The sequence below is a fragment of the Tetrao urogallus genome (genome assembly GCF_951394365.1).
Source record: "Tetrao urogallus genome assembly, chromosome: 1".
Lineage (NCBI taxonomy): Eukaryota > Metazoa > Chordata > Aves > Galliformes > Phasianidae > Tetrao > Tetrao urogallus.
In genome coordinates this window covers 140,080,616-140,224,794 of record NC_136813.1, presented here as the reverse complement: position 1 = coordinate 140,224,794, position 144,179 = coordinate 140,080,616, and the positions used below count along the sequence as shown (strand labels likewise).

Sequence of the window (144,179 nt, the reverse complement as noted above, 5' to 3'; positions counted from 1 at the left end):
TTCTCTATCAAGTAAACTAACTCAACTCTTACTTTCCTGTCTGCCTGTTTGTTTGTCTTGCAACTGATCTGGTATATAATAATTTTGAAGACAGGCATGACACTCTGCTTTGAAAGGGTTGGAACGATAGGCATTAAGCATGCCATCAGTGATCTCAGTTGAACCAAGTGTTTACAGCAGTTTCTACTTTGAATATTCAATTTCTCTTTTTCAGAAGTAAGCACGTTGAAGGATCTTTTTGGCCTTGCCAGCACTGGTATGTTTCCTAGTTTTGTTTGTTTCTAATGATATGCACCTGTTATATCACAGAAGACATTTTTAATCTATGCACACACACATCACATTTCTAAAAGAATAATATTCCTTGTCTACAGAACATGACGTGTCCATGGCAAAGTATAGCAGGTTACCGAAAAGGAAAGAAAATGAAAAGGTAAAGAACTTGAAAGGGAAAAGGAGAAGTTTTCATCAACCGTTCTGTCTTCATCACTGTAGTGAATCCTCACATAAACTCATGAACTTTGGAGAGTTCATCAGTTAAATTCACAGTAGCTCTGGAGTACTGGTGATCTAGTTTGTAAGCAGACACAAAGCTTTTAGACGTGAATTCTCCAAGCTAGGCAAGTGTTGCTGAACTACAGCCCTTGCAGTCCAGAAGATCTCTTCAGGCAAATAGCCAAATGACTATAAATGGACTTGTATAGGCCTACTGTTTTACAGCTGATGTGGTGATGCTGTATCACTGGGTGCAATTCATTGCAAAGAGTGTCTCAAAGCCTTGTGCCTGCTATTTATAAAGCATCCCATTGTTCTACATCTGCCTGTAAGCTGTCACTTGTGGCACACCAAACTGTGTTGGTGGGGTTGCTCTACGTTTCTTCTTCCCTGACCACTGGACCACTGTTCCAAAATAATGCCTCTATATGCCAGAAATGTGTGATGGCCCTATGCTGAGAGGGCTTCAGGTCTACAGGATGGTCCTTCAAAGGGTGTGCATTGCAGAACAGAATGTGATACAGCATATTATGAATTATTCATCTCTGTGTTCTGCATTTGGAGGCTTGGGTGGTGATCTGAGCTACAAACAAATCTCTTGCATTGAGATCAGATCCAGAATATTAGTTGTGGTAGTTTTGTAGTTAATAACCACAGGGACTGCCCAAATGCTTAAGTATTTTTACAGAGCAGGGCTTAAAGTTGATTTGGGTTTTGGATTTCTTATGTTAGTTTCTCATCCTTCATGTTAATGAACCTTCTATAATGAACCTTGTCTAAAGATAACTTGAAAATGATCAGTAAATGTATCCTTAGGCACAGTAATTATTTGTCAACCTACTTACCAATTTTTGTTTAGCATAAGGCAGAAGTGGCAAAAGAAGTGGCGAATGCAAGGAGAAAGCAGCATCTTTCATCTCTGCAATATTACTGTGCCCTGAATGCTCTGCAGTACAGGAAGAGAGTGGCAATGATGGAACCTATGCTAGGATATACAAGAGGACAGGTATGGACAATAAAACTACAGTTAGGCCTCTCCCTGGGAAAAGTAAAACACTGCAGCCTGGATTGATCAATTTACGACAACTGACAAATGAAAACAGAGACAAATAACCCAAAACTTTATTCAGCATGCCTGGGTTCTAACCTGTTTACATTTGTGACAAGTAGTTCAGTGTTTAGGTATCAAAGAGAGATACCAGTGGGGGGGGGGGGGAGGAACATACTGTACACTGGTATGCAAAATCTGCCTGGGGTTAATTTTTTCACAGCTTTCAGTGCAACAGCATTTACTTCTGCTGTTTAGTCAGTGTCTGCACAAACTCTCCTATGTAGCATTCCCCCCTCCTGGCACATAATGCTCAGCATACTGATGAGGAGTGCACACCACAAGGAACAGAGCATGCCCTGGAGAACTAGAAGAACAGAACAGTAGGGTGGACTGAGCATAAGGCTGGGAAATCCTGTGTCTAATCTTCATTCTGCCAGCAATTTGTGGTAATGGCTGAACACACATTTCTCAAAACTGTGAGATGAGGTATTAATACTGTTAATTTGACTCTCCAGGATGTTAATTAATAAGGATTAATAAGCCAGTGCATTTTTGCTGGTAATGTTCTCTGTATAAAATAGGTATTTAATGAGAATTCAGTCACTTTTCCCACCATGGTAGTTGATACTGCTTCTTTGTTTTATAATTGTTTATCCTGAGCAAAAGAACTGTACCAGTTTCCCTTTTGTGGAAGCCAAACAACTTCCTTTATCTGGAAAAACTGCCATATCTCAGTGCTTTGTGCAGGAAAGTCTCAGGTTGTCATGGGAAAGGCAGAATGGCCAGAAGCCAGTTGATTTTGATGTTTAAATCATGATGTTTAAATGAGAATCACTCTTCAGTTTTTAAACTATGTATTTTCTTTATAAATGATTCAAAACATGTGGCTAGTACTTCACATTTCCAAAGAAAGAGCAGAACATAAGGAATTTTTAAAAGTAATGGCTAATGTACAGGATTTACTTGACTGAAAACTGTCCTCAAAGTCTAAACTGGACACGCCAATCCCTCATTATTGTCAGTGGAATGCAGTGTTCTTCCCTCCTGCAGTAGGCTTCTGGAATAATAGGTGAAGCATTCTTGAAGAGAGTCTACTTTCTCTCCTTTGTAAAGGGAGTCTGTGGCCAAGCATATAGTTGCAGAAATCTGAGATGTGAGTAAGAGGAATCCTATGACCCAGAATTAGGGAAAATGAGTGGAATCACGAGTAGTGTTGTGTTAAATAAACTGCTTAACTGCAAGTAATTGTTTTGAAGTTTCTGCTTTTCCTTCTAGAATAGTTTACTAAATGTTACCCATAAAACTAATTAATTACACACACACACCACAAGCCATGTCCGTGTTCCTAGTGTGTCCCAGAGCAAGAATCCAAGATAAAGCCTACATGGAACTGCGTGGCTGCGCTGTTGAATGCTGGCTGAGCCATACTGGCAAGGTGAATGCAGCTTCCTCAGTAAAAAGCACACTTTGGTCTTTGTGGCTTTATTTTAGTTCCTTTAGTAGAACAAAATCCATGGTAAAACTATAGAACTGATTGCTCTGGAGATGTGTGCTAGCACAGCTGCACTTCATCATTTTCCTGACTGGCTTCAGAGATTTCCAGGTTGGTCACTAAATCTAATGGATGATTCACATCCCATTCCTGTTGATAAGGTGACATTGTATGCAGTGTGCAGTGGACTTATAGCACCACAGACCCAATTCTGCATGGTGCCAGTGTGGGAGAAGGCTGCCTGTTCCCTCTTTGTGGTCAGTCAGCAAGTTCATTGCAAACATACCTTCAGCAGCCAATAGCTTATGTGTGAAAAAGGGCATACGAGACCGTGGAAAGGTGCAAAAGAGAAAAGTACAAAGAAAGGCAACACGGTTGTTTTAGCCATTATTTTGCCAGCCCAAAGCATCAGTCACAATGGGATCAGTGTTAACGCAGCCCCCACAATCTGTTATGTGTCTGCCAGAACAGAGATGACTTCCAGTGTCCCTTCTTTATATTTTTCAGATCAACTTTTTTAAGAAAGGAGCGGAGATGTTTTCCAAAAGATTGGACAGCTTTTTGACATCTGTTTCTGACATGGTTCAGAGGTGACATAATACTTTCATTGCTTTTTGTTTGTTCCTTTGAATTCTGAGTAATAGCACTGTAACCTTTTGCACGTAATAGATAGTGCCACTGTTTGTGACACAGGAGAGTGCTTCCGTGCTTGTGCTGCACTGTTGGATGTGCTTTGGTACAGCAGCAAGTGGAAAGGTGGGGGGATGTTTGTGCACATAAAGGAAAGTACCGTCAGTACACTGAGGAGTATTTTTACAGTGTAGCCAGGGAAGCATTCAGATGCTTTCCTATACCACAGTGTCTCTTCATGAACACAAAAGCATGACATTTGGGCTTGAAATGGGTTAATAGAATTAATATAATGAAGGGAAAGTGCATTCTGAATTAGAGGTATTTATACTTTTTGGCTCTTCTGTATTAATAATCACAGATTGTTATTACAGCAACCTTCTAAATAAGCATTTAGGACTCGTAGTGTTTGGTGCTGTAGCTACACAGGGTAATTAAAGCTCCTTGCCCTAGAGACAGAACTTATCACATCCAGGCTGGGCTGTGTCAGCTCACTGCGTTCAGCCTGCTTTAAGTACCTACTGCAGTAAACTGCCCCACTTTTGTGCTTCTGCTCTCGAGATCCTTTCTTCCTTGTTCCCTCTCTTTGTCATCGTCTGTTCTAGTGAAGATTGACTTTAGTTATAATTAAGTCCTCGTAAATGTTGTAAACTTTACATTTAAAACATCATCACATTTGAGAGAACACTCATCATTTATTTTAAATCAGCAGGAACACTGAACTGAACTCTTTGCTTTATAGCTTCATACCTTTCATACTGGAGTATATCCAAATCATTACTTACTCTGACTTGGTGGCATTTTAAATAATGCATTCTTGTTAATTTGAGAACAGTGCTATAAGTAATCTCCCTGTGTAGGAGACTGTCTTTCTCTAAATGATTTTTTATACCCTATAACTTTATGCTTATTTATGTCTCTTTCCGTGCTCAATTCTGAGTTAAATTCCTCTACATTCTGCATAGTGCTTGTACAATTTGGAGGATGGGCTTTCAGCTCCCTTGAAGTAGTGCCCTTCATTAAGAGCAGGCACGTTGCCTGTGTCTTACAGGCACGGGGAGAATCTCACCACTGGATCATCACTGTAGAATAATCACTTGTTGAAAAGTCTGGCATCTGTGTTCTAGATAAGACACGACACTGAATGGAAGCAAAAATAGACTGCTGTATTTGTCTGGGTCTGGTTTCGATGTTTTTCTGTTACGCAGCAAAGCTGGAAAGGGCAACTCAAATGTAACTGGTGCAGTTGTGTGACGTCTTTGGAAAACCCCAAAGAGGAGCTCACAGAATTGTGAATGGCTTTGTGCAGCTAAGCACTTACTGACACAGGACATGGTTTCATAACTAAAGGTTATGCAGCCACTGAAAAACGTGCTGCCCCCTCCTTTCCTCCTTTAGTGCTGGGGATCACAAGGCCTCCGTGAGTCAGCTCTGCTTGATAATCAAACTGAAAGCTTTTTGTAAGATTTGTTTTCCTTTGGAACAAGCTGAGGAGAGCCACTGCAGATAGAGAATTTCAGCACTGATATAGTCTTGAGTCTGTTTAAGTTGACTGTGAAACTGACTCTTCATATTTAGAAGTATATTAATCTATATAGTAAATACTGCTAGCAGTGTCAAAACACATTAGAAAGGATAAACTATTGGAATATTCTCACTAACCATTTGGGCTAGCTGCCACAAAAGTGTATATGGAATTGACAGGTTTTCCTACCTTCCTATCCTGAAGATAAGAAAGGTGAGCCTTAGGAAAAGGAACTCCAAAGATGCTGGGGCAGTTTTGTTTTTATGAAATACTGGCTCTGTACAGCCTGTATCACATACTCATGTACTCCAGAAGGGCAGCAAATAGGGGTAAAAGATGCTTAAAGCATAGGTGTCCAGTCTTAAATGCCTTCTAAGGTGAGCAGTGACAAAAACTCTTATCTTCCTACCCCATAAGTTTTCTTAATATCCTAGGAACCCACTCTAGGGAATCTCTTTTAGCAGCAGGAGTGGAGTAGATAATCTCCACAGGCCCCTTCCACCCCTTATGTTTCAGTGACTGTGATAATTTTGGTAAAGTTAAAAAAGAAATCAAACATTTACTGGTATTGTTTCTCTGGAAGTCCTAGGACAGCTGCTGCAGTGTGGCCCTTGAGAGGTGATCTCATCTGGTCACCTGCTGAGAGCAGGACCTGCTTGAGCAGAGTGCCCAAGGCTGTGTCCAGTTGAACTTTGAGTCGCTTTCTATCTCACATGTACAGTATCTTGCTACAGCTTGTGTCCATTGTCTTTCATCTAACACTGCACACCTCCAAGAAGGGCTGCTTCCATCTGCTTCCATCTGTCTCCATCTGCTTTATTCTCTATCACTAGGTTATTAAGCTAGCTCCTCTTCATCTTCATGTCATAAGGCTGGAAAACAATTGTACAGCCCTTTCTCATGTCACGTGCTCTGCTTTCCTGACTGTCTTGTTCTTTGTTTCTGATTTTCATGTGCTGGGGCACCAAAACTAGACACAGTGTCCTATGGGAGTCTCACAAACCACTGGATAGGTGGGAAATTATGACTTCAGTGAGCTGCTAACTGTACTATTGCTCATGCAGCCCAAGATGTAGCTGGCATTTTTTTTTTCCTTAGGAGCATGGTGCTGGTTTGTGTCGCAGGACCTTCGGTCCTTTGCTGAAATCTTTCTACTCAGATGCCTCCTGGTGTTTACTGTTGCATGGGGTTTCTCCATCCCAGACAGGACTTTGCCTTTGCTGAACTTCATGAGGTTCTCATTTGCCCATTGGGCAGCTTGCCAAGGTCCTCTTTATACATTTAAATGGATTCATATATAATCTCAGCTGATATTTTTTGTTCATCTTGGGTCATGGATGTTATCTGTATCCTGCTATGAACTGACTAATGGTGGCTCTGAATTTGTTTTGTTTTGTTTCTCAGCATACAGGGAGAGTTGGATGCCGAAGCTGAAAAAATGAGGATATCCCAGCAGGACTTAATTTCAGTTAATGAGTCTGTTTACACCCCAGACTCTGATGTAACTTCACCTGCTATCAATAGGAATCTCATCCAGAAGGCTGGCTACCTTAATCTTAGAAAGTAAGACAGTTGTTGCTGCCTGCTGCTTTCTGTAATTGCTGACTAGTTGCTTTGTTATTGGGTTTTTTAGGTCTTCAAGACTGCTCAGATAATGATGCTTTAGGTTCCTGAATCGCTGTGGTAGCTTTATCCTTCAACTCCTAAGTGTCTCTGTCACCTCCGAAAACGTGTTTGAGAAGCTTAAACCCAATTAGAGGCATTTGATACAATTTCCCCGAAAACAGAATTTTACTTCTGGTTGAATTTGCCTTCAGGGATGATTTTCTGTGATTAGCTGGGTAAAAGTTAGAAGCCTGTATGTCTGGGCTCAGATTGTTCCCAGTTCTTAGGGCTCAGGAAAACAAACTGTTTACAGAGAACAGCTATCTTTTGTATTTAACATAAGTTTTCACAAGCCACCTCCTTTGCATAAATACAAGTTTTATGGACCATACAAGTTAAATGTATGCCATACATAGAGTTACCTCTGCAGATTTTCCAAATAAAATCTTCCAGTACCTTTCAGAGGAGCTGTGTATACAGCAGCAAAGTTAGGGACATAGGGTAACCTGGTCTTTGTAACTGAAAAAAGAAGTTGATTTCTGTCTTATTTATAATATTCTTTTCTTGTTTTTCTTGTATTGGATACTTAGGATTTCTAGCAGCATTCTGAGTGCTGGGTTACAATATAACAGAAGGGATTTCATACAAGGCAGATAAGCTTTGAGATTCTGCAGAAGACGCTTACAGTGTCTCTGTTCCAAAATTGCTTGTGCTGCTCATCAGCTTGAAAATAAATACTTTTTAAAATTTTTTTTTAATCAAGCTTGATAGTATTTCATGTTAGCTACCCAGTGCTAACAACTCATGTATTCCATAACTAGGAGATACTGCAGAGAATCTTCTTACCTTGGGATGTTTAGAATTAGAAAGCCATATCCAGGCCGGATTGAGCAACTTGATCTGGTGGGAGATGTCCTATAGCAGGAGGGTTAGAACTAGATGATCTTAAACATCCCTTCCAACCTCAACCATTCTATGAGATTAATTCTTCAACTTAGATTAAGAATTAATCTCTGCTAGGAATAGGTGTTGATTTTACTTTTCATCATTAAAAATTTTGCACGCCTGAACATAAAGTTCAGGGTACCTTTGAAGTTTCTTTAGGTCACGGGGAGTCATTTTTAAATAGTAATGAGTTTTTATCATTGCATCTTCTTTTTAGTAAAACAGGGCTGGTGACTACAACTTGGGAAAGACTGTATTTCTTCACCCAAGGTGGCAACTTGATGTGTCAGCCGAGGGGAGCAGTAGCTGGAGGATTGATTCAGGACCTGGACAACTGCTCTGTTATGGCTGTGGACTGCGAAGACAGAAGATACTGCTTTCAGATCACTACTCCTACAGGCAAAACGTATGAGAGACAGGTTCTATTGAGGACAGCCAGTCACACCTGCCTGTTCAGATATTGTTTCATGTAAAACTTGCTTGCTGTAATAGCAAGCCTTTCTGGGTTTCTAGAAAGTTGTTAACTAAGAGCGTGTTCATTCCCGTCTTCCCCAACAAGTGTCTGAAGGGCAAAGGCAGCATCCTTTAGCTGCAGCCTGTTTGTGACTTTTGTTCCTTTAAAAATTAATGGAGACATGGTCTGTTGACTCTGTAAGACTGGGAGTCCTTCTGTCCACTGCTAGCACTGATACAGTGTGTTTGAATTCTAGGGGTATAACTCTTCAAGCAGAAAGCAGGAAGGAATACGAGGAGGTAAAAATATTGTCTAAATGTTGTCATTCTTGTATGAATGTGAGCGTGAAGTGTTCAGCTTTCATTTTTTGCCTTCTAGTGGATTTGTGCCATCAACAACATCTCCAGACAGATCTATCTCACCGACAATCCAGAGGTGGGAGATTGTTGCCATTTTTCAGTCCATTCCTTACCATTTGCTTTACTGTTGTTCATTACGTGACAGTGCATCCAATGTTGCTCTGTTCTGTTTTGTTTTCCTAGGCAGCCGCAATCAAGTTAAATCAGACAGCCCTACAGGCAGTGACTCCCATTACTAGCTTTGCAAAAAAACATGAAGCTCACCATCCCAGGTACTGCACTCACTTTCATGGACATGAGACTGCTGCCTGCTCAGTCACACTCCTTTCATGTGGCAGCAGTCACCCAGGAGAGGGTCCTGTCTAGTCCCTGCCTTTACTATCTTATGTGTTCCAGCAAGTTCTTTCTTTCTGAAGCTACCTGCTGAAAGCCAGAAGAGATGCAAAGTGTCAAGGGTAACTTATTGTTCCACAGCACAGTAAAGGAACAACTTGTGATGTTGATAATACAGCAGAGCTCCCATTGTACACTGAAATATTCTTGCACATTATCTCAACTAATTCCTGTCAGTCCGTCACAGGAGGTTGCCTCACTGTGCTGTCAAAATAATTACTGTTGTTCTCATGTGCTCATTCAAGTCAGTCAGTCAGTCTTTCAAGAAGATGCAGGAAGAGATCTGTATGTGACACTTCTTAATTATCGCATTGCTTGTGGCCATAAAAGATCTCAAAGACTGGCCAGGATTCGCCTGTTCAGAAATAAGTCCGGGTCTCTGCTCTTTGAACTGGTCACCAGACTGCAAATATGGCCACCAGAGGGCAGGGAGGCAAACAGCAGCATGTTCCTGGCAGCCAGTCCACATACAGTTGATCTGCACTAGAGTTTAATATACCAACAATTTATTTGTTTCTAAATAATTGTAGCTATAAAAAATAGGACAGATTTTACATTAACCTCAGTAATACTCGTTTATGTCAATGAATACTGCTTCAATCCACTTTGGATCTTGGGATAATCTTGTCCCCCTTCCAGAGCACAGATGTGGCGCTGATTAATTTTTTTTTTTTTTCCCTTTTTAATTTTAGCCAGAATGTAAAGAATACAGACAATGGTAAAACAACTCCCAGTGAATCAGCTGGCATTCAGGACTCCACGCAACTTATTGCTCTTGGAACACCGATTCAGTTTGATATTGTACTGCCTGCCACAGAATTCCTGGACCAGAATAGAGGTGGCAGGTAAGGTCAGATGGTGATTTCTCACGTTAGCAGAGTGATTTTTGGAGGGGAGTATCAGGTGTTACAGCATTTGTATGTGGTGACCAGAGTCTATCATGATAGTTTCCATTCTTCTTTCACAGGCGTGCAAACCCATTTGGGGAGTCTGAAGATGGCAGCAAAGATGAGGAGGAAGGTCAGTGCTTCATTTTCCCAGATAAAAGCAGCCATGATCTCAGGCTTAATTCAGCCCTCTCCAGTGTCTCTTAATGAAAGCACGTGGCATCATGGAGCAGGAGCAGCAACCCATAGTATAGTTAAAGCTGGCTGTGTTTCAGAAGCCTGTCTGTTAAATATCGCTGCCTGTGAATCCACTTTCCTCTTCGACAGTCCAAGCTGTATTGCAAATTAGGTTTATTTCAAAAGTTTACAGGCAAAAAGATTTGGTCTCCTTAGATCTGCTGGCCCATTGCAAAGTAGGATGGCTCACAGAGGGGCTATGAGAAGCAGGCACCTTTACACCATCAGCAGCAGCAGCACCTTGAGCCGCTGCAGGACATGGCAGTGTGCAATGCCCGGTGCCTGCCGTGTCTCAGCTGGATTGCCATAGCACAGCTGAAGTGTAGCATTCTTTGTGATGCTGCCACTTGAGGCAGCTTAAAACTGGGTCAGAGCAGCACCTGGCACGTAGAAGGCAACCACCACCCACGTGTTTATATGTTTATCTCTGTTTTTCCAAGGGGAAAGAAAGTGACTCCATGGATATTTCCAACTACTAGGAAATGGAAGCAGCACATGAGAGAAGTTATGCCTTTTATCTTCCAGATTCACTCTTGCAGCAGATGTTCGTCGTTCGGTTTTTAGGATCCATGGCTGTTCAGTCAGACAACACAAGCGAGGTGATTTATGAAGCCATGAGACAAGTGTTAGCTGCTCGTGCGATCCATAACATATTCCGTATGACTGAGTCTCATCTCATGGTCACCAGCAAGAACCTGAGGTACTGCAAAATTGTCATTACTTATCCCATGTCAGTATGCTGTTTTATTCATGAAACTTGGGATGAGGATTTTCTCCCTCTCCAAGAAATGCACCTTCACGGGAGAGAGACCCTGAGATTGACTTCACTTAAAAGAATATCCTCCTGTCTTCAGTTCTAAAAACATCCTGCCAAAATGTAGAGGGGGCAGTGGGGCTGTAAAATCCTACGAATACACTGGGGAAAAAAAAAAGCATTGAAAGATTCTCTTACCTTACATCTAGTAACAGCAGAAGAGCAATGCTCTGTCCTGTTGGCAGTAGTGTCACCGTAGAGTATGTTTGGACAAGATTTCAACTGGAGCACATGTTCATAGCACACATACAGCATTAGCTTCTGCCCACTGGATGCTCACCAAACTGGTGATTCCAAAGGTCGATGTGACCAACACGTTGTACAGCTGGGAGTTGGTCTAGAGTTATTCTTTGCCATTGGCTGACTTGAAATCACAATAAAATATTTGATTCCATGCATGTTTCCTCACCAGTAAAACTGATACACTGATTGCCTTATAATTATAAAGCACCTTGATGTTACTGATAAGAATTGCTCTAAAAACATCTACTTTTTTTTCCCCTACACGTAATTACAGATTAATAGATCCTCAAACGCAAGTTACGCGAGCCAGTGTAAGTAACTTTGTTTTGAATCTGCTTTTCTATCAGAGCATTGAATGCTTAGGCTCATGAGCCTGAGCTCTTGACCACGCCAGCTACATGCTGATTAAAAAAGGCTTTTATTACAATTTTCCAGTTTGAACTTGCCACTGTGACTCAGTTTGCTGCTCATCAGGATAACAAGAGACTCATTGGTTTTGTGGTCCACCTCCGTGAGACCCCAGGAGAAGAATCCATGAGTGCATATGTTTTTGAGAGCAACACAGAGGGAGAAAAGGTTTGCATAATGTTTGTTAAAATACTTTGTTTCTATGCAGTACTACAGTGAAGTAGTATTCTGCCTCTCCTTTTACACCCCTATTTAAGTTTGCACTGATACTTCTGTTTTAATCCTGATTAAGCAGCAAAACCAATAACAAAAACCTGAACTTTACGCACATCTCTGATTTCAGATCTGCTATGCCATTAGCTTGGGAAAAGAAATTGCAGAGGCCCAGAAGGTAAGCATATCGATTCCTCACAGACATGCTTGTTTTGCTGCATGTTTTTCTGCTTTTTCCACCCATTACTGTTTCATTTCGAAGTTAGAACTCCCATTCTTTTCTCCTTTAGGGTGGGAAAAAAAACAACAACCACAAAGGTTTTCCATTTAAAATAGATGGTAATGTTACCCAGCCTGTTGTATGAACACATTCATGTGAAGATATGACACCACTGCAGTAACATTTCCTGCATGTTTTCACCATTGCAACTGTAGAACAAGTTGGGGGAATGAGCTTTTAGTCACGTGCAGTAAGCACACTAAATAAGAACTGGGGTTTTGTTTTTAAAGTTTTTTCTCCTTGTTTTTCAGTAATTATAGCAGTGGCAGGTAAGAAAAGCATGATAAGGCTCAGAATAATGACATTTTAACTTACCTAGGAGGTGTTCTGCTGAAGGGATTAGGTTTCAAAACCTTAAGCCACAATTATTCCCAATAAAACCTTTATGTTAAATGTTGTCAAAAGGAAAAGAAAAAAAAAAAACTATAAAAACCTCAAGTTGCAAAGCATTAACATGTGCTGGAGAAAAGGTGTTCCTCTAAAAGATTGCTTTTGCCTACTGAACTTTTGTTTTCCTTCAGGACCCAGAAGCATTAGCTCAGCTGATGAAGTCTGTGCCCTTCACAAATGATGGGAAGTTTGTGCTGCTGAACGATCAGTCAGAAGAGGATGGAGCCACACGTGAAGGAGAGGAGTCAGAAGCATGAAGAACTCTTGTCGTTTCCTCCAGCCTGTATGGAAGCAAGGAGAAGCTGGGAGGCTGTCCAAGAATCTCTGTTTTTAAATGATCTGCGCACACGTGAGGCCACGGCTTCTGGCACCTGCTAGGGGGATGGCAGCATCTTTGCAGAGGTTCCTCGGGCTTTGCAGTGAACAACAGCAAAACTTTGGCCTTTGGAAATTTTTGCATTTGTGAATGTGTAGTGCAGAGGTGGGCCTGGGACACTGGCAATCTTAGGCAATGTTCCAGCATGAGCCCCTTGCTGCTGGCAGCTCAGACGGCACAGCTGTCAGCCACAAAGGGTTAACGTCACTTCCGCAGGCTCACGGGGAGCAGCCTTCACTGCTGCTGGAATGAGCACGAGTTGTAAGCTGTCAGCTCCTTTAGGAAATGCATCAGGCCTAACTTCTTCCTGTAGTCGGTTTTTATAGTTTGCATGATTATGTGCATCTGAATGAAGGTTTAAAATGCACTATTTACTTTATTTTCAGATGAAGTTATTTTTAGTCTAGTTTTAAGCGTAACAAGATTTATCTTTTGTGCTAGCCTATTTACAGAGCAATTTGTTAAACACTAAATTTTTTCCTATTAATATAATCTATTTTTATATTGCGCCTGGAATAAGCTTACAAAACAAATCTAAGTGCCTACTCTTACCTTTACGGGGACCGCATTCACATTCCATCATTTAATAACGGGCAGAATGTACCCCCTTGGTTTACTGCTCTAAGTACATGTGGACATCAGAGGCAGTCAGCAGTGGGGCACAGTGGCCAAGCGCGGTTTTTTCTGTGGTTAGGGATCTTAAAATTAAGAGAAATTGTGGAGACAACTTGTAGGACAAGTAATTTTATAATAAAGAGTTCTTTGTATTCTTAACATGACAGTGGCATGCAGCATTGGAGCCTACCAGCAATCTTCAGTTTTCCAAAGCTGAGCAATAAAACGCTAGCAGGCTGCAGCACAAGGACTAGTTTCACTGCACATTCCTGACATTAGAAGCCATACATACCAGCTAAGAAGTTTAGATTTTCTTTCTCCTTCCAGCTTAACCTGAAGGCATGAGAAGCTGTACTTGGCAAGAACAAATAAATGGGAGTTACTGAAGAGAGAGGTGGGGGAGGCCGTATGGGGCATGGTTTATAGTAGTGAAGATGGAACAAACAGCTGAAAATTTGCAGCTGAATTTGACTCATCTCAAGCACTTCATAGGAATGTAGGTTTTCTGTAAGCAATCTGTGCTGAGTACAGCTTGCAGTGTTTGACATGTAATAAATTCATTGAGCTGGTTTGCTGACTGTAAGAACCGTGGAAGAAAACTGCGGTAACTGACACAAGCATTCCTTCCTCAATAAAAGTTGAAGCTGTCTTATTAAAGAAATTAAACCCTCCTGCAGTTCTGTTACTGAAGACACTAAGAGTGAGGTTCTGAAAATTACATTTATTAACAAGTTTTATGTACATTAGGTACTCTACTCACACACCAAAGAGACTGAGGTAACAAAATACCCTTCTGTACAGTGAGTTAGGAAACATGGTTACATTTGGTCCTTTGTACCTGAGAAGCTGAAAATAGCTGTTGTTGACAGACATCCGATGAAAACTCAAATTTACTTCCAATTACAGACTTCATTAGGACATCTAGAACCTACCCTCCAAGCAAAGCAACCCAGACATAACCCAGTGAAGCACAGGGCTGCTGGGACCAGCACCCTCTACACCACCAGTGACCAACACCTTTTGACCTCAGGGCGAATGTGACTCTGGGCATCAGCTGTGCTCTGCATCCCCTGTGCAGCCCTATGGCTTATGGCATAAAAGGGCTCCGCTCCGTCACAAACAGGCTGCAAGGCCACCAGGGGAGCCGCTGCCACCACTTCTGCCCCCAGCAGCCCTGGCCCAGGACAAAGCACGCAGGGGCTGCGGTGGCAGCTGCCTCCTCAGGAAGGCAGACTCCTTCAGCCTGTTCCGTGCCTGCCTTGAAGGAAAATAATAGAGATTCATTTTACATCCCTGCAGCAAACTTAATCATCTCCCCTTTCCTTCATCACCTCTGGGAATTTCCAGTGAGCAGCAAAGTTCCATTTCGTTTAGAGAATTTTTTTATTTTTTTCTTTTTAGATCCATCCTCATCTCCAGCCAACCCACTGGGTTCCATTTTGTTCCTATAATCAGAGCAGGAGGGTAAAGGCAATGAAAATAGCACCACAAGAATTCTGCACCCTTTCCAGGTAGTTGGGCAGGGGCTGGGGGGAGAATTTGATGTGACTCATTGACATAGGAGCACCATCCCAAACCAGGACCCACCTCGTTCATATTTCAGGTAACAAAAGCTTTCTGCATATATATGCTGCTACATGACAATAAAATGTAACTATAATAAACTACAATCCTCTATTAGCAAGAATAGCTCTATTATCACTGCACGTATTCATAGGAATGTATATACTTTTGCCACACAGAGTATACATTCAGGTCCCACCGTCCATAGGGGTTCTATAAAAATAGGCTTTTGTCTTTCCTGTAGAATTTCCATCACCAGAATGACACGAGTTGGTTCAGCACACACAACGAACTGCAGAGTGTTACTTAGCTGAGATCCCATCAGTCCAAAAATCATAGAAGGGAAAATACAAATGTGGACTTTAATAATTAGAGCACAGGTCATGGCTTGACTGCATCTATCTACCTAGCACATCCATCCTGAAGGAAAACAAATGCTCTGCATGGTTCTGCCATTGCTAGAGAACAACTGGAGCTTACATGACTTGAGATGAGACAAGGATATGGAAATGCATACGTTCCTACTGCAACATGATGGCAATCAGCAGAAGCACTGAGACTGCTGTTCTCAGCAATCCTACTCCAACTGCTCAGTGCGGGCACAACTTAGTCAAAAAAGAAAGTGCACGTAAACTATGACCAAAAAAAAAAAAGCAAAATGAAGCAGTGCAGAATTAGTTAGGGCAGTCTCCGCAGTTTTAACAAAAATATGAACAAGGCCAGCTGATTTAAACAGCTTACAAAGCTTCTGTGTCAAGTTTTCAGAACCAATGAAAGGACTTTCTTATCAGTCCACTCTGTCCAGTTGCAACCAAAACGTTCGCCCCAGTTCTCTAAATGCTGAACTCACTGGCAGGAAAGGATGAATCAAAGCCTGCCAGGAATTGTCTCAGCCAACCCACGGCCAAAGAGCGAGCGGGTGGAACAATCTGAGCCATTTGTATTAAAACATCACCTTTTTTCTAATTAGAGGAGATGAAAAAGACTGTCAATTAAATACAGTTAAGAAGGCCAAAAAAACAAAAAATTATTCTCAGACTGACTAAAGTAGTTTATTCTAGCTAGTAAAACCTCAAAGTGTTTTATATTCCAGGAGATTAAAACACAACTGAGTCTTTCAATGGAAGTGGAATTCAGAATTCACTGTTAAGCTAACTCGAGCTACTTACGTCAGGAATCTGAGCAACTCTTGCACAATCTAAGAACCTCTGCTCACAGGCATTAACAGATGTTAGATTTTACACAGAGTTCTCACAGTGTTCAGCAGCTTCTGAAGCCTGCAGTGCAATTATTGTTAATAATCAGGAAACTAAGACTGTATTAACGACACAGAGTGCAATGGACCTACAAAGGCTGAGAAAGACAGGGTTGAGGCTGAAACTTGCAGTTAGGCACAACATATTCATGAAGTGTAAGATCACTTAATAGTCACAGACACCCATCACACAGTGTCTGGTCATGGAAGGAAGAGCTGATTGTGGTTCTGTCTTGGCTCCTGATTTCCTTACTTCTGTGGATGCAAATTAGACTTTCAGTATGAAGTGAAAAAATAATTTATTACATTAATTTTTCTGCTTTTCCCTTTCTCTAATATGGGAGGAAAAAGGAACAGGGGAAGATAAATGCCTGGCAGGACCCTGATTCCAGAGTGAAAATAACATGCTAATAATACAGTTTCATAGAAAAAACAAAACAAAAAACACACATTCATGAGAACTGCCATTTTGTGTAATAGCTTTAACATACATTCACAACCTACACTGTTACAGCTACAGTGTAATTTGTGACTACATCAAATACAAAAGGAGCATAAACATCTGGACAACAGATAAGCAACGCATCTTCCTTCGATTTTCTTCTTCTGGTTGATGAGATGCACGGGTCTTTTTTTTTTATAAATGTTTTGTTAGAGATGCAAGCAAGCATCTAAAAATTAAAGATTTTTTTCTTAGATATGCACAACTGTAATTTAAAATAATTACTTCCAAGCTATATTTTATGTAGTTATTTTTCAATCTAGAGAAAGTGCAGTTAGTAACGTAAATAAATAACTCCTGAAAAATAGAAGTTTCTATAGGGAAAACAAACAAACACAGACCTAGCCCAACTGGGTGCTAGTATACTATTGTACATTTTCGGCTAGGTTTAATAGAAAAAGTCAAATGAAGAGCTTTCACCACTCCAAAGTGTTAGAGACAGTTATTCGAGTAAGTAATTATCACCCCCTACCAGCCACATCATTTCACAACAGGATCTGCAGGCGTAGAGTTGGAAAGATCTCCATTGCTTGCTTTAACAGATTCTTCTATAAAAATAGAAATCGGAGACATGGATTGCAGTTAACATTTGACTAAAGGCAGTAAGAACAAGATCTTAGCCTAAGTACAGCATGCTGATGTCACAAAACATCTGATACACTGTAACCACGTATGCTAACTGCCCTTGCAGCACAAAGGATCCCTGCCCTATGGAGAAACCCGTGTGTGAGGTGAGAAGTACAAGTAACTCCTGTCCTACAAATGTTCTCCTGAAGAAGCCAAGGCAGTATATCTGGTGTCACCACAACACTCTGAGATGGCTTTTTGAGTAGGACAGTTACTTGATAAACTCCACAAATATAAAGTATGAATCCACACTGAAGACCTCCTTCTTAGCAAACTGCTTTGGCTCAGTGATCTGGGAGGTAACCATGATTTACATCACTGTCAAAACTACAGAGAAAAACTACTTGCCAATTCCATTCTTTAACATACAACTACAGTCAGCCGTGAGAGACCCAAAACTCTAACCAACTTGTGACTGAACTGCATTTCTACATCTTACTCCTCTCATTTCTTGGAGAATAGTTTTCCTATACACAGGAAAGTTTCCCATTACTCATGAAGGAACGTACGTGGGCATGCACACAACTTGTCAAATTCCCATGATGCCCAAGTCAAGAGACCATAGCACAGATGGAGATCTCACCCTCTGAATGTAACTCGATGGTAGACCAAAACACTTTATAAACATTAAACACACAGAACTCATGCATGCAGTATTTGCATTATCTGTCTACATAAAGTGAAAAATAGCTACCAAATGACAACTGAGAAAACTAGTTTATATTTCACATCAGCAAAGGTTTTGCAGAAAAGGCTGTCATTAACAAAAATCAGGAATTAAGTGGGTAAGTATAATGCTGAAGTCACTGAATTTAATATTACTGCAAGTGTGCAGTTCTCCCTGCCTTCAAGTTTTGTTCTCAGAAATCCAGTTTGAAGTTTCACTTTTCCAAAGAAGGTCTCAGTGTGGTGCTCTCAACTCCTTAATTATCCTCAACCCTATAAAACTCCCTCAGGAATACTGATTCAACCCAATAGCAAGGAAGTGGCTATGGAAGAAAGCATTTGCCCTATGAAACAGACCCTCAAGAATCAAAGCACTCCATATGCACTCACCTTCTCTCTCTTTCTTTTCCTGGTTTTCTTCTGCTGCAGTTTTATCTGCTCTGAAAAATATTCTTGCACTACTTAACGAAAAATAAAGGAGTTCAAATTCCTAAATAAAAAGATACAGAAGAGGAGTGTCAGTGTATCACAAGAATGAATTCACATACAAATCAGTGTGACTTTTCAGAAGCATCAAAAGCAATTAGATGTTGGTATCAAAATCATTTCCCACTCATACCCCACTTACACCCATCTTATAGGGCACGAGTCAGCCAGAAACTTGAAAGGATAACTTAAGTACAGCAGCATCACTGCCATATGTACGCTACTGAGGCCGTGTGAGGTTTGCAGCCACAGTGAAAATGTGGAACTGTTTGCCCACAGAAGCAAAGCCCAAGCAACCTATAATTTAAACAGCTGCATGCTCAATCAGTTACTGAACAAGCAATAACTATTCATAAACAAACACCTGCAGATGTGTCCCACAGCCCCCTCAAATCAAAAGCAAAGGGGAGAGAGAGGAGGCATTTACACCTCAGTCGAACCTAAACATTCAAACACATCTTTCTTCTTCTGCTTGACAGCTGGTGTGCATCAAATGAACTCAGAGAATTCACACCCAAGAAATTTGGTTCATGGTGTTTCTTGTAACAAAGATTTCCCTACAACATTTTCTCCTACCTGAACGCTAAGGTTTCAGTTGTGTTAAGAGTTCTGCCTAGCAGACAAAGACTTCTAGCCAACCACCTTGAACTCCTGACTCACACAAATATCACAAATGCTTATGACACTGTGGCCTTCCAATATCTGAAGGGAATGTACAAACAGCAGGGGTTCGACTGTTATGAGAGTGGATAGTGATGGAACAAGGGGGAATGGTTTTAAACTGAGACAGAGAAGGTTAGGTTAGGTTATATTAGGAGAAAGTTTTTCACACACAGGGTGGTGACGCACTGGAACAGGTTGCCCAAGGAGGCTGTGGATGCCCCATCCCTGCAGGCATTCAAGGCCAGGCTGGATGTGGCTCTGGGCAGCCTGGTCTGGTGGTTGGTGACCCTGCACATAGCAGGGGGTTTGAAACTAGGTGATCACAGAATCACAGAATTGTAGGGGTTGGAAGGGACCTCCAGAGATCATCGAGTCCAACCCCCCTGCCAAAGCAGGTTCCCTACACCAGGTCGCACAGGTAGGCATCCAGGCAGGTCTTGAACATCTCCAGAGAAGGAGACTCCACCACCTCCCTGGGCAGCCTGTTCCAGTGCTCCGTCACCCTCACTGTAAAGAAGTTCTTGCGCATGTTTGTGCGGAACTTCCTATGCTGCAGTTTCCAGCCGTTTCCCCTTGTCCTGTCTCCACTCACCACTGAAAACAGTCTGGCCTCGCCATTCTGCCCCCCACACCTTAGATATTTATAGACCTGGATCAGGTCCCCTCTCAGTCTTCTCTTCCCAAGGCTGAACAGACCCAGTTCACTCAGCCTTTCCTCATAGGAGAGATGCTCCAGGCCCTTCACCATCTTCGTGGCCCTCCGCTGGACTCTTTCCAAGAGATCCTTGTCTTGTGATCATTGTGGTCCTTTTCAACCCAGGCCATTCTATGATTCTATGCCATCCCCTTCAGACAGCACACCACCTGAGTCTTCATGCTCATTTTTTGCATTTTTTTGCTAGGCAATGCTTTATGCTGTCTCAGTGTTATTCATTCCTGATAAGCTCCTTCACAAAATAGCTACCAGAACTGCACTGACACAGAACAGAAGCAGACCCGTGCTCTACCTGTAAGCAAACTTCCAGTCGCTTGTGGGTGAGGTTCATAGTTTGTAGCAGTTTTTCATCTTGATTAATTGACTGCACGTTCTGTTGCTTAGCTACTGCTCTGATTTCCTTCACATACTTCTCTCGAACAGACTGGAACCAGTGCAGCGAATCAAACTCCTGGTACTGATCCAACAGCTTCAGAATGTAAGCCACACCTACGGTCATTAACAAAATATGTGCCAAAGTCAACTTGCAATTTATAAAACATTTTGTGAGTGTTATTAATGGATCAGTTTAAGTCAATAATTCTCATGCAATTAGAATTCAAACTGCAATTGATTTTAAATTAAATCTAATGGGAAGAAAGTCATAATAAAGAATATCCAAAGATTTGTACAAACTCTAATCTACTGCCTGCAGCTTCTAAAGAAATCAGGGAGTACCAATGTATGACCAAACCACCTGCTGTCAGAACTAATTATTCCACGCTAAAGAGATTCTGAGCCAGACAGCCCACAAATCCATTGTGCTGGAGCCAAGGCAGTCCAAATTTAAATTAAGGGAAATGGGAACTGACAGAATTAGAAAACTTTTCCTGCAAACGTCAGTTATACTTGCTTACCTGAAGACCCATCAGCATGATGCTGAAACTTACCCATTGCAAACCCATCATCAGTGAAGGCTGCCCCACTTTTGTTCTTCTTGTTCAATTTCTCCTTGCAACTGATTGAATGCTCTACAAAATTGAGGGTCTGAAAAAGTGAAAAGCTTGGAATCATCAGGAGATTTAACAGTATTATAAAATTTAAAAAAGATAATCACATGTCATTAGATACAGAAGTAGCTGACCAAAACGTCCAAAACTATGACATTTTTGCCTCCCATCATTAGGCATTTTTGTATGAAAAGCCCCCAAAAACCTAGAAAAAGGACAAGCTTAGATTTTGGGAAACATTTGCATATGCACACATAAAATACTTTCGAGTTTAACTGCACTGAAACACATTTTAAATGTAAAATGGACAGCATTTTCCTGAACTGTACTTATGAGAAGGAAATCCCACATATGGGAAGGAAAAAAAAAGAAAGAAGTTTGGGTCTTAACCTTTTCCCATCTCTCATTTCTATCACCATGATGAACTCATCCTCTCACAGTTGAAAATTTGCAACGCTGCCATTTGAAAATTAGTTTCTTAATTGGTGCCCTTGTTTCAGCTGGAGTAGAATTAGTTTTCTTCCTAGTAGCAACTATGGTGCTGTGTTCTGGATTTACGATATGAATAATGCTGATAACACACCAATGTAGCTGTTGCTGAACAGTGCCCAGTACTTTTTGGCTTCTTACACTGCCAGAAAGGAGCTGGAGGTGCAAAAGGAGTCAGGACAGCTGATCCAGAATGACCAAAGGGATATCCCACACCACATGGCATTGTGCTCAGCAAGAGGAGGGAGACGTATTTGAAGTGATACTATTTGTCTTTCCAAAAAACTGTTATGCGTGATGAGCCCTGCTTTTCTAGAGGTGGCTGAGTATCTACTTGCCACTGGAAGCAGTGAACAAATCCCTTGTTTTCTTTGCTTTTGTGCACAGCTTTTGCTCTACCTACTGAAATGTCTTTGGCTCAGTCAATGAGTTCTCACACTTTTACCTTTGCAATTCTCTCTTCTACGCCATCGTGTGGGGAGGAAGCAAGCAGCTGCGTGGCACTGAGCTGCCTGGCACTGAGCTGCCTGGCAGGGTAAAACCACAACAAATAGGATGTCATGCCATGAAGTGAAGCTGTTAAGACCACTTAGGCCTTCAAGCTGAACTGCATCCATTCAGTTCAGCTTGACTCACAAGAAAACTCATTAACAAAGGCAAGTCTAATTGCAGTAGAAAGGGACACGGTCTTACTGAAGAAATTTCTGAAGTTACTTTTTGAGTGCTAACTGTGTGTAAAGCTAAGAAACACAAGGCTATGGATGAATGCTAACAAAGCCGTGCTTGAAGCAATTCCATTCACAATCAGGAACAGGTTGCCCAAGGAGGCTGTGGATGCCCCATCCCTGCAGGCATTCAAGGCCAGGCTGGATGTGGCTTTGGGCAGCCTAGTCTGGTGGTTGGAGAACCTGCACATAGCAGGGGGATTGAAATTAGATGATCATTGTGGCTCTTTTCAACCCAGGCCATTCTGTGGTGCTATGAAAAAAGCATAACGTGATCATCAAACCTGTACTCTTTCTTTTTTCTTTTTTTTTTCTTCCCCCGAAGTGCTGGTACACCCAGTAACACTACTCACCAGTGGGGGAACAATAATGTAGAAGTTCCTCAAATGCATATTCTTTGGACTGCGGAATTCAGGAGCAAATACATCCACAAGCATTTTAAAGTACTCTGTTCCTTCTGCAAAGTTACGGGTGAGGTCACTAAGGACAGAATCCAATTGCCTGCAAAGGACAAGCAATGTGTTACCTGCTTTCTCTGAGAAGTTTCTTTATTTAAGTAAAGTCCCACTCTTCATCCTTTGGCCACACCTACAACCCAACATTCCAACCTGATCCCAAGATTACAACCCGCCTCTACAGCCACCTTCCATCATATAGTCTGATTTTATTTCCACAAAAACATCCCATAGAATAATTGCTTATTTTCCCCTAAGGCCCTAAATATCCAAGAAGCAGACGTCACATGCAGTGAGAAATACCTGTTAGCCATCAAATCAAATATATTATCAAGAAACCACGTTCTGAAACAGGACTACAAGTGACACTTCATATTCTTTTTTTTTGTTTTGAAAGAGTATACTTCATTTACTCTACTTTCAGCAAACATTTTTGCACAAAATTAGTTCAACTTAACACACACAGAAGCAACCAACAGTTGCACTTGGAGCTTTAGAATTAAAACCCTTTCCTCTCAACCCTGGCCAAGACCCGAAAGTTGATGTTAGGGTACCTCGCTGCTTTCTGAGTTTCTTCTGAGAGTCCTTCTTCTTTCACCAGCTCTTCAAAATTAACAATATCTTCCAGATCAGGAACAAACCTGAAAACTTACTGTTTGTTAGCATTACATTCAACTGGTTACATTCACTGGAGCATATACCATAACTTATAATAAAATTAAAATCGTCTGGGCTCAAACTACTTTAAATGATATCATTTCTGCCATACTCCTACCTGAGTGCCATTAAGCCCACTTCTCAACTCACACAAAGTTGTTTATACTTCTGCTTTTACCAGGCTACCATCTAGTCCTTGCCCTAGGTAACTACAAATTTACTAATATTTGCAAGAAATCTATTTCTTGGTACATATGGTCACTAGTTTTCAATGACCTGATACAAGCACACAACTCTATGGAAAGAAGCATCAAAGAAACATTAACTTCAATTTTAAATTCCTCATGTCTAGCTCAAATTTTCCTTTAACGTACCCTCTTGAAGTAATTAGTATCAGTATCATAGGTTGAAAATCACAAGGTTGGAAAGGACCTACAAGATCATCTAGTCCAACCATCCTCCCATTACCACTGCTACCACAAACTAACCCATATCTCATAGCTCCTCATCCAGGCACCTCTTTAACACTGCCAGGGTCGGTGACTCCATCACCTCCCTGGGCAGCCATTCCAGTGCCTGACACTCTCTGAGAGAAAAAGTTTTTCCTCATGTCCAACCTAAACCTCCTCTGGTACAACTTGCAGCCATAAGTCAGTAATTACTGCTGTTTTTGGTTTTTGTTTTTTAACTGTAGTTAATACTGACTTAATTAACAACTAATGACTTACATGTACAATTAACTCCTTCACAGTGTATTTCCATGTAATTTTGAGGGCTCTTAGGCATCTTATGACAATGACTGACCAAGTCTGAGTTCAGGCTCTATTTCTGATAATTGCACTTCAAGAAAGGCATAAAAATGGACTTCTTAAAAGTATCATGTAATCACATATTTATGGCAGATGGGTGAGAACTTTTCCAAAGAACATCAGCAAAAATAGGAAGAAAAAAACCCAGAAGTACCTAATTGCACTGCTGCAGCAGTGAAGACCACCAGATCTTATCATTCGTACGTAGCCCATAGCATTGCCTTCAAAAACAAGAGGAAAAAAAAAACAGGGAAAGAATTAATCTTTATTTAAAGAGAGAGACATAAACATACACCTACTTCAGAATTCCTACAATATCTGAAATGTAAGTTGCCACATGGTCTCAACAAAGAAATTGCTTTAAAAATCAAGCAAAATAAAATATTACACTGAAAACCAATGTCAATAGTCTGTCCAGAGGATTAAAACCCAAATCCATAATCTAGCTGTGTTGAGTTCACTTGCATGACAGCCTAAGGGCCAAATTCTCTCCATCAGGCACATTAAACACCTGCAAGTTCTCATCAGTCCTACATATCAACAGTATCCATGGCCAAAAATGCTATCACAGTGTCAAGCGTGACTTAAAGTTACTTCACTGGATACACAGCCTCTGCCTGAAAAGCACAAGAAGGTTTGGCTTCCTTTTCTGGGAAATACACTCAACCTGGATAGAAGTCATTTCCATAACAAAGAGGAAAACCTAAAGGAAACAGGCTTCTGTGCAAGCTGTCTTAATCTAAAATGTGTCAACACGCAAGACCCATTCTTGTGTAATTAGATGAGACTATTTATTCTCCCAGGCTACAGGAGAAGTCCATTCCATCTGACTAGAGTTGTATTTAGATTTTAGCTTGTGCTAAGAGTTCAGTTACTAGACAATGAAGTCTAGAATTTCCATTTTCTAACATTTATAACACTGTCTTAGATAACATTTCATACCGATTTGACTTATGAGTTGTCTGAACTGGTCAAGGTAGCTCTGGCCATCTGGAGTTATTCCAAGTTTTCTGATGCCTCGGTTGAATTTATCTGCTCTTTCAAACGGATACTAGAAAAATATATTAATTTGTAAAGAACTGTCAGAGTTGGCTCTCTGTAAAAAGCCTATTTTTCCGATCACATCAATACATTCGTATTTACAGTGTATTCCATTCTCACACCACAGCTTCAGCTTAGTTGTTTATTTTTTAATTATATGCATTGCCCATCCCTAACAGTTTGCAAAAATCATCTGACTGAATCACTTTTGTAATCTGGAGAATGGAGCAGAATCATTGCTGTGAATATGAAAGTATTCCTAGAAGAAATAAGCATCCAACATGCAAAGAGCCCGACAGCATATTTTACTGAAGTATGTCACGTTCATAGTTTAAGAAATCAGTCTTTCAGCATAGAAAATTATACTCCAGTACCCAAATCTTAACATATTTGAATAAATGCTATGTCTTCACATCACCTTGGATTCTGACAATTGTTAAACATTATCTGAATCTCAAGTTTAGTGTCCTCCAACAGACTACAACTGCATCGAATCATTGTTTTCAAGTTAATGATGGAATTTTTTTTGCCAATTCCATGGTAAAGAAAATAATCATGGAAAAAATAGAATGAAACAAAGCAACCCGAACATGGAAATTCAAAACATTCAATTTTGCTAGGAAAAAAAGTTGCCATTTCATCTGGAAACACACATATAAATAATAGGAAAGTTCTCAAATGTTATGGCTCAGTGTACCTTCAAGCACACGAGACCAGCACTATTTTTTTTTTTGACAGGTTACTCTTGAGTCTTCAAAAATTACTATACCTTGTGATCATTTTGATCCTTGACTTCCCTGAAGAATCGGATGTCTTTGATAAGCCTGGATTTGATATGTTCATCGTACATGAACTGGCTAAAAATATAAAATTTTTTCCTCAAAAACTGGTAAGTGAAGTTGACCTGGAATAAAATAAACAGTCAAACCAAGAAAGTTGTAAAAGCAACATGCATCTCTAGTGACCTCTGTTCTATGACTTACAAAGTAACTTGTATTTATGATAACGTAGGAAACTTGTCAATTTATTTCAATCTGCTATTCTCAACTTACCTTCCTAATTTCACTGATCTAAAAGAAAGAAAAAAACTCCCTCCTCCTGGAAGGCCTCCAGAAAGGGCAAAGGGACCAAGGAACACAGTAGCTATTTCAGTTTGCTGACCTCCCCACACAGCCAACTATTTTACATCTGGAATATCCTGAAACTGTTCTTTTGAAACAATACAAACATTTAAGTTGAAAAGGGCATCACACGTGCTCAATGTCTTCATTCAACTCATGGAATCTGTACAAACACTCTGACAAACCTTTTTGCTTCCTCAAAACTTTCTAAAGTACTCTACTATGAAATAAGAGTGCGCTTTCACCGTACACATCTCTATTATTTCTCGTGTCTGCATAAACAGCTTTACTGGTGATCTGAAGTTAATAAAGCACTAAAATCCACACCACTAAGAAATGAATGAAGTAACAAGACAGTCTGAGTGACCAAAGCCTCCAAGATTATTTCACAAACAAAATCATTCACAGAATAGAGCAAGGGAAGTTACTTCTCACAGTGCAAAGAAGCATGAAAACCTTAAGGCCCTAACAACCACTTGCATAGCTTGTGCCACACTTTAGGTTTTGGCTTCAGTGATCATAGATCTTCCTTTGAGAAACCAAGTCTGTTGAAAACTGATGGAATTCATACGGCCACAAGGATGAAGAGCACGTAGTCAACAAGTGGCCAGATTTGTAAGGAGAGCTTTCAACTAAGCTAAGCAAGGGAATGGGGTGAAGCTTTGCGCAACAATTAAGAGTCTTTGGATGCTGACCTACTAGGAACCAACAAGGAAACACTTGAAAATGTCTCAGAGAAATTTAGGCTTGCTCCTTTAAAAGCAGGATACAGTTGACAGCCTAACAGAAGCACCTCCATACCAACACACAGCATTGGTAACAAAAAAGGGGAGCTAGAAGACACTGTAACTAGAAAGCTATGATCTAATTGCAGTCACTGAAGTCTGAACAGACAAATGAAACTGAAGCACTGCAATTCAGGACTACAAACTGCTCAGAAGGGACAGACAAGGAGGGAGACTTGATGAGATTGCCTTTTATGCAAAAAAAAAAAAAAAAAAAAAAAAAAAAAAAAAAAAAACACAAATAGATTTCACAGACTTGTCTTTGAAAAGCAGCAATGAACAGTTGAGAACTTATAGCTGAAAATTTGAGGGCAAGCCAAAAGAAACATCATAGACAGTGCTCAGTACGGGCCACCCTATCAAGAGGAGGATGCTGACAAAGTTTTCTCACATCAGCTACAGGAAGCACCACACTTGCAGGCTCTGATCCTTCCTGAATACCAATAGCACCCCAATATCTGCTGGAAAAGCAGCACAGCAAGCTATAAGCAGTCTAGGAGACTCATGGAGCAGGTCCCAGATAATTTATTAATCTAGGAGATAGCCCAATCAGAAGAGAAACATCATTGGGCCCACTGTTTACCAACACAAATCAACTAATTAGAGAAGTCAACATTGGCAGCTGTGTGGGCTTGCAATAATCATGTCCTAGTGAAATTATGGATCCTGAGGAGAATAGAAGCTAGGCAAAGAAAAAAGACAATTCCAGGCTAACAAACTTGCAGTTTAAGGAATTAGTGGAGGGGAGTCTCAGGGAAACTGCCCTCAGGTGACAGAGAAGCAGAAAAGACCAGTCAGCTCTGGACATTTTACTTACTACACAAGAACTCTTGACTCCCACGGATAAGAAACCAGGTAAGGAAGACAGGAGATCAACACAGCTGCATAATGTTAAACTAAAGTTTGGGAAGTAAACACACAGGCAGTGGAAAGCTACAGCACAGAGATGAACTTGGCAAGGCATGTCAGGAATAATAACATGCCACTAGGAAACGCAGGTGTTCAACCTTCAATGCTTTAACACTCATTAAATTTGCCTGTACGCTTTCATGCACTGTCAGAAGTGGTATTCAGGAAATGCAAACAAAAAAACACAAACTACCAGCTATGCAATAAATACTCACTGTTGTGTTCATGATTCCTGTTCCATGAGTTCGAATTGAGTTAGCAACGTGTCGAATATTGATAGTGTTCAAGTGTTTGTTGTTACTAGTTCTTTCAATGAAGATCTGGGACAGGGGGAGAGGAAAAAGTTATTTGCTATACCCAAAACTACTATGAAAAATTACCAATCTAGGTAGGTCACATCCTGTTTTCTAAGAGCAGCTAGTAGGTGCTGATTAGGGAAATAACAAAGAAAATAGAGCAAGCAAATAATGAGCTTTATCTGGTATGTGCCTCCAGTCCCTGGAATGCTGTGATTCAACAATTCACAGGTGTACCTAACTCTCTTCTTTACTGAGACTATAGTCCATTAATTGGCCCAAACTCTTCTGACACTGTTGCTACTTTTGGTCCTACTGTTTATCACGGCAGTGAGTTCCAACATCAAATTTAACAATGCCAGAAAAAGTACTTCCTTTTCTTTAAAACAGCTACTTATTTTCACAGAGGGTACCCTCATTCTCACATGAGGAAACCACAGAGTTGATCCCTGTACATATTTCATGTCATTCACTGCTTCAAACTCTAACAATCCATCCTCTTATATCCCTTCCCCCCCCCCCCCCCAAAAAAAATCATGTATTTCATACATCCTTTTCTAGCAGAAAACCTGCCCTGCTGCAGCTGCCTAGCTTCAGAGCTTTTGACATTGAGTGATCTTACTGGCACACGATAATCAAAGCATGTTTACTGAACATCTTCCAATGTCTAGATTGAGTATCCCCAAAGATCTTCTGAAGCAAGAACAGCTACTATGCAGTTTGTCACAACATATTCAGCCTGGGTTGTGGTCTTACATGTATAATTTGCACTTGTCTTCAGCTGGTGCCAAATTCAGAAAACAAGTATAGAACGCATCTTACCTGATTATTCAGATTGTAGAGGTAGCGAGATACAAACACATGAATATTTCTCATGATTTCCAAAACATCCAGACCCTGAAACATCACATATTATCAATTTGTATCATGATAATTCTCAAGAACCACTGACATGCCTAATCACCAGGACTTAAAAGCACTACTTCTGCAGTTACTTGAAAGCATTTTAGGAAGCAATGTTTTCTGTTTTCAAAATGAAATCTCTCCACAATTTTAGTTCAGTGCCTGTAAGATGACACGTGGAAGAAAAGAAAAAGAAATTCAGTTCACATTTGAAATTTACACTTCTGCCTGTTTCCATTTCCAAATTCTTCTGAAACCAAGGTATGCACAGCTCTATCCCACAAACACAAATTTATTTTTAAAGTTCTGCTCTTCTCAGATTTCAGGAGACAACTTATCTGTGTGTCCATAGAAACCTGGACAGTTATCTGTAAGGACATAAGCAGCTAGCTACTTTCTGATGTTATTTCATTCAGTATCTCTAGAATATTAAGTCTGAAGTTTTATATTTCCAGTGCAAGTCTGAAAATTGCTTTGCTTGATAATCCCTTAAATAACCCCTTTTTAGTATTGCTGTGCATAGAGAGGATACTGTTTAATCTATACATTTTTCACTTGTGCCAACGATTGTGCCAGGATTTTGTGGGGAGTCAGGTACATGTGCTTGTGCGTGTATTTTTGTTTTGAAGTGAACCTTATACAAATGACTGCTAGGAAACCAATGTTGTGCAATGTAACTCTTTACAATTACATAACGAACAAACACCATTGGCAATAGATGCCAATAACAAAAGCCAGAAATAGAAACTATCAGTCACAGCACTTTTGTAAAAAGTAGTTCAACATTGTCTTTCAATTCAGGAATAAAAAGCCAACTTGAGCATTAGAGGAAAAAAAAGAGGCTGTCTCTCTAAGAGCTTTCAGTAGTGCAAGTCATGATATGAAGCTGTCTAAAATATCAAAAATATTACACTTTGGAGGGAAACAAATTGTACTTCTTTAGTATCCACCCTATAAACAGTGAGTGCCTATATCATTGACTTGGTATTAAACAGACAGTCAATATGACAGCTTAATGGAACAAATGATGCAGCATACCTGTTCCAGAGTCTGACTGGGAAGATGTGCTTCAGTCATACTTAAACCATAGCGCTGAGTTGCTAGGTTTCTCATTTCACTGTAGGTAGCCCAGTCATGTAGAGCCACAGTTGTTAAGTTGTAGAAGGTCTTGTCCAAATAGTGAGTTACATGAGCTGTAGACACATAAATAAAATGATCTAAAATTCACCCTTTCAATTTAGTTACAGAAGCAAGGAAAAAAGTAAAAAGATACACTCAACCAAATCACAGCAGAGGTGAAAGTAAAGATCAGGAAAGTGTACAACAACTCACCTTTTATATCAATGAATCGATTGAAAAAACGTATTGGGTTGAGAAAGAAGAAGTGAGCTAGATCCTTCATACCAACTCTGAAGGGATTTCTGTCATCCAACTTTAGGTGTGTATGAACTGACAAGCGCAGGTCCTTCTCTATCTCTTTACATAATTTGTCCAGCAAGTGCTACTCAGAAACATAAAATTAAAAAATAATTAAAGAAAAATCATTCAGTCCCTTCAGAACTGCCATCTCCTTTCTAATATGTTCTCAATCTTCTCATCTTAAGAAGATAGATTAGATAACCAGACCTCATTCAGCAATTTGGACTGATTTTCTGCAGAACACATAACATTCGCTTTTGGACAAGCCAAAAAAAAGCAGGTCAGAGGTTAAACCTAAGACTTGGGAAATCTGAACTCACATTTGCTCTCTGTCAAACATTCTTTATAATTCTAGGTATGTCACTAAAGGGGTCACCCACATTCATAGTGCCTCTACTACTAAAAGCCAGGTATATACGCTAAAAACAGTATTACACATCAGGCATTCATACAAGCAGAAGCTGATCTGAGAAACTGCACTTCTCTGCCCACACAGCTGAAACTGTAACTCAGATTTTGCCAGCTTATATAATTTAGAGGGCAGCATTTTCAAGTTCTTGGACAACACAGATACTACTAATAATATGCTGTAAATATTCAAGCTGGTAAGTGATCATTGTCTCAGTTACCGAAATACTTCACACCACCTCAAGGTTGCTAAGATATTTTTATACAATACATGAGGCCTGGTACAGTTGATGCCAGTCTAAAAGATACTCCAAACAGTGATGCATTCCATTTCCTTTTCAAATAAATTACCTCATTGAGCACTTCCATGATTTCTTTGTCATAGCACTCCAGAAGCACCTCATAAGATTCCAAATGTCTTGCATACATCATAGCAGGAACACAGTCCCTCAGTGCACTAAACATATACTGAGAAAAGAAACTTTTATGCTTAACCAACAGATTGACAGACACATCAACACCTCAAATACTGAGTGCTCAAAGCTAACAAGCAAATCAAGCCCAACAGCATTCCCATTTTTATCAAAACAAGACTTCATTTACTACTACAGCTCCTTGTCCCTAACACGCCAACCTGAGGTACTTAGTTGCTGCTGATCTGCTCCCAGGAAGGTTGTAATTATTAACAATTTCATCTTCAACAATCTGTACTACAATCTATATGCTATAACTGACCATGGCATGCACAACAATGGGTCAGATCACTGATTTTAATCAGCATTAGTGCGACAAAGCGTGATTCACTTCCACAGCAAGAACTTAATACCGCAAAGAGAGGAGAAGTGGAGTGGAAGAAGCTACAGGTCAGTCATCCCTCACTATATCACAGAACGTGGTGTCAGGTGCAAACAAGGGCTTAAAATGCTCAAGTCTAGCAAAAAGTATTAACTTCAAATTGAAGTGAGTGGAGAGAGACACTTTAAAGACAAATTTTTAGAGCACTAACAGTGCTCTTTGGATTTTGAGCAAAAATTGTCTTTTCAACCTGGAGGACATAGAAACATTTCCTTGTTATGTGTAACTCATCTGAGTTTTGCCTTTTTTTTCCCCCCTCCCCACATTATTTTCCTTGTTTGCATACTAAAACTTTTTCCTCTACTCCTTTGAATCCCTCCCATTACTAGCATTATTACTTACATGCAGTCTAGCAGAGTCAACTGCATTTTCATACACATCATCTAAGTAGATTGGAAAGACTGCTCGATGCCAGTATAAGAAACAACAGTCACATTGTGCACGAACTCTAGAATACAAGATTACTAATTAGACAAAGAATTGGAACAAGCTGTTTTTCTAACACAGCAATATATATATACACTAGTGTGTTTAAGCTAAAAACAACTACTCTCCAAGCTGATTTTTTTTCTTTTTTTTTAAACAGTTACTTTAATGTTCCAGGTACAATGTTCTTCAAAAGCCCTTGAAAAAGAAAAGTACTCAGCATTTCTGTTTTCGATTAGTATTCACAAACAAACATCTCATTTGCAAATAAGGGCTAGTCAGCCTGTGAAAAAAAACTAAGCCTTACTCCACAGCAAAATTTGAAATAATTTTCTTATTGTGTGCAATTAGCAGCTTAGAAGCAAAACATACATCCTAAGCTTCTTCTGTAGTCAAACAAAAACAGAAACAGGCCCCTTCTGATACAGCTTGCATGCAATACTTGCCCCATGATAAATTATTTTATCCCATAAGTCATCCATTGGAGGTCTCCATAAAATATACACAGTACAGATATTCACCTGGCTTTGAGATAGCTAACATTATACAATGAGTGCCCCTAAAATTACACCCACAGTAATAAAGCCACGGAACTGTGTGTGAATTTACAGCCTGGTATAATCTCAAAATAAATTCTTAAGCCACCTGATGCCAAAAGTAGCTATAGCAAATTTTATGTTAGAGAACTGATTATTTCAGTTTGCCTTACAGCCCAAGCACCAGTAGTTCTAAAAGCTACCAGATTCTACACATAAATGCACTTGCAGTGACATTTATGGCTATCAGGTGATTATAGCTTGAGTTAATAGGAAGGTTTTCATTTAACATAAAGTCTAACCAGCTTCACGTCTTAGGAAGTGACACAATTTCAAAATGATCAGAAGTATATTAGTCTAGCCAGCCACAGTTAAGTAAAACATGACTTGTGTTTCCTACACAAAGATTAGCAAGCTTCAGGCGTAGGCCTAGAATTCTTTCTGTCCATCCCTGGTCCACAACATGCAAAAAATCACAGCACGCAGCCACCAGATTTTGCAACGTGTCAAATGAAAAACCAGCTCCCCTGCCTTCTATGCATCATAAGTCACTGCCTACCTCTCCGTAAGTTCACTGATCAAGTCTAGTTTTTTCAGAACTAGCTGGAGGGGAAGGAGTTCTTCATCTTTGAAAGTTTTCTGTTTGAAAGAAAAAGGCTTTGTAAGATACAACACTTGGGATCTCTTTTCCAACCTAAACGTTTCTATGATTTTAAACAAAGGTCTGTAATAATCACAGCACTCACCATCTGTGTTCCCACACTTAACGCAAGGGAAACAATCAGTCGCCTCTGTTTTGTGCTGGGCCCATTGAGGGTGTTCTCAGCCAACACCAAAGCAGAAAGGACATCCAGACGTTGCTCACTGTACTTTTTATCAGAAATGACTCTTTTCTTTATGACGGAAAGACACAGAAATTAAGAGAAAAGTTAGCCCAAAAGCAATAGCTTACCTGCCCTTTTCAAAGTTTATTTGTTTACCGTAAATTGGGTATTTCTGACAGCAAATCAGGTTTTGTGAACAGAGCTGAGTCCAGATTCACATACTGTCCGTTCAGGGGTATTACATAACTATAAAGTTGAAATATGGGTGTGGTGATACAGTACAAAAATACTGCATAAGCTGCACCGTGACTGTATGATAATTTTTATTCTAAGGTACATTAGAAGTTGGGAACTTCTTCAGCCGTATAAATACATATACTTATGTCAAGTATTTCACATATATTTATATACAGAACAGCTTTTTAGAAGTACTGTTTTGAGAGGAACAGATGTCAGACAAACTGAGATTATTACAGCCAAATTTCAAACACACCAAACAATTTTGATGTGTCTAATTTTGGCAATTAAAGAAATCTATTCTTAAAATTGTAATCTATTCTGTCTTACGTTTGGCTGATAAGCAAAATGTGTTAAACTCTTATCTTCCCATAAACAAATATGTACATATATTGGTGCATCACCACCAGACGTTGTTCTGCGTCACTGAGTTGAGCAGTGAATTTACGCTCTCACAAGAGTCCTGTAAGCCATCATATTAACCACTGCTTTTCACTAAGTGGATAATGACTTCGTAAATAAAAGCCTTCTTGCTTATATTTGCATTCAAATGCTTTTTGAATGTAAACCAGAGATGACGTTGAAAAAAGAAAGTCATTCTGAAAATCACTAGAAACAAAAACTGAAGTGAATACAATGAGAATGCAGGAGTTGAGAGTAAGGACCCCAACTAGGCAAAAAAAAAAAAACACCCAAAAAACAGAAAGCCACCATTTGTGTTAAGTTTCCAGGATAAAAACTCTGATTTACTGGAAAGTTTATGTATATACCTACCAGTTTTGCAAAATCAAGAAAAATAATTCCACTTGACATTAAGAGTTTGAGTTTCTTTTTTAAAAAAAAAAAAAAAACAAAAAACAAACACTTTACATAAATGTAACAACGATTAGAACTTGGGTTACATACCTTGGCTACAGAAATGGAATGGAGAGCTTGATACTGCAGATGCTGAGAAATGTGTGTCACAGAATCTGCCACAACCATACTTCGTCGGTAAAACATGTGTTCTATTGCCTTAAATCAGTGCCAAAACACAACAGTTGATGTAGTTATCAAAACTGTCACCTTCAGAATTTGCTTTTATGTTGGCTGATTCATCCACACATACAGACTCTATACCTTTCAAAACGTATTGACAGTTGCAGTTGCAATTAACCCTCAGAAACCGAGAAAAAAAAAAAAATCAAGCCATACAAGAGCATAAAGAGGTTTTGTTTTCTGTTTCAGGGTCATTCGTCTGAATAATCCAGCTCTGCTCAACAAAATTTTAGAAAGCAACTGCAAAGCAGACTATTTCCTTTTGGAAAAAGGCTGAATAGAAAATGCCAACTAAGGAAGCTGGTTACAAGTTACACCAGTCAGTTCTGATCTCCCAGTCCTCCTGTACAAACCCAGTCTTGAAAAAGAAACCATGCAAAACTACTTCCTCATTCAGGTTCCCCATTTCATCTTTTCCACTCCCACCCTTTTTTTTTTTTTCCCCCCTTCATTTTAAATACACATGATATCTGACCTACAGTTCTCATCCAGTGACCTACCTTCAGAAGTTCCACAAGTCTGCACAGAGCTTTCACTGAGGTTTTGGTCATAGGTTTTTGCATTGACATGTAGAGATTCATCGTAGTTTTAATGATGGTGCTAAGACTATATGCATAAAGAAAACCCTAAAAATAAAGTAAGGACAGAAAAAAGTTTCTTTTTTCCCCACTACATATTATTCATACACACCAGACAATTAACTTTTACCCCTAAAAGAGAACTCCCACCTGAGTTGGGTAGTCTGAGATGGATCTCAAAGCTGAAAGACCAAACCTGCCTAGCAGTTATTAAATAGTATGATCATTAAGCTTTCCTGGAATCTTTCAAATTAAGCATAGGTCAGTGAATCAGTCAGTGAAGCTCTGTCAAGTTAAGAGAAATACTAAGAAAGTTTCACAATCAAATATTTAGTCAGATTCACTTCTGCCACATGCCATATGGATACGCACCTTCTACAGGTTTACTTAAGAGAGCATCAAATAAGCATTTCAAGTTTTAGCTTACTTCTAGTAACACAATGATCACAGAACTTCAGTGATTTTTTTTTTAACATCTAACAGCTTATACAAAAACCATCTACTTTTTATATCATTTTCCGTATCACCACACTCAAAGATTGCACACCTGAATGAAGACATTACAGCGGTTAGAAAGATCTTCAGCAAACTTATCCATGCGTTGCTCTTTTGACAAGATAGATTCCATCTTTGTCATCCACGAGCTCACAAAGACATAATATGACTGCATATCTCTGGACAGGGAAACAAACAAACTGTGTTTAAGGAAGACTATCAGAATTTTCTATTTCCAAAGCCTAAATTCCTCTATGGGAAATACACTACTAAACATTTTTAGGTTCAGTCCCCAGAGCTCTCAATTCCTGAAAGCACCTAAATCTCATTATAGCATACATTTCAGTTATCTATAGATAATCCTTATCCTATCTATAGATAAGGATTAGTTAATCTGTCCATTATAGCTGTGCAAGAATACCCCAAAGAGAGCCAAAACTTTCTGTATTCTCTTCTTTCAAGAGAACAACAGTTCTTTAAGGAGTACATACACTGAACTTCTTTAAAATTATATAGTGAATAAGTCTGCTAAAAATGTTTCTAAATAGTAGCCAACAAGTCCTCCATGAGTTACTAATTGCTTCCCTCTAAGTTGAAATTTTTATAATGTATCATAACTTCCCACATCCAGCCCATCTCTTAAAGAGCATACTTCTCCATAAGATAATCTGCCTTAATTATACTAGTTATAGGAAGAAGCAGATTGAAACATAAGTAAAACAGTAGTGAAAAAATAATTTGCTCAAAGACAACACAGGCATGGAATTCATAGAATGACTTAGGCTGGAAAGGACTTAAAAGCCTATCCAGTCCAAATCCCATGTCATGGGAGGGCTGCCACCCCCCAGCTCAGGCTACCCAGGGTCCCATCCAACCTGGCCTTGAGCACCTCCAGGGACGGGGCACTCAGTACCAGTGTCTCACCACTCTGAGTAAGGAACCTCTTCCTTACATCTAATTTAGTTTCCTCTCTTTTAGTTTAAAGCCATTTTTACCTTGTCCTCCTATTACGAGATTGTGTAATAGCTATCCCTTTGCCTCCGCACAACCCCTCCTCTCAAACCAACTTCCACATACAGGGTGAGAAGTAAACCTCTGAATTTCTAGTGTTTATTTCTGTCCCACCAACCAATTTCCACCCTCTTGGATTGGTTTGCAACAAAAACAGATCTCAGCCCTGTTAAGTCCCTATGAAGTGCAGAGCATTCATTGTTCACAAGACTGACAACTCAGAAGTTTCAACTCAGCTTGTAACAGATCTTTTGAAAGAAATTTGAGAAGGCAATGACCGGCAAGTGACACACACAGCACAAAAAAGAAGCTGTTTGACAAGTACAATTTCACAAACCATTAAATAAGCAATGATGACATAAAGAAAATATAAGCTTGCAGAGTAGAGAAGAAACCCCTCCATAAATTACTTAACCTATATGGGACTAATGTCCATGGACACACAGAAACCAGAGAGCCTTATCAGGAAAAAAAAAAAAAAAGGCAGCTCAGGTTACGAGACATTAATTTTAAAAAAAGCTTAAAGTATATAAAAAAAAAAAAGTTACCTGAGAAAAATCAGATACTTAAAACCATCAAGAACTTTGTGATTTAGGTCAAGCAATAACAGTTTTTCCGAGAGCATGAAAAAACATTTAGCTCTGACCAACACTTTTCAAGCAGGATTGTAGAAAGTGCACCAACTTTTTTCTTGCTACTTAGTGTACTAATGTGTTTTGTAGCACTGCTAAGTTTAGGAAAGAATAGGGAAACCCACATGTTTACAAACAGCACAATGAAGTAATATTTAGGTAGCATACTTGGTAAGTGACTGAGCCTTCTGCTGTAAGAAGTTTTCCCTTTGTGTTTTAATTGTATGAATACTTTTCTTATCCAGAAGTTTGGCAGCAGCTGGTATCTTCTGAATCAGAAAGTTATCAGCAAACCAGATAATGTTTGCAGTTAACGTGATGGCTGGTACCTGTAGCCAAAAAAAAAAAAAAAAAAGGGGGGGGGGGGGAGCATATTAGAAAGTGTAGGGAAAGGCAACAGCAGATAACCAGTTCTAAATTATCTGAAAAAGGGTGACGGAATGGGTAAACAAATCTTTCTTTAATTGGATTGTGACCAAGGATCAGGGCTTATCAAGTACTCCAAAAGGAGGATCTCCAGGTAAAGAACCTTCCCTCCTGGTAGCCAGCCCTTAAATGAGGCTTAGGGAGGTGAACTGCTTTCACTTGTGCTCCCTGGGCTCGCTGTGTCCCTTCACTAGGTGCTCAATCAGGCTGGTTCAGGCTATGACTTCAGAATTAAGAAACAATGAATAATAAGTAATTACACGAAAACACTATGGCACTATGCAAACTTATGACACATCTGCTTCTCATGCCTCCTGTGAACCACAACAAACAATTCAGCTTCTTTTACATCTGCATAATCAGTTTCAAAGTATAAATGATCATATTTTAAAAAGTCCTCAAAAACGTTCTCCTCTAGAAGTCCATTAAGGACATTACAAGCAAAGCTGTTACCATTCTCAGTGTTTCCTCTACAGTGTTACAGAATTTAACCATTCCTTAATATTACCCAAAACTAAAAAGCCCTGATCACCTTTAACTTAGAGGGCTTTCAAAACATGCGTGCAACCAAGCCAAATCCCAGAGCATTTATTCAGTCCCACGATGTTCACACTACAACCAACAACTGTTTGTCCTCACTGCCGTATTAAACTTGAGAATAAACATTTTAATGATAATTTTAAGTTATTTTACATTGCTGCTTACTAAGTATAAAACACAAAGTGACTGCACGGGCTTTAGACCGTCTTTTAAAACAAAGGAGAGAGGGGAGCATGTTGTAAAAAGGCAGAAAGTTTTGAAGTCTGTTCTCTGACTCCTTTTGGTAAACTGTGTTCTTTCTATTCCCAAGTCTTAAGCACACTACACAGCCAAGAAAATTAACCCCTTCATTTATATAGACTATTCCTTTCCTCTTAATTATTAACAAGAAGAGCAAAGCACTCACCTTTTTGCAGACATCCAGCAATGACTTGTAAAATTTCTTGTCTACGGTCCGAAAAATCTGAAAATGCAGTACAAACAGGCCGCAGATGCCTACATATTTATCCCTCTGGTCAATCTCTGAAGGTTCACCTGCAGAAACACACACACACACACACACACACACACACGAAAGTCCCTTTAGAAATCTACTCACGTGTTTAGAAACAGTGAACCTGACAGGAGAAACATCAGTTTGCATTACCAAGTTTGCCTTCAACATTTGCAAAGGCTGTGCGAAGAGTGTGAGCAAATTCTTCAGCAAACGCGCTGTTCTTTGACACAGACACTCCACCATTTATGGAATCAAACTGCTGTTCTATACAGGCCTATAGAAAAAAAATTTACAATGCTGTGAATTTCAGGCTTCAAAGATAAAAATCTGCAAGAGAAGAATTATGCTAGGGTTCATTGGTATATGTCACATCGTGCTTATTTGAAGTCACAACCTTAAACTTCATGTGGATTTTGATATATGTTTAGGTTGTTTCATATACTAAACCATACAGGAAACATTAAAAACCTCTCTTACACTTAGCATTTAAAAAAAACTTAATGATTTAAAATTTCTGTCATGGGGTACTTATAAAGAAATCACACGATGTGCTGCTGCCAAGAAACCAGATGCGTATTTGTACTAACATTTACTAATGCCCATTACCTAAACAAGACCACCCTATGTATGATGCAGATCATGATCTCGTAGCATGAAAATACTCATAACCACACAATAGTCAAAATGTAAAAATATAGAAACAGTCTAAAATCTTCATAACTGTTATTATAGTCTTCAGTAGGATTTCATTTGAGAAATTAGTCACGTATGTTTGTTAGGGAGGGGTGTTGGCAGGACAGGAGGGGAAATGAATGAATAACAGAATCTAAACTGATAATGAAGCTTTTGTATAAAAAGTCAAGATGAAAAAAAACCACACAGTTGGTAGCAGCATCCTTTGAAAGGAAGGGACAAATTATGTTTTATCATTTAGCAGTTTAGCTGTAACTAGAATTAAGTGGATCTATACATAGCCTGAATAACCACTATGGAAATTTCTGGATGAAAAAAGAATGTCCTTGAGAATATGTCCTAATGCCAAGTTTTCTGTGTTTCTTTCATTCTACACAACAGCAAGCATTAACTGCATTCAAAGCCTGGCACAACTCTAGCACGAGGGAAGCAGAAGGAAGGATCACACAATAGATCCACTATCTGGAACAAACCAAGCCAACAAACAACAACAAAAATATACAAACACACACAAAAAAAGAAAATACACACAGAAGTGTGGCATCCTATTAAAAACTATATTATAAACAGTCTCACTTTACTGTCAGTTTTCTCTACCATATTGGTGAACTTTAATTTTGTTACCTGAAATATCATTCCATCAAGCAACTGGCATTCCAGTTTCAAAAGCAACTTTTCAAATGGCTTCAGTTTATCTTCTTGAATCCCAAACTTGGAAGGGTTGTGATGGACAGATTTTAGCAGCCTGTAAGGAGTAGACATAAAAAGAATTTAAGATGTACTGACAGTTTATAATATCCTACAGTATCCTAATATCACTGTTTTGTGGAACAGGTTTTAACTGCCTGTATCTCTGCCCAGCAGCAACTCCAAATTATTAAAAACAAACAAGTCTGTTTAAGCCACTTACATTTAAACAACTACAATCTATTGAGATTTTCATTGAAATTGTTCTTTTTCCACTAATTTAGCAGCCTACATAATTGTTGATTCTTTACTTCTTGCTTTAGATGATGTTCTCACTCAGATCTATTCCAAAGCCTTCGATCAAAACGGATATGAATGGTCTTAAGTCAGTTCTGCATAAAATAAGATTTCTTATCAAATGCATTTTAAACCCCTTGAACCATTATTCTTTTTCAAGATACTTACCACACAGCTTCTGGAATGGCAAATGTGAAATTCAGCACTAAAAACTTCCTTATGCTGTTAGAAGGACAAAATGGGAGCTTTGCCCTGCTCCTTCTTGAGGTTTCCAGATAATGCACGAGGCTAAAAAATTCCATGTCCCCAAACTAATTTTTTTGAAAGAAGGCACATGCACATGCTTTTATCTTTTATGTCATGAGAATATTTGTCACACCTTCAGAGACACACCTCTTGTACATTGTCCAGTGATCCTTCAGAGTGGCATGATTGTCAATTATTTCATCCAGAGTGATTAAGACTGTCAGCAGTTCTCCCAGATGCTCATACATCGCCTGTTTGAGAAAGAAGAAAATGAAGTGTTTACTGCATGTGGGGCACTTCATATAAAATACCAGGTCTTTTCAATATGTGATGAGCCAGCAAGGCATCAGCTAGAGAGTTAAATCAGAGATTTCCTGGTTGCTTAAGTATTTAATATTATCTGTAATGGCAAACAAGGAAAAACAGTTTGTATGCAAGCACCCCCTCAGATTCATTGATCTGACACTGAAGATAGGATTTTCAAAATTAGCTAAAAGCAGAAGCACATATTACACACAGTAACAAAGCATGCAAACACTTTTCAGCTAGGAAAGCCAGAGTCTGACAGGAACAAAGTAGCAGCTTTTCCCAGGTAAAGGCCAGAAAAAGCCGACTAAGCAAATAGAATCTATCAAGGTGACTCCAGACTGAAAGTTGTTCTTGAAATTCACTTTCTTGCTACTTTTCTCAGGGTTAAGACAAATACATTAGCCAAAAAAAAAAAAAAAATAACATAAGCAAAAAGGCACAAAATTATTCCCACCTGAAAATGAACTCCTGATGTCTCTATAATTTTAGGTGCATTCCTGTAAATAAAACAAGTATTTTAACATATTACTACTCCTTAGAACAGAGAATATTTAGCACCTCTGTACCAAAGAGTGGTTTTTTGTTTCTTAGAGTATGTTTCTTCACTTACACAGTAAATTCAGAAAATAAGATAAGCTTCCAAATATGATTAAAGCATATGATCAAATTTGGTACTGCAGTTCTGAATGCAAGGCATGTATCTGGTTTAAGCCACTGATTTCATCCAGTGCACACATACTAGCAACAGTTCCCAAGTCAGTTATGCTAAGCAGTCTTGACACAGTCCCAGGGCTCAAAAGTACAAAGCTACTTCACACATTCAGCCAAGCCATAACTAAGCTACACATCCAGCCTTTCTCACTCAGCACTACACAGAAAGTCTATCTTGTGCTGCAGTATAAGACAAAAATGAAAACAACCAATAACACTGAGAATGATGCTAACCTACTTGGGGAGAAATAGCAAGAGAACAGCAGGGCTCTTGATCTTTAGAGCTAAACTCAACAATTTGACTCAGGGCTCAACTCTCCTTTGAGTAGAAGAACTAAGCACAACCACCCTCACTAAGCTCAACATCACATGTTAAAACCATGACTGTTCTGTCAGAAATATATAACATGACTGGCAACATCAAAACAACCAGCAATCTCATCCGTAGTATCTTTTGTCTAAAGATTATAATCAATGTTGAATACTAAAGAATAAACCAGTGATTTCATAGATACCACTGATTCATTTGTGCAGTTTACTTGGGGCTCTCTCAGTCATGCCAAAACAACACTGCATGCACAAAGGCATAAAGTCACATGGCAAGTGACAGTAACTTGTTCATCAGTATCAGTTCAACCACCAAGTTTAAGAAAACCACATATTTAAACATTGGATTGTGAAAGTGATCTGATTTTTAAGCTCTGAAAGCTCTGGTATCTACTATAGCAATCAATAGAAAGAGTCTCGCAGAGGGAGACTGCAAGAATAGCAAGAGGATCTCTTGAACAACAAGATTAAGAGCCTCCGAAGCATCAGTTTTAAAAGAAAAAAATAACACAACACTTGCATCTCATTTAATAAGAGTTCCAACTTTCCTGAAATTAAACTTGAAAATGGGTAATGAAGCCCAAATTTGTGCAACAAAGCATCCTCCATATCTCTAGATAATAATATTCCCAAAATAATCAACCCTTAGGCAGAACGTTTATATCATGTACATTTTTAAACTACATAAAAAGTGATACAGCATCTCAGGGAATAATTACTTGTTGCTGGTGTACAGAACAGCCAACTGATGCACTACATTCACCACCACTTCGTAACATCGGGTAACAAAGCAAGACAGCTCCTGAAATACAAGAAAATAAAAAGCACATACAATATAGCCTCTTCTTATGGATAACATCATTACTTCCAAAATACAGAACATAAATCACTAAACTTGCAGCGTAAGCTGGAACTACAACCCTAATCCAAGTCAGTGGACAGACCTACAACAGGATGGGAAGCATTATCCTAGTAATTGAGAGGTCTGAAAAAAGATTTGGGTTTAAGTCAAAAGGTTACTGTACAAAGCTTCCAGTATATCTTGAAATACTAAAGTACCAATGTGCACTTTTAGACAGAGAAAAGATTAAAGAAAACACCTGCATCTAGCTTGCTTTCACAAGCTAGAGACTGATACTGAAATACCATATTTGATGCTCAAGGGCCACATTTAAAAGCTTATTGGGCCTTCGAGAAGGCGTGGAAAAGAGTCACCCCTCAGGAGCTCAATGTGCTTTAAATATCTTTTGCTGTTAATTTTTCAAGAGTTCAATTTATTAGAGACACTGAGAAGAGACTTAAAGTGTACAAGTACCTTTGGAGGGAATATTCAAATATCCCTAAAAGCAAAGGCTCTGCCTTTTCCCACTAAATTCAAGAGTCACACTCTGGAAGCTGGTGACAGACAAGTTCAAATTACAAACTAACAAAGAAGAGGGGCCCACGCATACTATACTAGTAATCAGCCATAGAATGCTGTCTTCAAAGAAAAAAAAATAAAAATAAAAGAATAGAGCCTTTGAGAGGGATGCTCAAGCAAAGCAAAACTTGAGCTCAGTTATATAGTAAAAGACGACTAAAAAGAGCTCAACTCTGACCATAAAAAATTCTGAATTTCTATAATGGATTTTAACAAGGTACGCCTTGAGAAATGGGGTAAATTAATCTGAGTTTCTCTTAACCACAAATTGTATTTGCTTATTAATTCATCCTATAATCTAATCGGGGAGAAGCCTGCATGGGATGAGTCTGGCCAGTCAGCACACAGATGGCTCCCAAGCAAGACAGCCCACACAGGCTAGCAGCCAGCCTGCTGTTCTTGCCAGAAGACAGGCTAACAGCTGAATTCTGTCTTTCTCTCCATCAAAAATAGATCTTATTTGGATTTCTGCATTCTATTAGTCACCAGTTTCCATAAAACATGAAAGCGTCTTTACTTCTTATGCCTGTATTGCTCTATCAAATGCAGCTGAAACCAGCCAACAGACTCCAGAAGAGCACATTAATAGACAATTGAGATCACGTTTCCTTGGGAAGGTGCACCAGCTGCCTCTTCAAAATTTCCAGGCAATGGTCCAATTTAACAGCATTTTATCAGCTACCTAATACAGACAATTGTTAGTTTGTCAGGGTTCTTCAAATACCATCTTCTGCAAGATCAACACTATCTTGTAGTGTTTCATGACACTGATTTGATAATTTAAATGTTTTTACATAGCAAATTTCAGTTAATTAAGCTGTAAAAAAAGGTATATTGACGTGCAGAGAATATTTAACTCCCAAGTGTCAGTAAACCAGAGCATAGATGTTAGCTCTGTGGAAGCATTTCATCTTTTATAGTCTTCGGTTGTGTTTTTTACATTGCCCTCAGGAAAAAGTTTATAACATTGACCTTAACAGCATTTTCCAGTCAATGGGCGTATGTTCAGTTACTGCCGAGTGGGTCCAGAACAACACAAGTTGAAAAAGACTGGAAAAGAAAAAAGAGTTCTCCTCATAGCTTTATCCAAGCCAACAGTCAGTATGGTAACTTTCCCTCTGGGATAATGTCCTGTGTCTGCCTGCTTTCTCATGCTTAATATTCAACAAGCTATGGTAGGACATAGACAAAGTGGGATCACAAGTAAGACTGCTGTGTTTATGTAACATTTCCACTACAAACACATTCAATGGGATATAACCTGTAAGCTCATCCTGTACTACAAGGAGCTTTGTATTTCACTTATGCTGAAGATATCTAGGCTGTCAAGCACTTTGCCCTCAACTTTTTATTTCAAAAAAGTCCTAACAGGGAGAAAAAAAAAAGTCTAGAAAAAAAACCCATAATGTACAGCAGCCCCATCTCAGAACCACCAGATCTCACCTCAGTGAGAAATTTGAGAAGATTGAAAAAAGAAACTGCCCACGTTAGTAAGGCAAAAAGGATGAAAAAGACAGGGAAAAACAAAAACAACAAAAGACATCCTAACAACTGCATTTGGGCACAGGAAGACAGGTTGAGAAGCAACTTCGTATGGCATTCAACCTACTAATGACTCAGTAAATAAACACTGCCATGATAGAGCAAGAAAAGAAATTTTAACAATTCATTTAAGCATTCTAAGAGTTTCCTGTATCTTCTCCACTTTAACATTTCCTTCATTACAAGAAATATTGAATAATGCATTTATGGAATAAAAGTCACTTAAGCTATTATAAAGAAAAAGAAATTGCAGAGCAGACAGAAATCTAAGATCACCAGATCTTAGGAAAATCCAGGAAATCACCAGAAGAAACACAGACCTTGTTTTCATGCAAAGTATACTCATAGCAACCAAACTGCGTCCAAAATGAATGTTCTTCCCTGAAAGCTTGAGTGTGGCACAAACAATTTTTCTTCCCCAGGTACATACTTTAATTTCACCTCCCAACAGCTACGTGACAGCATATGAACCATTAATTCATGCCCAGTTTTCAATGAAAATTTGCTAATCAAAACAACAGAAATCCTTGACCTTACTATCAAATGGAACAACCCCATATACTTACCCCGTACTTACTGAAATTTGGTTAAGAAATTCTAATTTCCTTGGACAAAGATTACACAAATTACAACCTACCCTCTCACAAGTCTTCCAAAGTTTTAGACTAGTGTAAACAAAAAAAGCCAAACATGAGTAGCTGAGCAAACCAAATTAAACAATAGCATTCTAAGTGAATTGTGGTAGCAAGAGATGAGCAGGTAAAACATAATGACAGTATCAAACGACTGCAGCTCCCTTCAGCAAGATGCAAGCAGGATACTGAAGACTTCTCAATCCACTTTGCAAATAAAATTAATATTATAATTGCTGTCAAAAATCAAGATACTCTACCTGCAAGAAGGAAACAAATCTTCCCATCTGTATTTGACAATCTCCTTCCACCATGCTGGAATCTGTGGCTTCAAAGACAAAGAACTGTCACTACTTTAAAAAGGCTGCATTAGAGCTATTCGTTACACCCTGGAGCTCACCTTCCAAATCAGGTATGTTTGCCATACAAATTCAGTGCACACCTACAAGCCTATTGGTGGAACTTTAAAAGCTTTTAATTTTGCTTCCTAAGGTAGGATTATTTTGAAATTCCTTCCCCAATAGAATTAAATTGCTTTTAAGTTACGCATAAAGCAGGAAAAAAAGTTTCCATCACCTGTAAGAAAATAATTACGAAACTGAATTCCTTAAAGGAATATATCTTACAGAATATAGCTTACATAACTGTACATCAAAGTTTCCATTAAAAGAGGTTTGTAAAAGCAAGGTATTTACATTTCAAAGAATGTGTGCTGGCATGGTTATTAGCTGAAGGGATATATAACATCATAAATCAACAGAAAAACTGTGTAGCATACAACTTCATCAATAAATTGATTTTTTTTCCTATATGCTATCCAGCACAAAACAACTGGCTCTCACCTTACGTCCAAAGCACTACATGTGTGACAAAGTACACTAATCAGATACTACGAGATCCAGCAATCACGTCACCACATTAAACTCTTTTGGACAGCTGGAATAGCTGTAGTACTACCTGACAGTCTTTTTAAGGAGATGATAGCTTAATGCTTTAGATTTGAGATTTTTCTATTGGGCCACTATGGAAAAAATACCTTACAATTGCAAGTTTATCCACAAAAAAAACAAAAACAAAAACAAAAAAAAAAAAAAAAAAAAAAAAAAAACCACAAAAACAATAGTGTTAAAGAAAAGCAGCCTCCTGATTAGAGAGGTGATCATTCAACATGTACAAGGAAACTTCTAAATAATATCTAGTTTAAAGTTTCTGGTCTTCATAAAAATATTCCTTTAGAACAGTGAGCAAAATTTAAATGAGCCTCTATAACTCCATTTAGACACTGCATCCTTCCCCTTTATGCTTTCTATGCAACCTTTCCTCTCTTGAAATTAGCAGATTATCCAAAAAGCAACGCAACCAGCTGAAGTTCCTACAATAATCCTCGTCACTTAGAGAATAAAATGAAAAAAATGTTTCCTGCTATATAGAGAAGGCAAGAGCCACATGGTTGTAAATTCATGGCTTTACTACAACCAACTATAACTCCTGCAAAAAACAGTCCTAACAGGAAGTAAGTTGGTTGAGGACAATGTGTTTCCAAGTGAAATACAGGTATTCAATGCCATACTAAGAAAAAACAGCGGCTACAGTGTATAAACTCAGATTTCTATACACCTAAACACTAAATGTAATCGCATTAAGAAGCCAAGATGCTTACTGAAAAAAGTCACGAATTTCAAAAGCACTGCTTTTTTTACATCTCGTGCATTCTCCCACTATCTTCACTTAAAGGTCATCTGCCTGAAAAATGTCAAGTCCATACTCTGTACTTCTCACGTACGTCATGCTGCAACAAAACTTCCCATTATCATGACAACACTTAGTGTAGATAATCAGGCTTCATTTATAAAGTCTTAATGCCAGCTCTATTATCACGAAGTCCATTATTTTGTATTTATTGATTGTATTTAGTGATACAGTGAAAGCATGCACCTGTAATATAAAAACGGACTTCCCGCAGCATTTAATACAACTGGAAGCAATGAAGCAAAACTACAAACTTCTCCAGTAAAGGGAGCTACTTACCTCCTTCTCCATAAAACAGGAGGCCATTATAAAATTTCGTTTCTGCCTATCAACAGAAACATAAATTTGTCTTTTAATAAATCAGTGGTCATGCTACAAAAATTATTTAGACAGTACATCATTATATCTTTTTGCAAAATAATAAATCTTTATTAGATCATCAATCTTTCATACACGTAATTGAAGCTGAACTTACCTCATATTTTAACTTCTTGATTTCACAACAAAGGGCAGCATACACAGTTATTACTTTGTTTAGAACCTAGATTCAGGAAAAAAAAGCAGATTACCATCACAGAACTTCAGTGAATAAAAATCCTACAGAGCATTTTTCATGTTTAAAATGGATCAAATGGATCAGTTTTAGATAAAAGAAATTTCCCCCCCCCCCGTTCTTTTAATCATAAAGCAATTACCTTGTTTTCCGTCTTTATGAGCTCCAGTAAAGAGGACTGCTCATATGGCAAAAGCTAGAATTGATTAAAATAAACAAAAGCTTTAGAAAACACTTGTCAGAGACACATTTAAGCAGCTAAGCAATTAGTGTAACTTTTTTACAGTTTAATCTCAAGTAAGGTCAGTAAAAAGAGCTAGTAATGGCACATTACCAACAAGCTGCGCTGCAGGAAGCCTTCTCTTTGCACATTCATGCATTAAGGGAAAGAACTAGCCACACTATATAGGATTTACATTAATTTACTCATAAAACTTGAAATGCAAAAACACAGTCATTACGGTGCACACAGAATAAAAACAACTCCGGAAATCTAAGAGAAATTAGGAATTCCAAATGCAGGAAACAGGAAGCATTGTGTGTATCTACACGCAGGCACTTGAGATTTTGTGCTGAAGCCATCTCATGGCTGACAAGTTCACATATGCTCAGCACTACAGAGGCCCCACATGTAATCTGAATAGATGGAGGACTGACTGAGACTACACCTTCTGCACATACAAGTTCCATATGGTAACAACACTGAAAAGTACTTCTCACTTTTATGTCCCAGTTCAGCGATGAAAAACAGTCATGCTCTACAGAGGACAGAAAACTTATGACCAAAGAATAAAACACTTCTGGAAGAAGAACAATTAAAACTGCATTGGATAGGCTTCTCAAACACAAAAGTCAATATTTTAGAAGCACAAAGGCAAGAAGCTTTCACTTATCAGGTTTGAAAAGAAGGAATGAGGAAAACAACAGTTTCAACATGTATTAAATATAAGCAGACCTTTAAAGCAATAGGATCAAGACTGAAGTCCCAAACATCTCCAACAGAGTCATCCAGAGCATCTTCAATTCTCTTCAGCTGAGATGCGTACTCCTCAAGAAATTTTCCATAATTCTTCAACTGCACTTCAGCGTGGATTTCTGAGAATTCATAACATTGATAGTTACATAAAATACTCTGTAAACTCCAATATCCCAAAGTTCATTAACATTTTAATCTGTTGCTATTTAGCAAGTAGTACTGCATACCAAGTTTTGGTGCAGCATTTTCTTCTTGAAACAACTGCATCTTTGTAACACAAAGTTCTTACGTGTTGAAAACCAATATCCAACTCAGTGCCCATTTCAAATAAACCCCCAATATGAAAGAACAACAAACATTTAAGAGGCTTATTAAAACATATTTTTGAAGCGTACATTTATTTTTAAACTAACATCTGAACAAACCTAACTACCACACCAAGTTGCAGAGCAAAGAACTGACTGACCACATTGCAGCATGGCAGATGATTTTACCCATCAGCAGAGCCAGGCCATAGACAACGATATGAGACATTTGAGGCACTGGGTGTTATCATTTTAGTCTGAGTAGAACTTGTATGGGAAGCAATCTGTCTTCTGCTCTCCCCCTATTACCTCTTAGTAAGTATTAAACTGAAAGCTGATGGTTTTCAATCACCCCCACCATATTGCAACTCACTACTTTCCAGCAGAATTTTTCTTCTGCTTAGCACCTGAACATGGAAATGCACAGCTGTTCTGTCACTGATAGTTCCAAGTAGGTTCTTACGCTCAAAAGGAAATACTCAGCTGGTCAAATACCAAGAGAAGCAGTAAGAATTAGTATAGCAAGTCTAAAGACAACTGAAAAGCTTCATTCACTCTATCCTGATACTTCTTCCTACACTAACGCACATACACAAAAAAGAAATACACAATCACTGACTTAGCTGCACAATCTGAACCATGGAAAGAGTGATCACAGCTCAGGACTTCCACGCTTCATAAGGAACTACAATCCTTTCTCATCCGACGACTGAAGTGTCATCAGCGAAGATGTGACTTGACTGCATATCTAATTGCTTACAACCTTTCGCTTTTTGTTGAAAATAGCATTGCCTTTAAAATAAATAACCAAAGAACCTAAGTTAGTTGGATTACTGAATTTTGTCAAAACACAAAGACAACTCTGCAGACAGCAATCTTTTTAGCTTATGTAGCAGTATACATGCCTGTTTTGTGTTTTAGCAAGTAGGTTGTGACAAAAGCTAAAAAATCTTTTTATTTTGCAGGTTTTACCTCCTGCTCATCTAAGCTGTCTGTAATTGAGACAAATGGTAGTTGATGACTACTCTTCAGTAAACCAGTTTTGCTGAATCAATTATCCTAGAGATGTATTTTGGAGAAAGAGAAAATGTGCCTGAAGAGGTGCCCCAGCCAAGTAAGGGGAGGAATGAACAAAGGCAAATGAAAAGTCAAAGAAGAGAGGGACTGTGCACTGGGGAGTTGAGACTGAGGAGAAATGGAACAAATTCTCAACAAATGCGGAGCTCCTACTTTGAAATCAGCAGCAATTCAGCTGCAAAGCCTGTCCAAAATGCACTGTGAGCTATACCACACTAAGTTCCACACTAATGCCATTGGGTTCTGCCTGTCTTGATGGTTCACAGACACCACCAAATGAAGACGACTGAATTTCATGCAGATAAGCAGCAAGTGAACAAAACACTCTTTATCAGCAGTATGCCCTTCAGACATGGATTTGCAGCCCTTGTGTCGTATCATCATATTTTTTCTATTCTACCAATTCACCTTCCAAATCCCTTCCAGCACATCTTCTAGAAGCCCTGATGCACTAAAGCTCTAGAACTCCAATAGATGCAGAGCCCTGCAGAACAGAGCTTAACCTGCCATCCTGGCAGTTGCAGTACTTTACTGTTACAAGATGCTGTAGAGTATGGAAACTTAAATTCTTGAAGCATGTTGTGGTATTCCCTCCTGTTCCTTCTCTCGTCACACAAAAAGCAAAGCTAAGAGCAGCAAAAATATTGAAAGAGGTATTGGGACTATAAGGAAGAATTGAAAAAAACAAGTCACACAAGAGTAAGAAACAGGCACTGCTGCTCAAATCAATTCCCTCGACTAAATAGGCAGCATATCTCAAAAAATCTCACCGCAGCAGCACTCTCCTAAAAACCCACAAACTGTCATCTTTCCAGTAGCCAAAAGATGCACTTAAACCATGCTGTAGCTCAATAGAGCTGATATCAGGTATTGACAAAACTAAATGTTGCCAGACATTGGTGTGCCACCTCATACTGATTCTATACAAAAAATAAAAGGCAGGTGTGAATAATTTATCATCTTTTCTCTAAAGCAGACATGAGAGTGAAAGCTATTAGTGAACCCCCCAGATACAGGTAGGCCTGAATTGATTAAAACGGCGTCAAGCTGGGGGATTTCTAGCATGCATAACTTTTTTTTCCTAAAGAAACTGGATTACATGCAAAAGGAAAAGAAATCACATATTTTCTTTTTCTTCCAAGCCACAGACCCGCTTCACAAGACATATCTGTTTGCAATGAAGTTTGATTTAGTCTCTCCTCAGGTGATAAAATGAAAGCTTTTACAACTGGAACAGCATGAGGATATGCTTAGCAGCACAAAACATCTAACTTCATTTAATCTTCTTCCATAAAGTCAGCAGTGTCAATACTCGGGCAATCCATTGCCACAGCAGGATTTGCAAGTGCAATGTCAATAAATCCCTGGGACAATAATGTAAACTGGACTTCTACAGCATCCTATTTCCCCAGTTAAGAACATGGTGATTTCTAAAAGTTTGTGATACTCAAGTATACTCAAGCATAGAGTGAATACTGACAAAGCAAAGCAACACTTTTTTTCCAAGTGACTTTTTTTTTTCCTGCTTTTTCTTGGTTGTATACTGTACTGTGAACTTTGCCACTGTTCACAGTCAAGATGGTGGTAATAGAGCACATCACGTCATAGAATCGTTGAGTCGGAAGGGATCTTCAAAGGCCATCTGGTCCAACTCCTCTGCAATGAACATGGACAGCTACAGCTAGAACAGGGTGTTCATAGTCTCTCAAGCCTGACCTTGGGTGAAACAAGGGATGGGGCATCCACCACATCTCTGGCAACCTGTGCCAGCACTTCACTACCCTTACTGTAAAGAACTTCTTCCATATAACCAGTTTCTAGTTTGAAAACATTTCCCCTTGTTCTGTCACAACAGACCCTGTAAATAGCCTGTCACCTTCCTTTTTACAGCCTCTCTTTTGATACTGAGAGGATGTTGGGTGATGTAACATGGCTGCATGTAATGCCATGAACAAGTCCCACACAGATCTGATATTCTGAGCTAAAAACCATACTTTGCATTCCATGGCTTTGAGAGCTGCCAAAGACCTCAGCTCAGGAAAGCTTCAGTTTCTGCCAAAAAGACAGAATAACGAATAGGCTATTATTAATGGCACCATCCTAAGGTAATGCTGTATGTGAAACAGATGGTCCACGAGTAACACATTTTCACAGCAACACCTAGTGTCATTATTTTCACAGAATCATAGAATGGCCAGGGTTGGAAGGGGCCTCAAGGATCATGAATCTCCAACCCCCCTGCCACAGGCAGGGCCACCAACCTCCACATTTAATACTAGACCAGATTGTCCAGGGCCCCATCCAACTTGGCCTTGAACACCTCCAGGGATGGGGCATCCACAACCTCTCTGGGCAGCCTGTTCCAGCACCTCACCATTCACTCTGTAAAGAACTTCCCCCTGACATCCAACCTAGATCTTCCCTCCCTCAACTTAAAGCCATTTCCCCTTGTCCTGCTGTTATCTATCCTTTCAAAGAAATGATTCCCCTCCTCTTTTTAGGCTCCCTTTAGGTACTGAAAGGCTGCCATGAGGTCACCCTGCAGCCTACTGTTCTCCAGGCTGAACAAGCCCAGCTCCCTCAGCCAGTCTTCATAGGGGAGGTGCTCCAGTCCCCTGATCATCTTCGTGACTCTCTGGACCCTCTCCAACAGCTCACTGTCTTTCTTGCACTGGGGACTCCAGACCCGGACACAATACTCCAGCTGGGTCCTCACAAGAGCAGAGTAGAGGGGACAATCACCTCCCTGTCCCTGCTGGCCACCCCTCTTCTGATGGAGCCCAGGATACCATTTACTTTCTGAGCTGCAAGGGCATACTGCTGGCTCACGTTAAGTTTCTCATCTATCAAGACCCCCAGGTCCTTCTCGGCAGGGCTGCTCTCAAGGACCACTCCTTCCAGTTTGTATGGATGCCTGGGATTCCTCTTTCCCAAGTGTAAAACCTTGCACTTTGCTGTGTTGAACCTCGTTAGGTTCACCCAGGCCCATTTTTCAAGCCTGTTGAGGTCCCTCTGAATGGCATCCCTTCCCTCTACAATTTGGCAGAGTTCAATACACAGCATGTATCTCAATGTGACTGCCATACACCTCTATTTAGGAAGTAGGTCAGCCAGCTCCACAGGCAGAGAACACATGGATTTGGATGGGGCACACACATCCACTGACAGAGCTCAGCACCACGAGGTCTCACGTATCTATTTTCTAAAGGTGTAAGAGAACACCCAGCTCCGTGCCAAACAGCCTTTATCGGCAGAAAGCACATACAACGCATTGATCTCAGCAGGCTGCCTCAGCCTGCCCGGGGGATGCTGCACACACGCGTGGGCACCCAGGGATGACCGGGAGAAGCCGAAGACGGCGGTCCCCGCCGCGCTGGGGACACAAGCAAAGCTCGCAGCAACCCCCCCTCCCCCCCAACCCAAACACCCCCCGACAGCCACTGAGGCGAGCACGGAGCAGGGCCCGCTCTGAACGCGGCGAGCAGAAGGCAGGAACCGGGATGAAGGCAGGAACCGGGATGGGGGCCGGTCCCGCTCAGCTCCCACGGCTGCTTCCTCCTCTTCCTCACTGCCCGCCTCTCGCGATAGGGGCTGGTAGGGGTCTCCTCAGCCCGCTCAGCCCGCAGCCCCATTCCGTCCTCGCGCGCCCACACACACACACACGCTCCCGCCCTGCCCCAGCCCGGCCCTTCCGCCTCCCGCGTGCTCACTCTGCGAGCCGTCGTCGAGGCGGTCGAACTCCCACTCCGGGGACAGGGTCTCCAGCGCCATGGCAGCGCCGCGCCCGCCTCCCCTGACTCAGGCGCACGGGACTTCCTGCCCCGCTCCGCGCCGCACTCTGGGAAATGGAGGCGGAGGGCGGGGGGGAAACCGGGACTCCGGGAGGAGGCGGGGTGGTGGAGGGGTGGGCGGTGGCGTGAGCCCCGCCTCGGTCCCATTCGGGACGCTGGTAATATCAGTTAGAGGACAAAAGAAGTAAAAGCGCTTAGCGTGGCATGGGAAGTGCCACTAGGGCCGCTTGCGGTGCCCGCAGCGATGACCTAAGGTTCAGCACAGTCTGTGCTATCAGCAGAAACGGAAATGGCTGTGAAGAGCGATGTGGGAGCATCAGCAATTTCATGGGGCTTAGAGCAACAGAAATAGCAGCTCCACAGAGAGATGGATCAGTAATTGCAGATCGTCCATTAAAGCTAGCTCTGTAATGCAGCCAGTCTGAAAATAGCACTGCTGCACTTGTTTTCTGGAGACAAGCAATCCGTCCTTTGCCATATTGATTAATTTTAAAGGGAACTAAGATCTGGCTGGTATGCTTGCTCTTGTCGGTGAGTTTTTAGCTCATTACAGCACATTTCAAGAGACCAGCTGTTGGAAATATCCAAACAATTTATCAGGCCGGTATCTCTGACCAAGCAGATTTTATTTGCAATTGCAGTGGCGGGCCTCCTGCACGCAGGAGAGCATGCAGAAAACAGCCTTACGTTGTTTATGCCCTATTACTCAACGCTTATCTCTTTCTCCCCTGGCTCTTCGTTGGCTGAGTACTTCAGGTTCACAATCTTCCTGACGCTCAACTAAACACACAGATACTGGCGAACCATAAATTTTTGCTCGCTAAGCAAATCTCGCTAATTAGTTAACCTCATACTTGCTCATTCAACATTCAGTCATTGTTTCTGGACATCTGCTCGTCCTTGCATGGAGACAAGCTTGGAAGGAGGATGGGGGGAGTATCTTGATGTCTGCCTGTTGCATCCCAGCCTACCCACAGAGCAAGGCAATTCAGCCTTGTGTGGAGGCCCTGTCTTCTTTGATGTTTGTGAAGTCTGTTTTTCTTTTGCTGAGGATCTCTTATCCAAGCAGAACAGCCCCACAATATGCTTTCTAGTCCATAATACTATACCTATACAATTTGGAACATTTAGAAACTATTGCACTTTTGTGAGCAAGAAGTAATCACACAATTCAGCAACTGTATTTCTACAGTGTGTTACTAACATATATGCTATTCCTACTTTTTTCACGTCAGCTATTTCTAAGGACAAGTTACAAAATACAAGCGTATTGTGCTCTACTTCTTCAGATCAATTCCCCCTTTTTAATATCTAACGCAGAAACAACATTCCACTCCTACACAGCCTAGATCTGGGAAAGAAGAGATCAAAACCTATTTTTTGAGAAATCATATGAAAAATGTTCAGAGTATCTTCTTTTTTTAACTTTTTTTTTTTTTTTTTTTCCAGTTCTGATTAATATTGCAAGTGACACCAAGTTGGGAGGAAGCGTTGATCTGCCTGAGAGTAGGAAGGCCCTACCCAGGCATCTGGGCAGGCTGGATCAATGGGCTGAGGCCAATTGTATGGGCTTGAATAGGACTAAGTGCTGGGTCCTGCACTTCAGTCACAACAGCCCCATGTATCGCTACAGGCTTGGGGCAGAGTAGCTGGAAAAGCTGAGTAAAGGAAGATCTGTGAGTGTGAGGAGTTTGAATACAAGTATTAATAGGGAGCAGCTGAGGGAACTGAGGTTTTTCAGTCTTGAGAACAAGAGGCTCAGGGGAGACCTTATCTTTCTCTGCAGTGACCTGAAAGGAAATTGCGGTGAGGAGGTGTTTGGCGTCATCTCCCAGGTAACACCAACAGGACTAGAGGGAATAGCCTACAGTTTCACCAGGGAAGGCTCTGGTTGAGTATTATGAAAATTTTCTTCTTAGGAAGAGCGGTGCTGCAGTGGCACAGGCTGCTGAGGGAGGTGGTGGAGTCACCATCCCTGGAGGTGTTCCAGAACTGTGTGGATGTGGCACTGAGGGACAAGGCCAGTGGGCCTGGGAGGGGGGGTGGGTTGGCAGTAGGACTAGATGATCTTAGTGGCTTTTCCAACCTTTGTGATTCTGTGATTCTATGATCAGAGCCCAAGGACATCTGCTCTACTCACAGTCTTCTGTGTGAGGTTGAGCTATTGAAATGGGGCTTTTAATTCCCCAGTAATGTAATTGTGCAGGATGTTGGCAGCTGGCAGTGCATACATGTACCTCTGGGGACATAAGTGTCACACGAAATGAAATTGCAATTTATACTTGACTTCAAAGATCACGTTCTGTCTACAGTCATATAGATGCAGCTTTTACTGTACTCAGTAGAGCAGCCATACATGCATTCAAAGGCAAGGTATGTCCTTTAGTTTTGAAAAGCAGAGCAGTAGAAAAATTTTGCTACAATCATCTACTTGTTGTGGAAACAAAATACTGTTCCTTTCTGTGGAAAACTGCACATAAATGGTTTGTCAGACTGCTTTAAAAGTTTTTGTATGTTTGTTTGTTTTTGGTTTTTGTTGGTTTGTTTTGTCTCAGAAAAGCGTATCCTTGTACCACCTTCAGGGAATAGCTAATGACTGAAGAAGCAGGCTGGCTATTGCAAGGCTGTGAGATCACCAACACTAAGAGCTGGTTTGTTTCTGCAGCGGCCACACTGCACCAAGATAACCATACCATAAGCCATTGCAAGACTTATTTTGATTATGGGAAAAGTAAAGTATTTGAGAATGAAAATTGTAGAACTAATGCATTTCTTAGAAGCAGGAGGCTTAATAACCCAAAAAAATCACACAAGTACATCAGTTAAATTTTATGATGGCGTTTATGATGCAATTAGTTAAAAGACTAATTGTTTTTCTTGTGCCTTGCTAGGTGGCAGTGTGTTTGTTGCCAACACTGAGGTCAAGCCCAGCTGCTGCTATAATTTCTATTTCTTCTTACTTGGATTTTATCCTGAAGCCTGTTGTTTAAGCGAATCAAGCATAGCTCAGCCCTGATTGATAAATTTACTGTACTCAATTCTCATTGAATGGCTTTATGCTGTTTGCAGAAGTGGACACTGACAGATTTTATAAATATCTTTTCTGAAAGTCAGGTAACACTTAGGGTTTTCATGTGTGCTAGGAAGTTTTTATTTATTACTGGCTTATAAGAAGTTGCTAAGATTGCTCAAGTATCTGTCAATATTTTTAGAAATTACAGCAGTCAGAAAAATCTTTAGACTTTGTTTAGCACAGACATTCTTGGAAGTCTGAATATTATTTCAAGAGGTCGAGAATGGATTCATTTATTTTGAACAGACTAGAGGGAGATTAAAAACCAAAACACAGGAGAATTAGCTTGGTACTATGACTGTTTTATTTATGCAGTGGCTAGTTGTCTATAAATTGGTAAAACAACACAGGCTTGACTGTATGAGGTACTGAACTCTTTTTTCCTTTGAAACACAGAACCACAGAGTCATCCAAGTTGGAAGGCACCCATGAGGATCACAAAGTCCAACTCCCGGTTCTACCAGTACAGTTACGTGGCATTTTTCACAGAATTTTTATGACCTTTGGTACTTAGTGGAAACCTTAACAATGCAAATAGGAGCCTTTTTTTTTTTTTTTTTTAATGGTGAAATGCATTCAGAGAAACTGCTTCTAGTGTATGCAGGCACATCTTCAGCAAGATTAGTATAATTGTAATTACTTAAAGGAGAAGGAATGTGGCTTGCTGGATCTGCAGGAATCTAGCTACGCTGTACATTCCTCATCTGTGGAACATTTAATGCTAAATTCTATGAATATCTTAAGTAAAATATAGTTCTTGCTCAGTTTTTATAGCCAGATTCTCAGAAAATATTTACTATCTGAGACTTGCTCTTTACGACTGTGATCCACAAAGATAATACTTATTCAAAAGTAGTTTCTAGCTTATTGTATGGAATTTGAGAGACTTCTGATAATATGTACGAGTAAGGCATCTGAACATGACAATTCTTTCTACTGCTTAAATCAGTAAAATAATTCCCTTTCTTCTCCTAATATATGCTCTGTTTTGTTACTCTGGAAACATGAAATGTTAAGCGTTCGGTTTTAAGGGGTTGTCTAGATGACAGAAAATCTGTATTAGTAAACTGTGAAAACCTCACTGGAAACCACATGAGTTTCTAACCTGAGATTAAGGCTGAAATGGGGGGAAAAAAATTAAATCAAGTTTTGTATATAAATGTTGCAGAGAGAGAATAAGAAATAGAAGCTTCCTGTGTTGGTGAGTGGCAAAACAAGAAAAGTTGTTGCTGTACAAAATTTGAGTTGAAACTTGTCATGCAATTAACATAGTTAGGGAATAACCAATACACAACCTCAATTTATTTTTTTAACCACTTAGTGTTTCAAACTGGATGAACTGTAAAGTACTCCTGAGGAATGTGAGTCTGAACTATGACCAAATGTTTCTTCATTATGAAAAGCCCCATCAAGGCTGATTTTCAACTACAAAAAGCCTGTTCAAAGCTAGTTTAGCCAATTACTGACCCGCAGGGTATGATTTTCAAAAGAAAATAAATTCTGGAAGATTGAGCAGCTTCCCAGGCAGTTCAGTACGTGTGTATACTCAATGTACTGTGGAACACAGCCTTCTGCAATGGTCTTGCCAATTCTTGATTATATCTTTAAAGACACTCTCAAAGCAGAGTAACTTCTGCATGATAGAAATCATATTATGCTCATCTGGATTTGGTTTAACAGCTGCTGTGTGCATTTCTGCACATACAACCACGTTTTGCTTTGTAAGTGTGCTGTTGAACAAAGAAGTTTAACTTAGGAATAATATTTGTGTGTCACGTTTTTATACATATCACTCTTTTTGTTTGTGCCCCTTGCTGACATATTTCTCTAGAAAAGTAGGTAATGGAAATAATTGGGTTCGGGGGGAAGACCATGCTGGAAATCTTACTGAGGATAATAGCAATTTTTTTCAAAGTTAAATTTTGGCTTTAAGAACCAGGAAGCAAAACTGGAAGAAATCAAGAGAAGAAAACTCAGTGTTTAAAATGTGTTCCAAATCAATTGCAAAAATCTACAACTGGTATCATCAGAGCTAGGATCCTTCCCTGGATTAACAAGAAACTTTGATAATTTGCAAGCTACTATTGCTCATTCTGAGACAGGACAATGTAGTCATTTTCCAGGTGACAAAACAAAATCCTTGTGAACTGGCTATGAATGTTTATACTGATCTCTGAAATTCGACATGGTCAATTTACTAAGTAGGTTTTAAAAGCTCTGGTGTTTGAGTTAATCAACTCTGATCACAAGAAAGAAGCAGATGGTATGCAGATACCATCCTTGTATGTGATTTCAAATCTTCTTCTCCCTGTCTTTTCCCTTTTCCCTCTTCATTACTACAAAATCTAAAGTAGGTCTTGAACCCTACTGCCCTGCTATTCTTTATACTGTGATTCCACTGACAAGGGACACCTTCTCCAGTGATTTTTCCTTTTTGTCACCCAACATTTTAATAGTTCGTGGAGTAAAGCCATGGTAAATGGAGATATAGGCTCAGTGGGTTTGGCATTGTGTTTTGGAGACCAAGATGTGCCAACTAATTAAGGTCCTAGTGTATTCTGCATGAATTGTTGTATTTGTGCTGTGGGGGTGTAAGGAATACAGCCGTAAGTCATTACAAATTGCTTATCTAAGAATACAAGGTATTTTGCCGTAAGGCTACATGTCAGCTGCTAAATGCCAGGTGAATGGTGTTGTAGTTGGAGAGGATTTGGGACCATGAACCAAGATCTGGAATCTCATAAACTTTGGTAGTGTTTGAATCCAGTTCCAAACTTTGCAGTATGGAAGTGTTTTTCATGCCAGTGTTTACAGTAAAAGTTCTTTACACTCTGTTGTTTGGAATTTGCATAACTTGTTCTAGACTTACTGCACACCATTCTTTTTAACCCTTGGGCCACAGATACTAGAAAAGGAATCACTTGTATAAGCATGTTCCTCCTTATAGTGGGACTTTTTGATGAATTCTGCTAGTTTAGCCAATTCAGTTTTCAATATCTCAAAAGAACTTAATTCCTTCAGTTGACTGTCCCATCATCTAGTAAGTCACCACGTACTCTGAATGAAGGCATCAAGTGGTGTTCCTCATGGGTCTATACTAGGAGCAGTCCTGCTTAATATCTTTATTGATGATCTTAATGAGAGGATTGAGTGCACACTAAATTTGCAGATGACAACAAGCTGGGAGGAAGCGTTGATCTGCTTGAGGGTAGGAAGGCCCTGCAGAGGGATCTGGGCAGGCTGGATCAATGGGCTGAGGCCAATTGTATGGGCTTCAACTGAACCAAATGTCAAGTCCTGCACTTCAGTCACAACAGCCCCATGCATTGCTACAGGCTTGGGGCAGAGGAAAAGGGTCTGGGGGTGTTAGTGGACAGCTGGTTGAACATGAGCCAGCAGTGTGCCCAGGTGGCCAAGGCAGCCAATGGCATCCTGGCGTGTAGCAGAAAGAAGCAGTGCAGCCAGCAGGAGTGGGGAAGTGATCATTCCCATGTACTCAGCACTGGTGAGGTTGCATCTCGAGTGCTGTGTTCAGTTTTGGGCCCCTCACTACAAGAAAGACATTGAGGCCCTGGAACGTGAAAAGGGCAAGAAAGCTGTAAGGGATCTGGAGCACAAGTCTAATGGGGAGCAGCTGAAGGAACTGGGGTTGTTCCGTCTGGAGAAGAGAAGCTCAGGGCAGACCTTATCTCTCTCTACAAAACCCTGAGATTGTGGTGAGGCAAGGGTCAGCCTCTTCTCCCAGGTCACAGTATTAGGATAAGAGGAAATGGCCTCAAGTTTCACCAGGGGAGGATCAGGTTGAATATTAGGAAAAATTTCTTCTCAGAAAGAGTAGTACTGCAATGGCACAGGCTGCCCGGGGAGGTGGTGGAGTCACCATCCCCGGTTGTGTTCAAGAACCGTGTGGATGTGGTTAGTGAGCACGGTGGGGATGGGCTGAAGGTAGGACTACATGATCTTACAGGGTGTCTTCCTACCTTAACGATTCCAGGATTCTACCCGCAACAAGACGTTGTTGTTACGGCTTGAGAACGACACGGATCCCCTCGCCTCCCCGCAGGGCCCAGCACGGCGCTGCCCCCGGCGGCTTCCCGCTGCTGCCTGGGCAGTGGCGGCAAGCGCGGGGCTGACCTTCCGCCGCCACGGCGCACCCCGGGCGGGGCCGCGCCGCCGCGGCGCAGCCGCAGGATCTGATCGGGCGCCATCGGCGCGGGTTGCGTCAGACGAGGCGCTCCGCCGGGTGGGCGCGTCGCTCGCCCGACCGCGCACCGCAAGATGTTGCGGGCAGCCCCGCGCCTGTTCCGGACCTTCTGCACGAGCTCCGCGGTGAGCGGGGCGCTAAACGTCGACGGACGGGGCCGGGCCGAGCCGAGCCGAGGCGGGCGGGGGTCGGGGGGGATTGTAAGGCTTGTACGGGCGCGGGGAGGGCGAGAGGTTTCTTGAGGCACCGGAGCAGCATCCTGCCCAGCCCGCGGTCATCAGATGGGCGCCGCGGGGATGCGGCTGGAAGGAGCCGGTCGGCCCCGGGCCCGGCCTGGCGGGGGCCTGTGGGTGCCGTCTCCCCCCGGGTGTGGAGCTGCTCCCGAGTCCGTCTGGCTCTGCCTCACAGCCTAAGTACCTCCGCGGCCCATGCATCTGATTTTTGCAGTTTCGAGCGCTTGTTCCGAGCTGTTCTCTTTTTCCTCCTCCATATATAGACCGTACAAGTGCCTTGAAGTGCCCTGCCCGATCCACATTGTCCAGATGCTTGGGTCTGGCAGGCTGAGGCTGGGAGAATGCTTCTGCTTTCCTAAAGAGTGCTGTGTTATGCTGGCTCAGTTTAGTGCAAGGAACTAATGCCAAGGGCTTTGCATGGAAAGGTCAGAATAAAGAGATTGAACACGAAATGCAGTCAGCGGAGCCAACAGATAAGAATAAATAACTGCTGTGAGCCCACAATGTCTAATGGTAGGGAGGGAGACCCTATGCTTGGATTCTATTTGGAGGCACTGGAATTTAGCACAAATCCTGATAGAACACTGCTTTTCAAAGGAGACACAATTTTAAATTCATCTTTGAAAAGATGCAGCATATTGAAATATTTACTAGCTTTGCTACATCCTTGTGGAGAATAAACAAAATATTGCAGTGTTCTTAGTAGCTTCACAGTCAGAGTAGCAGTTATTAAGCATTCACCTTCAATAAATTTGATTAGAAATTGATAACTCATTACAGGTAAGACCTATGTATATGCCCATGTATGAGAAGCAGCAACAGAAAATGATTTTTAACTACAAAATAAATATTCTTATCAGCAAAAGTTTTGTAGCATTAGAAAGGACTTGAAAGGACTTGTAACTTTTGGACTTGACTCCCTTGTTAGGAAGAACAGTTTGACAGAATATCACAGAATCACAGAATGGCCAGGGTTGGAAGGGGCCTCAAGGATCATGAATCTCCAACCCCCTGCCACATGCAGGGCCACCAACCTCCACACTGAATATCAGACCAGGCTGCCCAGGGCCCCATCCAGTCTGGTCTTGAACACCTCCAGGGATGGGGCATCCACAACCTCCCTGGGCAGCCTGTTCTAGCACCTCACCACTCGCTCTGTAAAGAACTTCCCCCGACCTAAATCTTCCCTCCCTCAAGTTAAAGCCATTTCCCCTTGTCCTGCTGTTATCTATCTTTTCAAAGAGTTGAGAGTAGTCACTAGATTTTGTTTGGCTGCTTCTCTATGCAGTGTTGAACTCAAAACCAACAGAGTTACAGTAGAGTGAGCAGCAGCTTATCTTTTGAAAGCACTGTCATATTAACTCGTTATCCTGTGACTGCTTAACTAACAAGAGAAAGACCAGATCTCTGCAAACCGCCTGGGCTCCATTGTTTCTCGTAAGTAGGAATTGGGCATCCTTGCAGGAGCAAAACAAGAAGTGCACTGCGATTATACATGACCATTAATTTTCCCATGAAAAGGAGTGTCTGTTGATGAATATCATATATCCACAGTGAGCCAGGCAACTGCAAACAAAATCCGATGTAACTCTTAACATCGCTGACAGAAACAGTGAAAAGTTTGTTCTTTGGATGTGCCAGTGATAATGCTCCGGTACCCGTCCATCACTTTATTCAATAGCATTGTTTCGGTGTTCTTTAAAGACCTCCTTTCTACAGCTTTATGCTGAGTGGTACTGATGGTATCCTGCCGCAGATATGCCATTTCCATAAGAAAGAAAACACCAAACTATTTTTTATTTCCATGTAATTTTGTACTGCTTTCCATTTTAACTGGGTGTTTTGTTCATACCTAATTCTTCAAAAAGGATTTCCCACTTTCACTGGTCTGACTCATCTTAGGTAGAAATTCTTGAGGAGAGTTTCTAAAGTAAGATAGGAGCTGGCTCTTAGATTTTCTGCAGTGAATCAGTTGTCATTTTTCAAATAAGACAAAAAATGAAGGACTGAATTTGTGGTCTGAACTTGCAAGTCCTTCCACATACAGGATTTCTCCCACAGAACCCAACAGACTTGTGAGTTTGGCTCCTGCTTTCTGCTGATGACAAAGCACGTGTTATGGTGAGACAAGCAAACTGCCACATCTAAGCCAGGTGCTAATAACAGTCACACAGTACACATGTACCACTTGTTGGAGAAGTAACTGAAGAATCAACAGTTGAAAGATCCATTCTGCAATTGAATTAGGTCTCCATCTGAGTAGCTTTTTATGCACATGAGACACCGGAGTTGATTTCTTGCCAGGCTGATCGTTTTGTGCAATGCCATTAAGAAATGGAACTTTCTGAGCCCATCTACATTCTTAACTCCTCAGTCCTTCATAGAACATAGTCCTCTCTTTACTTCTTACCATTTGTTGACTCAGCTCCACAATTAATGTGAATTAAGCTAGTATAACTTACTTAACATAAGGAAAAGATACTGATTTACGGCAACTCATGATTTGGAACTGGAACTGATAGAGTTCCATGTAATATGATAGCCAGACTTCTTCACAGAGAAACATGAACTAAGAGTTAAGTTTAGCATTATGCTATGAGGGAATACAAGAAAAACTGTTCAGAGCAGAAGCTTTGGAGCAAGATAAACAGCAATGCTATATGTAACACTTTGTGAATAAGAGGAGAGAAAGTAGCTCTTAAAGTGATGGTAAATTTGGACAGTAAATTTCAAAGAAGATTGCTGAATATCAAAAAAGCAGTAGAGTAGAGTACAGCAGCAAGTACTTGAAAAATAATTTAGAATGGAGGTTGGATAAATCTGTAAAAGCAATTGTATTACATGATCACTTGTGATGGCATAGGACTGGATTTTAACTAAGCAGAACACTTTCAGTCTTGTGTTCTTACTGAGAGATGTTAACAGAAGGACGAGAGTAGAAGTAACTCATATCTGGACTATCTTCAGTATTTCTTCATTGTACTGGTTGGGTTCCCACTTTAAATTGGCTCTGTACAGAGATCAAAGGATTTCCATGCCAAGCATGTTCAGTGAGCCAGCACAGTTATCTTTTCCCATGTATTTCCCCTGGTGTACTTAAAATAATTAAACAATTACGAAAATCTGATGACTGATTTTGATAAGGCAGCAGTGTTTCTGCTGTGAAAGTAAAAATATTGGTCATAAAAACATTGGTTATACAATCTACTTGTATCCACTGAGCCTTACTAGATTAAATTCACAACAGGGACTTGTCTGTACTAATGTCATTGAGATAGTGGATGTATCTTAAGCATACCTAGCAACAGTGCAGCATTGGTTAGGAGTACCAGTATCACTGGTCTCGCAAAGGATTTCCACCATCCAGCCATAAAAATCTAATCTTGCAACAGCCCAAGTTATGTTCACCTTTGTAATTATTTAGTACTGCTTCGATTGCAAGCAAACTGACTAATGCTGTAATACAGAGAAGTTTGGCCATGGAGCTTCGTTCTGATAGAAAATACTGCCTTTGGACAAATAGTTATTGCCTACTGCTTTGCATAAAAACAGTATGCATAAAATAACAAGCTTGCTTCAGCGTTCCTGTAGTGGAACCTTCTATTTTGTAATGCTCTTTCTCTGAGGCCATCTGCAGAACTAAAACTAAAGCTTGAAAACATCAAGATTCATCCACAGTATTTCAACTGTGAAATGAATTGTGATGAAATGGACTGTGGTTTTGAGTAATCTGTTTCTCAGGACATTTGTCATATGATCTGATGGGCAGTCCAGACCATTTAGCATTCAGTCAATAACCCATTTTGTCAAGGATCCTTATGTCCCAGACTCCATAAGAAAGGGAAGAGAGGAAGGAGAAGAAAAACGTGTGTCAACATACAGCACAAATACCAGTGGTTAAAATATTCAGTGCTTTGATTCACAGAATCATGAATCTCCAACCCCCCTGCCACAGGCAGGGCCATCAAGCTCCCCATTTAATACTAGACCAGGCTGCCCAGGGCTCCATCCAACCTGGCCTTGAACACCTCTAGGGATGGGGCATCCACAGCCTCCCTGGGCAGCCTGTTCCAGCACCTCACCACTCTCTCTGTAAAGAACTTCCCCTGACATCCAACCTAAATCCCTCAAGTTAAAGCCATTTCCCCTTGTCCTGCTGTTATCTATCCTTTGAAAATGTTGATGAAGAGTTGATAGTTGGTTCCTATTTATCCTTCTGAGCTTGTGGCATCCAGTGTGTCATTCAGGAAAAAATGGCAGTCGAAGTCCATTTGGGAAGGTGAGGTGTGGATTTATATTCCACCTTTCATTCAGGGGCCTCCCAAAAAGTCTGAGTCTTTAATAGTCTGGGTCTAGAAGAAGTTTCTGTCCGATTCAGCTTTGGGGAAGGCAAGCTTTTTTGTTTATGTGAACCTTTCCTTCGTTGCCAGGTCTGTTTGTTTTTTAAAGGTTGAAAAATGCAAAGGAAGTGCTTGCAGGGGCAATCCCACCCTCTGCTCATTCTTGTACCCTGCTGGACCTGCATTAGGGCTCATGGCAGTGCAATGAACTAGATCTGTGAATCAGTTAAGAATTAGGTGTGTTTTGTTAGGTCAGTGTCCACCTATCTCAGTGCTCTCAGGAAGACTTCTTCAGGAAGGAAGCGAGGAGGCATATATGAGGAGGATTGTAGGATTGTGCATGTGGCACTGAGGGAGGCACTGAGGCTTAGTGATGGGATTTCATAGGTCAGATATTGGTATTCGTAGGTACATATTGGACTTGAATCTGGAAGGTCTTTTCCAATCTGGATGATTTTGTGGTTCTACAAGATCTTGGGTTATTTGGAGAGCATCCCAGTGTACTTGTAGTGTTCACAGTAAAATTCTAATTAATCTTGGAGCAGTTTCAAAGTTGGAGCAGATTCATTGAATCTGGGCCACTTCTCCCTGCCTTTCCTGTTCATACAAGTACTACATCCTGCCCAGAAAACATATGCTGTGCACCAGCTGGCATGTTTTCCTGGAAGGAAAAAAGGGAAATCAGAATGTCCTCAAAGCTGGTATTCTGCAGAACACTGCTCTTCAGATTTTGAGGAGTCTAAAGGAGTTAGTACTTTTCTCAGGGTTTGAGAGCTTAAGTAAAGCAGAAGTAAGTGATTTTCTGATATCATGTAGTGTCATTATTCTCACTCCCCTAAAAATCAAAAGGTGGGGCAGCTATTGGCATCTGCTCAGTCTGAAGAAGCTTGAAAGCTTGTATCCACTGAACTTAGAAGCAAACACAGAAGGCTGGGGAAGTCCAGCAAGGGCACTGAGTAGCAGTGTTCCCTTGTAGGAAGATTGAATGAATGATCACTACCTTTAACTTGGTAGGAACAACATGAGCTTGTCTTATTTGTGTATCCATGTTAACAACAAATTATATGCCACCATTTAATTAAAGGGATTTAGAGGGCATGCTCCAGGCACCAATGTTATGCCAAGAGAAAATGTTTTTAATGTTTTCAAAAATATTGTTTCATTTAATATCATATCTTATGTCCAGGAGTAAGATAATGGAGCCTGTTATACCTCTTGTAGCAAGCAGTGAGTCTGTCTAATGAAAATTATGGGAAACCAATATACATAAACGTAGTATCTGCTGATACTTTATGCTCAGTGCAGTCTCACAGAACTACACATTGCCTATTGCTTATCTAAAAAACTGATTGCTTTTCCTTCAAATGAAAAAAGATTATTTCACTTTAAATTAAAAATAATGCTGAAAGAGCAAAAGAGAAACATAAGCAGCAACATAAATACTATATATCCTATAACACGGTTTGTTTTAATTCTTTTGATCAGGCATACCAGCATAAGCTAAAGCTAGCCCTTATAGGTCAAAGCATTTTTGGACAAGAGGTTTATAACAAGCTGAGGAAAGAGGGCCATAAAGTTGTGGGAGTTTTCACAGTGCCTGACAAGAATGGACAAGCTGATCCTTTGGGTAAGTGTACTTAATCTAAATGCTGACATTACAGGCATACAGAACTTGCCTTGCTCTGAGATGTCTGCATGGGAGTGACTTACATATGCATGTATTACATATATTGCCTTTGATACATTGGGTTCAGCACAAGAACTATGCTTAAATGAATACACAAGTCCCAGAGCTGGTTTAACACTTTGTTAATTAGTGAGCATTTAAAAATTGTTTCTAGCTATGCAGGGCCATATGCTACGATATTTTCTTTTAAAATAAATTAATCTGGGTACCTTATTTGAATGTCTACCTAGAAGTACCATCCTGAACTAGATGTGTATCTTAATAATAATCAAAATATGTAAAAGTAAGTTTGAGGAACAGTCCATTAGTCTTGATTAGCTCCTTACTTGACAGGATGTATTAGCAAATAGCTGCTGAGCCTGCACACAAGCACAAATGTCTGTCACCTGTTCCATGGTGCTGTCTGGGACACTCAAGTCTTGGAGCCAAGCCTGTTTATTCTTGGCTTTCTGCTCTTTCTGACAAGTTTGTATGCAGCATTATATCTGCAGAACCCATTTTCTTCCATTTAGACTAAGGAAAACTCACTGGAAAGAGTAAAAGACGCTTTGCTCTTCTTTTTTACATTGCCAAGATTTTGGAAACTTTCTAAGAGATATTCAAAATTGAACTCATACAGCGGAAAATAGCGTGGTGAAGAAGCTGCTTTGTAGCCATTATCTGAATTGTAACTTTCTCTTATTTTTCAGTGCCACAAAAATGGTGAGTTAATAGGATTAACAAGTGCCAAAGAACTTACCTGTGTGAATTAACAGAAATTAAAACTACATTCCATGACCTGTCTCAAGTGTCTCTTTTTTTGATCTGTTCGGGTCCTGACATGTTTTTATAGAATGAGGGAAGAATCAAACGTAGATTTTTCTTACTTGTTCTGTGGCATTCCCAACAGCTCTCAAGTTTGTTGCATTCTGTGACCTCATTGAAAGAGTTATCATACACTGGAAAAATTATAGGAGATATTTATTGGTTTAGAAAAAGACAATGTGTCTGTCCAGCTCTGGAAGCATATCGTAACAGTTGGTTGCATTATAGAAACTATTATTATACAGTTTTTATACTAGCAGATGTAACTCAACAAATCTTTGGCTGATTTCCATCATGACCATTTTAATTGAGCTGTAGAATGTTTGCTGCTTTCCTAAGACTTCTTTCTTTTTTTTTACTTTCTGATGATCCAAACAACTTAAGTCGCAAGTGGAATTTTTTGATGTTTCTATATCCTCAGTCAGCTATGATTTTTATTTCTAAAAGCAATTCCAGTGCATGCTAGCTTGCAAAGCACTGTGTGGAATGATACTTCATTAAGTATTTACTTAGGACCTATGTTAATAGGCTAATGATGTTTCAGGTCAAACTCAAAATTCAATTCTAGAAATGAAAAAGAGGAAGGAAATCCAAAAAGTGTCTAGAAATAGGAGTTAAATTAAGTGAATTTTCTGTATTCCCTTTTCTTCCTATTACAGATTCAGCTCAACAGCTGTAGAGTTTGACTCTACCATCTTTTCTGTGATGGTTTGTCAAACATCTGAAGATTCTGTCTGCAATAATGCAGTTGCTTTTTCTCACCCTTGAGCTAAATTCTTGGTATAGCTGTGTCTCTCACAGATAAATGGGAGCATATCCAGAAAGCATCAGTAAACAGAATATTGAAGAAATGACTGAAGGCTTCTAGCATCTGTAATTATTTGAGCCAAATGGTAAATTGCTGCTGACACAGGCACATATTTGCAATCAAATACAAATGTGAAAGGTAAAATTAAGCTGTGCTAAACAAGTTGCAGGCAAATGCAATGAGCAGACAGTAAATGAAGTGTCATTTAATATTCAGTGGCATTCATCACTCTTACTAACAAGCCATGAGAGCAAAATTAAAGTTGAGAATGGCCCAAGCTATAGTAATGAGAATCAATGACATAATTAATCAAATTTATCCAAGTGTAAAGTTTTATTTAAGTAGCATACAGAACAGTACAAAGGGCTATCTGTAGTACATTTCATTATCTGGGTTGTCGTATAAAACTTATTTCAGTTTGAATTTTTAACACAAAATGTGAATTAAAGAAGCATATATTTTTGTCCCTCAGCACTGGCAGCAGAGAAGGACGGCACTCCTGTTTTTAAATTTCCCAGATGGAGAGCTAAAGGCAAGCCTATCCAGGAAGTAATTGCAGCCTACAGATCGGTTGGAGCAGAGCTGAATGTCCTTCCATTCTGTACACAGTTCATCCCAATGGATGTCATTGACTGCCCAAAACATGGCTCAATTATTTACCATCCATCCATCCTACCACGCCACCGAGGAGCTTCTGCAATCAACTGGTAAGCTTTTGCCTGTTGTTCATCAGAACTACAGTGTAGTTTTAATGTTTGTGTTACGATGTTGGGCCAAATCCATTATTTATGTAAACATTGACACAGTTCTGTTGCCTTGCAACTGCTCTGAAACAACTTCTCCGAAGCAGCTGAGTAGATCATGGACTGCACTTCATACCAGAGACTCAATATTATTTCCACCACAAGTGCAGCTGTTATTCCTAGAAGATCAGTGGTATGGTCTGTGGATTTGTGTATTTTACTCACACAGGTATATCAGCAATATGTAGTTTCCATAGGCAGGATGATACCCTTTCAGCTAGCCCCCTTCAAACAATAGGTAACTGTCACAACAGGGCTTCATGAAGAGTCTAAGACTTCACAGAAGGGAAAGAAAGAGATGAAAGAATCCATAAGAAGAAAAACTTCTATCATCCTGTGCAGTGCACAAGACTAGATTGAAAATGTTACTTTGACAGAACTAAACTACAGTAATGAGCACAGTGGATTCTGATGTAGCATTCCTATGTCAAAAGAAATGTCCATATCATTATGTTTAAATTCAAAGAGAAATTGCCTAAATATATTTAAAAAAAAAAAAAAGACTCTTGCAGGTGTCATGATGATTATCTAAAAAATTAATGCTGTAAATTCAAAGCAAAAGCATGTTTTGTTTTTTGAATAATGACCCACAGTGAAAAAAAAGCTAAGCTGAAGTACTTGAAAAGAGTACTTGAACGGAGAGTAAAGGAGACCATTAGAGATGCAAGGAAATCCTTCAGAAAGTGGCATTTCTGTCCAAAGAAGTAAAATAAGAAAAAGCACCGAATCTGTAAAACATATAAAGGGCCAGCTTTTAAGGCACAAAATTGAATAACAACCATTTTCTCAAATATGCTAAAGGTGGGAGGTATGTAGAGTTATGTAGGTGTTTGATATTAAAAGGTGCTAAGCAAAAAGTATGGCATAGCAGAAGACATATATTGGTATTCCAGGTGAAGGAGCTTAAGGTGTTACTACAATACGTAGGTGAGTAAATTAAGATCCAGAAAACAGGAGGTAAAATTTGAAGTTAAAAAGACATAAGGTAATGATACATAAGAGGAAAAAAGCTGACTTTGTATAAGCAGTAAAATCTAAGTTGTTGTTCAGAAAACAGACCGTGGGAAGGATCTTAGTGCATGAAGGAAGTAGAAATGCCTCAGAAAAATCTTGGTATAGACCAACTTCTACATGATGGCAGATAAGTCTAAGAGTCTTCAAAGTGGAAAACAGATCACTGGGAAGGAAATATGTCAGCAGTATAAAAATTCGTGAAAGACATGGGAAGGTGAATAGGGAGTGATTGCTCATTCTTTCTTAATCAAAGTGAGGAGGCAGCCAACAAAGAGATCAGATGGTAGGATTTGAATAAATAAATTACTTCTTTCAGTCAGTTAATCTGTGGAACTGTTCATCTAGAGAGAGAGGTCAAGAAAGAAGTTTTCTTGGAGAAAGGGTTCATTAAGATCTGTTCCACAGGAAGGTGTAGATACAGACATACCAACTATCTTTCAGTAAGTTCCTGAGGTAAACATTTCCGGAATCAAGAATGTATCCCAGTGGTCTGTCACCAAGTCTTGCACTGTTTTGCATATTCATTCTGTAAGCATCTGCTTTTGCCCTTTGCAGATAAAGGCTGTTCTTGTAAGACCTTTTAACTATGCTAGAATTTAACTTTAGTTTGGCCTTTTCTGATGACTCTCATGTTTCAGCCTTACACCCCTTGCTCTTGTTACAGTTTCTTCCATCTGTTGTGGCCGCAGCCCATGAGCTGTGGCAGACCCTTTTACTACACAAACACCATGACTGAGAAAACCAGTGGGAACGAGGCATGTCTAAGAGGCATCTGTTACAGGCAAAGGTCCTGAATCTCTGAGGGTTCCTCACTCCATTCTTTACAGCCTCTTCCAGCTGCTGCCACTTTGTTATCAGCAGCCATCTGCTTGGAGGGAGCTTGGAGATGGTGCACAGAAGAAGGAGTTCTCAGGAGTTCTCATCCTGTTGTCTGCTCAGCATCAGAGATGTTTTTCCACAGTACTTTCTTCTCTGCCAGAGCAATGCTGAGGACATGCATTAGGGTGATCATTCTGTATTTCCAGATAATATAAAACAGATGAGATGCTGCTTCAATGTGTGGATCTGTTATCTGTTTCACTTTTATTTGAACTACTAACTCCCCCAACTGTCTTCAGAGTTTGCCCCTCTTTCTACACAAAGGCATGCTTTTAATAATGTAGTTTTCAGTGTTCATATAGTGAATTTTCAAATATATAAGCCAGATTTCAGATGATCCTCTCACAACATGGACTGCCAAAGGAATACTTACGTATGTCTTATGTCTTACAAAAATGTTTGCACACAGACACTTCTGGGTGCTCCCTTAAGCACTTTGACTTTCCATCATTCTGAAGTACCTGCCATCTCCAAGGGACAAGTGGAAAATCTATCTGGCTGGATTTCCCTTCAAATTCAGAAACAAATCCTGAGTTGATGTAAATTAATATAGGTCTGCTGTATAACTAGTGCTATGTTCATGCAGACCAGCTGAGAATCTGACTGGATATAAAAGTTTTTTCCTTAAATAGTTGTGTATTAGTATTTTGCTAAGTATCCACCATTTTCCACTGTTGGTTTAGCTCTTTTTCAGCTGAGAGACAAGTGTGCTTCTTTTGCTGACCTACAGATAAGCTGTGAAGCTTAGCTAATTACAATAAACAATTAGGAATTATTTAGACTGTTTAGGTGCTTCCATCTTTCAAACACACACAGCTATTGCACACTTTCTGCTCTATACATTTAAGCCACTGATGATGCATTTTAAATAGCACAATGACTGTGATGGGCACTCTGGATTCAGCTGCAGCCTTTCTTATGTCACTTTGTGAAAAATATATATACAGTGTCAAAGCTCTGGGTACTTGACTATGAAATGAGCAATGAAACTGGTGATAAAGATAGTTGGGATCTTCAATCTGCATAAAGCAAATGAATGTGTAACACATACATGGATATCCCTGGCTGCTTTCACATTTTCTCTATTTACTGTAAGGCTTCTTTTACCTCCAGGACTTTAATTCAAGGAGATAAGAAAGCAGGATTTACAATTTTTTGGGCTGATGATGGTTTGGACACTGGACCAATACTTCTGCAGCGAGAATGTGATGTTGGCCAAAATGATACTGTGGATGATCTGTATAACCGGTTTCTCTTCCCAGAAGGAGTAAAGGCTATGGTATGTTTACCTGTACTAAACATTTTATAAGAAAAGAATAGCATCTGCTGGAGTTTGAAACGACAAAAAAAAAAAAACGAAAAGGGAAATATGGACTAGATGGTTACATTTGGGGAGAGAGATTGTGGTGCTCAGATGAATTCTAAACTTCACAGGAACTCTAAACTTCAGAGGAACTCTATTGCTTTACAGCAGCTGAGGAGGTGGCCTCAATATTTGTTGCTGACAGTGGGCAGAGCATATCCTGTTTGTGCAGAAGACAAGAGTTCAGGTTTGTCCTGAGTGTATAGAAATAATTTTCTTTGCAGAAAGAAAAGGGAAAGAGATGAATGCAAAGGTACAGAGCCACATTCTGTCCTTACCTAAACGCTGGTCCTGCTTAATTCCGGCAGCTGCTGTATGTGTGGTGACTAGGTACTCCCATCACATTCTGAGGCTATTTCTTTTGTCAAAGAAGTTTCTCAAGAATATATGTACATTAACCAGTGCCACAGTGGTCCCCTATATTTTGGAAAACCTGGGTTTTGAAAATAAACCATTTCCTCTTGTGGATGAAAATTTTCTTCTGTCAGCCATGAGCGTGACTGAGGACAAAAGGAGAACCAAGCTGATGTTAAATCTGCTCCTTTTTACTTAGGTGGAAGCTGTACATCTAATTGCTGATGGTAAGGCGCCTCGTATACCTCAGCCAAAAGAAGGGGCAACATATGAAGGGATCCAGAAAAAGGAAAATGCAGAGGTACTGTTAAGTAACACTGTGATACGTGCCAATTACTAGAAGAAGTTGTTGCTAATTCAGACTGCAATAGCAGTGACTTGAAATGAATGTACGTTTTAACTCAGTTGTTTCCTCCCCTCCTGTTTCTGGGACAAATCCATGAAGACTCAGGTTAAGTTCAGATTGTCAGCCAGCAGTTACGTATGTTTAGAAACTTGATCTACTTGGGATCGTTTGCACATAGCCAGGTGGTTGTTGTGCCTTCCGTGGGTACTTAATTTACCATACTTTGAAATATAACACTGAACAGGGATAAAACTGTCCTAGCATGTTTACCAATAGTCTATACTGTTTTCTTTACCAGAAATGGGTTGGAAGTTAGGAAATGGAAACATACACTTTTTACATTTATACTATGCTTATTAAATTTGTTAATCATAATATTATTTATGAGTCAATGAATACCTAGTAGCAAGAGTTATGTTACCAGTATTTTAGTATGAGAAGGAGAATCTGTGGACAGATAAAAACTGCACAGAGCAGAGAAGTGTTAAGATCATCCCATATGATAGGAGAGCATCCCATTTGATAGATCTTTGATAATCAGCCATGTAGAGATCACTGGTCTTCCTATACTAGATCAGACCCTTTCTGTGTTCCTAACAGAAAGCGAGGGAAAAATTTGTAAAGTGGTAAACTTTAATAACTTGATTTGTAACTAAAGAGAGAAGAGTTAGCTGGTATGTCATGATTTCCTAGATCTCCTGGGATCAACCTGCAGCAGCTTTGCACAACTGGATCCGAGGTCATGATAAAGTACCTGGAGCATGGGCAACAATAAATGACCAGGTATGTTCTGTAAATTCCACACCCAATTCGTGGCCGTTTTCTCTTATAAAAGCTGTGAGTGTCTGCATGCAGGTGAATTAATATGTGAATTACACTGGAGGAGCTCATTTGATAACTGTATATAGCTAATTTTTTAAAATCATAATTTAATTAAAAGATAAGAACAGTATATAAAAAAATACATGGTATGAAGCAGTAAATAACAAGGCTAGAACCGCAGTCATTTTGGGAAGCAGATAAGCATTACAGTGCAATGAAACCCATACTGAAAGGGCACCGCCATCATGTAACAGAAAAATGAAACACTGTGAGTAACAGAAATAGCAAAGGAAGGGTTTTCTAAAAGAAATTCGGGCCTGGGAATACAAAAATCACTTGCAGAAATAAATATGCCTAATTTTATCTCCGAACGGCTGTTTCCTTTTGATGTTTTAAGATCATTATGCATATGATCCACATTTTACTTGCATAAAATATTTTAAAAATCACATTTCCTGGCTCTGACATCCTGATTTTTTTTTTACTTAAAAATTAGCCATCTATGGGTAGGTTGTCCCAAAAGCCTGGTTCTGCACTAGTGTCCAGGGACTGATGATGCTTTGAGAGCCCAGAAAAAGCAGAAGAGCCCAAGTTCAGCAGCGCCAGCCTGGAGGCAGATCTGGACTCCAACACTTAAGTCTGGCTTCTGCTGTTCATATACTGTTTTATACTGTCAAATGTTCCTTCCCTTTTTGCACTGGTTTAGTCATGCACAATGTTAAAGCTAAGCAGCTTTGCAGGTTTAGGCAGCTTGCAAAGTTTTACGTGTCCCGGGTTGTAAAGATACAGAAATTACGTTGTGACATGGTTTGCACCTTTGTATTACTTTGTATTGTATCAGTTTCCAAACAATGTCAGTTATTTGGTTTTTAAAACATGTTTAGAATCTATGTACTTTCAATTTCCTTTACTTTTAGATGGTTACTTTTTATGGTTCATCATTACTTGATGCTTCAGTGCCTGCTGGACAAGAGCTGGCAATAAGAGGTGCTTCAAGACCTGGACTTGTAACCAAGAATGGTCTAGTCATTTTTGGTAATGATGGGAAGATGGTAAGTGCTCCATCTGACAAACATGAGTATGGATAGAATAAATTAGCAAGAAGTGCAGATAGTGTGGAATTGTCGGGTTGTACAAATCCAGCTGCAAATGGTAGCTGTTTTGTTTGACATTTACCAGTGCACCACCATCCTATAGGTAGGATATCCATGTTTTGCTTCACACTCAATATATTCATTTTCAGTAAGGATTAAAATGTATTAGTATAGAGGATAATCTGAAAGACAAGTAGGAATGTCCTGTTTTATATTTTATATATCATATCAGCTTTCCTGCAAGGCACACATTTTACTATTTGTGACCATACTGATGCATAAAAGCTCATATCCCCCTCAATTTTCAGGTATTAGTGAGAAATCTGCAGTTTCAGGATGGAAAAATGATCCCTGCTTCTAAATACTTCTCTGCTGATGAAACAACTACCCTGGAACTTACAGAAGAGGAGAAGAAGATGGCAGAAGATATTAAGGTAATTCAACAAACTGCTTAAGTTGAATATTACTACAGATGAAAACATCACTTCATTCTCATGAGTGGCATATCGTTTATTTAACCATGCAGATTGTCTTTGAAAAAATATTGTATGAGTCTTCAGTTAGTAAAATTAATTTGAATGGATTTAAGAGTTCTCAATAAGCTTAGACGTATCCTTATCAAATTTTATTTCATATGCAAGTGATACAAAAACAGTGATCACAGAGGCAGTTATGGTAAATGCTTATGAATGATGAAGGTGGGAGCAAGGGTAGAGTCAAGAGAAACTAGGAGATCTTTATCTCACAAAATGAAGTTATCTCACAACAGTGAATCTACTGAAAACAGCCTTGAACTGTGATGTCATTCACTTGCATGCTGTCAAAAGTGGTTCTTGTAGATAAGATCCAGGGAGTCTTGAAACAGCAGTCTGAAGGAGAAAAGCAGCGGTTTTCTCCCTGTGCCTTTGTTACTTTAGCTATTAGTAAGCTGGCTGGTAGTTGCTCCAATAGTTTTGTTCTGCCCTGATGTCCAGGGACTGGTGCTACTTTGAGAGCCCAGAAAGAGCTCAGAGATCTAGCTGGTAGAGGGAATGCAGCAGTAGGGCAGCTGGAGCAAAAGGTTGCCAAGGCCAGAGAGGCACCTTGCTGCTCTCTTCTATAATCTGCCCCTTGGTAATGAGTGTCATGTGCTTAACTGAAAGCCATGTTGGTCAGTAATTTAGGTTTTGTGCCAGAGCAACCAAATCATAGATATCTTCCCTTCTCCTAACTCTGCTACAGTCAGTAACTTTTGACACAAGCCAGGCAGCTTGATGCGCTCATGTTTTAAGCTGCTGTTCCAACATTACCTTGAACTTGCTTGCGAGCAACTGAAGTGCGGAAGGATTGACTGACTAAAACAACAGCTAGAAGAAATATAAACTCTTTAGTTCAAGACATGAACTGCTAACTCTGAAACCCAATTATACTTAATTGATATGTCTCTCCGCCAGTTATTTCAGCTTGTGTGTTAGCAGGGATGTCCATTGAATGCATGCAGGTTAAACTACTTCTCAACTTTGCCCAGGTGCCAGAAATTCCATCCATCCTGTCACAACGTTCTCCAGGCTGCTCCCACCTCTGCTGACAGCATATTCCATAATGCAGTGAGAAGTTATTGTTAATATTGTTAATATTGTTCATAAAGATCTTAAAAATGGGCCTGTACATTTTTAGCATTGTAGCATTTAGGTTCCTTGCCTGATTAGGTGAAATTATCATGGATGAAATAATCATTTTTTATATAATTTTGCTGGAGATTTTATTGGCTAATGTGAGGCCTGCATTTCCAGATCCTCTTAAGATAGTTTTCTGTTTTAGGATCTTTAGAAATAATGCATTCACAGGCATGAATATCTTAGAAAATATTGTGTGATAAATACTTCTTTCAATTAGAGGATTGTTTATTATTGCTTCCACAATTTTTATATATTATTAGGCTATCTGGAAAGGAATTTTGAGCAATGTTCCTGTAATAGAAGATTCCACAGACTTCTTCAAATCTGGAGCATCCTCTATGCATGTTGTCAGGTATAAAACTAATCTAAACAAGGAAATTATGAAGCAAAAGTTAATGGGAACAATGTTGTCACAGTGCTTTTAAGTCAGGGTGGATAATATTAAAAAAAAATTGAAAATCCAGTGTCTTTTCCAGTACTTGAACTGTTGATTTTTCTACCTTTGAAAATGTGATGGGGTTCTGTTCCCAAAACTAGGACTTACTGGTCTTTCTATTCAAGCGAAGTTCCCCTTAACATCAGGAACAGCAGCCTCACAGGGAAGCATGGTGGTGCCCAAACCTGTCTGCATGTAGTGACAAGTATCTCAGGGGGGCTGATTGAGAAGCTGAGCAAAGGACTCCCCAGAGGGAGAGAGGAGCCATTCATAGAAGTAGTTCAACCCATGCATACAATTGCACAGAATTTAATGGGTCACCTCAGTTAACTTCTTTTTGCAAGTCAGATATCCTAGGCCATAATATAAGATTAGCATATCATTGGGTTTTTTTGTTTTTTTAATTAATGTATTATTGTCCTTAAATACCAGTCTCATAGAGCTCTAAACTGCCTCTGTGTATGGGTTAGGGTCATCTCATATGCAGTTTTGTCTATCAATATATGCTATTTATCATGTATTTACAAATGTTTATCAGAAAGTATTCTCAGAGAAACAGATACACGTATATTCAAATGCATATGAACTGGTGCCCAGTTTTGACCTCTTTCCACCTTCCAGTGGCTTGTTTATCTGAATAATTCTTCCGTTTGTAATTTAACTTATTCTTTCTTTAAAATCCTCAGAATGCTAGAAGAGATCAAACAGAAATACAGCGGGCTTCAGCTTCAGAATGAAGATGTGTATATGGCCACTAAGTTTGCAGACTTTATTCAAATGGCTGTCAGAAAACTCAGAGGAGAGGACGGAGAAGAAGAGTTGGTCATTGATTATGTAAGACCTTTTATTTTCCCTTCCCTGGTTATTCTTTATTTGTGGGTTGTTGTTTTTTGGGGGTTTTTTTTTTGGAGGGGGGAAGAGGAATAGACACTGGATTGCTTGATGCAATGAGGAAAGCAACTGTTTGGTCATGCAAACTCTCCTTTGTAACTTTTGTTTTTCAAGTTTTACATATTGGCATTTTGAATTGGAAGTACGTATGTAATGTCATGTACAGTGTTATGGTGTTCTAGAAACTGTGAGATCTAGAATGGAGTGGTTTGCACATGGGCAGATACTCCTACTGCCCCTGCACTATCCTACCAGAACGCCTCAGTCACAGTGGTTCCAGACCTTCTGTCCTGAGGCAAAATGTGCCAGACTCACTCCTAAGAAAAGAGAAGATTGTGTGTTTTATGAAGTGATTAAGCAAGTCAGGATTTCTTGAATTTAGAAGTTAAGCATGTGTTTCAATTCCACTGGGACTAGCCTTAACCAGGATTTAGTATTTGTTTAACCATAGAGATCCAATGATAAAAAATACAGAAATCAGCTTAACTGTCTCGGAGTGTGGGCAGTGGTGCCCACTATCCTTAATGGATAATGTTACTTGCATTTAATTTTGCCTTTCTGGGCATTCCTAACAGCCATATATACATCCTAAAATTCAGCTCAATGTTGACTACCCATATATATACATGTATACATATAAAAACCCTGATAAGCTGCATTAAAACCTTTATTGTTAAAAAGATAAATTAACTTCTTATTTATTTTGCTCCTAGGTTTCAAAAAATGTGAACAATATGACTGTGAATATGCCATACCAATGTTTCATTAATGGTCAATTTGTCAATGCTGATGATGGAAAAACATACGATACCATAAATCCAACAGATGGATCAGTAAGTAATTTTTAAATACAATCACAGAGTCACAGAATTGTAAGGGTTAGAAGGGATCTCTGGAGATCATCTAATCCAGCTCTAAATTTCGGTGTATTTCGAGTACTTTGCCTACTAAAAAATCTGAAGCACCAAATATCACCATGTTCAAAATCATACATTAAACAACTTCCCAAAGTAATTTTAAATTTAAATTTAGTTCTCAATTTATATATTCTACATTTTTTGCATTTCTGTCAAGTTGTGCTTTAAAAATAACCTAATTCTACTTCAGCTAGCATCTTAATCTCAATACAGATGTATGTTTTACCTTGTTCTCATTCCTGTTTATCTTCACAACAAAAATTGCTAATGTTTAGTTGCTAAAGAGGTATTTCTTTTACCATATCGTATGTATTTTCTGTCAGTCATTAACTTCAGCTTTTACTTTACTACAAATCTGTCTTAGGGTAAAAGTGACTTTAAAATATCTCATTAAATTCCCAGTTAGAAAAATGACTTTTGAACAGGAAAATACAGTTCCACTTTTTCCTCTCAAAAGCACTAAATCGTGGTTGAGCAACTCAGAATTATTAATATAAGTCATTCTGATGCCCATATATTATTTCTGGAGTAACTGAATTCTACTAAAATCAGTAGCACAAATTTCACTGTCATCAGAAGCCAGAATGTGGCACTTCTCTGTACCTCATTCTGGAATGGAATAAAAGTCATAGCAATTCTGTTTTAGGGTTTACATTGTATATTGGTATAGAACACAGACGTCATAAAATACTACATGTAAGTCGTGGTAACAGAAACTCAGCTTCTTAGAAATGAAATGTTCAGGACTCGTTTTACCACATTTGGATATAAGATCATAGACCTTCAAGACCTGTAATACCGTGCTGATCTTACATATAGCAAGAAAAGGTGACTTCCAGTGGGATGATGTGCCTTGCTGTGAGAAAGGAAAGGAGTTCCTACATTGTTTTCCAAGTTCTGCCTCCATCAGCTGTGTCTCAACTTCTTGCAGCATGTCTCACCCATGGCAGCTGATTGGCTCAATGATATTATTTGCTATGTTATTATATCAATGATTTGCTTATACCCAGTTAAGAGTAACACTCTGTATTCAGCCGTTCTGTCTGAGCTAAGGCATTTCTACCTGGTGACAGGTGATTGCCAGTGTATCTTCTGCTTCCTTGGCTGATGTTGACAGAGCAGTGGCAGCAGCAAAAGAGGCATTTGAAAATGGCGAATGGGGGAGAATGAATGCAAGGGAAAGAGGGCGACTCATGTACAAGTATGTAAAGGGCAGCATGTGTGGGTTTGGTTTGGTTTTGTTTTTAAATCATATTGTTTAGCTCCTCTGAAGATCTGTTGCATATTTTCTGAATATGTTGGATATTCATACTCCAGTGTCCACCTTATTCAAATAAGGGCCGTTTTTCCTCTGGCCTCTGTTCAAACTAGACCTTTTGAGTGCCAAAATGGAGAAGTTTGTACTGTTAAACACCTATCTCTGCTACTTTGTCTTAAGGAGTCATTAATAGAGGATATTAGGCATGCACTAAGTGGAACTTTCTCCTTTGTATTTGACATGCCGTATTTATCCTTTTGTACAGTAATGCTGATGCCCTAGCCATTAACTGCTGGATGCAGTTAAAACAGGTACTGAAGAGCATTTTTCCACATTTCTACAGTTTTTTTTAATTAGCAGAATTGATGTAGTAGAAAAAATAGTTTCCAAATCCAGTTTTAAATACTCTTTATGGAATCTAAAATGCACCTAACTAACCTCTTAAAATCACACGAGAGCATTGATTATACATTTGAGTAACAAAACACAGACAGAAGCTTAAGAAAAACCTTGATGCATGTTTTGTTTCTATATAAGAGACTTAAGACATGGTTGTAAAAATCCGTTCATGCAAACATGCCTTTCTGCTGAGCAGGGGACAGCAATGAGACACTCCTGTAGTTACTGTTAACAATTTTTATCACAAACACTTCGACAGTCTGTTATCTCACTGATGTGCTTGACAAACCTAACAGACAGAGAACTTGAGGCCTAAAAAGAGACTAGCCCAGATTCTTAAACATGCTGAAGCATATAAAATTCAATCTGCACTATGTTAGGATCTGTATCTTTGAACATCAGTATGCCTTTGAAGCATCTAACACTCTATCAGTATTCCATGCTATTTTAGCTACAGGTCTTTGCCATACAAAACAAAATTTTACATTCTCAATGGTTAGAGGTCACTTCTCTTTGACATGCATTTGTAATGTTTTGATTACAGGCTTGCAGACCTAATGGAAGAACATCAAGAAGAGTTAGCAACTATAGAGTCTATCGATTCAGGAGCTGTCTATACTTTAGCTTTGAAGACCCACATTGGAATGTCTGTACAAACTTTCAGATACTTTGCTGGATGGTGTGACAAAATTCAGGCAAGTGAATGTGTAAAGAAAGCAATTGATGGTGATGCTTCTTTACACATTTCTTTTTCTTTTTGCTGATATGGTGTCAAAAAATAGTATTGACAAAATCAACCAAGAAATCAAAAAATAAACTAAAATTAGAATTTTACCTAAAGTCAGTCTTCCAGACAATAAGCAAAAAGCACAGTCTACTTTCAATTTGAGAATAAGAGTCTGACTCCAAATACCTAATAAATTAATTGAGATGTCATTGGGTAGGTATGCTTAGTCAATTCTTGAATATTCCTGGAGCAGAATCGCTGTGTTACAGTCATGCTATATATTATGTTCTGAGCAAGGCTGGCGTGCTTGTTTGGTACCACAGCAAGTGGCACAAGTTCAACAACATGTCCTGAAGTATCTTTAAGGTGCACAACCAAGAATATCATTCAGCTTTCTTTCCTCCATTCATTCCTCACCTTATGCTCTTCCATGGTTTTGTTATCTATGCTTTTATGTCACCCAGCTGAAAATGGGGAGGTGGTTACTGGACTCTTAGCAGGAAATGTTATAATGTAAACATCTCCCTCTTTCCATGATGCATAAATTGAATAAATGCTACTGGTTTTAAAGACTATTCTGTGGCTTTCTAAAATATACTTAAATGGCAATTGTATTTGTAAAAAAAATAAATGGTTAAATGGTACCAGTATTAATCTGTCTTTTTTTTCAGGGTGCTACAATTCCAATTAACCAGGCCCGGCCAAACCATAATCTAACATTCACCAAGAAAGAGCCAATAGGGTAATTATCTTTTTTTTTTCCTTCTTAGTGACAGCCTGGGCATATAGAAAAATCATTACAAGGCTGCATTCAAAACTACAATTTTTGCCTGATTTTCTGGTTTGTTTGTTTGTTTGTTTGTTTGTTTGTTTTGAATCTTAAGTGTCTGTGCCATTGTTATCCCTTGGAATTACCCACTGATGATGCTTGCATGGAAGAGTGCAGCATGCTTGGCTGCAGGCAACACACTGGTTCTCAAGACAGCTCAGGTAAGAAGTAAAAGGAATGCTCAAGTGGCTCCGGCCCTCCAGTGTTTTGTTCAGACAGAACAGTTCATACATCTAGCAGATTTCATCCATAGCTTGACCTGTTCATATATTTTAAAGTGGAGGTATAATTATATAAATTACTGTGCTCATACCAGGTACTGATTATTTTAAATTGTGCTCTAATGGTATTTTCATTTTCAAGAATGATTTATTTTCTGCAAGAAAATGCCATTTTTGATTTGTCAGTACTGTGAGGAAGAAGATGCATATTGCATCAAAGTGAAGAACTATTGAGTGTAAGAGTAATTACTATGCATTTCATTAAAACAGGAGACCTAACCTAAGTGTTTCTATTTAGGTCACACCTCTGACTGCCTTGAAGTTTGCAGAACTCTCAGCTAAAGCTGGGTTTCCTAAGGGTGTTATAAATATACTGCCTGGTTCAGGTAAAACTTTAACAAATCTTTAACACTTCTTTATAGAAAGAGTTGTTAAGCACTGGAATAGGCTCCCCAGGGAGATGGTTGAGTCACCATCCCTGGATGTGTTTAAAAACAGTTTGCATATGGTGCTGAGGGACGTGATTTAGCGGAGGGCTGTTAGAGTTAGGGTAGTATGGTTAAGTTGTGGTTGGACTCAATGATCTTTAAGGTCTTTTCTAACCTGAGTGATTCTGTAGTGCTATGAAATCATTTTTCTACGAAGAACAGGTCATACTAAACCTGGTGTACTAGTATTTTACCTTTGAAGACCTGTTACCTAAGTTCATTATCTTTGTTGATAGTAGTCTTGCATCCATGACATGCAGCAATTTCACATATTTTCCTGAACAGAATTGGAAATTTCTGTATGTCATGTGACTCTACCTCGTGGTAAGAGCTGGCAGCCCGCACCTTTTCCAAGCTCATACAAACAGCATGAAAACTCTGAAAAAGAGAATGCGTTACAGAGAAACAAATTGCACTTGCCTATAAGATTCATTTTTTTCTCCTAATCTTATAATCACTTGGAAGTATTTAAATGTGACTGTGAGGCCTAGAGTAAGCTATCAGATGTTTCGTGGTCACTATAAACTAGCTGTTCTTCATACCACATAACCTTAGGTCATCATTTTCATCTTTCCCCTGAAAAAGTGAGATGACAGAGTAACTGTATGGAGCAGACTCTGTTACAAATTATACTATTGCACCTGAAGTGGAATATTAGGAAAAAAATTTTTAACAAGAGAAAGATGGGAGAATTTGGACCCATCAATGTGATTTAAGTTAACTAATATGAGATTTTTGTAGTCCTATGAATAAAGCCGTAAATATCAACCAGAATGTAATATTTTATTGGGTTGCCATAGGTCTTTCTGTATACAGTGCTGTTGCTGCGGTAGTAAAAATCATATTTGTGCTGTCCAGTTAAGGTGTTTTCCTCATCCCAGGTGGCTTAGTGGGACAGCACTTATCTAAACATCCAGATGTTCGCAAAGTTGGCTTCACTGGATCCACACCAACTGGTAAAGAGATCATGAAGAGGTACTTTTAGCATAAGATTCATGAATAAATGCTGCTTAATCCAGTTCTTAAGCACCTTATTTGCAATATCTTTCATGTAGCCATAGTAGAAAAGCATACCTACATATGCTTGTTTACATTTATCTCAGATTCTGCTAAGTCACTGTTGAAAAGTAGAGGCTTATACTGTACATTTTCACTAGATATGATTGAAAGGAAATGATTAAATGAGCTGTTTGAAAGGTTTTTTGTACTTTTTTTCTTTTTTTTTTCCAGTGCAGCCAGTAATCTGAAGAAAGTTTCTCTTGAACTTGGCGGTAAATCACCACTGATCATATTCAATGACTGTGAACTTGACAAAGCTGTAAAAATGGTAACTAGTTTGAAGTAAAATATATTTGAAGCCTTGATGTTACATGCTCATAGTATTGCAATACTCTTCTGGACTTGTCAAAAACTGCAGCAGGAAGCCCTTGCATGAAGATTCATGAAATCTGTTAGAAAACAGACTCATTTTCTGTAGGATATTTCTTTGCGTCGGCATAATTAACTTATTTGTGCAGCACCAAAAAGATAGGGATACATTAGAGAATATGACAAGGAGGAATTTACATCAGCCAAGTTAACATATTAGAAGTGATTTCTGTCAAAATCTGTTAGCCAAGAAAAACAAGCTTTAAAAAGAAAAGCCTGAAAATGAGCTAAAATATACAGTATACTCCCTGTTGTCACACAGTGCCTATTAATTCACCATCAATCACATAATCCACCTTCTCAACTAGCCATAAGGTGTTTAAGTACATGAGTAAAGTAAGAAAATGAGAAATATGGTAGATTTAAGCTTATTTCTTGCTCAGGTGATCAAAATGACAGCAGAAACAGTTCGCTCACTAAGAAGCAAATAAAGATCTCCCACACTGTGCTTACAAGAAGTGCTAATTCCATTAGTTCTCTGAACCAACAAAAGCAGAAGGAAAGCTTCCCATATTTTTTTGAACTTTTGTTGGCAGGACAAGAGTCTGAATGTCTTCACTGATATATGCAAAGTGAAAGCTGAAACTTTGCAGTCAGCAAATGAAACAGAAGGATGCCTATGAAAATATAAATATAAATGTTTTTTATTTCCCCGATCAGGGTATGGGAGCAGTATATTTCAACAAAGGAGAAAACTGCATTGCTGCTGGCAGGCTGTTTGTGGAGGAGTCAATACATGACGAATTTGTTCGAAAAGTGGTAAGATAGTTGAAGACTAAAGTTTAAGCAGACATTACTATGGCACAAAGCTGCTATGACATGTGCTTTTCTTGTTATTTTTGTTATTGCTTACCATAGACTATTCTACTTCTTGTGAATGTCTTACAATGTCTAAAGAAAGACACTGAAGGCAAATATTTTCATCAATAATGCAGATAAGTGACATTGAAGTAGATAATGCATCTTCAGTGATACTTCATATTGCGCTAGGAAAGTAAAATGAAAACAATGACTTGAACTTCAGTCACTGTGACTGAAGACTGCTATGAAATTCTGAAAAGGCATATTGGAAGACTAGCTGGTCATAAAAATCCAATAGTTACCTCAGTGAGCTGCTGGACAATTCATATATCTAGCTTAGCCCAGGAAATTATTGTGGTAACTCATTTACTCCTGGTAAAAGCTAACATTTCACCTGCTTTCATAATAGCATAAGAGAATTATTGCATGCAGACTGCATCAAAAACTTTAAGGAGTAACCGGAACTTACCAAACAAGACCATATAAATAGCCTCATTTTAGAAGGGGAAGAGCATTCACCTTCTAAGATTGCATCCCTTTTTTGAGCCAAGCTTCGCAACACTAATAACAAAGCATGCTGAATCACCGGTCATTTTAACAACTACTTGTTATGTAACTTCATTTTGCTTGGGTAACCCGTAGGTGGAAGAAATAAAAAAGATGAAAATCGGTGACCCACTTGATAGATCGACAGATCACGGCCCACAGAATCACAAAGCCCATCTGGAAAAGCTGCTGAACTATTGTGAAACTGGAGTGAAAGAAGGAGCCACTCTAGTGTATGGAGGAAGACAAGTATGTAGACCAGGTAAGATACTGGTCAAAGGTGTTAGGAGTTAGAAAGCAGCAACATCATGGAAAGAGTACAAGGTAAACCCAAGAAAACACCTGAGGACAGAGTATTCAAGTCAAATATTAAAAAATGCTGTGCAACTGAAATATAATATGTCAAAATGAGTCAAGATTCCCATCTGTAGCAGTATCTTGCACTCATTTACTTGTATTGTTTATGAGGCATGGAGGCCTTTTTTGCAACAACCTTGAATTGTCAAGAGCTGTAACTGTAATCATCCACTTTGATGAGCAGAATACTTAAGCTGTGTGGAAAGAGTCTGCATTAGATATTATTATCAAAAGCCTGTTTTGTTACATGAAGACTTTGTTATATGAAGAGTTTAACAGGAAGGCATAAAAGCAACATTTTGTCATGATGATCAGTCCTTTATTGGTAATGGAGAAGAAACATTTGCATGAGAATTTTAAAACATATGACTGCATCCACAAAGAAAATGAAAATGCAGATTTGTAGCTGTAAGAAGTCAGTGTAACAAAATAGGAAGGAAAAGGTGATTATACAAAACACTGGAAGCTGGCTTTATCCACTCTCACTGAAATGTACTCACTCTTGTAGATGGAGATACCCAAAATCACTTATATCTAACACTGTAACAGTTCTTGATTGACAACAACGTGGACTAGTTTATAGACGGGTCTTTTATACTGCTTAGAAAGGAACAGTAGTTATTAGGTGAGCTTTTGTTTCAGTTAAACCTCAATAAACCGTAGGCAAAGTTGCTGCCCATTGCATATTTTTTTCTTGTTTTTGGAAGATACAGATATGTATGGCTATCTTCTTGTCAGATAACAAGAGAAGCAGTGGTCTCTCTGACATTCTGTAACACTGCCTTCCTGCTGCCAGAATGCAGGATCTGTCCCTGAGGAGCAGCCTAGCCTTGTGCATGCAGGCCTTCTCTGGACATGACCCACATGTTAACTGCTCTCATCAAGAAAGGCCATTCTTTTAGCCTTCTTTCTGCTGTTATACACATGCATCACCATTCACTATTTATTCTTATTGATCTTGGTATTTTCTGTTTCAAGCCTCAATGTATCTGTGACATTAAGTACAGATAGCCTGGACAATACAAACAAAAAAGCATTTTGTCTTCACTTAGATGCTGTTTTATCCTCTATTTAGGTTTCTTCATGGAACCCACTGTATTCACAGATGTTGAAGACCATATGTACATTGCCCAGGAAGAATCCTTTGGTCCAGTGATGGTCATTTCCAAATTTAAAAATGGGTACATTCTTGTTTTTTTCACCGTGTGTTGAAATACATTGAATGGTTCTTTTAATCTTCTAAGATCTAGCTGAAACTCAGGTTCTCTTTCTGCTAAATTCAGAGGTTTTCTAGTATGAGTGTCCTTCTCCATGTCAGTATAGAATAAATGCTGTTACAAGTGTGCAAGGGAGTAGGAGGGAGCACCAAGCACCATTTCTTAAATAAGATTCAATTTTCAATGAAAGATTTTTACTCAAATTGATACAAACACAGAGGTTGGATCAAATTGCTAAAGGTGCATTTTTTTCCAGTGGACAAAAAGGACCTCATAGTGTTTGTGCATTGTCTAAGGCTGGCACATTGCTCCTGTAAATGAAAATGCCCCTGTATATTTTGTGGAGTGCCAGTTTCAGTAGCTTTCATTTTACATCATAGGAATTATTTTACGAACAGATAATATAACAGCCTTATGTAGAAATTTCATACAGCTGTTTCCACCAGGTTTCTTTTTTCTGCAGCATGAAAGTGAAGTTGGGAACTGGCCACACAGATACCCCTTTACGTCTACATATTATGTGTGGAAATATGGGATTGTAATAAGTTTTTGAAGCTTTAACATATGGATTTTTAAAATTAATTGAGATTGGATAGAAATAGCAATTTGGAACATTGCTTGAAAAGACTGCTTGAAATGGACAGCTGAGGTCCAGCATTTACTCCGTTAACTGACAGACTTTAACAAACTGACTCATAACGTGCTGCCAAGTTCTGCTTTACAGGTCATTTTGTATTCTTCTGATCCCTGAGATGTACAGTGTCATTGAGTGAAGATAAGTGTGCATAATGCAGCTTTCTTTTGACATTTCCTAGTGTAGATCTTAAACACCAAAATGCAAACACATGCTTTACAAGCTTGAAGCAAGTGTATGAATTTCCATAACTGAGACAGACTGACACAGAGAGTAGTCCTTACTAAACTGTGTCTTTGTAACAGCTAAGAGAAGGAGCATGGCAAAAGATGTTTCTATCAAACTGAGGATCAAAGCTTGCTAGCACATACTTGTTTTACCTCCTAGCAATTAAATCAATATTTTCTCCTCCAGGGATATCGACGGAGTGCTGCAACGGGCAAACACCACAGAATATGGTTTAGCCTCTGGAGTTTTCACAAAGGACATAAGCAAAGCTCTCTATATCAGTGAAAAGCTGGAAGCTGGAACAGTTTTTATCAATACATACAACAAAACTGATGTGGCAGCACCATTTGGTGGATTTAAACAGTCTGGCTTTGGAAAAGATTTAGGTAAGTTGTTCTCTCCCCTCGTTTCTCATCTGACAATCCAAGTCAATGAAAAAATAGCATTACCTGAAATCTACAGATGTATTTCCTGCATCTTCCACATTCCTCCAGCTAAGTGATCTAATTCTTCTCCTGTCCTTACAAATCCCACTTCAGTATCTCCAGTATTGTTCATTTTATTACAAGACTGAACAGATCAAGCCTCATGGCAAAGAGTAATACAACAAATGTTTGCCCTTGGAATCCCTAGCAAGTATTAGCCCCTTTTTTTTCCCCCCCCCATCAAAATTATTAATAGGGGAAAAATCCCTATGTAATGTAATTTTGTAATGTAATTTTTTTTTTAACCCGGAAACTTAACATAGGCAAACCAATTCTTAAATTCAGCTCCAAGCTCCTCCACACAAGTTGCCACCTAGGGATTGCTGCTGCTTCAGTACTCCCCCCAGGTGGCAGCTTGTTAAAATTCAGCTGCATTTTCTTTCCATACTTGTTGGGTTTGGCCTCTTCTTGTTAAACCAGTCCTGTAAATCTTAAAGGGAGAGTAAATGCATTAGTTTCTCATCATGTCTCAAGGACTCAAATGTTGGCTAAAACATTACGAATTTATTTTAATGATACAGTTACCTTCCCTGACAGCTTTCTCTCCTTTAGCCACTATTCTAACTGGTTAATATTTGCTTGTACAGGTGAAGAAGCTCTTCATGAATATCTTAGAACAAAGGCTGTCACTGTGGAATATTAACAGCCTCACTTGGAAAGTAAACTTTTGGCAGTTCTAATCTTAAAGGCTCCACTTAATATCATGCCTGGGATATGCCATCTGCAGTGCTGCAACTAAAAAACAAATACACTCATTCCATAGATAATTTCTTTAAATCAGGTCCAAATTTTAGTCTCACAGAAAGACAGAAGCATTTGGGAATTAGCTTGACACCATATAAATGATCCAGCAACAGTAGCAGTGATTAGCACAAGCCAAAAATAAAAAAGTAGTTTGGCTTATTTTTAAAAAATACAGCTGAATAGAAAATTCTCACATGCCTACTTCTTATTCGTGTGATCACATTTACATGAACGTTTTAAACTTAGTTCTTAGGTTTCTTCTAAAATTGAACTAAAATATGCATATTATATCATTTTTGCTATTAACTGGTTCAGATTTTACAGTAGCAACTTAACATTCTGCTCTGGTGATTCGTCAGCAGTACAGAAAACCTTTGTGCCATAAGAAGTACATCAATGCAAGGAAGTGCACTTACTATGATCTTTGTATAGTACATACAGAGTTCAACATCCATGTTAACTATGCATACCAAGCTAAAGTTACTGAAAATATTTTCTATCTTTTTGTTGAAATGGAACATGTGATCAGCCTGCAATCTGAAAAGTGGCTACATTAAAAGATTAAAATCACTTGGTGCAAACAGACTCTTATCACTGTTTTATATGGCATGACTATTACTTTGTACTTCATATGTCTTCTTAAATCTATGCGAAAATCTCTTGTAAAATGACTGAGTTAAGACTTTGGCTTTCAAATTTTCTTCAGTTTGAAGTTTTCCATACAGATCAAGACCTTACCCAACAAGGAGACTGTACTTAATGCTGCTTGCTCTTCTTACATCGTACCTCCACCTAAAACTTAATCTGATCTCTGGACTGCCATTAGAAAGAGCAGTCCCACATCTTGACTCCTATTCTTCCTCTTTCCTAAAATATTCTGTGACTTAATCAGCTGATTTCGATAAATTGTACCCCTCTTCCATTTTTAAGAAGCTATACTGAGAGGGGAAAAAAAAAAAAAAGAATCCTTGTAATTTCTTATCACTGAAACAGGTCTTAAAAAGAAAACTTCAGAATTAAGTACTGGATTTGAAACAAGTTGTGTACGTAACTGCAGGTTTCAATTCATTATTTTTTAAGTTTAATATCTGAGCAAATACAATAAAGAAAATATGAATGATATAGCAAATAGAAAATAGTACTTTAAGAAACAACGTGTGATACACAGGAGCATCACAGAGACTTTTGAAACACGAAACAATCTGTAAAGTAAATACAGCAGCCCAAATCATTGTATTTCACCAATCTGAGGTAAGTACAAATGAGACATATTTTCACTGATTGTGGTTTCACAATTGTTTCAAGCTAGCTTGAGGAGAGGCCAACTGAAAATAAACTTTTTGATTCTTCTGGTAGTGACAATTAAGAAAATGGAGAGCAGAAATGTGATAAAGCAGTAGATGAGTAGCGTGGCTTAGTGCACCTGTAATACCACAGAGGTGGACTTGACCTGAGTACCACAGGTATTTACCCAAACACTGCAGATAGGAGCTAGCTCAGGGAATAGCAGCAACCTACCCGTAACTCAGCGCAAGCCCAGAAGCATAAGTAATTCTTTGTTAAACTCTTTCAAGTCATGGCTTATTAAAATGTTATCCTTACCTATGCTACCTCATCTTGAAACAGCCTCAGCTGTTGCTTTGGTATTCAGCAGTTACTGTGATGACGGCAACATACAAACAACTTCTAATGTACTTTAAGGTAACATTTAATATTGAAGACATTGTACACTAACACTTTACAGGACATAATAAAGAACAGATTTTTCCTTGTCATTTCTTTCCTGCCCTCGAAGTCAAGCTTTATTCTAAGCACACTACAAAAATCTTTCTTCAACAAAACGAGAACAAGAATTTTCTCAACTAGCTCTGCAGTACGCCTTTCTGCTCAAACATTCCAACTTGTAGCTGCTTTCTTAGTCTAACTTCACAAGAAAGCTTGGAATTTTCATGTTGTTTGATGAATAAGACATTACTTAATTCTTCAGAGATGTGGGTTGCTTCAGAGCCATGAGTGGATCCTGAATTCTCCACCAAGTAAACAATAGCATTTCACAGGATCCTGGGGAATCTCACATGGAGAAACAATGCCATTTAAAGGCTAAGTCTTCAAAGTAAGAAAACGTGGTTTGCTTGAATACTTTTTTTTTTTTTTTTTTTAAATAAAGTATAATAAAAATTGATTCACTCATTCACTTTGCTGTCCAAAATTTCTATTTTGCCCTTTTCTCCCTTTGGTTTAGGAAACTTAATGTTGTCTATTGTCACTTCATCAGTTATACAGTCATCTTCAGATTCTGAGTCATCTTCTGAAGTTAGGTTCTCTTCATCTGTATCAGAATCACTCAGTTCAACTACAGCCACGTTCTGAAAGAAAAGATCTTAGTTAACACATGATACGTTTCTGTACTCTTCCATAATTTGATTAAAACACAAAGCAAACAAATCAGCTCTACTACTGTATGAAAACCACAGTCAGTGTTTTGTCAGTCAGTCAGACTTTTGGGTTCTAACATGACTAAGGCAAATATCATAAACAGATTCCCAAGTATTTAAATTGTAACTTTTATCACCCAAAGCAAATACAAGGGCATTTTTATATCCTTATAAAAGAGATAAAGGAAATAGATGAACTCAGTCAAAATCTAAAGTAATGAGCAGGAGGCATCCAATAAAGAACTTAAACCGCTTAGAGTATGAAGACGTCACGCTGTACGTATATATATATATATATATATTTATATATTATATACATTATATACATTATATATATTTATATATTATATTTATATATATATATAAAGTGGATACATTTATGAATGTTATTCATATCATCTGGTATTATTAATGCTGCTACAACTACTGCAAAGTACTCTAAATCACACTTTGTGAATCGAAAGTGATGATATATTTTCTTAACTAGAGCTGTAATTTCTGAGGGTTGTTTTTCTCTCTGAAAACATCTGTCTTAAACTGCTGATCCTCACCTCAAAAACTTCCTGCATGCTGCAAGGCAAAATTTACACGAAAAATACACGAATGCGTATTTATACAAAATATTTATAATATAAAATATACAAAACACAAAGATACACGTTACACAAATAAATGTATTCCATGATCTGCAAATAACACGATGCTATTATCTCCTGACTTGTTTATTATAAAGCCAAGAATTGTCAGACACTACCACAAGAAAAATCTTTTGAAAATCCAACTCGTTCCACATCAGCACGTTACAACAAACAATTTTTAGAATCCATTCTGTTTTCTGACAACTTATTGCACGTAGATTGAGTACAGTCTACAAGAAGGGGGAATGGTTTTAAACTGAGACAGCGGAGGTTTAGATTGGATATTAGGAGGAAGTTTTTCACACAGAGATTGGTGAGGCACTGGAACAGGTTGCCCAAGGAGGCTGTGGATACCCCATCCCTGGAGGCATTCAAGGCCAGGCTGGATGTGGCTCTGGGCAGCCTGGTCTGCTGGTTGGCAACGCTGCACATAGCAGGGGGGTTGAAACTGGATGATCATTGTGGTCCTTTTCAACCCAGGCCAGTCTATGATTCTATGATCTAACCAGCATCCAGGCAGTTGCTCTGAGAGCTCTCAGACCAAATTATCTGGCTGCCCCATTTCTGCCTTATTTCTTGTGGGTTTGCAGACCAGAAGACACTTGTCTGGAACACACATATATCACATCGCTTTCAGAGTGAAATTTTCCAACATGAGCACGTGGACTTACAATTTCAGCTAAAAGCAGAATGAAAATATTGCTGTGACTGTAAATATTAGCTGTAAAAGATCATAACACTAACAACATTTTTCAACCCAAAGCTATTATTATATTAAAGCCTTCTGTTATGCTTTACTAGGAACAACGTCCAATTTTGAAATCAAATCTCCTACATTTAAAATAGAATGAGCAACTTACTTTCAGTTCAGAGTTTACAATTCAAAGATAAAATACCTTATTCTGACCTTAATCTACTTCATCCCTAGCCATTATATTCTGCAAGTATTAAAACCAAGCAGTAAATTTCAACCTCAAAAGGTTTTACTACTTTTATTATGAATTTGCACGTCACAGAATAAAATGGTAAAGATTCCACCTTATTTATCAAGCTAGCTTAGTGTAAGATCAGAGGATTATTTTAATCATACCAAAATGCAGTTTGTAGAACCAAAAACGTGTTATTTACCATTTCTATAACTTTCTCAGCGGCACTGTCGAGATTTTCAATATCAAACTGATGAGCTGGTGCTGTTACCATTTTTCTTTTTAGCTCATCATTTGCATGAGCCATCTGTGGTAAAAAGCTCTGTACTCTGTCCAAAACTGAAACAGAAATAATTACCACCTGTGTATATATACACATACACACAGACACATTTATTTATAGTTTTATACCTCAGAAATCTGAGCATCTAAACAGATTCAATTTCAACTCTGATTCCCAATTGTCAACCACAGTAGCAAATATTTCACACTGAGAAATTACATCTGAGAGATACAAGAAGCTCAACAAAAAGCAGCAAGGCTGATTATACTGGAAACAAAAGTCCGAGCCTAAAGAGCGCTGGTCTATTCTCATGAAGAGAAAAATTCTCCAAGATCCCATAATTCCTAAAGAATCTCAGTTTTTCATTACATGTAGAAACACACCAAAGAGAACGCTAGATGTCTATGCGTAATTTGTCTAAGAACCCAAAGCAAATAGAAATGGAATGAGTCTCCCCCTTTACCAAAGCAAATATTTGATGATTCACGGAAGCAAAAATACCTTAAAATTGTTCAAGCGTTAAATATTCAGCTATGTTAAATAAACTACTTAGTTGCCGCCATTGCTCTAGTAACAGCGTTACACTTACCATTACTCCTTGGCACCCTTACAGTCTGTAAAGTCGTAGCCTTCTTGCGGCCAGGCTTTGAACTAATCAGTAACGTTTCTTCCAAACCTAGAAACAAACGGGTATTTACACGTTTACCTGCACCAACCACAAACTCCACGTTTTTAACTGTGACGCTTTCCTCCTGCTGCTCCTTCTCTACCCTTCTACGCCAAACCTAAACAGATGAGGATTCATTTAACAAGCACTGCGGCCTTCCCGCAGCTCTCGCTCCCGGAGGTGCCCCGCACACCGACCCCCCGGCCCCTCACCTCCGCGGCGCCCCGCAGCCAGCAGCTCCTGAGAGGCCGCCGGCTCTGCCGCCTGCCCGAGCCCCGCCATGCGCCCCGCAGGCCGGAAGTGGGGCTCTCCCTTCCCCGCCCACCCCGGCGCAGCGCCCCCTGCAGGTCGGGATGACCGCTTCCTCCGCGAGGTTCGGCGGGTGCCGACTGCTGGCGGCCGTGGGCGGCGGGAAGGTTCCCTTTGCTTCCCCTCACCTCCGCGGTGCACCACGTCTCATCTCCGCTAATGATGTGCCCCGGCAAACTGTGCCCTTCGGCCTCATATTGGCTCAATAGGTCAAACACACACGTGGTGTTCTCTCTGTTCCCGTGTGAGCATTCGTGAGACCCGCCTGGGACAGTCCCGCATCGCCATCGCCATTCCCAACGCGCTGGCGCCGGCGCTCAGCTCCATGCACAACTCCCCGGCCGCCACCTGCGGATTCAGGCAGATGAGTGCCGGAGGGCCGAGGGACAGCCCCCGCCTCTTTGTTCCCCCCTTGCGGGGTGCGGCCGCCCTCTCGCCATCCCATCAGCGCCTCTCAGCGGCGCGGGGCGGCGGCTGCCGCTCGGCTCTTCCCCGCCCGCCGTCGGATCGGAGCGGCCGGCGACGGCGGCGGCGGCAGCGCATCACGGCCACATCATCGCGGGGGCCGCCCGCCCTCTCTCTCCGGCCCCTTCCGCGCCTGCTCAGTGGCGGCGTTGCTCACCTAGCCCGGAGCTGTCACCGCCGCCGGGTGGCCCCTCCCGCCCGCCGCGATGGAGCGGGACCGCGAGCCGCCGCCGGCCTCGCCCTCGCCCAGGTAAAGGGGCAGCGGGGGGGAACGTGAGGGGAGGGCGGGCGTGGGCGGCGGGCGAGCTGCAGCCGAGGGAGGCGGGGGGCCGGGAAACTTTCCTCGCCGGCGGCGGAGAGGCGCGTCCGGCCCGCTGCCATCCCCGAGGCTCCTGGCGGGCTCCAGCCTTCCCGGCGCCCCGCCGTTCTGCGCGCGCCTCGCCTCGGCGGGTGTGCGTTTGTGCTCCCGTCTTTACCCCTGTGGGATACGCCAGAATGTGGCACCGCGAAAGCGTGAAACCTTTCCCCGGTTGAGTTCGAGTGGCAGCTGTGACCGCTTTCTTTAATTCCGTTAAAATATTGCCGTGCTCTCGCCCTGTGCTGTCCAGGATGCAGTCGTCGGAATCTTTCCGTTTGATCTCAGGTTACGGAGCACCGAACATCAGCCAGGCTGCATGTAAAATGTTATTGCTTAGTCTTACTGTAAGTAATAACATGTGAAAAATACAGGGTGATACATCTGTCTCTTGTATTTAGAGCCCCACCAGCTGTTAATTGGCATCCTAACAGTCGTGGGTTGGGCACGGTGGTCTCCAGAGGTCTCTTCCAACCCCTACAATTCTGTGTGATCCTGTATGTGACCTTAAGTGAGATCCTCCCTTTACCAGTAATGCTGAAGATAACAGATGGGACTAGACGGGCTGACCTGTTTTGGCACTGTTCCCTGTGTATATTGCCTTATTGAAGTTCTGAGCCTGGAGCCATAAGGCTACAGCATGGTGGGTAGACGTTTCAGAAAGAAAAAAGGTGGATGTCATTTTCAAATACTTTGGGATATTATCCTCCAAAAACAACGTGAGATCTGTATTCTAGTGCCCGACTTAATAAGCAGTTCATGCCCCCCTTAGAAACCTGTAATCAAGATCCCAAGTCGTACAGTTAAGACTCATCCTGTTAAGTACCCACTGGTTACATAATCTAGAGGAGTGTGTTACCTTTTCTATTTCAGACTTTTCCCACCTTTTGGCAGGTAGTTTTTGTGCTGGCATTCCATTGGGGTGATGTAGCAACGTAACCACATTTCACAGCCTGCTCCTTCATTTCTGGCTCTGTTTTGCTCCTTTTTTTTTTTTTTTTTTTTTTTTTAATTGAATTGAAGGTCAGAGGCAAACCAAGTCTTTTTTCTGACAGCTGCTTTTCCCTTCCTTGGGGCCAAAATCGAAAGCTGACATGTTCAGGAAGTGAAATGCAGCAGTCTAAAACTTGTCTGAAAATTGAGCCTGAGGCTGGCTGCTCTTTCGGTGTATTAGTTAAATTCACAAAGGCATTTGGAGGTTGTTTCATCTCTTTCTTTTCCTCACGCTATTTTCTCTTTTCTTTCTTCTGCTGTTGATTTAACCTACAACTGCCACAAAATAAACACCATGTTAAAAAGTATACTGCATAACATTTAAAAGTGGTACGTACTGCCCATAATGCTGCTATGCATCTGACATTTATTGTTTTTCAGCACGTTTTCCATCTTTTTGTACCAAGCATTTAATATCTGGTATAAATAATCATAGCACAGCTCACTATCCTTGGTTCTGAGTTCTACAAAATGGTTAATGATAAAACAGTCTGCTTGCTTACTCTATATGTTCAGGTGATCTGATGTAGCTTTCTACTGAAATGTTCACTAGGATACAGCAGTGTCAGTGACAGTCATCTCTGTCATAAGGATATCAGCTTGATACTGTGAACTTGCATGTACACAGGACACAGCAGTGGAGAAGAGGCTGTGCAGAATACTGTCTCATCTGCATAAATCTTATTCAAAATTTACAAAATTCCCCTTCCAAACTTCAGAATATGAGAATTCTTGAGATTGGAAGGGATCTCTGGATGTTGCCTTGTCACTAGCCTTGCTCAGTGTAGGCTCGACTACAACAGGTTGCTTTGGGCCGCATCCAGAAGCTCAGTATTATTTAGCTAGGTGTTATCTTTTGTTTTTTTTGCCAAACTCAGAAAGCAAATTTTCTCAGAAAATTAATTTTCCCAGCCTTAGACTTCAATAAATATTTGTTTTAGCCCATCATAATGCTGACACTATTTGTGTTTTTTTTTGTTCACTGTTCTTCTTCCTGCTTTCTTTGAATGAACTTAGAAAAGCATGGCTATTGTTTTCATGCTTTAAATTAATCTCTAGCAGACTAATTGCTGTACAGTCAAACTTTTAGCCCTGATGTCCACTCCTTTAATCCTTCCAGTGATGGATATTACAGAATCACAAAATGGCTTGGGTTGGAAAGAACCTGCAGGATCATCAAGCCAAACCCCCCTGCCACATACAGAGCCACCAACCTCCCCATTTAATACTAAACCAGATTGTCCAGGGCCCCATCCAATCCGGCCTTGAACACCTCCAGGGACAGGGCACACACAGTCTCTGGGCAGCCTGTTCCAGCACCTCACCACTCTCTCTGTAAAGAACTTCCCCCTGACATCCAACCTAAATCTTCCCTTCCTCAACTTAAAACCATTTCCCCTTGTCCTGCTGTTATCTACTCTTTCAAAGAGTTGACTCCCCTCCTGTTTATAGCCTTCCCTTAGGTACTGAAAGGCTGTAATGAGGTCACCCCACAGCATTCTTTTCTCCAAGCTGAACAAGCCCAGCTCCCTCAGCCTGTCTTCGTAGGGGAGGTGCTCCAGCCCTCTGATCATCTTTGTGGCCCTCCTCTGGACTCTCTTTTTATTCTTTAAATACACATGAGGATGTGTGGAAGAAGCGCCTCTTACCCATACTCTTGAGAACTGAATCAAGACTGGGACTGAAACAATGTTTAGAAGATGAAATCTGTTCCTGCTACTCCATCCCGAACAATTACATTTTCATTTCTTTTATCTTCCTCAGATGAAACAAAAGCCATCAAGTCAATTGAAGGTGAAGTATGGAAAAATGTGATACTGGTCCAGTGTTCAGCTTCATGGCTGAAGTGTGTGAGATTTCCACAAGTCAGCATCTCTTCCTGCTTATGGGCCTGTCTATTTTCCATACCATCTGCTTCTGCTGTTCATTTTCTGTGTCATACATTCAATCTCTGTTGGTATTTTTAAAATTGGTGTACTCATCAATTGCATTAATTCTATATGGGGAAAATTGCTTTGTTGTATGTTGAACTGCTAAGTGTTTCGCTTTTCAGGAATATGTCCTCAACAAACAGTGGGGTGTGGTTGTATTTCTGTTTGTGTACATTTGAAGGACTGAGAAAGAGAGGTAAATAATGCACAGTAATTGATATGTGAATGAATGAAAAGAGGAAATTGTTAAATGTAGCTGCTTAGGAAACAAAGAGTTGAAAATGTTTTTGTCTGGGCATAGCTCATTATTTTCCTTGTAGGGAGAAAGACAGGGTCTGCTTTCATTTCACTTATAACATGCCAAGTATGATAAATTTGAGGCAATTTTATGGCTTCTCAAAGAATCTTTATCTCTTGGTTTCTGGTTGTTTTTTTTTCTCATACTTCTCCTTTCTCTGCAGCTTAATTATATGGCAGGAAACCAGACTCACTTATCTCCTCCTGTTTTGGACTCGTTTTTGAGCATTTTGCTTCCTTTATTTCACATGAGTTATTCTAGTAGTGCTTGCTTCTTTACCTGGCTATATCTTTTCTAGACAACACAATAAAATTGCAATTGTCAATGATAAAGCTTCACAGGGATTTCTGATCCTCAAGATCATATTGTTCTATAGATGGTTTGCTGCTTTCTGTAGCTGCAAGCAAAAAGTAAATACAGCAATATTAGCATCTAGAACTCACAATGAAATTATTGCATCAGGTGACATTTGGAAGAGCAGGTTTTTAGAAATGAATAGCTGAATTCAGGGGACTGTACACTTATCCTCTGAAGATGTAATTACTTTTCACTGTAGGTTTATGTACTGTAGTATATTTTTCACTTTATCTTCTTAAGTTCTCATTTTTCAGCATTTACCGTTAGCTCACATTTTATCATTCCAGGCAGTTTGGTAGGAAAAATCTAAATGACTGCCTTCTAAACTGCTTTAGTACTTTTTTGTTTCAGCTGTTGGTTACCAGTCTGTCTCTGAAGCTTTTACAGTTGTTTGAAATATTTTTCTATCTCTCTTTCACATTTGTAGATGCCATTTCTATTTGTTAACACTTCTACACTGTTCTACTTCTACACTGTTAACACTGTATTCAATGAAACCACTATATCCCCAAGGAGTTCATTTCTTGAAAAAACAGAAAGTATAAACTTACAAGGAGAGAAACCCATATGGTATAAATATATGGATAATTAACCCAAATACTTGTAGTCAGAGTTCCTGAGCAACGGATAATTTCCATGAATCACCAGCCTAGCACTCCAGTGATGTGAGAGGAGGACACTGCAGAAACCACAGTGACAGCTAAACTCTGCCATCTTACAGCTATTGGGAAATTTTCTCAGTGTATTTCCCTGGGAGTGAAATAGAGTCCTTTGTTTGTGAACACTCCTCAAAAACTAACAAGCAAACAAGTATCACTACCCCTAAAAGACCTCTAATGAGACTGCTTTGATGTAAGCATCTTTTATCATGAACACTTCACATCTTAGTTTCGCACACTATTCTTGAATTATTAAATAAAGTTTCTCTAATCTGGATGCTTCTTGTGATCAACTGAAACTCACCTGTCGGAAGTGGTCTGAATTTCCCCTTTGCATGTATCATAGCTACTGTACCACTTTCCATCCTCATTAATCAGTTGGCCGCTTCAGCGTCCAGAGCCAGAGCCTTTCTGCAATCTTAATTTTCCAGTTTCCATGAAATGCTCTTCTCCTGTACTCCTTTTAATCCTTCTACAATAAAGCTATTTATTATTGTCTCAGAAGTTGGTAATAGTTCGCTAGTTTAATGATACACCTGCTTGTATTTCTTTATGCACCGTATCTTTTCTTTTACACAGCTAAAACCTTCTTTGTGCAGGGCAGAAACAAAATTGTTCCCTGTTGTTGCCTTTCTGTAGCGTATAACCCAGCACCATTTTGGCCTGTGGTTAGAGCTCCTCTGGGAGAGAACAGAGGTTGTTTTGTTACTCGTAATGATGTGTGTGGAAACTAGAATTGAGGCCTAGGAGTTTTTATATGCTTATAATAAAAGGTTCAGCATAGCACAATTTACTACCAGGTAGCAAAAAGTTATTTCAGGAATCTTGGTTTCTTTGTTGGTCATGTGGAAAAAAATACTTTTCTTTTGCTAAGTCAAGCAATACACTCCTTTGTTGCTTTCAAAATGTTCTTTTCTTGATCAGAACTGCCTTGGATAAAGCAATTGGTAGGGGGAAAGTCTTCATGGTAAATATGAGTCTTCACTCAGAAAAGCAAACCAAATGCTTCTGTAAGCAGCAGATCTGAAGTTGACTTGCTGTGGCCATATGTGGGTGAATTATCCTTATGTTTGAAGATGCCTTACAGCAAGGGCACAAATGTAAATCTCCGGTAAGGCTGATAGCTTTGACCTCTCTATTCTCTGTGAAATTTAATAGGATAGAAAAATATTAGCTTATTTAAAAGCATTGAAATGGAGGGAGTGAAAATATAGGAATCATAGCATAAACGTAAATGTAGGAGCCTCGTCTTCATAGGCAAGGAGACGAAAAATCCTCCAACCTTCAACTGTTTTTGTTTCCTGCAGTTTGTAAAAATGGAAGTCTTTCCAGCTTTGCATGTTGGAGGGCCTACAAGGCTGACATCCTGGTGAGGGTCTGTTACAGACTGCCTAACCAGGCTGAAGAGATGGACGAGGGGTTCTACAAGCAGCTGGCAGAAGTTGCGCAGACACCAGTCTTGTGCTCATGAGGGACTTCAACTTCCCTGATACATACTGGAAATATAACATAATGTAGAACAAGCAGTCTAGGAGGTTTCTAGAGTCTTCAGGAGGATAACTTTCTGACTGGTAAAAGAGCCTGCCCGGGGAGGTGCCCCACTAGACCTGCTGTTCACAGAGGACTGGCGGGAGGTGTGGAGGTCAGGAGCTGTCTTGGGCAGAGTGACTGCAAAATGGCAGTTCTCTATTCTTAGTGAAGCCAGGAGGGGGGTCAACAAAACTGCTACCTTGGACTTCCAGACAGTGGATTTGGATCTGTTCAGGACAGTGGTAGGGAGGGTCACTACGGATTCAATGCTGAAGGATAAAGGGGTTAAAGAAGACTGGACACGGTACGGGTTTGGGGCAGAGTGGCCAGAAGAAATGGACCTGGGGGTGTTGGTTGACACTTGGCTGAACACAAGCCAGCATTGCCCAGGTGGCTAAGAAGACATCCTGGCTTGTATCATAAATAGGGTAGCCGGGAGGAGCAGGGAGGTAATTGTCCCCCTGTACTCAGCTCTGGTGAGGCCATGCCTGGAGTACAAGGGAGACCTTCATAGAATCATAGAACTTTGCAGGCAATTGGACTCTGCTCCTAGTGACCTCACACGTGACTTTGCAGAAGGAATATAGTACTTTAAAATGCTTGTGGATGTATTTGCTCCTGAATTCCGTAGTCCAAAGAATATGCATTTGAGGAACTTCTATATTATCGTTCCCCCACTAGTGAGAGTATTGCTATTGTGTGTACCAGCACTTAAAAAAAAAGAAAAAGAGTATAGGTTTGTTTAAATATTTTGAATGAGACTATCAATGACTACGTTATGCTTTTTTCATAGCACCATAGAATGTCCTGGGTTGAAAAGGACCACAGTGTTCATCTAGTTTCAATCCCCCTGCTATGTGCAGGGTCACCAACCACCAGACCAGGCTGCCCAGAGCCACATCCAGTCTGGCCTTGAATGCCTCCAGGGATGGGGCATCCACAACGTGGGAGGGGTCTGCCTCTTCTCCCACATGACTAGCAATAGGATAGGAGGGAATGGCCTTGAGTTGCACCAGGGAAGGCTCAGGTTGGATATTAGGAAAAATTTATTCTCTGAAAGGGTGGTCAGGCACTGGAACAAGATGGGAGGTGGTGGAGTCACTGTCCCTGGTGGGGAGATACTGGTGGTAAGTGGACAGTTGCATGAGATGATCTTTGAGGTCTTTTTCAACCTTGGTGATTCTATGATTCTATATATAGTGTATTGAACTTGTGGAATTACGTCATTCAGCATTGTCTTGGTGTAGTCTGACCAACTTTTGTTTCTTTGGTTGTGCCAATGATTTTCTTGTATTTGTGGCATCCAGTAATAAAAACAGATCAACAAAATTTCAAGTCAAGTAATGTTGTACTTACAGTAAATTACTGTAACTATTATCACCACATGAAAGCTAAAGAAGTGAAAGGTAAAGTGACTACTAATGGAGGAAATGTCAAATGACATGAGACTACCAATATATCATTGTTTAATGTTCGACCATAACAGAAGTTGGAAAGTAGAAATAATTGCGCAGCCATGTTAAATATAAAAGATATAATTGTATTTGCATGACTTGCAGAAAGCAAAACAAAGTGACCATGACTGGTGTTAATACTGATCAAATAATTATAGTTTAGTGGTCACTAGACATCAGAACATTATATATTTCAGGAAATATTTACAACCTACTCCTCATGCAAATTTGAATGAAAATCAGGTTTTTAATATCTTATTTATCCTAACTCCTTTTTTTCCTCTTAATTTTAATTAAATGTAATATGCCATTACAATATATACCTTTTTTTTCTTTTTTTTTTTTTCTCTTTTTTTTCAGATCCAGATTTGTGTATGGAGTTGTTGAAGATGTGAGATCCATTAAAAAAACTTTTTGCTTTCAAGAAAGCATCATTTAAATGTATCTGTTTTAGAATTATCAAGTGTGGCACTTGATAACTCATCTTCAAGATTTCTTCACTGACATCTGAAGAACAAAGTGCTTTTCCAACCTGTACTTCTGTAGCACTATGACTAACTGTAAAGACAGATCTATCATCACCAAAACAAACAGCAAAGTTCATGACAGAGAAGGTTTTGTAAACTGGACCATAAGTCTTAGCACAATTCAGTCCGATAAATTTTTGAATCTGCTTTTGAGTATGGTTCCAGTTGTTTACCAAATAAACCAGGATGAAAGACACAAAAAAGTGAATGGTGTTTGGCAAGATGGATTACAACCAGCAGGACATAATTATAATGTTAAATCTGAGCAGCACGCAGAATATCATCACTTCTCAGAACAAACTTTTCATGGTAGTAATGGACACAGCCCTTCTAACTGTAGCCCTAAGTATGATGACTTTTCCAGTTATAATTACTGTGATGGAATGGACACTTCAGAAACAGATGCAATGTTGCAGGAAGACCATCTGTCTAGTGACAGTAATGAAGATATTATTGTGGAGGGGAGTAGAAGGCAACCCAAGGAATCTAGTAGTATTATGGCACTGCAGATACTCGTACCTTTTTTGCTAGCAGGATTTGGAACTGTTTCAGCTGGCATGGTTTTGGATATTGTACAGGTTGGTATTTGCTTTGGGAACTATATTTTTAACAGATAATCTGTGAGTTTTATAATTTGACACATGGTATTGTGGATGCTTACAATAATGAGAAGTAATAAAATGTGTGTATGATTCTGCTATTATGAACTGCTTTCCCTTCCAGATTATCTTAAACAGCTCAAATATTTTGTTTGGAGTTATTCAAGACTTGGTAAGTATTATCACAGCCACAGTGAACTGGTGGAAAGGAACTGTTACTTCTGCTTTAACTGAAGATAGAAATATAATAATTAGTATGAATCAGTTAAAAATTCTGGTCAGTAATAAATGTTCCTTTTGTGCTTCTGGTCTCTGCAATTTCTGACATAATGTATAGATTTGATCCAAGATAATGTGTATCATATGTGGAAGCATGCCTAAAGTTCATACACCACATGAAATTCTTCTGCAGTGAATTAGAGCTTTTTTAGATATCCAGGTGTGACTTTTTTTTATGTAGTGTTAAGTATACTGAACACATGGAATTACAAACATTATTGCTGTGAACAGGGCTGCAGAATCACTTTCACCTTGAAATATAGCTGTGGTAGGTCCATAGAAGCAGACTATCTTAATTCATGATAGTGGATTTAATTGATGATAGTTATTCAGGGTTAAGATAAACTACAAGTTCCTTTGAATTTCAAGAGTTACGTAAATAACCTTTTTAAAACCTGTTTTGGAGTATTGTATCACTAAGATCCTACTGGTACGGAACTTCTGTAGGACTGGTTTTGTAGCTTAACACAGCTGTAGTGTTGTTTTTTTTTTTGTGAAGTTAAAAGCAGAAGTTTCCTACCAAACATTCCTTTGTGCAGTGACATTTGAAGAAAATTCTTGAGAAAGTAGCAGCTAAGGAAGGTTTATTAGATTAGCTTACTTTCTTGCTTTCTCTTTGCTTTTTGGAGGCCATATTTACTTTCGTTTCCTACCTACTTTTATTTTTTCCCCGAAGTTGAAATTTGTTGTAATCAAAAATCTAATAGATTCTGTCTTCCCTTATGGGTAGTTTCAGAAAAATATATTCAAACAGATTAAATATCCATGCTATTCAAAATGAAAAGGCAGTAGGAAAATTCATCTGCTTCTATTTTTTGTTTCATTCTGTCTTGGGGTTTTCTTTAGCTATACTTAGAGTTAAAAAAGTTCTCTTGAAGGAGGAGTAAAAAGTAGCCATTTTTTAAAACTTTTTGTTAACTGCCCTGGAATGGCACACTGAACTAAATGATCTATGAAGGTCTTTTCCAACAGGAATTACTCTGCTCTATTCTGTTTTTTGTTACTCAAAAACTCGAGAGAGAAAATAAAGCTTGGTCTTAAATCAGCTGCAATGGAAAGACACTTCATGCGTCAAGAAAAAGGAAAATTATAATTGACAAGCAAACTTTACTGCTTCCTTATCCTGTTTTGCCTCAGTCTTGTGCTTTGCCTGTGCCAATCTTATTCTTTTTACGGATGCTTTGTTCATACATTGTTAATATGTGATTTACGTCACAATACAGCTTCATGATCAGCCAAAAGAGGCAGTTGTGCCTACCACCACTATTGGCTTCCAACCCAATGTTTCCCAATGCCTTTCTTCTCTGAAAGGGACAGAAGTGCTCTTTTGGTGTATTTTTTTTAGCTGTTCTTTGATCTGGATTGAGATAATACTTCTTTTTTTTTTTTCCTTCTGTATTACTTCCAGTCATTATTGGTTTCCCAGTCCAGCACTGTGAGTGAGAGAGAGAGAGGGCACAAAGTCAAAAATAATTGGCCAGTGTTACCTTTTTCCATCCTAAATGGATGTTTCATCCATGAAACCATAATGTCAGTAAAACAGGGAAGCATGAAAGAATATGTTGTGAAAACAAAAATTTAAGGAAGACAAAGAATTCGAAGCTCTTTGAAACCATTTCATAGCTACTCTTTTTCAATAGTAAATACATAGGTAACTTCTCCGATCTTGTTTACATTTGAAAATTGAATCCTTTTTTAAATTAAAATCATATTTTAAATTGCTGCAAATCTCTGAATACAAAGATGATTTATTAAAATGATATACAAAGTTTTGTTAGTTTCTGTGATTAGAAATTAAATACATGAATAGACAGGCATATAAAGTAGTACAGCTACTGCGCTGAGAAGTCAGCACACAAAATAATATTGGAGAGTTTGTCTTGGTTTGTTTTATAAAGTCTAGGTTTAGGAAATCTGTATTCTTCTAAATTTCTTACATGTAAAAGAGTTAGGAGACAATTCTTCATGTACAGGCTCTGTCTGTTCAATAACTTATTCCTAGCTGTTTTTTCAGATGAGGTTTCTGGAGAGCTGCAAGAGGTGAGATGAAAATATTGCTGTAAATTAAGAGCAGTCATAGCACCCGGTACTATTTTGAAATTATTTAAAACCTTGAAATTAATGACATTTCTTTTTAACTAGGTTTTTTTTGTTGTTATTTTTGGTTTTAGTTTTTTTGTAAGCCTAAGTTCTAGCATCCTGCTAGTACAAATAAATGTTATAAATGTTTTTTTTTTTCTGGTGATGACTTTGATGTAGTAGTATTGGTGCAGTTTAAGTGGCCAAAATTAATATGCTTAATCAAACAGAAATTACATGCGTCAAACAGATTAAGTACCTAAACTGTTCTCGGAGAGAGTAAAATAAATACTGATAAAAGAGGAAGAATAATTTTTTAGTGACCTATAATTAATCTCTATTTTAAATACGCAGAGAAAGTGCAGTAGTGGAGAAATTAGTTTAGGAGATTTTGTATTGCTTGCTTTTCGTATTCTGGTCTTTGAAGTAGTGGTATGCAGGCACAATTAACTAGATGCATAGCAACTCCTGCCTTAAAGACTTTTGGGTCTAATCTTCAAAGGTCGATTTTTTTAGAGACCTAAATTATGAGTTACAGATTTTTTGGCACTACTTTTAAGATGGTCTAAAGGGCATTTTTCAATTGATTTTTTTGTTTTTCTCACTGTATCCTTTAAATAGCACTGGGATGTATTCAAGAATGTTACTGAAGTTTTTATCCTGGTTCCTGCTCTTCTTGGTCTCAAAGGAAATTTGGAAATGACCTTGGCATCCAGGCTGTCAACTGCAGTAAGTAACCTTCTCTTCTGATAGGTATTGTAAATTCCTGAAAACAAATCTTTGGAACACTAGTGTTTTATGTTTATGGCTTAATCTGGCTTTTGCAGGAGCTGTTTAATCTGTTATTAAATTGACAGTGTTAAAAAGGCAAGCCTCTTCCAATCACCACACATCAATATTTTACTTCTTTGGTCTCTTCTAAGCCATCATTCAGAACAGTATATTAGATAATTGAGATTTACGTGTGTATTCTGTAAGGTTGTCCAATATCTCTGACCTTGGTGGGGTTTCAATATGCTAACATGCAGATTTTACATATTTTGAACATGTTTTTCCATGGACCTCTTAACTCTGAAATGAAGCTATTCCAGACCTTTGTTGATGAAACTGGAAGGTTTGATTTTATTAACCTTCTAGCTAAATAATTTTATGCTTTTTTTCATCTTTCTTTTTGTTGTTAGCATTGCAAGATAACTATTTCTTTTTTTTTAATATCTTTTGTATTTGTCATAGTTCTTTTCTACATCTCAAGAGATGTTCTGTATCTTCTTTTTTTTTTTGCCTAAACAAGCCAAACTGCCTTAGCATATGTATTTTTCTGTGTGTGGGAGTAGCTATTGTGAACAGCGTTCTAATTATGTGGCTAAACTATTTCTAGTGCCTGAATTATGTATTTCTGTATGACTCCACCTTTGCAGTACTTCTCCTTTGTAAGATAAGCTTTCCATTTTCCATCAAGGCCACCTTCTCTCTGCCTGTTCCTGCTTGCATGAATCTTTGTAGAAAATGCTTGGTCAAAGGTGTGTGTAACTGCAGATGAGACCTCAATATAACACTGTAAAATAACACTTCCATATTTCTCTGTACAATTGCTCTTGAAACTTTCCTGTTTATATCTATTTATTCTCCTAGTAATGTCAAGCTGGGACCTCATAGTTACTTTGCAATCAATTACCATGTCCTAGTATTTCTTCTTTTGTGTTATTTCCAGTTGTCACTCACTCCCATATTCTGGCAGAAACATTGTTAGTCTATAAGTGCATGACCTTGCACTTGTACTATTGAATATCAGCACTTTTGATGTAATCCTCAAGGTCATCCAGTTTTGAAATGCTTTGTACTGACAAGGCCTCTCACCATTCTGTCATTAGTAAATTTCATTATCACGTTATACTGAATCATTGCCCAAATGCACACTGTGATGGACATAACTGTAGCAATCCAGTGAAGGTTTCCTTGTGTTATGCTAACCCCAGTTCATATCATCTGTCAACTGTTACCGAACTGACAGGAGTTGATCTTCCTCACACAGAGAAAATTGACACTGGAGTTTCTACAATAGTGGGTGCATTCTCAGTGATTAACTAAAATGGACATTATGGGGTTCATTCCCCTTTCCCTAATCCTGAATGGAATGGAAATCTTATCTCATAATCTGTGTGATGATATAATCTGCAGGTGTCTTAAGCTTGATTTTTTTCAGAGCCATTTGAGTTTGGCCATTTGAAGCACAAACCCCATAAGAACAGCCCAATATGAAGGGGCTTAGTTTGAGGAGTATTGCCAGTGTCACTTAGCAATGCCGTTAAGTCTCACCAAAACGTAAGTCAGTTGATGCTTCAGTTGGTTTTATTCAAGCATATCATGAAAGGCTTCCTCTTACGTCAAAGCACACATTTTCCATGGCTATCTTGACCAAGCCAGGTTACTGCCAACATAAAGGTAGATTAACTGACCAAGAAGAGGCTGGAAAAGCATACATTTCTTCAGACAATGCAATGTCGCATGTGGGAGCTCTGATTTCCTTGGCATTGCCTGATGACACAATCACTGAACCGCACAGAACCACACAAGACTTCAAACTCATGAACAGTTGCAGTGGTTGCTCTGCTTTCCCCAGTGTTTGAGAACAGGTGCGATATTGTACAGTATCATTCCTTCTGAAAAGTTTAATCAAACAGCTTGCTACTGGACTTGCAATTTACATGCCAGTTCTCTGAGATTATTCTGACTTTTGCACATTTCATAAATTTTGATTTAATTGACTGTGACTCTCTTCAGCCATCCCATCTTTGCTTCTGTTATCCTCACCCTAAGTGAAAACTGAAGGAATATATTAATACAGGACATATCTAAGCAGTTATTGGCAGGCAGTTGTACGATTAATCTTCTCTCCTAAATTTGCCAAAGCCAGCTCCCCACCAGATACACCCTAAACGCAAGACTGTGCCCCTGTGAATAACTTTACTTCGGAGATAAAATTCCTAGTATGACTTCAGTGTTGGAGATAATTCTTGCTCAGCTAGCTTATAATTGCATATGAATTTGTATTTGTGTCTGTGCTTTTGGAGTTGTAAACTAATTATTTTCTCTTATCAGTAGTACCTTTGGTTTCAAGTTTTACCTGATCACCTACCTTCATCTTCTTGCTCAAATTTCTGCTTTAGCTGTTTGCTACTGATCATTCTAGTTTGGAATCAGTCATTTCACTGTCTCAAGACTGTGGTTTCAGTCAATTTCAGGGCATAGCTTGTACTTGTCTTTGGCATTAGCGTGGATGTAAACAGTTTTCTCTTACTCCTTGAAAAGCGTATGAGGTATACTTAGGTCAACTGCCTGCTCAAGCATGATATGTACGTGATATGCTTTGTATTCTTCAGTGTTGTTTTGGCTTTTTTTGCGTCATTCTCATCTTCTCTATTCACACTGTTGCCTTTTCTCCTTATTACTTCTCCCTTTTTAAGAGGAAGTAAAGAAAAAAAACGCCAAAACCCACTCATCCAGACATCCCTGTAAACTTTATTCAGACTCTCATTTTTACTGTGTGTTATCAGGCTAGCACTGTGGATTTACAAGCCTTTTGTTTGGATTCGTGTATTCCACAGTATATCAATAAACTTTACCTCACTTAATAGAAATCTGCAGCTGAAAGGAGTCCTCCTACTTTCCTTCTTCCTTTCAAATCCTAAGAGTATTTGTGCCACCATGGGTGGATCAGATCATTTTGTAGGAAAAAAAAAACAAATTTTTCACTACACAAAAGAATGTTTTCCATCAATCTCTGATTGACGTGCGAGTTGATGTGAACTCACTCGTGGAATTGGTGGATCTGGCTGAAGAATGACAAACATGTAGCCAATGGTAGGGGGAAAAAGAACTGCACTTTGTGGTAGCAGCTCACTTTTGGATTGGATTGGCTATTTTGCAAAATTACTGTTTTAACAGTTTTTTTGGATACTTTTTAAATGCTTCTTCAAAGAACAAAAAAAAAAAAAAAAAAAAAAAAAAAAAAAAGCTCTCCATTGCCTGTCATTTAATTCATTGATTGTATATATTTAAAAAGAATACAAAGGTGGTTCATAGAATCACAGAATCACAAAATGGCCCTGGTTGGAAGGAACCTCAAAGATCATCAAGCTCCAACCCCCCTGCCACAGGTAGGATCACCAACTTTCATGTCTAATACTAGACCAGGCTGCCCAAGGCCCCATCCAACCTGGCCTTGAACACCTCTAGGGACAGGGCATCCACAATCCCCCTGGGCAGCCTGTTCCAGCACCTCACCACTCTCTCTGTAAAGAACTTCCCCCTGACATCCAACCTAAATCTTCCCTCCCTCAACTTAAAACCATTTCCCCTTGTCCTGCCATTATCTACCCTTGTACAGAGTCATAAAATGCCTGGGTTGAAAAGGACCATAATGACCATCTAGTTTCAACCTTCCTGATATGTGCAGGGTTGCCAGTCCCTAGACCAGGTTGCCCAGAGCCACATCCAGCTTGGGATGAGAGAATTGACTCCCCTCCTGTTTGTAGTCTCCCTTTAGGTACTAAAAGGCTGCAATGGAGTCACCCCACAGCCTTCTGTTCTCCAAGCTGAACAAGCCCAGCTCCCTTAGCTTGTCTTTGTAGGAGAGATGCTCCAGTCCCCAGATCATCTTCGTGGCTCTCCTCTAGATCCTCTCCAACAGCTCCCTGTCTTTCTTATAATGGGGATCCCAGACCTGGACACAGTACTCCAGATGGGGACTCACAAGGGCAGAGTAGAGGGATAATCACCTCCCTGTGGAGCTTTGACTGTATTTCAAACACCGTAAAATAATGACAGTGCAGACTGAGATAGTGTCGTATTTCATTTCCCTTTTTTAAGCCGCTGTTTTTTTTAATACTTTGTTCTGCACAACTGATTAATATCACAAATGGAACAATATGGAACAGAAGTAAAACCAATCAGAAATGATCAGAAGAGGAAAAAAATATGCATTAAGACCTATAGAGAAATATAAAGTACTTTAAAGATTAGGATTCTGTGGACAACATCACTGCAGCTTATGCTAAAAAATATTAAAAACTTAGTTCAAGAAGGAAGTTATTTTAAATATTGTCATATTGCAGTGGTACATGCTATCTTCAGAGTTTTCGTTTAATTCAAAAAATAAATGCAGGTATGAAATACTGCAGTAAAAGTATGTGCATACTTTTTTGTCAGAATAATTAATTTACTGTCTTTCCAGCAATTGTGTTTCAATTGGACCTATGTCATTAAAGCATCGTAAGTCTGTAGCTGTGCTGTATAAGTGAAAAATTAGAATACTAAAGGCAATGAGATGTGGTCTATCATCTTCTCTAATCACTTCCAATGTCTGTATGCAAGTATTTTTATTGCAGTCAATTAACACACTCCCACGAGAGTGTTTGTGCTCATACACTGTATTCCTGTGCAGTTTTTGATTGGCTGATGGAATTTAACGGCCACAGAAACAAGCTCAGCCTGTGGTGATTGAACACTGAGAACTTTCCCTTTCAGCCTCTGATCTAATCACTAGTGGTGCCTGGACATTCCTGGAACACAAGGCAGCTAGTGTACCTTGCACAATAAGCTAATGTTAAACGAGTTAGCATGCAAAGCTGCATTGAGCTTAGCTACTTTTGTATAGATGGTTTAAATACAATTTTAAATCAACCGGAATGTTTAACTTGAAAAAGCACAGAGAAGTTTTAGTTTACTTTCAAAATGTCTCTTTTTGCAATGAGATTTGAATTATATGTGGGTTTCTGCCTTGTTAGTGAATTTTCAAAGTAATACAATTTTAAACCCAAATGTCTGAAATTCTCTTACAATTTTGACAGGTAAATATTGGAAAAATGGATTCTCCCATTGAGAAATGGAACTTGATAATTGGCAATTTGGCCTTAAAACAGGTAAGTGTAATTGATTTTTTATTAACTTTTTTAAGTAAATGAAGTTATTTAAAAAGCCCACCACAAATGTGGACAAGAAGGATCCAGTGTTAAAAGGAAACAAATTCTACTTAAGTCTCATACTTAATGTGCAATGTTTTTGTGACTGATCTTTTTTAGTGCTGTGTAGTTCTTCTATAAAGCAATAGAAACTTATATTTATCACAATAAATATAAAGTAAAGTATTCTTTGGGCCTGCAGCAAGGGTAATTCCTTTTAATTTTTTTGAAAGCACATTTCTAAGGAATTTGACCTCCCAAATATTTTCAATGCTGTATTTTCATTGGATTCAACGTTTAAAGAATATGTGATGGAGCTTTTGGGTAACAAGCAATATTTTAAATAGTTTCTTCATTTGAGGAAAGGAGTGTTTGATCTCCAAAGCAACTATTTCTTAATCTTAAGAACTATTTCATGTGCTGTGTTATAAAGCAACATACTCAAGAATAAGTGAAAAGTTTATGCTGTGACTTCATTGTTTTAAGTGGCTTAGGAACCTCTTTGAAGCATTTCATCTTTTGCTCCTTGTAATTCCTCAGCTCTTTTCCCTAATCTGACTTCTGTTATTCTTCAGTCTGTGAATTGTGGTTAAGGCCTTTCCTGTTAGCATGAGATGTTTTTTCTTGGTCAGCTAGAGTTATCATTGTCTCCACAAAGTAGATGAGCAGAGCATGCTCCCTTTACAGCTTGCAAATAGATGTGGAGGAAAGAACAACAAAATCATTCTGCAATCCTCTTAAAACTATCAACTATTTTAGGAGTCACTTATCACTAAAAAACAATTGTTTTCCTTCTTTTATTTTTCCAGGTTCAGGCAACAGTAGTTGGTTTTCTGGCAGCAGTGGCAGCAGTTATATTGGGCTGGATTCCAGAAGGCAAATACAGCTTCAGTCATTCAATCCTTCTGTGTTCTAGCAGTGTAGCAACTGCATTCATAGCTTCTCTTTTACAAGGTAAAAGATTTATATATGTTACTTTTTATAGCTTTTTAATTCTCTGTGCATGCTGAGTGTATATTATGCTGCTGTTCATGAAAAAATTAAGTCCGATAGAGTCTAAAACATCTGAAACACAGTTATGGGTAGGATACCCTTTTACAATTTCCATATAAGCCTGAATATTGCATACATCTGTCATATTCTTTCAAAAATATTTGATTTTCTGTCCTCCTTAGCATGTCTAAAACAAAACATATGTCTTTTAGATTTTACCTTGTAGGGTGAAGAATTTGTTTTCTCCTACTTTCTGTATTCAGTGATGTACAAAGTTTATTCTTAATAGTAAACAGGTAGGACATATTTGTAATTAAGATCAAGTGAGCTTGAATTTTAGTTCAGCTGAATCCAAACTTCCTGTTTATCCATGCAGCTTGTATATTATCCTGTGCTCTGCTTTGTTTCTGAAGTGAACAATTTGGTTTGCTGTGTGAAGGCTTTGGGTCAAGTTAAGGTCCCCTTCTGCAAACAGCATCATTGTATCTGTCCTGAGCCACACAGTGTGATGGATTTAAATATCTCTTGCCAATTGTCAGGAAATATTTAACCGTAGAGTGCAGCACTTACAGGACAGAAGAGTGAAAAAGGAGTGACTCTACCTTTGAAATATTCCTAAAAAAACACAGTATCAGAAGCCTTAATAATAGTAGATCAAGTAAAATATGTTGCTTCCTTTTTATTAAATTGACTTGCTTATTTATGCAAAAATTATGAAATTGTTAAGGTTATGCATTCAATTAAGAGCCTACACTTTTTTTTTAATAACTACAAAGCCATTGAATTTGATCATGCTACAGAATTAAGAGCAGCAGGAGAGCTGGGGAACATTAATTTGTTTTTTCCCCTTCTCATATATTAGGTGGACATGAAAATAAACTTTTGGTGTTATCTGGTGATGGGCTTGCGCAGGAAATTGCTATCTGAACATCAACCTCCTTTGCATGAAACAGGCACTTCGGAAATCTGACATCATTTCAGTCCTGTTGAAAATTTCTTGGCATGTGATTCTCTAGGCAGTTTTTCTGAAAGTGAGCTCCTAATTTAGTCTGCAATAAATAATGCTACTTGCTAAAATAGATGAAAATTGTAATATCAGTTTTTCCCAATTTCAGACACATGGATATGTTATCTAATGCTGTTTTCAGGGTAGAGGCATTAAAATTTCAATCATCTAAAGTTAATGGGACGTAGAAGTAATATGCTGAATGTTTTTTCTTCAGGGAATGGTTGATTTACAATTTCAGTCTTGCTAATTCTAATCGTAAGCAAAATAATACATTATACAGATGGTTCTTGATTTTTTTGGTGTATGCTTAGTGTCATTTTCTTTTTAAATCTAACTTAATTTTTTAAAATGACTGAAACTTAAAACAGTAGTCAGTCAAGTGGGAGGGACAAAAGCAAAGACTTAATTACTAGGTTTCCAGTTGCCATTATCTTGAAATTTCCTAAGTGATTACAACAGTAGATACCATTACTGTTCTTTCTTCTTTGTTGAATCTAGGAATAATAATGGTTGGAGTTATTGTTGGATCAAAGAAGACTGGAATTAATCCTGACAATGTTGCCACTCCTATAGCAGCAAGCTTTGGAGATCTTATCACTCTTGCTATTCTAGCGTGGATAAGTCAGGGTCTTTATGCTTGCCTTGGTGAGTATGCTCCTAGGTTTATTTATCCCTAGAAGCCTGTTTTGTGTGGGGGATGGTAGCGATATGGCAGGGAGGGAGAAGCCAGTTTTTCTTGCATGCCCCCTGTGTCAGTTATTTGCTTCGCAGAGCCCTGTTGAATTGTCCCTTTGCACTGAAGGTGTTGAACTGCCTCGATCTTTATGATTCAAATTTGTGCGCTTCGTAATTACTGCGCATTGTACGTACTGCATAACATCACGACGCCTTCTAACACATTGCTACGTACTTACATAGCCAGGGGAAAGGAATTTCTCACAGAGGATTGCGTCCTTCTGGCCCTGTTCCCCGTTCCAGCAGGGGGCGGAGCTGCCGCTAGGGGGCGCTCCAGGCCCGCCCTTGGCACCTCGTCACTCGAGCTCACGGGGTGACTTCGTTTAACGCCTGTTCTAACTGCAGAACGTGCCGTAAATACATGCGCGTATCTGTCGAGTCTTCTTAGGCGTAGATTGAGAAGACAAAGCGTGCTCTCCCCATTATTGTTTTCAGATTCCTAGTTTTTGCTTTGAAGTAGAATCTAGAATCATTAAGGTTGGAAAACACCTCTATGACCATCCAGTCCAACTGTCAGCCCAGCCCCACCATGCCCACTGACCATGTCCCTCAGTGCCACATCCACACAGTTCTGGAACACCTTGACTCCATCACCTTCCTGGGCAGCCTGTGCCAGTGCATCACCACTCTTTCTGAGAAGAAGTGTTTCCTAATATCAAACCTAAATGTGGTGCAACTTGAGGCCATTCCCTCTCATCCCATCACTGTTGCCTCAGAGAAGAGGCCAACCCTTACCTCACCACAGCCTCCTTTCAGCTCACTGTAGAGAGCAATGATGAACCTGAACCTCCTCTTCTCCTGGCTGACCAATGCCAGAAGTAGTGTAGTTCTAATTCATATCTAATTCCTACCAGTGGCTGCATTATTTTCAGTGGCACCACACTGCACAGTACATCGCAGTAGATACCTGCGTAAGGAATAAATGTGCATCTGAGTTCTCCAGACACGATTGATGGCTGTTAGTGTTTACTGAGGGGATGGGGGCTTAAAAAATTGAAGATCAGTAAGGACTTGGTTGGGAACCTTTTCTCTCCTTCCTCCTTCTTTATTTACTCAGGCTCACAGGCTCAACTTCGTTGAAGAACTGTTGAGTGTTTCTAGAATTTATATTTCTCTAGTAGACGTCATAAACTCCATAGCAGAGCCACCAAAGCAGACTGAGCAGGATTACATCTACCATGTAAAAATCTACCAGATAAAGATTACAGAGTGATCAAAAGTAGAGATAAATGACCCCTAAAAGGGGGGTCAGTTATTCCATTTCCCCTTCTCCAGCTACTGTAGAATAATTTGTTTATTTCTCTGTGAATTGAATATGACTGGGGTGCATCTGGACGTTACAGTTTCCAAAGATTTTTGTAGTAAACTTTTCTACCAGTAGAGTGTCCCATAGCTAAAGGAAAGTCCTGCGTGCTGTTTCTAAGAGTTGGATTGTGCTGAGCAGTTTCTCTGGTCTTGCAGGGAGCTGTATTCTAGCATAGCTTACTTGTGATAGTTTCTGTTATATGCTTCTAAACTATTAATTGCTTCTATGGTTCTCTTTTTAGATAAACTTAATAGATGAGATGTATAATTTAAAGTTATATAAAGAAACAGCTGCCTTGGCTTAAATTTTACATCTCCTTTCCCTTAAAAACTAGATAAATTTTAGTTGTGTAGTCTAAAATGGGTAAATTGATTAATACGTATACCTGATTTTTTCCTCTTTAGCAGTATGAGCATGGCTGATAACCTATTCATCCATTCATCATTCTCTCTAGTACTTTTTAAGCAGGGAATCCTAATAGAGTGCTAGTATACTATCATAACACAAGTTTGTATTATTTTTGTCGCTATTGTTTTGTTTTGTTTAAATCTAAGCTCTGGACTCATCCTGACATCAAACATCTCCGCTTCTGAGAACCACTCTTGGCTTTTGTTCTTTTCAGGAAGAGACTTATGACTCTTGTAACACTGGGTAGCTTTTATAATCTGGTCTATGTCTGTTTCCATTGAAAGGTGTCAGGTATAAATTTTTCTCTGTATTTTTCTCCATGATAAAATTGAGACATTTGTACGTAGTAAAATATGTACAAACACTAAAATAAGGCCAAAAAAATAACTCCTCTCACTTGCTGTCTCAGAGGAAATTTTTACTATTGCTGAGTAGTCTTGACAGCCCTCTCTCATGCGTGTAAAAAACACTTGTTGCATTTTCTTTCTTATCATCTTTTATATCACTAAACACTTTTTAAAAATTACTATAAAACATATATTCACCCTCTTGAAAGTTTATCTAACTTTTGCTTTCCTCACTGTAGATTGAAAAGCTGTCATATTGTATAGATACGCATTTCTTTCTTTCATGTAGCTGCTGTTGTTGAGTTCACCTATAGTGGAAAAGGGTTGAAAATCAGCCATGAGTTAATTGCGTTTCCTAAGAGTTGCAAAGTTTCCATTGCTTTTGGCTGTTGATTTCTGAAATAGTACAGTCCTGTTGCACTGCACATGTAGATTGCAATTATTTTGGTAATAGTTCATGAATCACTGTACACTGAAGACTGTCTTCCACTTTTTTTCCTTTTTTCTCATACCATATAAAACATTTCTGTGGCAGGATGATACATTTGTATATGCATTTTTTATTATACATAATTTATTAAAAGCTGCTTATTAAGTAGCTCTTGGTTACTAATCATTGTACATTTGCTGGAATGATTTCTCTTTTATCTTTGTGCTTTTTTTTCTTTTTATTTCCCAGAAGAAGGAGTTACACAACATAGTTGACTAGAAGAACACTTATTTTTAGTGTTCTTAGTAATTCTTGAACAAGCTCTCAAGGCTTAGAGACTGATGTTGATAGTTAAATATTCTCCCTTTTCTCATGAACATGTTTTAACAAGTTCTTTACATTGTTAATGCCATGCTTTTGTGAACTTTTAATTTCCTATGTTAGTAAAAATCCTGTCATAAAAGTAAATGGGCAAGTGTGCAAGTGAGAGATCTTTAAATACTGGTGAATAATTAGGATAAAGCTCAACACTGCATCTCTATTCTGCTGCTAAGTGTTTTTTGTTTGTTTGTTTTGCAACAGAGGATCCTATCTTTGAACTGTTTTCTCATTCTGACCTTTCAGTTATTGTGGCTCTGGTGTATGTGAGTGCCTCAACTTGGGTGCATATGAGGAGAACAGACATAGAGGGAGAAAATGAATAAGTAAAAGGAACATAACGTCTCTTAAAAGGAGAAAAAGAGGGAAGTATCAAAGGTTTAAGAAAATAGGTATAAAATAAATGATGCCTTTCCATGTGACCAACTGTAGTATACACAGGGATCTTTCTTTGCTGCAAGTGGAGGGAAGAATCATAGAATCATAGAATTGCTCAGGTTGGAAAAGACCTTAAAGATCATCAAGTCCAATCGCAACACAACCATACTACCCTAACTCTAACAACCCTCTGCTAAATGCATCTAGCTGTGTAGTAAGCAGCGGTCCACATGACAAAAAGTTCAAGAACTTTCTATCAGTACTTTTTTTCTTCTTTTTTATTGTTTGACAGAACGAAAGTATCATGTATATGTTCTTTTGAGTTAGACTTTTTTACATTAGGCCCATCTCTTTGCTTATAGAAAGAAAAGACTGAAAAAAGGCACTACGAAGGAAGGATATAATATATTGTAAAATAGCTCGAAAAGGAATGGAAAAATTACTTCTCTTTTAGACTTTGTCTCTTTCTCATTCTGATAGCTTTCTACTTTTAGCTTACACTGTGATAGGAATCTTAGTCTCTTGTGCCAGCTCTGCTGCAGAGGTTGTTACCAGTCAATGCAGAAGGACAGTAACATCTAAAAATACTGGAATGATTCTTCCAGGAGTAATTTTAGCTGTTATCCCTCCCTCCACCATGATAACATCAAAGTAGTAATTGCTTGAATTTGCAAGCTTTGTAATAAGTCATAATGCTTGGGTGGGAATATTTTTGTATATACTGGGTATTTGTCTTTGTTGAAGAGTTTATGTGTTCTACATCTCAGAATCACAGAATCACAGAATGGCCCGGGTTGGAAGGGGCCTCAAGAATAATGAATCTCCAACCCCCCTGCCACAGGCAGGGCCTCCAACCTCCCCATTTAATTCCTGACCAAGCTGCCCAGGGTCCCATCCAACTTGGCCTTGAACACCTCCAGGGATGGGGCATTATCAACCTCTCTGGGGCAGCCTGTTCCAGCACCTCACTCTCACAGTTAAGAACTTCCCCCTGACATCCAACCTAAATCTCCCCTCCCTCAACTTAAAACCATTTCCCCCTGTCCTGCAGTTATCTACCCTTTCAAAGAGTTGATTCCCCTCCTGTTTAAGGCTCCCTTTAGGTACTGAAAGGCTGCAATGAGGTCACCCTGCAGCTTTCTTTTCTCCAGGCTGAACAAGCCCAGCTCCTTCAGCCTGTCTTCGTAGGGCAGATGCTCCAGTCCCCTGATGACCCTTGTGGCCCTCCTCTGGACCCTCTTCAACAGCTCCCTGTCTTTCTTGTACTGGGGGCTCAATACTACTTTAAAAAAAAAAAAAAAAAGAACTACTTCAGCCTGTTAATTTAAACTGTATTTTGCATTGAGTTGTCCAAATTCTGAAAATTCAGATGGAATGTGTTTAACATTAAATACATTGCCACATTTCTCATAAAAATAATATATGCAAAAATGAGGTGTTTTTATGAGCTGCGTATATATTTGCCATGAGAATAAATTTTCTGTTGCTTACCACACTGTTGAATTAGGAATTTCTGGATCACTGTGATGGCTTCTGAGTGGAGGGGACTCTAAGACTGAACTAAGCCGAAAAATTTATTACTCTTTCTGTGGAGACAGCTCTCTGCATTATTAGTTCTGTTTTATGATGGTACTCAGTTAATGGTATTTGTATTTGTGTTTCTATGAAATATGATGCTGTTCTGATGGATGGGTGCAGGCAGTGGAATTATGGGTGTGGATTTCCAGTCTTGCAGACAGATTATAAAGCAACTGAACTACTAATAAAAATGTTTCAATATTATGCCAGGTGCTTGCATCATTTTAGATGTTCTGTGTTGGGGAAGGTTAGCATATTATCTGTGCTTTGGCAAGAAGGAGATTTACATATGCTCTGACTTTGTATATTAAAAAAATATATTTTTTCAACATGTTCAGTTCCTTTTTTTTTTTTAATAGACGTGTAACAAAATAATGTTTTTTGTCATTGCATTTTTATCATTAAACATCAAACAAAAACATTCTTCAAAGGTTCCTACTTTGCACAGATAGTTTTGTCCTTGATGGGATGGATGAAAGTGATCACATATGGTAGATGTTATACCAACCATATCGTTTGATGCAGCAGTGGATAGCATAGTGAAAACAGTAGTGATAAAGACTATTAAAATTTCTCAACTGCTTGATGTAGAATACAACTTATATTATGTCTGGAGAGCAAAACACTTACTTTTCTGTATTATTTTTCAGAAACATATTACTATATATCTCCTTTGGTTGGTGCCTTTTTTTTGGCTCTGACTCCTATGGGGATTGTCATAGCTGCCAAACACCCAGCTACTAGAACTGTTCTCCATTCAGGATGGGAGCCTGTTATAACTGCCATGATTATAAGCAGGTGAGTCTGTTGTGGTTTGCCTTGGCTCTCCTCTGTCTCCATATATCTAATTTAACTTTGCTTAAAAGAATCATTTAAGGAGCGTCTAGAATATGGAGGCTAATCTTCCAAAAATTAGGAAGTTACATAGTTAAGTCATGGTTTAGAATGAGTGGAGAAGGTAACAATACACTGTGGAAATGGTTCAGCAGAAGTGTGTCATATCTAATGAAGGAAATGGTGAACTACTCAAACTATTCATCTCCTGCAACTTTTTACCAACACTGTGATTTAGTCAAATGAAAGCTATGAATCTTGAAAGATGAGCGATTGCATGAAATTCTGTTGTCTTTGTTATACAACCAGTTGTAATATTTAAGCCAGTAACTGTAGCAAGTTAATGAGGTTGACAAGTAAATAAGGTTAGTAAGATAAACTGAGAAGAAAATTGTGATATTACAAGGATGAGATTACTAAAAGTTTTGTAATAATGACTAATGTGTCTGTTTGCCTTATTCTAAATATTGTACTTTGTCTTTCAGTATTGGTGGCCTTATTCTGGACACAACTGTATCTGATCCAAACTTGGTTGGAATTGTTGTTTATACCCCGGTGATCAATGGTAAGACCATGGCAGGATTGTATAATTCAATATAGCAATTGGTGCACCTTCATTTGATAAAAGTCTGTTACAGTAAATGTTTTTTATGCAAATTAGGATCTGCTATATTCATTGCAAGTCTTGATTTTGATGTCAACAATTGTTAATTTGAACTCCCAAGGAGAGCTTCTTGATCCTATTTACAACTATTAAAGTATTAAATGTGAGAAACAGAAACCTAAAGCATGCATTAAGAAACCATGAAAATGGAAGTAGAGGTATATACAAGTATTACCAAATAGAATATTGAAACTGTTTTGACTGAGGAAAACGTAAATAAAATTTTATTTCAAAGGATTTCCTTTTGGACATCCAGGAGCAAATTTTCAAAAGAGTATTTTAATATTTACTTGCAACATATGTAAGTGTAAGAACTAACACAGATACTACAGGCAAATAAATAGATTTGTAAAGAAGTATTTGTATTGGTTCCTATTTTGTGGTGCACTTTCCAGTTGTGAGAATGTGTTGACGATAATTTACTCCATGAATTAGAATTTTAATATGTAATGTTAACATCAAGCCAAATTTTGTATGAATATCTAATATCTTATTAGACTTAGTCTGAATGTTTTGTGAAAATGCATGTTTTTCAAATGTTTTTACATCAACATCATATGATTGATATGTAATTAGCTTGCAGTAATTATAATAACCAGATATATTTCCACTATACTGCTGCCTGGCTCTTCTTATCCTCTTTTGTATTTCTTTATTTCATTTTGTACATTATTTTGCACTTTCATGCATTGCTATTTTTAAAACCATTTCTCCAGTTATCAAGATGTTTCCGACTTCTGATTTTGGCTTACAGAGTGCTTTGACTTATCGTAACTTGGCCTTTACAAATTCTCCAGGGGCACTTTTTTCTGAGGTATCAATTAAATAAATTATAATCACTAATTTTGCTCACCATCTTTGATAACAGAATGTTAATATTAATGATGAGTAATATTTTTGAAACACATTGCCCATTGTATAACTAATTGCCAGAGGTTGCTAATGTAAATGTGGCATGGGGTAGCATCAAAACATCTTGCTAACGGTTATTACGGTCAAGAATTAGTTTATCTGTTTCTGTGCCTGTTAGGCAAGCTGTTTTGTTAAAGGAGGAAATTGTGTTACTTTGATGGAAGCAAGTTTTTTGCAAATTCATGTTAGCTCTTGTTTTACCGCTTTTATGTCTTCTCAACACTTACAAATTGTCTGTTTGATAATTTGTTCCAGTACTTGTCTAGGAATAAATTCCAGTGACATGCAGATTCCCCAGGTGATATTTTTTTGGTCCTTAGAGATACAGTTTCTGTTTTCCCTATTACAGCTCTCTGGTATTTGCTAACCTCCAAGATAATCAGTTTCCAAAAATGATCCATGATAATTCATGGATTGTTCATCTGGCTCTCTAAGGACACTCTAAACTTAAATTGAATTTATCCTCAGGCACTACAGACTTAATATGAACAAGCTTGTGATCAGGCATCTCCATTTTTTACAAAGATAGGATACAAAAGGAATCATGTATTTCTATGTTCCATAAAGCAGGTTGCTTCTTCTTCCTTCCCATTACAGTCCTATATTTCCTTTTTTCTTTTTTTTTTTTGTTTTTATTTATTAAATATGAAGCATTTCAGTATTGTAACTTCTGTTCTTTGCTGACTGTAAATTGATTTTTTACTCTTCAGTCTTTATGCTCCTTGCCTGTGCCTGTCCTTTATATTCATTTAAAATTAGAAGCATTTGCATCTACTTTTATTTTGTTTCGTTTTGATTTCCAGATATCTAAAGAGCAGAGCAGCTATGATGACCTTCAGCTTTTACTTTCTTTACTTTGTTTTACAGCTTTACATCTGAAAGTTTTCTCATAATAGTCCTCTTTGGTTACTCCCTAGATATGTAGAAGAGGATCCTGTTTTCTTGTTAGTGAGGTGCACTCAAAGCTCTTACCAGTGGTCCTGCTTTCTTAGACGATATGCATCGATTACAAATGCAAACAACTGTCTAGCAATTGTTTTGTACTGTTTTCCATCAGACTTCTATCTGTGCTCCAGTACAGTACCAGAATAGTTCTGGATTTCCTCCATAGACTTGCTTGTTCTAGTCTTGCTGCCTACAGCGCATACAGATCTCAAGGGCTCAGGCCTTTCTCAAGGCCTCATGCTCCTTCCAAATGTTGCAGTGATGATGTTCTTTTACCTTACAGCAGTTATGGACTGCTGTTGTACGTGGAACTCTGCATCCTGTTCAAGGTTGGCTTCTTTCACAGAAATTAGCTGTGAAACCTGAGTTGCCTGCATGTTTATATTTTACCTATTTACAATTTTTAACTAATGATTAGACTTAAGTAAATAATTTTAACTGCTAGGAGTGACAGCTTGCTATAAACATACCTCTAGAGAAAATGTTAAATGCCCCATTTTATTTCTTATTTTCTTTCATAAGTTAATAAATGGAATTAAGGCAATAGTACATACATTCTTTTTAACTGTCTTGAGAGAAAATGAACTAGCCAAATGCTATACATTGTTCTGGATGATTAGCTGGCAGGTCAAAGTATTCTTGAAGAATTAGGCAGGTGGAAAGAGGGAAAGCTGGGGCTACTGCAGTAGACTTGTAGCTGTAGCAGTTCCACAGTGGTTCTCTGCTGATTCCTGTGGTTACTGCACCACTCCTATTCTAAATGCTGAATTTTTATGGATGTCTTGTGTTTCAAGGCTGCTCAGCCTTTGACATTTGCACTCCTGGACTACTGTGCAATGCCTGAGAATGTTGTTTTCCAGGCCATAAGAGGTGCCTAATCCCATGGCTTATTTGGGTTTTTCACACTTGTTATGTGTAAAGCTGTCTTTTCCCAGTTCTCAAGGTTTAAATGTCTTCAGTAAGTAGTAATGTCTGGACCATCAGCTAGTTGTTCGTTGTCTTGTCTCCATACATTTGAGGTTCTTTGTTATCATCTCAGACTGTAACAACAGAAACCTAATCTTACAGTTAAAAAAGCACATCTGTTGACACTCATTTACTAACCTAAAAGGTGGGCTAGGCCACTTAATAGACGGCTTTTAAAATATTAATGTTGCTGAAAGCTTTCTCTATGAGCGCTTTCCTGTCCTTGGAATTCTTGTTGTAAGCATAAACAGTGAAAGCTGCCAAAGGGTTTCCCTCTCAAAAAGCTTTTGAGGTGCATTTTTCCTTCTCCTTTAGAGATTGTTGCTCCTATCTCATAGGGAAACCTGAAGGGAAAATTTTAATCTATTGGGATTAATAAAATTTGAGGACAATATAAATTTACTGGTGATCTCAAACTGTCACTGGTATTTTCAGTGCCAGTTGTTGGGTGTCTTGGAATCCTGGACAGTATGGCCTGCACTGCAGGTGTTAGACTTCCTGCGTGTGCCATTGAATGACTTTTGACGTGGTCCTGTTAAGTGGTTTGCGTATTCTTAGATGTGGGACAAGTCACTTTCCTCACATATGATTTGGAACCATGTATCTTTTGGTTTAAGAAATATTGGTCTGGAATTTGAACAACCTCAAAGGCTCCTACTCCTATTAACAATAACTACAAATATTTGCCAAGAATATTAAATAGTTCTTAAGCAGACAGACATTTTATAGTGAACTTTACTGCTGCTGGGCAGAAGTATTTTACAACCATTTTTCCATTTTTCCCTTGTTAAACACATTTCTTTAGATGAATAATTATTTTTAAATCTGTAGTTGGCTGGGTTAAATTGTAACTCTGCTTTCTGGAAATAAATAAATCATTTTGTGGTTTTAGTCATCATGATACTTGCAGTCTAGTTGAGGCTTAGATATGCATTTGATGTACTGAAGTTATGAAGAACATAACTACCAGAAGATACCAAAAGTTGATCTCTATGTTTTCCAATGGATGAGAAGGTTAAAATTTGCAAATCTTCTCACAGCATCACAGTATGTCAAATTTGGCTCAGGAACTGCAATTTGCAAGTAACTGAGTTCCTTTTTTTGCAGGAAAAAGATAGCACTTTAGACAATTACATGCTTCAGAATAATCAGAAGAAATGAACTAAGGTGCAGTTACTAGATAAAGCCACTTCCCTTTTCATATTCCTTCTATGCTTGTACAAAACATTATGAGAGTTACTGCATAATAACCAGCATTTCAGTAGATGTTACTCCATTTTTATGCATTTTGTAGAAAGGAGGTTCTGCAAATTAATTCCAAATATGCCTGAAAATCAGAACCACTTTGTAGGCTTCAGATAGAAAAACTTGCATTTACATATGGTTTGAAACAAGACTCTTTAAGGGTAACACCAACCGCTTATAATAGTTCCTGCTCTTTGGCTGCACAAATTACAAGGGCATTTGATATGGGGAGGAAATGAATGTAGAGCAAGGAATATTAAAAACATGTATGAGAAAATTTTACACAAAACTTATTGAGTGTCAGTTTGCTTAGAGATGAAAGTTAAGCTTATGTAATATATTCCCCAAATTATACCTTTTTTTAATTGTACAATTAGTAGGAAAATTGAATGAGTTTCAGGCTTTTCAGAAATCTTTTCCTTTAAGTTATGAGAATGTGGAAAGAAAACACAAAAATCACTCCTCCTCAAAAAGTAAAATGTATTTTTTTAGTTACTTTATGTATTTTGCTCCGTTATAAGATGGTTGTACTCTCAGCTTTCATTCAACAAAGAAATACTTTGATTAGAAGCCAATCGTTGTCTTAGTTGAGTTTCTGAAAATTTCCTCTGCAAATTACAAAGATATTAGCATACCTTTATGGTATTAGAGCAAATTGGCTGAGTAGCACAGTAGCTTTTATCTTGAATTGGAAAGCATGTAAGAGTCTTACAACACACCTATGCTGAATGAGAACTTAATAGTTCAGTCCTTATTTTGGTATGAAAAAGGAGGATTTTGATTCTGCATATTTAATTCTCATTCATTACTAGGTGACAGTTCTATTCCTTTTTAGTTGCTAGTCTGTCCAAGCAAATCTTCACAACCTATGCTGTAATAGATGTGAGTTCTTTCTTCTAAGTATTTTTACATTTACATATAATACTTAACTATTAAATATTATACATTTTTTACAAGATTTCAGTAGTGATTAATTCCCACATCACAATTAGATCCAGAATATTTTCATTTTTTGACAGTCAAGGAACGCTTTAAAATTTATGCATAGGAAAGAAATTATTTATGAGCTGAATCAGACACATACCATTCAGTTTTAAAATGTAATGGTTTGCATGGGTAAGATTGTCTTTTGGGCTTCTCTTAAAAATGGGCCTATGAGTCCCAGCACTCGCCAGTGCTAAGGGGAAACGTCACTTCCTTCCACCTGATGACGCTGCTGTTCCTAAAGCAGGTCGGAATACCATTGTCTGCCTTTGCCATCAAGGTGCACTGCTGGGTCACAGTTGACTTCTTGCCCTCCAGTACCCCAGGTCCTTCTCTGCACAGCTGCTTTCCAGATAGTTGACTCTCAGCCTGTTCTGATATGTGGGCTTGATCATCCCCAGATGCAGGACTTTGCATATCCCCTTGTTGAACTTCCTATCAGCCCAATTCTCCCACTTGTCCAAGTTCCTCTGAATGGCAGCACTGACTTCTGATGTATCAGCCACTCCTCCTAGTTTTCCCAACGTTACCCAAAGTATGAAGTATAAGGTATGTGGAAAAAACAACAACAACAAACAAACCAACAGCCTGGTGTATTACTTAGAACATTAGATGATCTGAGATTAGGATGCATCTGCAAAATTCATCCTGCTTCCTTTAACTTATCTTTGTTTACCTGTAGAGCACTAATGTGGGTAAAGAGAGACAGATCTTCTATGAAATACTCTTTAAGATCCATTGATTTGAATGTCCTATTAGGCAGGCCTTTTTCCACGTAATGATTAGTAGAATCATGTCCAGAGGCATATTCACAAATTCGTGACATGGTTTTGGCTCTACTTTAAATACGGTTTTGTGTGCTTGTTATACGAAAAAAGAACTGTGAAAAAAATTCAGAAGTATTTATTCTCGCTTAGCCCTTGACTGACTCAATAAAATGATGAGGTCTTCAATTTTCTTTTAATGTTGTAAGTCAGCATGACAACCTTCACACTTTAGCAGACAGTGTCTATTCTTAGGGGAAGTACAAAGCAGCACCTTGTATTCAAGCTAAACACACCAGCTATCCTGAATGCAGATGTAGGATGTTACTTTTCAAAGCAATTATTTTCCTCTGTGATATTCTCTCTCATGAGAATGAAAAGAAGCTAAGGAAGTTAGTCTTTGTTATGAATTATGTGCTATGATGATTACAATACTATTCTCCAGAAAACAAATTTTCTCAATTAAATATTCTTGGAAACAGTCTATAGGTATGCCTGAAAAGATTTTCATAACATGAGCAGCTACTGTGTACATTACAGTTTTATGCGTTCAGAAGATGCTCAGAAGCTATCAATTGTGTGTATTGACATTTTGTCAACCTACACAGTTTTATCTGGGTTTTTTTTGCTTCTTGTAGGGATCTGATTAATCTGATATTGCTGGGATAATTTCACATGCACAGTAACTGCTGTACAAAGAAAAAAGCCCTGAATATCTCTGTATATAGTGAAGTGATTCATTTAATGCAAGCACAGCTTTATTCGAGTCATTCTTTGACCAGCAGAATAATGAAACCTTATTCCGTGTTGATTTATATCCTGTGCTTTTAGAGCACCTTTCTAGCCACAGTGTTCTGCAGCCTCATGTCCTTGCAATACCTATTTCTCACAACACTCTCTGTTCTCCCTTTGCTTTTGACACCATCATTCATCTTCTGTGTCATTTAACTACCAGCTGAACAAGAGGCATCGTGCCTCGCTCCAAGCTGTGTGCTGACTGTGCAGCTGGCACGCCTATGCTGAGAAATATACAGCTTGTATTACTACCTTGACTCACTTAGGACATGGATTTGAATCTTTATTTACCTAGGATTAGCCATGCTTTCATTTTGGTTAGCCTTTGTACTTGGAGACAGCTGTTATTTATAGAAAGCCTTTTGTCAGATGTGGTTGAAATTGGCCCAAATGTTCACTAATAGTTAGGAGGAAGAGTGGTTGGGTAGAATTAAAGGATAGTATGACTGCTGCTGTCCATCATCACATACTGTTAGTGGGTTGAGACTGAGCAGGACCTATGGATTCTGGAAGTTTTTTATATTGCACCTGCATAAAGCACATAAGGTTATTTGAGAGCTATCAGTGGTGTATCCTGTGGGGTTCTCTGAGTTTAATGATGTTAGATTATTGAGACTCAGACCATAAGTGATCTGAAATCTACATATCCAATAGGGTTTGGGAATTGCTTTTGCTAAATTATTGTTATAAAACTATTTGGGATGAATAGCTATTCATCAAACATTTGACAGCCAATCTCATACTTTCTCTTCTGCATTAGTCTACATCTCTGTTGCTTAGCCAGATATGTTATTATTTCAAATGGTTGAATTTCCATTTTCCTTGATTGTTTTCTCTCAGTTTCTTCTGTTGTTAATGAGGGAAAGATGTCCAGATAATCCATCATATTTCTGTTTGTCTGAATTTGTTACAGCAGATGATTATCAGTCACAAGAGGAAATTGCCTACATCCTTGGAAATACTTGAAGTCAGTTTTTTATGCCAACATCATATATGGTTTCATTGCTACAAGCCTCAAAACATACCTTGGAAGATAGCTCTATTTTCTTTTATCTTTTATTTCTTCTTACAATGCTTTAAAAGATAGGGATAGCAAGAGAAGAGATATCTAATTGAATATATAAGTTGTTGCAATTTCTAGCCTGCCTGCAATTACCCTGATAGCTTTTATCCCCTCTTTTTAAAGCAGAAGCTTTCTTGTTTTCTCATCATATAGCATCATCCTGAGCTTTGTAGCTTTATTTAAATGCAGTTTTACATGACAGTTTTTTCTGTAGTTCAGTCACAGAAATTATCTGATCCCCATCCAAACGTAGTGCACTGATCCTTCACTTAACTTCTGTCTTCCTTTCCTCACCTTATTCTCATTAATCAGAAGTATCAGAATAATTGTTCTTACTCAAAAGATAGATTTGGGGCTCTACTTAGATCATTTTTTATCTTGTTCAAATCCCCTTTATAGTTTATATACATCCCTTAATTCACCTCAGTTTCTGTAGTTTGCTGAAAAAAATATCTGTTACTGTAATTTTCTTTGCAAAGGCTGAATAAACATTTTCATAGTTCACATTTTTTCCCTGTATCTCCTGGCTGGAAAGAGGCAGGTAGGTTTGGTAAACTGTCCTTTCTGCAAACTCTGTGACTTCTTTCTAATTCCTTATTTCCCTATTTTTATTTGAAGCCTTTTGTTTAGAAGTTTTACTCCTTTGTTAGATTCTACCAAAAATCATCTTTAAGATGCAGTGAAGCAGAAAATTTTCTTTAGGTTCTTAGTATCAGGTCTTTGTCCTAAACACATTATGGTCCCCAAAGAGATTTGGTAGATAAGTTCTTCTGGTGGTGACAGACCAAAGCCCCAAGATTCAGATATACAAATTAGTTCAACTACAATAACCAAGGGCTTTGTCCTGCTTAAGCAGGGACAAGATATGCATGACTTCTACCTAATCATATCTTCTCAGATCTATAAAGCATATGGGGGAAAAAAAAAAGGCATGTTTGATATGCAAGCAGGCAACTTTCAAGTGTAATAGTGAGTGGAGAGTTTTATGCTAGTGCCACTCCACTCTGTTACATAGCTATATCAAGTTGGTTTAATTTTCATTTCATTGAGATGAAATTTGTTCCACAGCAGTCTTTTCTCTCCTAATGGAAAGCATATCAACAGCTGTCGCAGAGAAGACCTATGGCAAAGGGGAATGGATAAATTATCTCTTGAATTCCTTTTTGTCCCTATGTGTGTGAAGTCTGCATTTGTATTTGTGGTAATGAGTGCATCAGCTCTGCATTATTTATACATGTCAGCAGTATCGACCTAGGAAAGTCATCCAGCAGTGGCATGGCTGTGTAGTACTTCTGTTTTTCCAAGGGGGATTGCCAAATAACAAGGAGCCTTACAGTGGAGCTTCACCTATGCAAAAGTAGCAGGTTGGATGCGTTGGAGGAATTTTTTGCATTTACTCCAAATAAAAACTCATCATAATATTTCCAAATTTCCAATTGGAATATTCAAGATAACGAAATTTTCAGTGATACAGTAAATTGTAACCCAAGTTTGACTACATTAGAGATTGGTGGCAGCCTGTCTGTAGCTCACATATTCTGAAGATGTTTCGCTTTTTTGACTTTCATGTTTAGGGGACTGTGGTAAACAGAGAGGAGATTGGGAGTTTTTACAAATTTTACTTACTAATGGAAAAAGTTGAAAATGTACCAGTTTTTATACCAATATTTTGTTTTTCAGGTATTGGTGGTAATCTAGTAGCTATTCAAGCTAGCAGAATTTCTACCTACCTCCATTTGCATAGCATTCCTGGAGAGCTGCCAGAAGAAGCCAAGGGTTGCTATTATCCATGCAGAACCTATTACGGTACAGGTACGTATTAATCACCTTATTGTTAAAACTAGTGTCTTATATTTCCTCTTTTTCTCCCTGTATGACTGTAACCCCAGCGAGAGACTCAAATGCAATTCAGAAGCAGCAAAGGTCTGGCAGTTTCCATTGCCTGCAGCTATTTACACAGAAGAACCACAAGCAACAGCTTGCAGGAGGTGATACATAGAGAGTATCAGGGAGAAAAGTGTAACCCTGACTGGAGTCAAAGACAGAGATCAATCAGGCAGGACACTGATGATACCCACTTAGAAAAATTTTTATCTTTTCTTGTTTCCCTTCCAGCCTTTGTCATTTAACTCCAGAGTTTAAATCAGTCTTCAGATCAAATTTTTTTTGTAGCATCATTACTAACCTAGTCTGTTTTCATTCCTCACATGCCATTTTCTTTCCACATGCTCTTTTTGCAACTCGTTTCTTCCCTGTACTTCCCCCTTTCCTAATAATGTAGTAACTGTAGAGAAATTTGACATTTAATTGCATGTATTACAATGTAATATTTATGAAATGCATTGGGACAGATGTGAAAATAGTGTGGAATTTTTAGACGTATGAGATACTTTTGAAGATGGCTTGAATATGGTATCCAAAACATCCTGTTTCCTAGGAAGGCTCTAGGAGGCCACTGGAGCTCCAAAAAACTAGACGATATTACTTAAGCACAGAACACAAATGGATGAAACACACACAGCTTGCCACTTCTTCTGGAAGAGCTTTGCTTGACTTTGCTAGCATACATTAGGGATGACATCCCCTCCTCCTATCCCCTCCCCAGTGTGGAAAACTTCAAGGATTGTTTTAGTTGAAAATAATGCATGCTGTTCCACAATAGCCATTGCTGTGGAATGCCAAAATTTCTTCTCACGTTAAAATCAGTAAGAATCATAGAATCATTCAGGTTGGAAAAGACCATAAAGATTATCAAGTCCAACCACAACCTAACCTAACTCTAACAACCCTCCACTAAATCACGTCCCTGAGCACCACATCCAAACGGTTTTTAAACACATCCAGGGATGGTGACTCAATCACCTCCCTGGGGAGCCTATTGCAGTGCTTAACAACCCTTTCTATAAAGAAGTGTTTCCTGATAGCCAACCTAAACTTACTCTGGTGCAACTTAAGGTCATTTCCCCTCATCCTGTCACCTGTCACCAGTGAGAAGAGACCAACCCATCTCTGCTGTAAACATCTTTCAGGTATTGCAAGAGATCAATAAGGTCTCCCCTCACCCTCCTTTTTCCCAGACTAAACAGCCCCAGATCCTTCATAGGGCATATGCCTCTTTATAGAGCATATTCTCCAAGCCCTTCATAGGGCTTGTTGCCCTTCTTTGGACCCACTCCAGCACCTCAATGTCCTTTCTGAGCTGAGATGCCCAAAACTGAACACAGTATTCGAGGTGAGGTCTCACCAATGCCAAGTACAGGGGCAAGATTTCTTCCCTAGTCCTGCTCACCACATCAGGATGCCATTGGCCTTCTTGGCCGCCTGGGCACTTTGCTGGCTCATATTCAGCTGACTGTCCATCAGTACACCAAGGTCCCTTTCCATCAGGCAGCTTTCCAACCATTCCTCCCCAAGCCCACAGGGTTACCTGGGGTTGTTGTGACCAAAATGCAGGACCTGATACTTGGCCTTATTGAAACTCATACAGTTTGCCTTGGCCCATTGATCAAGTCTATCCAGGTCCCTCTGTAATGCCTTTCTACCCTCTGGCAGACCAACACTGCCTCCCAACTTGGTGTCATCTGCAAACTCACTGAGAGTGCACTCTATCCTCTTGACAAGATCATTAATAAAATGTTAAACAGAAGCAGCCCCAGTACCGAGCCCTGGGGGACACTGCTTGTGACCAACTGGATTTATCTCTGCTGACCACAACTCCAGCCAGTGTTTCATTCAGCAGAGCGTACACCCATCCAAATTGTGGGCAAAGAATATGGTATAGAAATTGAAAATCTTTATTTTTTTTTTTTTTTAAATTGTAGGAGTAAATAACAAATCAGCCCAAGTCCTGCTTCTTCTGGTGATTCCTGGTCATCTAATTTTCTTGTACACTATTCATTTAATGAAAAGTGGCCACACTTCCTTAACTCCAATCTTCATAGCAGTATATTTGTTTGCAGCTCTGCTACAGGTAAGAAAAAAATACAGTTTGAAATGCTCACATACATAAAATTAAGTTCTTAAAGAAAGTCATGTATTATCTGATTTCTGAAATCTCATGAATAAGTGAAAGAGGAGATGTGTTATTACAGGCTTTCAGCACAGTTACAAAGCAACTAATTATCTCCACATACATATAGCTTGTAGACATGTATCCGTATTGTAAGTACTTTTCAGAAGATACATGACTACATTACTTCCCAGTCATGCATTTTGTACTCTTTTGTGTGCTTCTTGGCACCATTGCATCTAAAACCCCCATCATTTTAATCAACTGGAGGGGAAATGAAGAGATGGAAAAGCAGTATTTATGAATAAAGAATGCATTAAGAAAACTCTCAGAAATTTCCCACTGTGGTTTGTCAAAATGATTCAGAGTCCTGTCTTAGTACAATTAAAAAGGTAGTAGATGGGGCTGCTATCACTTGGTGAAATTTTAGTTAAAGCTGAAATTAGTGTAACAGATCAGTGATCAATGTACAAGAAATTATAATTGCATCAATTGTCAAACATTGTTACATTATTTTATGGGCTACTGCTTAGTGGTCTGTCCAGACCTCAACAGTGGTGATTCTTGAAAGATGTCTTCTGAAATATTAATGTCTTAAATTGAAACAGTTTCTCCTACAAATTAGTAGTATAAAATGAAGTGTTTTTACTGAATGCACAGCCATTTTTAGCTAAAACTTGGCTGACTTAACTGGAATGTTTCATTGTACTTTAAAAAAGTAACAAGATGTTCACATTACACAATCAAAATATAGTGGAAATATCCATATGTTCAATATATATTGAGTGCTTCTAAAGTGTGACCAACTTAGTTTTAAAATTCTAACAGCATTATCACCAATAATTTCTTGAGAAAGTCATGATTTTAATATTCAAAGTTATTTGTGTTTATTTATTCCTATTCCAATAACAGTAGGTCTTGAAGACTGCTACTATTTTAATTTTATATGAGAATTTTATACTCTTTTTGTACAGTATTACTTTAAAAGTTCCACAATTTGCATGTAAGAATGTCATAGTAAAAAATATAGAACTATTACTTTTCATTTTCCTCTTCTGTGCCATTCCTGGTTTCCAACCTTACCACTTGTTTTACACTGTGTTCTCCCAAGGAAGTAATAACATTCATTGTCAGCGATATGAAGTCCTTATAAGCTTAATGAAAACAGCTGGGGGGTGAAAGAGTCCCTGTTACTGCCTTTACTGTAGGTAAGACTGAAGTGTGATTTCAGCCAGTAATAGATTTCAAAGACTTCAAATGGGAGTCAAGCTCAACACAAATCCATATGGTCCTTCTGTACACAGATCTACAGTCATAATACATTCAGGGCTGCAAATCTTTTCTTCTGAAGCAAAACAGGGCAAGATGAGAAAAATGGGGAAATTTCAAGTTGAGGCATTAGGGCAGGGCTTTCAGATCACATTGTTGTTCGAGACAAGTACTGGAACAAATACATCTGCAGAGTTAATTTTTGTGAATTTAAGGCCTGATCAGAGTATTCTGTTTCAGAGTCACATATCTCCTTTGAAGTCTGTAAGGCCACATCTAATTTTCTAAATTTTTCACGTAGAAAAGCAGATACACAGCTTCTTCTTGTTCCCCCCTATTGCTTTAATAGATTATTTTCCCTTCTTTACCTTCTGTCTTTAGCTGTGGCAGGCAATTTGAGATTAGAAACCAAGTAATGGTACTGCACATTGTAAATTCTTATGGGTCTTGACAGATTTACAATTTGGAACCCCATGTTTTTTTGACACCTTCTGTGTAGGTGGATTCTTTTCCCTATTTTCATTATTGTAACATTTTTCTAGTAGTGGTTGTTGTGGTTCTGCATACCTATGATCACAGCAGATTTAAAATTTTCTGAGACCCTTAAATTTGAAATTATTTCATTTACCTCTCAGCCTGATGAGCCTCCCTGCTGGAGTTGTATGGTTGTACATTACTCAGTTCTCAAGCAAAATAATTAGTTGTGCTTGGACTTGACGTGTTTTAGAGTGGACTGAAATAGATTTTTAATTAGCTTCAATATCTGTGTTTTATTTCTGATGTTTAAAACGGAGACAAAGAGGGTTAGAAAATGATGAAAGTAGAAGTGTTATAGTAAGCTGGAATAAATTAAGGAAAATTTAACATAAATATAAAAGTAATGATTAAAGCTCTTATCAGTTGCTCGGTTTATGTTATTCCACATTGTCTGCAGTAAATTCATAATGCAAGTATGAGTTCTTCTATGTGGCATTTTAACAAGAGTTTTTCAGGTTGCCTATAAACTTCAGAATACTTCCCACAATGATAAAACAATTTATTTGCACTGCTTTATAAAGTTACATAGCACCAATACCAAGCGCTGTCTTTACTCTGTTCCTATCTGTATTTAGAACCCCAGTCTCCTGAATGCCACGTAAATGAGATATTTATGGTAAATAACTGATTATTATGATGTGCAATTAGCAATGGTATGATTTAGTTATTATTGACCCCAAATAGACTTTGTAGTAAAACAAAGTACAGATTCACTGAATATGCAGTTGTTTCTAAAAAAAAAAAAAAAAACTTTAAAGTGAGATATTTTAAATAATAAGAGTAACCAGGATTGTGATCTGCAATTTTTGTATCTGCTTCCCTCCAAACAAAACTGTTCAGGGTTTCCAGATGTAAGAAAGCCCAGAAACAGTTTTAGTTTGTTTTTATTTAATTTTCCTAACTTTAACAGCGCAATATTTTTTCCCCTGTAAGAAATGCATATTCTTGAAGTATTCTTGAAATAAATTTATAATTTGATCCTATTGAAATCTAAGGCAAAAAATTTCTTCAGTTTCAGTGAAACCAGAGCTTCATCGGCATGGAGAAAACTGCACATGTATTTATACTAATCTCATTTGAAATTCTGTGTTTGAGATGCTCATGCTTGAGTCTGATACATGTTTATGAATGGCAGCACCAGGAAAAAGAAAGAAAAATATTTTGAGGAAGATTGCCTATGTGCAAGAAATCCATAGGTATGTAGGGTACTTCACATAATGCAGCATAGAGTAGCTGGGCAAGACATTGTGCACTGCTGAAACTAGTATATTGATTTGAAATGAGGGTTAAATTTAATGAGTGGTAAAAATAGAGCAGTGTGCTGCATGACATTACAATCTTGTTTGGACCAGCAAAAATATATTGATTAAAAAAAAGTGTCCTCCTCTTTCTTACGAGGCCTCAAGTATTTTTTAATTGTATGATGCTCTGCACTAAGCAAGGTTTCAACTTCTGTCTTGTCAACCTGCAGCAGAATGAGAGCATCTCTGGAGCTGCCATCAGTCCTGGCATGCTGCCCTGAGCACTCAAAGGCCGCCTCTGTTCTTAATGTTCTCACTGAGCCAGTAAAACACTCTCTGAGGAATTTTCACACCTCCTAACCAATTCTGAGCACACCACTACGGTAAATACTCGGAGAATAAACAAACAATAGGAGGTTCCCTGAGCTATTACCAAGCAAATTAGTAATTCTAAAATGTGGCTGTCCTTATGCAATAAAGATCAGGTGTCTGCTCCTGGGAAGCAACCTCTGCAGTGCCTTAAGAGGTGTTTGGTCAATAGAAAACCAAGAATTCAGCAACGCACATGGTGACTTCCTGTTCACATTAGAAATGTTTTGGACTTCTCAGTAGCACAAGGGTTCTAATTACAGTGCAAGCCTCTTCAATGCAAAAAAATAAATCATGGAATATTGTATAACATGATGGAAAGTACAGCAATAATAGTGGGGTGGCACAATCCTAGGCTGCAGAAATGTAAACAAGCCAAAACACAGCAGCTGTGGACACAGAAACAAAGGGGGGGGGAGGGGAAGAAAAAAAAAAAACTGCTTCCCTTTGGAAGACCTCCAGAAGGCAGGAATCTCCATCAAGATACCTTTGCCTCCCCACCAAGCCCTAAATGGGTTGGGAGGGGTGGATCCTGGCTCCACCCCTTATGGTCACTCAGGAGCATTGCTTGCACCCAAGATACCTGAGTTGGCCCTGCCTTCCCACCAGGTGCTCAATCACCGCTTCAGGCTACAGAGTATACTGTATGTTATACATGAATAAGGAAGACTGTGTTTATAGAGAAAACATTGCATTTTAAAAGTTACTTTTTCTGATAGGAAAAGCTATTTCCAAAGTGTAGGGGATATAACCGCTAGGGACACTTAATGATTCAAGGCAGTATGGAAACTAAGGCCCAAACCTGGACAGTTCTGCCCTTTCAATGCTTTTTCACTGCAGCATGAGAAACAGACCTGTCATATTCATTGGGATCTGAATGTAGACATCACTCGCTCTGTCACCTCCAGGGGTGTTGCTGCCTGTGGTAGAAGGTTCCTACAATGTCATCAGCAGGGATATATCGTTTTTTGCCTCTGTGATGTTGTGTAGGTAGGATAATACACTCAGTTGTGCTGCAGCTACTGTAGGCTAAGCATACGTGAAGGCTTAATAGTCTGGGTTGTACTCCTAATTCAGACAGGCAAACAGCCTGAAGTTAGGACTGCCTTGATCACAGGATGTCTGACAGAGCTACTGAGAAGGCAAGAAGACTCTCTGTGGAATTTGGATTTAAACTGGGAAATAATAATTTAAAAAATAAAAGTTAATTCACAGACAATTACACTGATACAACTATATTGATTTAGAAACACCTTCAGCTAAAATGGTACAGTCTTTATTTACTTAAATGAAGTGTTAGTCTCGCACAACTTTATGCTCAGATACCATAGAGTTGTGCACTTCAGATGGAAAGGAAGTAGTTATGCATATTGCCTGCACACACGCAGTGTAAAGGTTTTATGTTAGGAGCTGAATGAGTGTAACTGAATGAGCATTACCAGAATCTTCAGTTTGCAGATCGGCTTTTGTCCTTGCTCCCAGTAGATTTGCTGCAGTTAGAGGGAAGCAATACAAAACTGAACTGAATTTAAGTCTCATAGCAATTTTCTTAAGCTTTATATTATAGATTGTCTAAGAAATGACAAAGAGCAATCATTGCTGATAGTTGATGTTGACACTCTCTTTCTTCAGCCCATTCTTCTCATTCTTTTCTGTCCTCAGAATGACATGTGGCAGGACATATCCACGCCTGACCACAGTCCACCTTAGAAGCACTACATCACCATTACTGGCAATGTAATGCCAGTCTTCTGTGTAAGGCTGAAAAAGGAATGTCAGACACAGACATATGTGTTGCCTTTTCTTTACCTCAGAATGGTGGCAGTAATTTCTAAAAGACTGTTGGAGTTTATAATGTCTTAATTGGCTATATCAGGAGTTTCCAAATCTCATTAGCCAAAGTCCTAAATCAGCTTGGAAACTGATTTAAGTTAAACTGGTGAGACTTTTGTGTACAGACATGCCAAAACTCCTTGGTATATCTGTTTATCTGTTGGATAGAGTCCAGGACAGAAAGCTAATGAAGTGTGTTTGTTATTGGAGAAGCAAGATGTTGTCTAATGAGTGGGCTGGATCTTCTGAAAGGTATCTGTATTTGCTACCAAAGAAATTAAATCAGTGGATCCAAATCACAAGATTACTAAAATACCAATAGCAAGAGAGAACTATGGGGATTTTTATAGCCAGACACTGAAGAAAGTGATTGCTTCTTTGGAGAAGATAGATGTATAATCAGAGAATATTAGGATGTTATAATCACAAAATAAACAAGAGAGTTAGGCAAAGCAGACTATGATAACAAAAAGAGAATAAATAGAAGGCTTACCCCTATCCTGGACTCACTCACAAAACACCAGCAGAGACAGTCTCCAGAATAGATCCTTCCCCACTGGTAGCCAGCTCTTAAATAGGTCTAGGAGGGGTGGAGCCAGGCAGAGCAGGTGAATTGTCTTCACCTGTGCTCCTCTGGCTGGCTCATGGCTCCCCTCAGGTGATCAATCAGACCTTCAGGCCCTGACTCAGCAGTTCCCATACAATAGATACTGAGTTGTTTCCCTGGATGTGTTACTATGTAGACCCTGCTCAGCCTACAGAATTTTGGCTGTAGACCACGGAGATTCAGCAAATAAGTTCAGTGTAAATTTATTGAGTGCTTTACAGTTACTTCTTAGTTTTGAATTAAGATATCCAAAGATATTTAAAATCTGAGAAATGTGTGATTTCATCATTAACTTAATGAAGGGTCAAAACCACTAAAAACCTAAACCATAACTCAGATGAGAATGATGTCAGTCAGGACACATTTAGAGATCCCTAAGTGGAGGTTTTCAATAATAATTATACAGGGTCTGCTCTAAAATAAATATCTCCTATTTTTTTTATATTGTCCCATGATGTCAGAGGCGGATGTTGGTGGGATGGCAGTAGAGGCAGAACCTGCCATCAGTATTCCATTATGTTTTGTTGCTGTGCAACAGACGGCAGCGTAGGGGCAGTCTGACAGACTGGCGTCTGACATGGGAGTGTGTATGAAGCAAAGGTGTGTCACTGAGTTCATCTACATGGAAAAAATGACACCCATTGACATCCACTGATGTTTGCTGAACATTTATGGAGACCAAACAGTGGATGTACTTAGGCTGTAGGAGATGCGTTTCAATAGTAGTGGCAGTGGTTTACCTCCACTGATGCAGACTGTTACAAGCACAGCATGCAGGATCTTGGTGAAAATGCGCAGCTAGTGGTGGTTTGTCTGTGTTTAAAAACAGTAATTGTTAGCTGAGTATTTGCTCTATCAAATAGTGTTATTGTGTTCTTGGTTCTCGTTGAATTTTCCATGGAAATAAATAGGAGGCATTACTTTTGGAGCAATCCATGTAAATAGCTACTTCATCAGTTTTTACCTTCCTTAAACCACAGGGTTATCTCATTCTTCAGTCCTGAAGAATTCCTGTGCTACTGTTTCGTAATTCTACTTTTTTTGTTTTTTCCTTCAAAAAGCACTGCATTGTTCTCTTCATATTAAATAGATGTGAAAACAACAGCTCTGCATACATTTTCAAGCATTTCTTCTCACTTTCCTACAGCATTTTATGGGCTTTTTATGGCTTTTCAGTACTGATGACAACTTTGTTTTTTCCCTCAAGAAAGGCTTTCAACTTGAGCTATGAAGACTTATTTGTAGAATGAGAGCTGAGTAGAAGTAAGCTGTACTTATACTACTATGCCATATGTGTGAATTTGCTGAAATGAGTATAGGTCACTGACAGATCCCTGCAAATGAAAAGTGCTGTGCCACTACACTGTCTTAAAATGCCTCTTATGTAACTTTCCACCTGTGCCTAAGAAACCTTTCCTTTTTATTAGTCTTTGCTCTCCTTTACACTTCTCCTTTTATTTCACCTGTTAGATCTTTGCAAATGACTTTTCTTATCACTTGAAATGCAAGAATTGTCTTACTTTCAAAAAAAAGTCAGCAAACTCATAGTAGAAGTTTTGCTTATTTTTAGCCAAAAAATTGACAAAATTTGTTGGTTGATGACTTTGATTTCCTCCTCCTAACATTGATTGGAAGCAAAATCTCATTAAAGATTTAAGTTACATTGATTGACTTCTGTCTTTCAACACTGTGGCCATATATTTCTTACCGACTACTTACCATTTCCAAAATCAGATCTGTATAATTCTTAAATGTTAGTGAGCTTCTAGGTGTGCAAATGCTCAATAATAACATTATTTATTCCTTCCTCCAAATAAAGGCAGATAGACTGCAGTCTCATAACTTACCCTGTAAGTGCTGTGTCTCAACTGCCATCATCTACCGTTGCAGTCATCAGTTGACACAGTATCATCTTACAACTTTTTTCCTATTATGGGTTTCTTGTAATTTGTGTTGTGTGTTATATACCCATAAGCTAACACGCCAAAAGAAATTATTTGGGAAGGTTCACAAAACTTAATTTCCAAACTACATGTTCTTCTCAACAGTCAAAGTCCGTTGCTTTAGGGTCAAAAGTATATAGGCAAATGATAAGTTTTCATGTTATTACTTTTAAAATACAGAAATATACACTGCTGTTTCAGTTGGGTTGTGTATGTCATGTGTTAATGATTGTGAAATACGAGTTACTTTTTCAGTGAATGCTCTCATCTTCTAATAGAACATACAGTAGCAGAGCTATAGTAGCTGTGGGGCACTGCAGAGTATTGTGCGCATCCTGTAGGTGATGTTACTATGCAGTGTCTTTCATAAACAGACCTCTTTTTGTCCGTGTTAGAAGAAGGAGCTGACTCAAAGAATCTGATAGTCTTCCAAAGAAAACATCTGTTTTAAATATATTTGTTTGGATTCCAGTCAGCGCACCTAGGACTTGCATAATTAGCTTAGACTACAGAGTTCCTTTTTCAGAAGATATGTTTAGATAAATAAGCCATGCATTTTTCATTAAGCAAATATTCTTCCTTCTCCCTCCTCCCCTTTTTTTTTTTTTTTTTTTTTTTTTTTTGTAATTAGAAATTGGGTTTGTGTTTTAAAATATACTTCTGCGGAGCAAAGATGGAATATTTGAACTTTTTAAAAAGTTTTTTTCTCTTTTTTGATATTTGTTGTACAGTATTTTGTATTATAGGGAATGTTTGGCAGATATCATTTCAGTATTTCGTTTAACAAATGCATACATGTATGCACGTTTTCAATTCCAAGAATTGATAATTAATGGAGCAAAATGTGAATCTTCTACCTTATACTATTTTTGTTACTGTTCTTCTATATGTATGTTGTATGACTTTTTGAAAATGAATTTGGTAATAACTTTTTAAGTTTAACCTTCCTAAAAGATCTGATTAACTGAAATGCATAAAATACACTTAACTCAGTTTAAGCAGCTCTTCAGAAGACGCAAGAAACAGAAGCTCAGTTAGTGGTCTTCTCTCCATTCATCTTGTGCCATGTCACACCGCATGATTCCACTGAACCAGAATCTTTTACCATACAGCTGTGTAGCATTAAAATAATTCCTTTCTAAAACTGGGCTAATAATTATGCATATCTTTGATATCAAAATCAAACCTCTAGAATGTTCAGACATTCACGGTTTGGAATGAATCTTTGGGACAAATTCAGCCTGGAGTGACAGTTTCATAATATATATTGCAGGTGTGCCTCATACAGCGGGGCTGCATATGAAATTGGTATTTCACACACAAAAGTAGCGTCTAGATCATTCTCAGTATTTCACATTATCCAGATGGAGCTGTTCTTAATTTGACCCCATATTCCTCATACCACGTCTGATTTCATTGGTGGTCTAGATTTGTGGAAACAAGAGCAGTGCCTGTGTTGAGTGCTCTCATCTGGGTAGCACCAGTCAGTTGTGTGTGATCTTGAAAGCCCATTTATGTCCTCACTGTACACAGAGTGATGTGATGTGTAGGAAGTGCAATTTGCACATTTGGTTGGTGTTCTTACGATTGTCAGGAATTCTCAAACATAGACTGGAGGAAGAATTCTGTCAGTGACTCATTGTGTTCTTTCTCCCTGTGCGCATGATTTTCTAGGAGATGTTGGATAAATGTCTCTGTCCCCACTGTTAGGTAGTTTCAATCTAAAATTAATTCACATTGATTGTTTATATTTTTTCAAAAGCATTCATGTACAAAATTGCTAAATTCTAGAATGTCGTTGTCTGTTGGCTCTTTTACAGTGTAATTCAAGTGAGAATAATACAGATTTTGATTGTTATTCCGTAGGTGTTTACTCTGTTATGGATTGCTGACTGGATGGTGCACCACTTCTGGAAAAAGGGAAAGGATCCTGACAGTTTTTCTATCCCTTATCTTACTGCACTGGGAGATCTGCTTGGAACTGCCTTATTAGCTGTAGGTTTTCATTTTCTATGGCTCATAGGTGACAGAGATGGCGATGTTGGAGATTAATTATTTCAATGGATGCAATGACTTTTCCTGAAGTACTGAGATGAGCAGTCATTCCACTTGATGGTCCTCAAAATGGTTGTTCCATTTGGTCTAAGTAAATCAAGTTGACACAGATACAAAACAGCCTTAATCATTTTGGTTTGGATTGGTAAAAAAGGATGGATCTAGGAGACTTGAGGCCTTTAGACTGGAAAACAAGGTGGATGGCTGCTAGTTGAAAACATCTGAGCAGAAACAATGAAGGACACATCAACCCTTTATCAAGTTCTACATTTTTAAAAGAGCTGGTCTTTTAAAAGAACTGTTTCTTATCTGTTAGTGCAAACCAAAACAATCTCTTAATTTCTTATTCAGTGGTGACAAAGAGGGTAAAAAACAATCAGTGACTTACCTTGTTTTTCTTCCCTAATATTAAGTGGGTATATGTTCTCATCTTCCCACGGAAGTGG

The 144,179-nt window shown here is 38.9% G+C and overlaps 5 protein-coding genes across 5 annotated transcripts in view; 3 read left to right on the top strand and 2 right to left on the bottom strand.

The window, feature by feature from the left end:
• APPL2 (adaptor protein, phosphotyrosine interacting with PH domain and leucine zipper 2) overlaps positions 1–12,678 on the top strand; it is a gene marked incomplete at both ends in the record, with an annotated part of 30,663 nt that extends 17,985 nt beyond the window's left edge. The window contains 16 exons of the mRNA XM_079536565.1: positions 215–256; positions 375–433; positions 1,355–1,501; positions 3,546–3,628; positions 6,598–6,756; positions 7,961–8,149; positions 8,454–8,496; positions 8,576–8,632; positions 8,740–8,828; positions 9,642–9,794; positions 9,917–9,969; positions 10,599–10,773; positions 11,405–11,441; positions 11,566–11,706; positions 11,882–11,929; positions 12,553–12,678. Coding sequence (XP_079392691.1) covers positions 215–256; positions 375–433; positions 1,355–1,501; positions 3,546–3,628; positions 6,598–6,756; positions 7,961–8,149; positions 8,454–8,496; positions 8,576–8,632; positions 8,740–8,828; positions 9,642–9,794; positions 9,917–9,969; positions 10,599–10,773; positions 11,405–11,441; positions 11,566–11,706; positions 11,882–11,929; positions 12,553–12,678 — 1,601 coding nt within the window. The remainder of the gene's footprint in view (positions 1–214; positions 257–374; positions 434–1,354; positions 1,502–3,545; positions 3,629–6,597; positions 6,757–7,960; positions 8,150–8,453; positions 8,497–8,575; positions 8,633–8,739; positions 8,829–9,641; positions 9,795–9,916; positions 9,970–10,598; positions 10,774–11,404; positions 11,442–11,565; positions 11,707–11,881; positions 11,930–12,552) is intronic.
• A 4,534-nt stretch (positions 12,679–17,212) lies between these two features.
• Positions 17,213–54,284, bottom strand: WASHC4 (WASH complex subunit 4; the record flags this gene model as incomplete). The annotated part of the gene is made up of 33 exons (XM_079547126.1): positions 17,213–17,280; positions 18,416–18,515; positions 20,182–20,378; positions 20,819–20,915; positions 22,446–22,593; positions 23,102–23,188; positions 24,168–24,234; positions 24,956–25,064; positions 25,824–25,958; positions 28,085–28,189; positions 28,988–29,062; positions 30,107–30,261; positions 30,401–30,569; positions 31,247–31,363; positions 32,093–32,198; positions 33,272–33,351; positions 33,459–33,605; positions 34,680–34,787; positions 35,312–35,437; positions 35,937–36,063; positions 37,696–37,856; positions 38,900–39,027; positions 39,140–39,263; positions 40,307–40,427; positions 41,060–41,163; positions 41,676–41,718; positions 42,979–43,061; positions 46,114–46,181; positions 47,882–47,927; positions 48,078–48,143; positions 48,298–48,351; positions 49,111–49,250; positions 54,224–54,284. 33 exons carry the CDS (start codon positions 54,282–54,284, stop codon positions 17,213–17,215), a joined length of 3,522 nt encoding a protein of 1,173 aa, XP_079403252.1.
• A 7,371-nt stretch (positions 54,285–61,655) lies between these two features.
• On the top strand, positions 61,656–90,291 carry ALDH1L2 (aldehyde dehydrogenase 1 family member L2; the record flags this gene model as incomplete). The annotated part of the gene is made up of 23 exons (XM_079548670.1): positions 61,656–61,706; positions 67,640–67,781; positions 69,926–70,160; positions 73,263–73,428; positions 74,066–74,167; positions 74,906–74,995; positions 75,952–76,086; positions 76,437–76,562; positions 78,047–78,138; positions 78,909–79,056; positions 79,827–79,946; positions 81,104–81,231; positions 82,232–82,382; positions 83,086–83,156; positions 83,299–83,404; positions 83,763–83,850; positions 84,834–84,927; positions 85,183–85,279; positions 86,041–86,139; positions 86,824–86,989; positions 88,160–88,265; positions 89,350–89,549; positions 90,236–90,291. 23 exons carry the CDS (start codon positions 61,656–61,658, stop codon positions 90,289–90,291), a joined length of 2,769 nt encoding a protein of 922 aa, XP_079404796.1.
• A 2,284-nt stretch (positions 90,292–92,575) lies between these two features.
• NOPCHAP1 (NOP protein chaperone 1) lies at positions 92,576–95,623 on the bottom strand (the record flags this gene model as incomplete). Its single annotated transcript, XM_079546595.1, has 4 exons — positions 92,576–92,758; positions 94,594–94,730; positions 95,264–95,350; positions 95,554–95,623. 4 exons carry the CDS (start codon positions 95,621–95,623, stop codon positions 92,576–92,578), a joined length of 477 nt encoding a protein of 158 aa, XP_079402721.1.
• Positions 95,624–104,242: 8,619 nt separating this feature from the next.
• SLC41A2 (solute carrier family 41 member 2) lies at positions 104,243–143,730 on the top strand (the record flags this gene model as incomplete). Its single annotated transcript, XM_079534916.1, has 10 exons — positions 104,243–104,797; positions 107,798–107,905; positions 113,026–113,097; positions 113,946–114,090; positions 115,637–115,783; positions 121,349–121,496; positions 122,018–122,097; positions 131,551–131,682; positions 133,692–133,840; positions 143,545–143,730. 10 exons carry the CDS (start codon positions 104,243–104,245, stop codon positions 143,728–143,730), a joined length of 1,722 nt encoding a protein of 573 aa, XP_079391042.1.
• Positions 143,731–144,179: the final 449 nt, after the last annotated feature.